At 59.2% G+C, this 104532-nt stretch overlaps 4 protein-coding genes across 6 annotated transcripts; 3 read left to right on the forward strand and 1 right to left on the reverse strand.

Moving 5' to 3' along the window:
• Positions 1-8593: 8593 nt before the first annotated feature.
• LCN2 (lipocalin 2) lies at positions 8594-13245 on the forward strand. Its single transcript, XM_056108821.1, has 6 exons — positions 8594-8802; positions 10504-10640; positions 11757-11836; positions 11971-12093; positions 12447-12548; positions 13048-13245. Exons 1-6 carry the CDS (start codon positions 8662-8664, stop codon positions 13062-13064), a joined length of 600 nt encoding a protein of 199 aa, XP_055964796.1. The 5' UTR covers positions 8594-8661; the 3' UTR covers positions 13065-13245.
• Positions 13246-16122: 2877 nt separating this feature from the next.
• BBLN (bublin coiled coil protein) lies at positions 16123-19486 on the forward strand. Its single transcript, XM_056108828.1, has 2 exons — positions 16123-16335; positions 19198-19486. Exons 1-2 carry the CDS (start codon positions 16257-16259, stop codon positions 19368-19370), a joined length of 252 nt encoding a protein of 83 aa, XP_055964803.1. The 5' UTR covers positions 16123-16256; the 3' UTR covers positions 19371-19486.
• A 1759-nt stretch (positions 19487-21245) lies between these two features.
• Positions 21246-36897, reverse strand: CIZ1 (CDKN1A interacting zinc finger protein 1). Its single transcript, XM_056108833.1, has 16 exons — positions 36755-36897; positions 36525-36634; positions 32717-32788; positions 30775-31007; positions 28492-28570; positions 28283-28397; positions 26874-27349; positions 26632-26732; positions 25315-25512; positions 24738-24862; positions 24572-24659; positions 24132-24245; positions 23767-23919; positions 22184-22253; positions 21891-22012; positions 21246-21479 (listed from the first exon to the last, which is right to left on the reverse strand). The coding sequence occupies exons 1-16, from the start codon at positions 36895-36897 to the stop codon at positions 21261-21263; spliced, it is 2418 nt and encodes an 805-aa protein (XP_055964808.1). The 3' UTR covers positions 21246-21260.
• A 10006-nt stretch (positions 36898-46903) lies between these two features.
• DNM1 (dynamin 1) lies at positions 46904-95155 on the forward strand. Of its 3 annotated transcripts, XM_056108832.1 has the most exons (23): positions 46904-47193; positions 61186-61259; positions 62165-62314; positions 62715-62918; positions 63350-63448; positions 63574-63734; positions 65531-65673; positions 65810-65945; positions 66433-66500; positions 67714-67852; positions 77117-77203; positions 78353-78423; positions 78632-78683; positions 78890-78901; positions 82306-82419; positions 85677-85786; positions 86221-86332; positions 86926-86937; positions 87253-87426; positions 90710-90951; positions 91246-91461; positions 93509-93545; positions 94867-95155. In XM_056108832.1, exons 1-22 carry the CDS (start codon positions 47033-47035, stop codon positions 93528-93530), a joined length of 2559 nt encoding a protein of 852 aa, XP_055964807.1. In that variant the 5' UTR covers positions 46904-47032; the 3' UTR covers positions 93531-93545; positions 94867-95155. The 3 variants fall into 3 exon arrangements, with proteins under 3 accessions (XP_055964807.1, XP_055964805.1, XP_055964806.1); XM_056108830.1 differs by lacking the exon at positions 93509-93545; XM_056108831.1 differs by lacking the exons at positions 67714-67852; positions 93509-93545 and adding an exon at positions 69394-69532.
• The last annotated feature ends 9377 nt before the right edge of the window (positions 95156-104532 follow it).

Consider the following 104532-nt stretch of genomic DNA (forward strand, 5'->3'; position numbering starts at 1 on the left):
CTCGGGCTTTTCCTGCCCTCCCGCACAGCGGCAACGTTTCCCGAAACAGAAAGATTTCTCTCCACTTGGTGGGGGACCTCAGAAACCACGTGTCTCCGAGTCGGACACGCGGAGGCGCGGGCTACAGACCCGGCCGGTCGCCAGAGGCGGGGTAGGGCAGTCGGGGGTCCCGGCCTGCCCCCGCCCCACTGCCGGGCTCCCTCTCCCGGAAAGCGGAACCCGCAGGGCCTTGGCCTTTCCGCTCGCCGCTGTAGGACACATCGCCCCGCGGCGGCGCCACCAGGACGGGGCGGGGCGGGGGCGGAGTCAGGAGGGGCGGGGCCTGTGGGGGCGGAGTCTGGAGGGGCGGGACTATCCCCTTCTGCCCGGCGTGGAAACGCGAGACTTAGGCAGCGGCGAGAGTTGAGCGAGGGCTTGGGGGCGGTCTCAAGGCGGATGGGCGGGGCCAGCCCGCGCGCCTCTGCTACGGGGCGGGGCCTCTGGCGCCCCCTAGCGTTCGGCCGCGTCCTACCGTCCCGAGGCCCCCCCCCAGCCGCCCAGGCTTGAACCCGGACCTGGGCATGCTTGCGGGTGGAGGCGGGCGCGGCAGGCGAGGACGACGGCCTCGGGGAACGACCCGGGCGGGCTGCCGCCGCCGCCGTTGCTCTCCCGGGAAGGGGGCAAGGCCGCGGTGCCGGTGTGGAGGTTCCGCAGAGCCCACCTCGCCCCCGGCCCCCGGCGAGCTGCGAGCTGCAGGCGCCTTCTCGGGGCTCCGGGCGAGCACCGGCCCGTGGGTCCCTGGGATCGGCAGCCTCGCGGGCCGGAGCGAGAGCGCCGCGGCTAGGGGGTTGCCGGCCCAGGTTCGATCCCCGGCATCCCATATGGGCCGCCAGGACCGCCTGGGGTAACTCCTGAGTGCAGAGCCAGAGTCTGAGCATCCCCAAGTCTGGTCCAAAAAGGAGAGTGAGAGAGCTGGAGCAATAGCACAGCGGGTAGGGCGTTTGCCTTGCACGCGGCCAACCCGGGTTCGATTCCCAGTATCCCATATGGTCCCCTGCTTACTGCCAGGAGTAATTCCTGAGTACAGCACCCTGTGCATTGCCAGATATGACTAAAAAATAAATAAAAATAAATAAAAGGAGAGAGAGAAAGCACCGGCCTTAGAGGCGGGCGGGGGGGGGGGGGGGATGGAAGGGACCCTGGGGACAACTGGAAATGTACTCCGGTGGAAGGATGGGTGTTGGAACACTGTATGACCGAAATCCAGTCATGAACAGTTTTGCTTTTTAAGGGTCCAGCTCACAGTGATTCAATTAAAAAAGTTAAAAAAAAGGGGGGGGGCCGGAGCGATAGCACAGCAAGGTGTTTGCCTTGCATGCAGCCGACCTGGGTTCGATCCCCGGCATCCCATACCGGCATCCCATATGGTCCCCTGAGCACTGCTAGGAGTAATTCCTGAGTGCAAAGCCAGGAGTAACCCCTGAGCATTACCGGGTGTGACCCAAAAAGGGAAAAAAAAACCCCACCCCCTTGTGGAACTTTGGGAGAATCAGCCATCAGGCCCCTCCGGAATCTCTGAGATTTTAAAAGGGGGAAACAGCTGCTAAGAGCTGGGAAAACGCTGTACACGTTGCCATTTCTCTGTGAATCTAAAATTAAAAACACATTAAAAAAAAAAACTTGCGTGGTCCCCTGGGAGTGCTGCAGTGGTGATGCTGTCTGCTGTCTTCTGGAAAGATCTGTGGTGCGTGAGTCCATTTCTGTGATGGCTGAAGAGTGATTAGACCCTTTCTCAAACCCATTTGGTCGAGAAAGTCCTCTTAGCCTTTCACTGTAATGTGTGTGTGGTGGGGGGACCATCCCCTAGGGTCCTCTGAGCCCCGCCAGGAGTGATTCCTGAGTGCAGAGCCAGGAGGAACCCCTGAGCATTGCCGGGTGTGGCTGGAGGTGCTCAGAGGAACCCACGGGGCTGAGGGTTGAACCCCGGCCCTTTGCACTGCCCCCCCTCCCCGCATCCCTTATCCTTTTACTGTCTGTATCCTTATTCTTATAGTGTTCAACTACTCTCGTCCATGCCTCCTCTATTGGTTGTCATTGTTGTTTAGGGTGACACCCGGTTGTGCTTAGGGGTGACTCCTGGCAGTGCTGGGGGACCGTAGGGGATGCTGGGGATCGAACCCAAGCTGCAAGGCAAACACCCTATCCCTTCTATCACATGGACCCTGATGTTGTTTTTTGGGGGGGGATTGTTGTTTTGTTTATCACGGGGGTTGGGGGGCAGTTCCAATGATGCTCAGGGCTGACTCCTGGTTCTGTGCTCAGGGAGCGCTCCTGGCAGGGCTTAGGGAATCCTAGACGGTGCTGGGGATTGAGCCCAGCTGGCTGCATGCCAGGCAAGCGCCCTCTCTGCTGTGCTACCGCTCTTGACCCTGGCAGCGTTTTCTAATTGCTTACCCCCAAGGTAGCCTCAGGCCCCCAAGATTCAGCAGGTGCCTGTCCCCACCTGCTCGCAGGGCTCATGGGCCCAGCCTTGGTGTTGCTGGGGAGATGGAACCAGAGATAAGGTGCTTGCCAACACTCGTTCAAATCCTTGGCACCTCCTAAGGGCCCTGCCAGGGACCTCTGCTGAGCACAGAGCCAGGAATAGCCCCTGAGCACCACTGGGTGAGGCCCAAACCCGAATCCTCACCCCCTCAAACAGAAGGGGGGAGACTGGGTCAGTTGCAGGAAGAAGACCGGGTGAGGGCAGGCAGATGGACAGTTGGCTCCTCGCCTGGAGTGTTAAATCAATAACGGGGTGTGATCTCTTGCGGTAACTGACCCACTGGGGAAATTCTCTGGCCTCTGTGGATTGCAGAAGCCGCCGTGCAGAGCGGGAACCTGGGTGTTGGGAAAGCAGGAAGGAGGGACAGGGCGGAGGGGCGATGTGGCAGGCAGGGACCCAGCCAGTGGGGCTGAGTTCCTGAAGGGTTTGAAGACTGCCCTGCCTGCCTGGGGGAGGGGGGAGTAGGCACCACCTAATCGCTGGGGATCAAGTTCACGTGGCGGGAATAAATATATTCCCAGGGCTGGAGTGAAAGTACAGCGGGGAGGGCGTTTGCTTTGCACGCGGCCAACCTGGGTTCAATCCCCGGCATCCCCTATGGTCCCTTGAGCCCCGCCAGGAGTGATTCCTGAGTGCAGAGCCAGGAGGAACCCCTGAACATCACCGGGTGTGGCCCAAAAAGAAAGAAAGAAAAAAAAAAGGTGCAAACCTTTAAAAAAAAAAAAAGCCCCTACAGAGGATTGGGCTGGAGCGATAGCACAGCGGTAGGGCGTTTGCCTTGCACGCAGCCCATATGGCCGACCTGAGTTCGAGTCCTCTGCCCCTCTCGGAGAGCCTGGCAAGCTACCGAGAGTATCTCGCCCGCACGGCAGAGCCTGGCAAGCTCCCCGTGACGTATTCGATATGCCAGACACAGTAACAACAAAGTCTCCAATGGAGACGTTACTGGGCCCGCTCGAGCAAATCGATGAACAACGGGAGGGCCTTTACCTTTACCTTTATAGAGGATTGGGGTGGGGGCTCGCCCTGCAGCCCTGGAGACACAGATCAGGGGATCAGGGGCAATCCCCGGAGCTGTATGGACTTGGGGTGCTGAGGGGCCCGGGGTGGGGTGCAGGTCTGTCCATCAGGCTCTTCTTCAAGATTCCACCTGAGAGCTGATTCCAGTGGTTAACGATAAGGCCCCAAGCACCCACCACTGCCCCCCCTTCTCCTGAGGAAACAGCCACTTTAAAGGAAGCTCAGCTTGTCCCTCTGATGTCAGTGGCCTCCACGGGTGACTTATGTGAAGCGAGGAGGAGAAAGAGGGCCACCTTCTCCCCCCACCACCACCTCTGCCAGCCAGGACCCAGGGTTACTGGGTTCTTGTCTCACCTCGCAGAAGGGAATTTCAGGAGTAGACAAGCAGTGAAGTAAACAGATTTTATTTGGAGGGTTTTTGAAAGTGCGGAGAGGGAAAGAGGGAGAGAGAAAGAGAGTGACGCGCTCAAGAGAGAACCTGGGCTTCTACGAGGGCAGAGAGAACCTCTACACACATCCCAGCATTAGACAAGAAAGCAAGAAAGTCCACATCTCAAGAGGGAAGATGCGGGCGACACATGCGCTCAGGTACCACATGTGGTTGGCCACGTGGGCACAAGCAGCACATGGGCTGGGGCAACATGCACGGGGTTACTCCTGGCTCATGCACTCAGGAATGAATGCATGCACTCATGCACTCATGCACTGGTGGTGCTCGGGGGACCACATGGGATGCTGGGAATGGAACCCAGCTTGGCCGCGTGCAAGGCCCTCCCCGCCGTGCTATCACTCCAGCCCCAAGGTGGCTTTTATAGACTCTTCTTGGGTTGGTTTGTTTCTTTATTGTTGTTGTTGTTGTTTCTTTTTGCTTTTTGGGTCATACCTGGCGGTGCACAGGGGTTACTCCTGGCTCTGCACTCAGGAATTACCCCTGGCGGTGCTCAGGGGACCATATGGGATGCTGGGAATCGAACCCGGGTCGGCCGCGTGCAAGGCAAACGCCCTACCCGATCTGCTATCACTCCAGCTCCATTCTTGGATTGTTTTGATTCGGAACGTTTTGGAGTCTTCTCCAGGCTGAATCACTAAAGTTAATTGGACTAAGGAAGAGGTCCCAGAGTTTTGAAGAACTTCACAGGGAGGGGTCCAATCTCCTCAGGATCCGCTGCTAAAGGTGTTATCAGGTCTCTGTTTTCCGTATCCACAGGGTGGATCAGCCTTAGAATTCTCCTCCCAGAAGTTTTGTTGATCTAAGCTTCATTGCTGCGGGCCTTTCCCTGTCTACCTACCTAGATCACGTCTGGCCCCCACACAGCACTGCCCGTGGCCCCACCATCAAAGACAAACCCAGGACGCGGCGCAGGCAAATGTCAGGGAGCCTCTGGCACCACCCGGTGCCCCAAACACCACCAAGATTGACCCCCACCCCCAAGCACCCAGCTGGGAGTAATCCCTGAGCATTGGCACTGTTGCCCAAAATAACCCCAAAATGAAAAGGTGAGGTTGCAGGGACCAAATGGCAACCAGGACCAAATAGCGACCGGCTGATGAGACAGTAACATTTCGGAATCAGAGATGACCCTGTCCCCAGTGAGGAAGACAGGACGTAGGGCGCCAGGAGGCCACCTGACTGCATTCCATCCATCCCCCTGCAGATAACGGGAGCCAGACCAGGCAACTAGCCAACCAGCTGTGGTTCCCTTTTCCCGCCCAAAACAATTTAAAAACCTCCTTGGTCCCTCCCAGGGTGCGGCTCTACCCCAGCCTCACCCGCGATTCATAGTCTGCCCTGGAGGGCACCCCAATAAACTTCCCCCTATTTCCTTCACTTTATTCGTCTCTGTCCCTCTGTCTGTGCCAGACAGGGTTCCCCAATCTAGCAGAAAATAAGATGATGAAAATGCGTTTCACGCTCCATGTGATGTCCGGGATGGAACCCAGTCCCCCGCGTCACAGCCTGTGTTTCATCCCTTTGCATGCCCCCCACCACACACACACATACATACACTCACACACTCTCACACATATACACACACAGTCTCACACACACATATACACACTCACACACATATGCACACACTCACACATATACACACACTGATACACACACTCAAAGACACACACATACACACACTCATAAACATACACACTCACACTCACACACATACACACATACTCATACACACATATTCTCACACACACTCAAACATATACACACACTGATATACACACACAAACTCACACACATACACACACACTCGCACATATAAACACACACTGATAACACACACACACACACACACACACTGCCAAACAGGGGCTCAGAGTCCTAGTATGCCAGTCAGGTCCTGTCCAGGTGTTCCTGCGGGTGAGACCATTCAAGGTGGGGCTGAACGCTGCACAAGCTTCCAGGACCCAGACCCCGGGGCTAGACAGGATCGTGAGGTGCAGGGCACCCAGGGGCCAGATCAGACGCCATCCCTGGGGGAGTGGTGATGTCCTGCCAGGAGTCTGGGGGTAATGGACCAGCCAGCAGCACCCCTGTTTAGGGGAAGAGACGGTTCTGAGCTCCCGCGTCCAAGTGTGGATAGTTCTGAACCCCAGCGATAGCACAGCAGAGAGGGTGTTTGCCCTGTATGCGGCCAACTCAGGTTCGAGTCTCAGAATCTCATAGGGTCCCCTGAGCACCACCAGAAGTGACCCCTGAGCATTGCCAGGTGTGGATCCTAGAAAAAAGTGGACAGAGAACAGGCTAGCGGTCTGCATGGACAGTCCCAGAACCTGCAGAGTTGGACCCTGCGTGGATTTGGACCCCCCCCAGGGGAGCACTGTGGATTGCCCTCCTGGGTGCTTGGGGGCTGCATGGAGCTGCATCACAGCGCCCCCTACAGGGAGCGACAGGCAGGACTGGGCAAGCCTCGGAGCAGCCAGAAATCCCGGGGTCCCAGCGTCTCCCTTCCTGCCCCCTCAGGATTTTCAGAGTATGGCCCTGCCCCTCCAGATCTCCCCACTTCACATTGTGGGGCAGAGCATGGACCCTCCCTAATTTAAATGGGGGGCTGTCCTGGGCCGGAGAGAGAGGACAGCAGGTAAAGCGCTTGCCTGGCAAACAGCTGACCCGGGTTCAATCCCCAGCAGCACATTGGTCCCTGAGCCCCTCCCCCCCAGGTGTGATCCCCGAGCACAGCCCAGGTGTGAACCAAACCCCAGTCTCCAGAACTGGGGTGCCAGAGAGCTAGCTCGACAGGGACACAGGCTCTGCATGCAGGAGGTGATCTCTGGCTTCTGCCCCCCAAGTACAGAGCCTGAGGGTCACCCCTGAGCACTACTGGTATGGCCCCAAAACAAGCCAAAAAGTTGGGGGGGGCTCCCTCAGCTCAGCCAGTCTTTCCATACCCAACAGTCACTGTTCTCCGGGATACCTTGATATTCATTTTTGGTTTGGGGGTGACACAAGGAAGTGCTCAGGGCAGAGTATGATGGGGGGACATAGGACTCTAGTCCTTTGAGCCCTCTCCCCGATACCTTTTTTTCAGGGGGGGAGCATATTCTGCAATGCTCAAGGGTTACTCCTGGTTCTGCACTCAGAAATTCCCCGTGACTGAGGCTGGAGCAATAGCACAGTGGGTAGGGCATTTGCCTTGCACGCAGTCAACCCAGGTTCGATTCCCAGCATCCCATATGGTCCCCTGAGAACTGCCAGGGGTGATTCCTGAGTGCAGAGCCAGGAGGAACCCCTGTGCGTCACCAGGTGTGATCCAAAAAGCAAAAAAAAAAAAAGAAAGAAATTCCCTGTGACAGTGCTGGGGGACCCTTTGGGATGCCGGGGATTGAACTGGGGTCTGCCACGTACAAGGGAAGCACCTCCCTGCTGTACTATCGTTCCGGCCCTCGCCAACCAATACCTTTTAAGCTCAGAGTGGTGCCCAGTGCAGTCACAGGTGTGGGCACCCCCTGAGATTTTGGGGCCACATAGAGTGCCCAGGCCGTGCCCATCTTCTTCCCCAAGAAAGTGGGCAGACTCTGGGCAGCACCAGCAAACTCCCTCCCTGGCACCATCCTGTAGACCCCAGCCTGCCTGATGAAGTCCCCCTATGGTGTGGTGCTCAGTGCTCAGTGCTCATGGCCGAGCCTGCTGGGAGTCGGCCCAGGAGCCCAAGGCATGGCCAGAGCTTGTCAATGTGGTCCAGGGTTATGCAAAATAAAGGTCAAGGGGGCTGGAGAGATAGCACAGCGGGGAGGGCGTTTGCCTTGCACGCGGCCAACCCGGGTTCGATTCCCAGCATCCCATATGGTCCCCTGAGCACCGCCAGGAGTGATTCCTGAGTGCAGAGCCAGGAGTAACCCCTGAGCATCGCCGGGTGTGACCCAAAAAGCAAAAAAAAAAAAAGTAAATAAAGGTCAAGGCCCTGACCCGAAGCACCCTGTGGGGTTTCTAAAAAATGAAGCTTGTTCCTGTCAGCCCCTCTGGGATGGGTGCCAGCCGCCTCCCCACCCACATCCCAGCAGGAAGCTGGGTCTGGCTTCATCCCAGCCTGTGCTTGCACTGGGTCCAGGCAGCAAAGGGGATGCAGAGGGCCTGGCCTGGGGTGTCCTTCCCTCCTGGGAATGTCCACTGGCTGCCCCACCCTTCTGGCCCCTCCGAGACCCAGGAAGCACCTCTGGCCAGTTGGGCTGCCGCATTCCCAGCGCGAATGGTGTGGGAGGGAAGGGCCTGACCTGGCCCGCGGGGCAGGGAAGAAAAGCCCTGGGCAGCAGGGGACCAGCAGCCCCACGCCCCTGTCACCAGAGCCCCAGAACCCCAAGTCACCCCCACTTCTTTCCTGCCCTCTCGCTCTCTCCTTGCACCATCCCGGTCAGGGTGGGGGGGTGGGGGTGAGGGGGTTGGAAATCTTGCCAAGTGTTTCCGCTCCGCAGGAGTTGCTGGGAGTTGCCTCACCCTTCCTGGATTTGGCAAAGGGTGAATCATCCGCTCTGAGTGGCTGGCTGGTGTCCAGGTGGGGCCCCATAAATAGGGCTCCCAGGCCAGCTCCGCACTGCCCACACCCCACCCCCTCCGGCCCGCAGGACGCAGCAGCTGCTGCCGCAGCAGTGCCCGCCTCTGCCCCGCGCTGACCATGCCCCGGTGTGTGCTGTGGTGGGGCCTCGCCCTGCTGGGGGCCCTGCAGGTCCAGGCCAAGCCCCCCTCCCAGCCGGACCGGGTCCCGGCTCCGTCCCTGCTCAAGATCCCTCTGCAGCCCGACTTCGAGGATGACCAGGTGAGAGGCCAGTGGGCGGTCCAGGAAGGAGGGGGGGGCATGGGGAGACAGTGAAGGGATGGCCAGAGGGGACAGCGCTTGCCTTGCATTGCAGGTGTCCAGGGGTCTGTCCCCTGCAGCCCTCTGAGCCCTGCCAGGAGTGGCCCTGAGCGCAGAATCAGGAGTGACCCCGCCCAAAAAAAATCCACAAAATAGTACAAACAAAATAAAAGGCAAGGGCATAGGGGTGAGTCCTGCCACACAACAGGTCCAGGGCTCTGAGTTTGATCCCCGGCCTTGCATGGCCCCCCAACCCCCAAGCCTCACTAGGTCAGGACCCTTTACAAAACAAAACAAACACTGTCCTCCTGTAGTTCATCGATTTGCTCGAGGGGGCCCAGTAACATCTCCATTTTTTTGAGACTTGCTGTTACTATGTTTGTCATATTGAATATATATTCATATATATTCAATATTGAATATTGGATATGTCATGCCAGGCTTTGCCGTGCAGGCGAGATACTCTTGGTAGCTTGCCGGGCTCTCCGAGAGGGGCGGAGGAATCGAACCCGGCTCGGCCGGACTGGCTGCAACCCTTTACAAAACTTTTTTTTTTTTTCTGTTTGGGTCACACCCGGCTTTGCACAGGGGTTTCTCCTGGCTCACGCACTAAGGAATTACTCCTGGCGGTTCGCAGGGGACCAGATGGGATGCTGGGAATCGAACCCGGGTCGGCAGCATGCAAGGCAAACGCCCTATGCTCTGTGCTATCGCTCCAGCCCCACAAATTTTTTTAACAGTGGGGTGTGTGGGGAGGAGGGAGCAAGGGAACACCAGGGAAGGAAGGGAGGGCAAGATTGGTGTTGGGATATTTTAAGCCCAAGACTCAACTGTCAATAACTTTTTCCATCATGGTTCTTTGTTTTTATTTATTTATTTATTTATTTATTGCTTTTTGGGTCACACCTGGCGATGCACAGGGGTTACTCCTGGCTCTGCACTCAGGAGTTACTCCTGGCGGTGCTCAGGGGACCATATGGGATGCTGGGAATCGAACCCGGGTCGGCCGCGTGCAAGGCAAACGCCCTACCCGCTGTGCTATCTCTCCAGCCCCCCATCATGGTTCTTTGATTAAATAATTTTTTAAAAGTTTAATAGTCTTAGGAGCGATAGCACAGCAGGTAGGGCGTTTGCCTTGCACGCAGCCAACTCAGGTTCGATCCCTAGTATCTCATATGATCCCCCGAGCACCGCCAGGAATAATTCCTGAGCGCAGAGCCAAGAGGAACCCCTGAGCATCGCTGGGTGTGACCCAAAAAGCACAAAAAATAAATAAATAAAAGAAGGGGGAGGAAGAAGGATGGGACTTGGGGAACCCCTGATCCCCAGCTGAGGCTCAGTCTGTCCTTGGGTCCCTGATGGAATCTGCACCTCATGTTCCCCTTTGTCCCCAACCTGAAACTGGTGTCCTCTGTGAGGGCCCCGAGTCCCCACAGCACCCATTTCAGCACCTCCTTCAGGCTCCCTGCTCAGTGGGGCACCCCTTCCTGCCAGAGCCGGGGCCCCTCCCGGGCCCATGGCTCCCAGCCCCATCAGTGCCAGCCCCGATGCCCGGTGAGGCCCTGCTGCCCATTGAGCGGCGCCCACGGGACAGCCGAGCAGGTGCGGGCTGTTGCTTCCTGCGACGCTGGCAGCTGAGAGCCTGCCATCGCTGCCCTGCAGTTCCAGGGGAAGTGGTACGTGGTGGGTCTGGCGGGGAACAACGTCCACAAAGAAACTGAAAACCAGACTAAGATGTACGCCACCGTCTACGAGCTGGAGGACGACGGCAGCTACAACGTCACTTCCATCCTGCAGCGGTGAGCCCCTCTGCGGGACGGGCCCCCGGGACCGCGAAGGAGGGCTGATGTCACAGCCGGGGCCCAAGGGAGGGAGGACGCCGCCTCTGCCCTGCTGGGGTTGCTCACTCACTCACTCATTCACTCACTCACTCATTCACTCACTCATTCATTCACTCGCTCTTTTTTTTTTCTTTTTGGGTCACCCCCGGCGATGCACAGGGGTTACTCCTGGCTCTGCACTCAGGAGTTACTCCTGGCGGTGCTCGGGAGACCAGATGGGATGCTGGGAATCGAACCTGTGTCGGCCACATGCAAGGCAAACACTATCACTCCAACCCCTCATTCACTCACTCACTCACTCATTGTCACTTACTCCTTTACTCATTTATTTCTTCACTCATTCACTTGTTTATTCACTCACTGATTCACTCACTTATATGTTCACTTATTCACTTATTTAGTCAGTGATTTGCTTGTTTTCTTACTAATTCACTCATTTATTTGTTCATTCACTCACTCACTCATTCTCTCACTTGTTCAGTCATTTGTTCCCTCCCTCGGTTCTTCAAGCAGCAGTCCTTAGTCCCTCCAGCACAAAAGCGGAACTGGGGGACAGACTGGCATCAGGAAACAGGCAGAGGGCTCAGGGGGTCAGGCTGGGGCTGGGCCCTGGAGGAGCCCTTGAGCCTCAGAGGAGGTTCTAGCCACAGAACCCAGGGACCACCACGCTGGCCAGCCGCAGGCTCCCAGCTGGGAGGGTCCTGGGAAGGGGGTGCAGAGAAGAGGAAGAGGCAGGGGGAGCCGGGCCACTCATGCTGGGCTCTGGCACCGGGAGTGCGGCTGGAGCAAGGAGCAGGAACAGGTTTGGGGAGAAGGGTTCTGGGGTGCCCAGGTACAGGGCGTGGCGCAGGTGAGCGGTCAGAGTTAGGGGGAGATGAGACTGGAAGGAGGAAATGCCAGGCATGGAGGCATCAGGAGTCAGCAGGCAGCGGTGCCGAGGGCCGAGCAGGCAGGGTGGGCCTCGAGGGGCTCTGACGGGAGACGGAGGGGGTGGGTTGTCTTGGGCCTCAGCCTTCTGCCCCTTCCAGGGCCCCCCTGGCCTGAGTGCCCTCCCTCTCCCTCCCCCATCCTCAGGGAGGAGCACTGTGATATCTGGGTCAGAACCTTCGAGCCCAGCTTCCAGCCTGGCCAGTTCAACCTGGGCAACATCCAAAGTGAGTTCTGGGCGAGGAGGCCTCAGATTGGGGGCAGGGATGCTCTTCCTGGTGGGGGGCTTTGCAGAGATGCTGGTGTGGGGGGCTGCTTCCTCCCGCCCGGCTGAGCCAACTATGCACGTGTCCCCCCCCAGACTACCCCCAGCTGCTGAGCTACACCGTGCGTGTGGTGTCCACGGACTACAACGAGACAGCCATGGTGTTCTTCAAGAAAGTGGGCAGGGACCACAGGGAGCACTTCAAGGTCACCCTCTACGGTGGGTACTCCCCTCACTCTCGGGGCGACCCTCTATGGGTGCCCCCTCATTCTCAGGATGACTCTGGATGGTGGGTGCTTCCCCAAGGGGGCCCTCTCTGGAGCTCCCCCTACTCTTGGGGTGATCCTCTCTGGTAAGTGCTCCCCCCTCTCAGGGTGACCCTTTACAATGGGTGCCCCACCCTCAGGGTGACTCTCAGGCTGGGGAGAAAAGGATCGTCCCCTCCCACACCCCGAGGCCTAGTGTGGCTGCAGCTCTGCTCTGGGGGGGGGGGGGGGCCCAGGTGCAGGGAGAGGGAGACTCTGAGTAAGGACGGTTCTCAGTGCTCACGGGACTTTCTTGGTCACACACAGGGCGGAACAAACTGCTGAAGCCTGAGCTGAAGGACAATTTCATCCTTTTCGCCAAATCCCTTGGCCTCAGAGACAACAACATCGTCTTTCTGGTCCCCAATGGTAATGGAGGGCAGGAGGGGGGTATGGGTGATGCCCACGCCCCTGGTGTAGGTGGGGAGAGACTGCACCCCTGCTCTGGGCTCAGATGCCCCCGGCAGCATCTTGGGTTCAGTAAGATCCTGGGCCCCACTCCCTGGCAGTGAGCCCAGGTGTGTCCAGGTGGGAAAGGGGGTTAGAGGTCGCACTGGCCAGGGCCACTGCCCCTCAGTGCCCAGACCCACGCTGGCCGAGGCCACCTCCTGAATCTTTGCATCACCTCCAGCTTGGTTCTCGGACCACTTTGCTCCCTAGTGCTGAGGGGCTTCGGGGCCCCACGGGTAATGCTGCACGTGTGGCCAGGGTGTCCTGGCCTCACTCGCTCCCTCTGGAGTCGGGGTACCCCCGGCCTATTCATGTCAGGTATTTTTTCCCAGTTCCCTTTAGGGGTTCTCGGGTCTGCTCTCAAGCTGGAGCCTGGTTCTCAGGGGTCACAACTCACCCCACCCACTTTCTCCCCCAGATCAGTGCATCGATTAAGGAGTAAAAGCAGGACCAGGCTGAAGGGAGCCAGGGGGCCCACTTTTGCCCTCCCCCTCCTGTCTGTCCACCCGGTCCTGTCTTCCTCCCGCCAGCCTCAGCCACATGCCACCACCGTGCTCCCAGGCCCGTGCTCCCCTCAGCACTACTGACCGCCCCCCTCGCCTGCTAAATAAACATGTGCCCATGCACCCCGTCTGCTCCTTGACTCCTGGGCCAAGCAGAGAACAGGTCACGGGGTGGGGGGGTGTTGGGCCAAGACCCCAGCCCCGCCCTGACCCATACCCCCAATGTGCAGTAACCTGGCCAGCATGATTGGGGGGATGGGGCCATGCCACACACCCACACCTGACCCCCCGGTGCCTGTTCGTTCTGGTCCTACAGCCCTGGGCCAACCAGAACCCGGGAGCTGGAGGGAACTGGGGGCTGAGGTGCTCCCAGGATCCTTGTGGATATTCGAAATAAACATTCCAGGCCTGGCTGGTGATGGAGGGCTGGGGGCAGGGTTAGGTACAGTCTCCCAGGTTGCAGTTTTCCTGGGCTCTTCCTGCGGGCTCTGATCTGAGAGGAAGGTTCAGGCAAGCTCTAGCCTTTGAGCTAAAGCAAGGGCTCACCTGGAGAGTGATAGTACAGTGTGTAGGGTGTTTGCCTTGCTTGCAGCTGACCTGGGTTCGATCCCCAGCGTCTCCTATGGTCCCCCAAGCACTGCCATGATTGCTTCCCGAGTGAAGAACTAGAAGTGACCCCTGAGCACCACCGAGGGTGACCCCTCCAAAGAAATGAAAGGGCATCCCAGGAAGGGGGCCCCTGCCTGCTCTCCATCCTTAATGGGGTGAGAAATGAGGCTTTGACTGGTTCCAGTTCCTCCTGCTCCCTCCCCCTTCCCCCTCCCCCTCTGCCCAGCGTCAGACTGCACCAGTCAGCTGATTGGGGTTCAGGGTTCAGTCCTTGAAATTTTTTTGGAGATGCTAGCCTTGATGTGGGCCTCGCATGGTGCGGCCAGCCCTGCCCAGTTCTCCATCGGGGTACAGACCAGTTCAAAGCTAAAGAGTCCCTCTGCCTGGTCCCCATGATGGGGACAGACTCTAAATAAGGAGGACTGGGCGGGCTGTCTCCCTGGGCAGGGCTGGTTCTTGGAGAGTCTTACTGGGACCATGGCTTTTCACCAGCCCAGAGAGAGAGGATGACTCCCTGTCCCCAGATGGGCACAGACCTCGTGTCCAGAGGTGGCACAGAGACAGCAGAGCATGGGTCACTGATGTGGACACAAGGCATGGGCGTCTTTCTGAGCTCTGGCTTGTCCCCTGAAGGACAGAGGGCCAAGGAGAAAGGCAGTCACAGATGTGAGACCAGGGGCTGGAGTGATAGTACAAAGCATTTACCTCGCACAAACCGACCTGGGTTCAATCCTCGGCATCCCATAGGGTCCCCCTGAGCGCCACCAGAAGAGATCCCTTAGTACCGGGAGTAAGCCCTTGAGCACTGCTGGGTGTGACCCAAAAAACAAAGTAAAAAACAAAGCAAAACAACAACTACATGTATTTTGTCCCCGCGGAGGAGTCGGCTACAACCTGGAGGTGCCCAGCCACGGAGGGCTAGAATCTCCTTGGACAGCCGGACAGTCTGGAGCCGGGGAGAGACTCTGGGCTAGGGAAGTGGGCGGGACCCTGGAGGAGGAGCCTGGAGGTGGGGCGGGGCCGACCTCTCTCCGCTTGCCTAGTGGAGAAGACGCGAGATTTGGGCGGAGCTCTGTCCTTGGGGGCGGAGCCTAAGCAGAAGAGGGCGGGGCTTCGGGTTGAGGTGGGGCGGGGGCGGGGGCAGAGTAGGGGAGGAAGAGTGAGAATTGGGCGGGGCCGTGGCCAGGACCTGGAGGCGGAATGGGAAGACTAATGGGGGCGTGGCCCAGGTCAGGAGGTGGGATTGGAAGACTGCTGGGGCGTGTCCCTGGTCTGGAGGCGGGGTTGGAAGGCGTCTGGGGCGTGGCCTGGGTCTGGAGGCGGGGTTGAAAGGCGTCTGGGGCGTGGCCTGGGTCTGGAGGCGGGGTTGGAAGGCGTCTGGGGGCGTGGCCCGCGTCCGGAGGCGGGATTGGAAGGCGTCGGGGGCGTGGCCCGCGTCCGGAGGCGGGATTGGAAGGCGTCGGGGGCGTGGCCCGGGTCTGGAGGCGGGATTGGAAAGCTAATGAGGGCGTGGCCCGGGTCAGGAGGTGGGATTGGAAGACTGCTGGGGCGTGTCCCTGGTCTGGAGGCGGAATTGGAAGGCGTCTGGGGCGTGGCCTGGGTCTGGAGGCGGGGTTGAAAGGCGTCTGGGGCGTGGCCCGGGTCAGGAGGTGGGATTGGAAGACTGCTGGGGCGTGTCCCTGGTCTGGAGGCGGAATTGGAAGGCGTCTGGGGCGTGGCCTGGGTCTGGAGGCGGGGTTGAAAGGCGTCTGGGGCGTGGCCCGGGTCTGGAGGCGGGGTTGGAAGGCGTCTGGGGGCGTGGCCCGCGTCCGGAGGCGGGATTGGAAGGCGTCGGGGGCGTGGCCCGCGTCCGGAGGCGGGATTGGAAGGCGTCTGGGGCGTGGCCCGGGTCTGGAGGCGGGGTTGGAAGGCGGATGGGGGCGTGGCCCGCGTCCGGAGGCGGGATTGGAAGGCGTCTGGGGCGTGGCCCGCGTCCGGAGGCGGGATTGGAAGGCGTCGGGGGCGTGGCCTGGGTCTGGAGGCGGGGTTGAAAGGCGTCTGGGGCGTGGCCCGGGTCTGGAGGCGGGGTTGGAAGGCGTCTGGGGGCGTGGCCCGCGTCCGGAGGCGGGATTGGAAGGCGTCGGGGGCGTGGCCCGCGTCCGGAGGCGGGATTGGAAGGCGTCTGGGGCGTGGCCCGGGTCTGGAGGCGGGGTTGGAAGGCGGATGGGGGCGTGGCCCGCGTCCGGAGGCGGGATTGGAAGGCGTCTGGGGCGTGGCCCGCGTCCGGAGGCGGGATTGGAAGGCGTCGGGGGCGTGGCCCGGGTCTGGAGGCGGGGTTGGAAGGCGGATGGGGGCGTGATCCTTGCACCTCCTCTTTGGGGGCGGGACCGCGCGCCAGCTTGAGTCCCGCCGCGGCGTCCCGCCCTTCCGGTCCCGCGGCCGGTCCACCGCATCTGCTTTCCGCCCGGCGCGGGCAGTGGGCGCGACAGTCGCCTCGTTCCGGCGTCGCGAGGCCCTTCCGGCGCACAAGCACGCAATGTCGGGCCCCAACGGGGACCTGGGCATGCCGGTGGAGGCGGACGTGGAAGGCGAGGACGACAGCTTCGGGGAAGCAGGTGACCGGCGGGCTGCCGACGCGACCGTTGCTCTCTCGGGGCGCCCTCCCGGGAAGCGGGACAGGGCCGCGGTGCGGGAGTGGAGGTTCCGCAGAGCCCGCCCCGCCCCCGACCAGCGGCGAGCTGCGAGCTGCAGGCGCCTTCTCGGGGCTCAGGGCGAGCACCGGCCCGTGGGTCCCTGGGAACGGCAGCCTCGGAGGACTGTGGGCTGCAGGGGTGCTCGGCCTTTTGGGGTTTGCTCGCACCGCAGTGCAGAGGGGCCTCCCGGCAGGCTGGCTAGGACGTTTTGACTTGGAGAGGGGAGTGGGCGCTTTCTGGGAGGGCCACGCCCACCCTGCTGAGTCAGCGTCTCCGGCCCACCTTTGCACGACTAGCCGCAGCCTTGAGACCAGCGTGCTCTGCCTGTGAAGCTGCCGTCAGGGGTGGGGGATTGCGGGGAGTGTACCGAGGCAGCCGCTAGCTCCCACCTCCCCGTCTCCAGCCTGGTTCTCTGCAAAATAAGCATCGTGATGCGGTACCTCCTGCGTTTGAGATGTGTCAGGATGAGATGGAAGATGCGTGAAAAATATGTAGTGGGTTCCTACGTGCAGATGTTTAGGAAGTGGTTATTATCCTCCCTCGTATAATAAGGCTAATTCATTTATCGGGAGGTTATTATCCTCCCTAGTATAATAAGGGTAATTCATTTATCGGAAGGCCAGGCCCAGTGGAACGTGGTCTAAAATAGGGAGTCTGTTCTATAGGTTTGGCTGAAATTCACAGCCCTGTAATTGACCTCTTTGACGGGGCTCCTTCTGGGGCTAGCGACATAGGACAGGAGTTCAGGTGCTATAATCTTGCATCCTACTGACTTGTTCAAATCCCAGGCGCCACATAAGATCCCCTAAGCACCCTCAGTAGTAATCTCTGAACTAGGAGTAGCCCCTGAGTACCTCTGAGTACCTGAACAAAACAAGTCCCAGCCAGTGGGGTTCAGTCTAGTCAGAGTTGTATACCCACGACTCATGTCACCGTGGTCTTGGAAGGGTTGAACACTCCACCACCCAGCTTCTACTAAATAAGGGACAGAGACTGGCTAAGAGGGGGTGTTGGTGGGTCTGCCATGGGCACCGCTGGTGGCCAGTGGCCAGAGGTATGTGTGTGGTAGCCGTGAAGGGGCCATCAGGAACAGGCAAGGCTAGGGAAAGCAGATAGGGGAACTGAGAACCGCCCTTAGCACAGATCAAGCCCGCCCCTGGGGTGTATCAGCCGACAGTCTCTGCTTCTGACCCAGCATGTGAAGGTTAGTGAGGCCCTGGCCGGTGACCTGTACGGCCAGGCCAGTCCTTTCAGGCTTCTTCACCGTCGGACTCCTCCTCACCGTGGCCCAGTGACCCCCCGCTTTCCAGACAGGTGGGGTAACTTGCTGTCGGAGGCCGAGCTGGGACCAAGACCCAGTGCCCGGGCTCCCGCTCAGCTGCAGGACTGGCCGCTTTTCCCATTTGTACCCCAGTGCAGGTAGATGCTTAAGATTCATCAAGCTTTTGAGGGGTCTCTGCCCTTCGAGAGATGTGCCAGTTTGGGGCCTGGGTGCTCTCCCCAGACACAGTCACCCCCAAGGCCCAGGCACGCTCCTCCGACCCTGGCCTTGTGCAGATTCAGCCAGCTGGACCCAAGCTTGGTGACTGGCTGAGGGTTTGAGTGAGTCACAGGCTGGCTCGGAGCTGGATCCCGCAGTGGGCACAGGCCCAGACCTTGGGACCTGAGGGACCTTGGGCTGAGGGGTAGGTCAGGAGTGGCTGTGGGGGAGGGAACTAAAGGTTTCTAGTGGAAACCAAGGCAGGCTTCTTGGAAGAGGAGGCATTTCTGAGCTGTTTCTTGAATGACTGTTAGGGTCTGAGGGGACAGGGAGAGGCAAAGGCTTCATTCATTCATTCATTCACTTAACAGATACTGTGAGTGAGGGCACTGGGAATAGAGCAGTGACTGCAGCCATCCCTCTCCCCCATCTCACAGTGCAGGGGGGCTGCAGAGGTGAGGGGCAGGGGACTCAGGAACAGGACATGGCCCGGTCTGGGGCACCAGTGAGGCTCTGTGGGGACATTTGCAGGTGATACATGCAGGCTCAGAGGCCTGGGGGGGTGGAGGGAGGCTGCGGCAGGCGGGGCCCAGGGCGAGAGGCCAGGACACAGCCACAGCTTGGAGGCTTCAGCGTGGGCCGGCAGGGCAGGGCCTGGCTCCGGAAGCTGATCCCAGCAGCAAAGGACAGCAGAGGAGATGTGAGCCTGGGGGGGCGTCCGGAGACCCTTCGTGTGAGCATCCCCAGGAGGGGCTGGAGAGACAGGGCAGTGGGGATGGTGCTTGCCTCGCACATGGCAACCCGGGTTCGATCACCAGCACCCCATAGGGTCTCCCGAGCGCCACCAGGAGTGATCCTGGAGCACAGAGCCAGGAGTAAGTGAGCCCTGAGCACCATCGGGTATCGTCCAAAGACAAAACAAAAGAGGAATAAAGGGTGGACACGCCTTGAACCCTTTCCCCAGCCTCTTTTCCCTGAGCATACACCCACTTCTCGGATGGTGACACTGAGGCCCAGGGAGAGAAAGGGAGAGGCTGGGGGGTGGGGGGTGACAGTATGGAGAGGAGGGTGCTCGCCTTGCATGAGCCTAAGCCCCAGCCTCACATAGGGGTCCCTCTGAGCACCACCAAGAGTGATCCCCGAGCACAGAGCCAGGAGTAAGCGCCGAGCACGACTGGGTGTGGCCCCACCCAGGAAAAATGGGGAAGGGGACTCCAAACCCCCTTGGAGGCAGACTGGGGGTGGCTGGGGGGGCAGCCCGAGCCCCCAGAGACAGGGGACTGTGGGCGCCTCTCTCCTCCCAGAGTACGCGGCCATCAACTCCATGCTGGACCAGATCAACTCGTGCCTGGACCACCTGGAGGAGAAGAACGACCACCTGCACGCGCGCCTGCAGGAGCTGCTGGAGTCCAACCGGCAGGCGCGCCTGGAGTTCCAGCAGCAGCTCAGCGAGAGCCCGGGGGAAGCGCGCTCCTAGGCCCAGCAAGGGCCGCCGCGGCCCACCCACCAGTTAGTTCCCCGCCTGCCTGTCTCTGGGGCGCAGCCCACTCTGCCCGGGCCTGAGTGCCCGCATTAAACAGATCTCTGACATCACCACCCTCTTTCTTGACCCTCTGTACCCCCAGGGGCTGGGGGTGGGGGCAGGAGGGGCCTGGGGGGTGCGGGGCTTCTTGGCCTTCTTGTGCCCTTTCAAACGCAGAATGGGTGGCTGAGGCAGTGTCCTCCTCACAGGTTTTGCTCCCAGCCGAGATGGCACCGTCCGCTGTGTGACCCTCCCTAATGCACTCGGCCTCTCTGGGTGCACCGAACATGGCTGTGAGCCTGGGCCACCACTGCCTTCCCATCTCAGCCTTGCTTTCCCCAACTCATCAACAGGGCTGACCTGTGTACCTCTAAGACAGAGGAAGTGGGAGCTGATATGATAGAAGCACGCTGGCCTTCCACACGGTCAACCCAGATCTGACCCCCCAGTACCACTTCCGGTCCCCCACCAGGAGCAATCCTTGAGCGCAGAACCAGGAATAACACTCTGAGCACAGAACCAGGAGTAAGACTCTGAGCACTGCCAGGTGTGCCTCCCCCCAAAAAAAAATGAAATAGGGAAGTTGGAGGCACTGGAGCAGTGGTGAGGAAAGCAGGCACTGGTGGAGGCTAATGCTGGAGTTAGTTACGCATGAAACTCAGTCACGCAGTGTCAAAAACCGGAAATAAAATTGAACATAAAAAAGAAATGGAGGGGCCGAAGCGATAGTACAGCGGGTAAGGTGTTTGCCTTGCATGCAGTTGTCCTGGGTTGATTCCTGGCACCCCAAGCTTGCCAGGACTAACCCCTAAGTACTGCCAGAAACTTTTTTGGGGCCACAAACCAAAAATAATAAATAAATTGGGGGTCTAGGAGCTGAAGACAACACAGCAGGATAAGACACTTGTCTTGCATGCAGCTGACCCTGGTTTGATCCCTGGCCCTGCGTGAGGTCCCCGAGCACCACCAGGGGCCACTCCTGAGCAGAGCCGGATGCGGCCCAAGCATTTCCCCCTCTGATAAGTAAACAAAATGGGATAGCCAGAGTATGGTCCAGCCAGCAGGGCACTTGCCTTGCATGTGGCATCCCATCCCTGCCACGAGTAATTCCTGAGTATGGAGCCAGGAGTAACCCCTGAGCATTGCCTGGTGTGACCCAAAAATAATAAAAAGAGAAATAACATGGGGAAGCAGCAGAGCTTTGTGAAGGGCAGCCCGGCCTCCCGCAGAGGAGCCGTCTCAGAGCACCCACCAGTGAGTCAGAGCCGCATGCCCGTGAGCAAGTGTAGCCCCTCCCCCTCCCCTCAGAGCTGGTCACTGGCCTCCGGGGTCTCCGGCCTTTGCAGGGCTCCTTCTTCCTGTCACCTGGGGTGATGAGATGCAGCTGCTGGTCTGACGCAGCAGCCTGGGCCAACTGTGTCGGCAGTTCACTGCATCGGCCACCCAGGCAGTCTCAGGGGCCTGCAACGCTGCACGGGAGATACCGGGAGGTGGGGGGGGCCCACACTGGTTTGGACCTGATCTGACCCAGCACAGGCCTTGCCTAGGGCCTTAGCCTCGAGCTATGTCCCTGCAGATCTGTCTTGAAGGCACTTCCCCAGCCTGACTCAACCCGGGGAAACTGCAAGGGGAGGCACCCCCTGTCCTGGGAACTGTGCACCCTGGAGAGTCGGGCTTCGGGGTGCCCCTTTCTTGTCTGCCCCGACAGACGTGTGGCTGGAGCACAGTGCATATACTGCTTTATTGGATTTTTGAGTGAAAACAAGGGTCCAAATGTCTACGCGGCGCGCAGGATGGAGGCGCACAGGGCCAGTCCCAGACTGGCGGACACGACACGGGGCCCGCTCAGGTTTTGAGGCGGTTGGAGCGCCTGGGTACGAGGGGCTGGCATGGTGGCGCTGTCATCTTGCTGTGGGCTTTGGCCTGGTCCTGGCTGCTGGGCTGGGTCGGGGAGCGGCCACCGGCGGTGAAGAGGGCGGTCAGAGCGTTCCGAGCATTGATGGCACAGCGGCGGCTCACAGGCCTGGCAGAGGCCGGCTTGGGCTTCTTGGCCTTCCTGTATTTCTGGACACAGAGTGGGCAGGTCGGACAGCGTGTCCTCCCGCCGTGGTGCTCCAGGGCAGAGCCCAGTACAAGACGTGCCCCCTGGCACTTCCCAGAACCACAGCAGAAAGACCCCAGCCCAACCCCATGCCACCCTGATGATCCCAGCCCTGTTTTCTTTCCATTTTTGGGCCACACCAGGCGATGCTCAGAGGTTACTCCTGGCCCTGTGCTCAGGGCTCGCTCCTGGCCTGAGGGACCCTATGGGGCGGTGGGGAACGAACTCAGGTCCAAGACAAATGCCCCACCCCCATCCCATCGCCCCACTGTCCCTGAGGAGTCCCTTTGTGGGCAGACCTCCCTTCAGGGGTGTTGCCCGGAGGGTGGAGGCCGCCCCAGACCCTCGTCCCCCACCCCCCACCCCCGGCTCACCTGCAGATTCTCAAAGTGGGCCAAGGACTTGCAGTGACTGAGCTGCGCCCCCTCGTTCCCCGGATAGAATTTATGGCAGACGCGACACACGTGGCCCGTGGTGGGCACCAAGAAATTCACCCCTGTGAACACACGGTGTGACCTTGTCCCCCTCGCCAGCCAGAAACCCCAGCCTCCCAAGGGCCCGGGTGACCCCATCGTCCAGGGAGCGGCTGCCCCCGCCAGGAGGACCAGGAAGTGGGTCTTTGGCCCCGCCCCTCCTGCCTGTCAATTATGGGGTTAGGGGCACCTACCATAGGCCTTGTCGGGGCTGTAGGTCTCTGACTCTTTTGGTTCCGGCGTGGGCATGTCGTGGGTCTTCATCTGGAAGATGCAGAAGTGCGGGCCTCAGTCCTGGCCCGCCCCGCCAGCCTCCTTCCGAAGCTGGGGTGTGCGGGACACCTGCTCCCTCCCTTATTTGGTTTCCAGGAGGTGGTGGGTGGCACCCCATAACCCGGTCCCGTCCCTGGGCCATACTTTCTAGGCTCAGCTCACTCAGTTTCATCCTCCAAGAAGCCCTCCTGCTCCCTGGCAGCCTGATCCACACCAGCCATGCCCAATACTCAGATTGTGGCGAATCCTCTTCCGGCCCCTCTGTGGTTTGCCCATCTTAATGATGAGCGGAAACTGAAGCCTGGTCACATGGACTCACTGACTAGCACAACTCGGCTGGGTTATGGGGAGCCAGGCCGGAGCCCAGGGGCTCCAGTCCCTGTTCCCTCCTTAGCCGTGTGACTCTCGCCAGCTCCGAGTTCTTGACAGGACATCATTGCCCTCCGGTCCCCTGCAACAGGAGGGGGTGAGGTCCTGGCGCTGAGCACAGCACAGGGGAGATGTGGGGTGGGCCATCACCTTGGTGGGGGTTTCAGAAGAAGCCCCTTTCCAGACTGCTGAGAAACGGTGCTGTCTCTCCATGGGCTGCGGGGGTCCCCCAACCCTCCACCCTTATTGCTCTGGGCCTCACTGCTCGCAGCTCTGTGGGGTCTGGGGTCAGGCATTGACCCCCAGGTATGCCTTGTGCCCTGCCCCAAAGGGGTGTTCTGGGCTTATTCTCGGCTATACTCAGGGATCACTCCTGGAGGGCTTGGGGGGCCCTATGGGGGTCCTGGTGATCAAACCTGGGTCTACTCTATGTACCCACCCACTGTCCTCTTGATCGGCTCCCCTGAAAATATTCAACAGAGAAGCAGCCACTTGTCCACGGGGCAAAGAGGGGGTACCAGCATGACTGGCACCCAGGTGGTTCTGCCAGGAAAGTGGTGAACATGTGGTGCATACCCAGTGGGGGCATCACCACACCACTCTGGGCCTTTACAAAGACTCTCCCCGCACCCAGCGCAGGGAACGCGATTCCTGGCACATCGCGATTCCTGCCAGCCTGCAGACCCTTATGCATTTCTTTTCCCCTTTCTGGGGGGATTTAGGCCATACCTCGTGTTCACGGGTCACCCCTAGCTGGGTTCAGGGGGACCCTGTGAGGTGTCAGAGGTCAAATCAGAGCTGGTTCTGTGCCGGGTCAGTGACCTACCCGCTGTACTATGGCTACTGCCTCGGCCCCTACACATTTCAACTGTGCCTGCCCCAGGAGGCGGGGCTGCGGGTTCCGTGACCTTAGGCTGATCTATAGACCCACCAATTACAGTGCGTGTGGCCTGAGGAGGTTCGGTGGCCTTAGACTGATCTGTAAACCCACCAATTACAGTGCACGTGGCCGAGGAGGCGGGGCTGCGGGTTCTGTGGCCTTAGACTGATCTTATACCCACCAACTGCAAGGGGGAAACACTGCCTGGAGTCCGGCCTGCCGCCAACTCCTCCCCATCCCAGCTCCCATCAGCACCTGCTTGCAGAGTTCCTCCTCCACCTCTATGTCTTCTTCCTCCTCTTCCTCCTCCTCCTCCTCCTCCTCTTCATCACCCTCAAAGCAGCCCACGGCGTCCACGGTGATGAAGTGCTCCTCGTCCTGGCCAGCTGTCTCCTGGAGCGTATTCAGCTTCCCAAGAGCATGGGCGAGGGCTCAGGTCAGTGCTCACTGGCGGTTGGGGGGGTGGGCGGGGGACACCCTCTGCCCACCCCAACCCAAAGCACCTCCTGATCCGCCATGAGCTCAGCCTGGGGTGAACCTCCACTTTGTGCTGTGTGCCCTTGGCCTTGCAAGGCACTGTACCTCTCTGGGCCCGTGTCCATATGGGAGCTGAGGGTTACCTCCTTGGCCTTGTCCTTGTGTCCCTGGGACTTCACGTGTTCCACAAACTTGCGGGGGGTCTTAAAGTAGCGGTTGCAAGCCGTGCAGAAAGGTCTCAGGGACTGTTTTGCAATCTGGGGGCCGGCGGGGGGAGGGGTAGGCAGAGAGATCTGATGGGCAAGTGTCCTTGCCGCCCACGACACCCCCCCACAAACACACATCTGGGATCAGCCGCCAGGGCCCCCTGTGGGGTGATAGCAACACGGACAACTGCCTGTTCAGGGCAGCCACTGAAGGGACCCCCAGGAGTCCCTCTGCTGGTGAAGGGGTCCCCTGCCCTCGCTGCTCAGACAGGGAACCCAGAACGGGAAGCCACGCTTGGGCATTGGGGCCCGCAGTGCCCACACACACGCCTGCAGACGGCAGGGGCGGGGCGGGACGGGGCAGCGGGCGCCTCTACCTTGTGCTCCGGGGTCCGGCGGTGCTGGATCAGGTCCCCCGTGTAGTACAGCTGGCAGGTGTGGCACCAGCGCTGGGGCAGGGGCCCTCTGAGTGAGGAGGGGTTAGGGTTAGGGCGGGGCATGTCCCAGCTAAGAGTCCCGGCGAGCACGCTGCCCCCAACTCACTCCTGCTCTCTCTCCAAGACGTCCCGGGGCACCGGCAGGAGGGACAGGAGGCAGGCCTGGCTCCTGTGCCGGACCTCCCCGAGCCGCTGCTGGTGCTCGGCCCCCGCCATGTGCTCCTGGAACTCCTGCAGGGGGAGCGAGGGCCAGGCGTGAGGAAGGGCGCCGGCCTCCACCTCACCCTCAGCCCTGCCTCCCTCCGCCCCTCAGTCACGGACAGGCTGGCCAGAACCAGGTGGTAAACTGAGGCAGCGAGTCCACACGCCGCAGCCTTATACTCCTTATACTCAGCTCCAGCTAAGTGCCAGGTCCCCGGGACTCTGCTCAGGCTTCTGGGACGTGGTGACCACGGATGTTACCGTGGCAGCAGAATGCAGCCCGGGCCCCGCTGCCCCGCGGGCTTGGATGTCGGACACGGCAGCTCAGTTCCCGAGCATGCGTTTGCGCACACGCAGCCTGGGCTGGGATTTTTCTCGGTGACCTCCACCACCGGCCACCGCCCAGCCTGCGCTCTCCTGCCTCTCTCCAGACCCCTGCACCTCATCCCTCCCTCGCCTGGCCTGGGGGTCCTTGGCAGTACCTGCTGGCTGCCACAGTTGGCTTTGCAGATGCAGCAGAAGAAGTGCAGGGCCTGTGTCGGGGACTGGCCGGCCGTGGTGGGGCTGGTAGAAGTTGAGTCACCCGGACGCAGCACCGGAGTGACAGGTGTGGTGCTGAAAGCCCGGCTATTGCTGCTCTGCTGGATGGTGACCTTCAGGGAGCCCCCGGCACCCCACATCTGCACCGGGACCAAGAGGAGGGCTAGCACCGGCTGGGCACTGCTAGTGAGTGACCCAGCCATCATGATTCGCCAATGGTCCACTTTACAGATGGGGAAATTGAGGCTTCAGGCTGCTGGGGGTCACTCCACTTCACAAATCCAGCTAGGACATTCTGGAGCCCGCACTCTCTCCCCCCCCCCCCCCGCCCGTGTGACAGACACTCAGATGCCTCGGCTGCCCCATAGACTCCACAGTCAAGCACAGCCCCAGTTTTCTATCAGTCAGGTGCTCTCCCCCCAGAAGTGATGCCCGTGAGTGTAATTTGGGGGCCACTCTCAGCGGTGCTCAGGGATCATTCCAGGAAGAGCTCAGGAGACCCTATGCAATGCCTGGGATCGAACTCAGCTTGGTCACGTGCAGGGCGACTGACTGCCTTGACCCCTCTCCTGTCTCTTTGGCTCGGGGCACTAATTCTGGATACATCCAGTGTGAGGATCGCCTGTCACCGAAAGTCCATCCAGGTCTTCCAAGGGAAGGACATGTAAAAGCAAGTGCGGTCACTCATGTTGGGAGGCTACACCCTATGGTGCTGGGGACCTTTCCGGGCCAGGGATCAAAGCCGGGGCTCCTGACAACAAAACTTCTGATCCATCTCGCTGGCCCAGGAGCGTGAGAGTTTGATGAACCCTAGCAAGCCCTATTGGCTTTGTTCATGGTGCCCGCCGAGGGCTGCAGGCATGGCCTCAGTTGGGGAGCACTGGGGTGGTGGGGAGGACGGGGGTGCTAAGGTGGGCTGGATGCAAAGAGGCTGTCCCTTGGGGCTGGAGCGATAGCACAGTGGGGAGGACACTTGCCTTACATGTGCCTGCCTCGGGTTTGATTCCCTGCACCCGCATATGGTCCCTCAGGCCCTGCCAGGAGATTCCTGAGCACAGAACCAGGAGTAAGTTCTGAGCACCGCTAGGTGTGCCCCCCCCCAACCCAAACCAGAAAACACCCCAAACCACAAAGAGGCCATCCTGCTGCTGGCTCCTGGCCCCTTTGCTGGGCGGGGCTGTGGCTCGGCAGTAGAGCCTGGACCTGGCCCACAGGAGCCCGGGGTTCAGCTGCCGTCTGTGGGCCAAGCTCTCACCCACCCCTAGCATCTCTCTGGATCTCCTCTCGCCTTCTCTCTCTCCGGGCAGCTCCTGCGGGGTCTCCTCTGTGCTGAGCTGGGGACCTGCTGGCTCCTCTGGGCCTGAAATGACAGCCATGCTGCTCACTGGACCCAGATGACCGGGCCGAGGACCACCGCTCTGTCCCCAGCCAAGACCCTGAAGCTCTGGCAGGGACGGTCCTGCAGCCCAGAATGAGGGTGTCCACGTCCCAGCAAACGCACCTTCTGCTGCTCCTTCGGGCCGGGGTGGCCGGTTGGGCACCGCGTAGGGACCCGGCGCTGGAGCGCCCTCTGCTGCTGGCACCTGGGTCTGCTCCCGCGGCTGCTCTGCGGGCGGCGCGCTACTCTGGCCCTGAGGACACGGCTGGGTCTGCGCCAGCGTCGGTGCCAGCGCCTGCATCTGCCCAGGGGGTTGAGGGTGCGCCTCTGGCTCCGCCTCCTCCTGCCGCCGCCGCGCCTGCTGTGGTACCAGGGCGCGCTCTGGAGAGGTCTGCGTGTGCGCCTGCCGGGCCTCTGAGGGCAGCACCTGCGCGTGGATCTGCAGGGCCCGGGGCTGGAAGCGAGGCAGCACTCGGGCTTCCGGCGGCTCGGGGAGCAGCTCGGGCGTCTGTGTTTGCTTCGGCACCGCCATCCGGGCCTGGGGCTGCACCTTTGCCCTCAGCTGCCCTGGGGGCCCCTTCTCCGTGGGCTCCTTGGAGCTAGGAAGGACCAGAAAGATCAAATTGTGGCTGGGGCGGGAGCTTCAGCAGCCGGTGTGCAGGCTTTTCATGCCGGAGACCTGGGTTTGCTGCCCGGGACCGCCTGGCTCCTCCCAGCACTCCCAGGAGTGAGCCCCGAGCGCTGACAGGTGTGACCCAGAACCCAGAAAGAAAGATCAAATCTGCGGCTTCCGGGTGACTCCCCAGAGACCAAATCCAGGCTCCAGGCCTGGCACCTCCATGCTGGGACCTGCTGTGTCTCTCTCTGAGGCCTGGGTTTGCCTGAATAAAGACTACTTGTGGTGAGCGACTTGGCTCTGCTCAGGGCTGACTCCCAGCTCTGTGCTCAGCAATCACTCCTGGCAGGCCTCCGGGAGTGCCTGGGATTGAACTGGGGTCAGCTGCATGCAAGGCCAGTGCCACATACTGTATACTATCTCTCTGGCCCCTGGACAAAATAAATAGGAAAGACACTTGGGCCACTTCCCATAAGTTGCTAATGTGGCTCCCAGGCCCTGCGGACTGCTAGCCTCTGCTCGGGTGCCCCAGTCATCTGCACCCCACGAGCCTGGCCCCCCACAGGGCCCTTGTGATGGCGTAGACCCAGGCTCAGAGTGGAGGGGGGTTGCCTGGGGAAGGTGCATGAGTGAGCTGGCCAGTCCTGGCAGCCTCCAAGACCCTGAGCATGCCACAACGCCCTAGAGGCCCTATCCCTCACCCAGCCTACACACACACACACACACACACACACACACACACACACACGCATGTACACACATGCACAAACGCACACATATGTGCTCACACATATGCAGACATGTGTTCACACACAAGGACACTCTCACGCACACACAATAACACACGTGCACAAACGCACACTGCCTCTGCAGCAATAAGGCCCAGGTCACCAGCCCCGCAGACTGTCTCCGTTACCTCTTGGCCCTCTTGGCTGGGGGCTCGACGGGTTCCCCCTCCAGTGATTCGGGCTCAGCGGCGGGCAGGTCTTTCTCACGGGCGATGGCGTCTGGGCAAGGCGGGGAGTCTTGGTCTGCAGCAGAGGGCAGGCGAGTGGGTGTCAGCGCCCCTCACCGAGATGCCTGCCCCCATCCAGGCCCACCACAGCCCCCCATAAAGGGCCTCACCTGGTGCCTCTGGTGAGGACTCCCCGCCTTCCTCAGACCCGAGGGGTCCTTCCACGGGCATCGTCTGGGAAGAAGAATCCTGCTTCCTTTCAGAAGCTGCACGCATCCCCATCAGAATCCCCAGGGTGGGGGCTGCCTCTGGTCCCAGAGCTGGTGTCGCCTTGGGGCTGCCATGAGCTAACCCTTTGCCTCCTCTGGGGGCCTTGACTAAGGGTTCCATTACTGCTCTATTTTTTTCTTTAGTTGGCGGGGTGGGGGGGGGCAGGGGGAGGGCGCATGCCCAATGTTGCTCACAGGTTACTCCTGGCTCTGCGCTCAGGGATCACTCCTGGTGGGGTTTGGGACCATATGGGGCATCAGGGATCGAACCCTCCCCACTTTACTATCGCTGCCAACTGCCTGACTGTTCGGTTCGCCCAGCTCTGAGAGACACGGGCCCTCTCCTGCCCCCAACTTCTCACTCCTTTCTCCACACAGCAGCATCTCTCTTCATCTTCAGCACAAAATCCTCCTGAGGCTTCTCACATTCCTAGGGCACTTCTTCCTGTGCCCCCAAGTCCCTCCCCACCCTGCCATCCTGCATCTCCGGGTCTCTCGTCCCCATGCCATCCCTCTGGCCTCAGCAATTCCTGCTCACCGACCCTGACCTTCTCTCTGGCCCCACCCTGGAAGATGCCTCCTACAGCAAGCCCTCCTGATTACAGGCCTGGTCTGGACCTCGAGGTCAGAGGCCCAGACCTCTCACCGGCAGAAAGGCCTGACCTCCAGGTGTGGGCTGGCTCTTCTGGTCCATGTCAGGGAGACCCTCCAGTGGGTTTCAAGAACTCACACACAGGGTGATGGTACAGTGGGGAGGGCTTTTTGCCTTGCATACGTCCAACCCATATTCAATCCCCAGCACCACAAATGAGCCCCTCCAGGTGTGATCCCTGAGTGCAGAGTCAGGATAAACCCAAAAATCTAGACGTAGATTTCACTTCTGCAGGTAAGGTTGTTCCTCGATTTGCTCGAGGGGGCCCAGTAACATCTCCATTGGAGACTTTGTTGTTACTGTGTTTGGCATATGAATACTTCACGGGGAGCTTGCCAGGCTCTGCAGTGCTGGCGAGATACTCTCGGTAGCTTGCCGGGCTCTCCGAGAGGGGCAGAGGAATCGAACTCGGGTCGGCCATGTGAACTGCGTGCAAGGCAAACGCCCTACCTCTGAAGCCCAAAAACCAAAACAATAATATAAATAAGGGGTGTGGAGGGGCGGGGCAGGTGCAGATAAGAGGAGGAAGAAGACCTTTCACTTTGTTACTTTTTCTGACTTTTCCTGACAGCTGTGTTTGCAACCAGTGATTTAGCATGTTTCCAAGTATCTGGGTAGATACAATGTTTCCTTTCTAGAGGAAAGGGAAAGGCAGCTCTTCAGATCAGTTACAGTAGCCACTGGAGGGGATGTAGGTGCTAATGGCTCAGGGCTGGGTGTGGAAGGAGCCCCTGATCCATGTTCTATCATGACACACTTGATTTCACTTTAGTTTTGTTTTCTAGGACCACACCTGGCAGTGCTACGGGCTTACTCCTGGCTCTGCACTCAGGGGTCCCTCCTGGGGTGCTCGGCGGACCATATGGGGTATTGCTTCTGGGGTCCCCAAGTGGGCTGCTGCAGATGGGTTGTGTGCAAAGCAGAGCGCTCCCCACCCCCTCTCTCGAACCCTGGCCCCTTGGTTTCAACTACACTGACTAGACATGGAAATGACTGGCTTTTACTGTGTCGGGTCAAATTAAAATACACTTGTGAAATTCCTTTTACCTGTTGCGGTTCACTTGGCGACTGTGGTCACTAGACCGATAGAAATGACAGGCGTGAGGGGCTGGAGTGATAGCACAGCAGGGAGGGCATTTGCCTTGCACACAGCCCACCTGGTTCCATTCCCAGCATCCCATAGGTCCCCCAAGCACCGCCAGGAGTAATACCTGAGTGCATGAACCAGGAGTAACCCCTGTGCATCGCTGGGTGTGACCCAAAATGCAAAATAAATAATTAAAAAATAATAATAAAATAAAATAATAAAAAAGAAATGACAGGCATGACCTGCACGATTGACGTGACAGTAACCACATCAGGGACGCAGGAGTAGCTGGAGTTTGGGGGGGACATGAGACACCACACCCAACCATCCCCCCTCCATGTAAGGAAACTGAGGCACAAAGAGGGGCTGACTTGCCTGTGTCCGGGAAGGAGGTTTGGTGAGCAGGTAAGGCCATCCCTCTCCCTGCCCCCCATCCCCCAATCACCTTCCGAGCGGGGTTTGTGGTGGAATTGGGGGGTCGTGCTTGCTTCTGATGGCTCCTGCTAGGAAGCTGGACCTGTGAAGGGGCGATGGGCACCCCCACAGGAGGGGGCCCCAGCAGGGACTGCCGGGTGGCCTGGGGGAAGAACTGCTGTAGGTTTGGGGTAGCCAGCTGGGGTGGCGTGAGGCTGGGGGGCGGCATGCTCGGGGTTCCCAGGCTGTAGCTGCGGACATTACCTGCAGGCATGGGGAGGGAGAAGATGGAAGGAACGTGAGCGGCAGGAGAGGAGGGGTTGGCTAGGTGCTGCCCCCCACCCCCAGGCATCACAGGACCAACTTCCATCAGCCTTGGAGGGAGAAGGACTCCTCCCAACCCCCATTCCAGGCTGTGGGGGGGAGAGGGGTTAGAACACCCCAGGCATACTTTAGGGGATGTGAAGATCCCAGCTTGGAACCCACCAGAACCAGCAGGACAAACGACTCCCCTACGCTCTGCCCCTCTAGCCAGAATCCAGAAAGTTCTTGGGGCCCCTCTGCTAAGTGAGCCGGGACGGGGTTCGGTCCCAGTGCCAGCATGTGTGTGCAAGTACGTGTGTGTACATGTGGGGGGTGGGGGAATCATCGTTATTGATGACAAAAGAGATGCAATATGACTTTGGGGGGGTCATGCTGACCATGCTCAGGGGCTCTTCCCAGCTCTTTGTTTCAAAGTGACCCTGGGTGGGGCTTGGGGGACCCTAAGTAGTGCCAGGGATTAAACCAGACAGTTGCACGCAAGCCAAGCACCTTAACCCCTATACTATCAGGGTTTTTTGTTGTTGTTGTTGTTTTGTTTCTTTTTGGATGACACCTGGCGATGCTCAGGGCTTACTCCTGGTTCTGCACTCAGGAATTATACCTGGCTCAGGGGAACCATATGGGATGTTGGGATCGAACCCAGGTGGGCCTTTTGCAAGGCAAACGTCCTCCTGTGGGGCTCCAGGCCCCTTGAACCATCTTTCACAAGTGAGATCATGTGGGGATGTAGCTCAAACGTGTTATGTCTGGCGGGGGGGGCTCTTGTCTACCCAGGGGCCTCTTTGTACCCATCTCTTTCCAAGCTTTCACCAAATCCCACCTTTCGTCTTCCCCCGTTTCCCAGCCAGTCTGATTCCTGTCTTTCCCCACTCCCAGCAACCCCTTTCAAAGCCACCTCATTCCAGGCCTGAATTTCAGCCTCAGTCTCCAGGGCCCGAGCAGGCAGGTCCCCGCCTAGGCTGGGAGACAGGCCTGCAGGCTGGGGAAACCTGACTGGCTGGGGGAGTGACATTACATCCAGACACTCCAGGAAGCTCCATGGCCTTGAGCCAATCAGCTCCCCGAGTTTGGCCTCAGTCCCCTCCCCTGTGAAATGGGCACAAGGCTGTTTGCCTCTCAAGGCTTCACGGGAGACATGGAGGTCCATGGTGAGCCTGGTTTATATAAGAGTTCGATGGCCCTGGGGCTGGAGAGATAGCACAGAAGGTAGGGCATTTGCCTTGCACGCGGCCGACCTGGGTTCGATTCCCAGCATCCCATATGGTTCCCTGAGCACTGCCAGGAGTAACTCCTGAGTGCAGAGCCAGGAGTAATCCCTGTGCATCGCCAGGTGTGACCCAAAAAAGCAAAAAAAAAGAGTTTAATGGCCCTTCACTTAAAAGAAATACACATGGTTGCATAGAGCATGCCTCAAGCAGCTCGAAAAAATAGTCAAAAAAAGATAGAACACTCTAGAAGTGAAATGGATCATCCCAGGGGACGGACACACACACACACACACACACACATACACACACACACACAATGTTCACATGCACCAGCATGCCAAGAAACAGAAATGAGGACATGAATAATTAAGCCTGTTTTTGCCAACAAAATTGGTAGCAGACAACATGTACATAGATGGAAATACAAGAAGCAAATACTACCCAATGTTGCCGTGGGCACGGTGAGGCTGGCGCTGTCGTACATGGCTGGCGGCATTGCAAACTGGTCCAGTCCTTTGGGAAAGCAATTTGTGACACTTATTAAGAGCAGCAGACATCCATCCCACAACCCACTTGCTCCCCATGTGGGAATCAGTCCTTGGAAAATCATCTCAAAACAACACAGCGCCAGAGTGATAGTACAGTGGGGAGGGCACTTGCCTTGCACACAGGCTCAAACCCCGACACCTCATATGGTATCCCAGAGCCCTGCTAGGAGTGATCCCTGAGCACAGAGCTAGGAGTAAGTCCTGAGCACTGCTGGTTGTAACTCCAAAACCAAATACCACCTCCCCTCAAAAAAAAAAAAATAATAATGGGGCTGGAGCAATAGCACAGCAGGTAGGGCATTTGCCTTGCACGCAGCCAACGTGGCCGACACAGGTTCGATTCCCAGCATCCCATATGGTCCCCCGAGCACCGCCAGGAGAAATTCCTGAGTGCATGAGCCAGGAGTAACCCCTGAGCATCGCCGGGTGTGACCCAAAAGGCAATAAATAAATAAATAAATAAATAAATAAATAAGGGGCTGCAGTGATAGCATAGCGGGTAGGGCATTTGCCTTGCATGTGGCCGACCCAGGTTCGATTCCCAGCATCCCATATGGTCCCCCAAGCACCGTCAGGGGTAATTCCTGAGTGGAGAGCCAGGAGTAAGCCCTGTGCATCGCTGGGTGTGACCCAAGAAGCAAAAATAAATAAATAAATAAATAAAATAAAAATAAAAAGCAGCATTACAAAACAGCAGGAAGAGAAAGTTGAGGCAAAGACAGGCAAAGACACAGCCCTTCCACAGGATATTAAACCGCTTTTTTCCCTTGACTTTGGGCCAACCCACTGGTGTTGGGTGGGGGGGTAGGGGAACACGACCCTAGCAGTGCTCTGGCTCTGGGGAATGTGCAGTATTAAGGTCAAACGTGGGCCCCTACTCATAAAGCACATGTTCAGCCCTTGGAGCATCTCTCCAGCAGGGTGAGGGGAGGGGGTCGTGGGGGAGAATTAGGCCATGTTTGGTGGTGCTCAGGGGCTACTCCTGGCTCTGTGCTCAGGAGTGAACCCTAACTGTGCTCAGTGTGGTGGGGAGATCAAACCCGGGTGGGGTACCAACCACGCAAGCACTTACCTCCTATTCCATCTCTCCGGCATCAAGAGCTTTTTCTTGGTGGGGGCTACGGGTGTTGGGCCACGGACAACGGTGCTCAGGAGCCTTTCCTGGCTCTGTGCTCAGGGATCACTACTAGCAGTGCTCAGGGGACCATATCTGCCTTGAATGTCTCTGTCTAGAATGTCTCTCCAACCCCAGCAGCTTTTCTTGTTTATTTTTAGGTCACATCCAGTGATGTTCAGAACTTACTCCTGGCTCTACTTGGGAATTGCTTCTGGTGGTACCCAGGGGATCATCTGTGGTGCCAGGGATTGAACCTGGGTCGGTCACGGGCAAGGCAAGTGTCCTGCCCACAATACTAACTCTCTACCCCCTAACTTTTTTTTTTTTTTTTTGCTTTTTGGATCACACTTGGCGATGCACAGGGGTTACTCCTGGATCTGTGCTCAGGAATGACTCCTGGGGTACTCGGGGGACCATATGGGATGCTGGGAATCAAACCCGGGTCGGTTGCATGCAAGGCAAACGCCCTACCCACTGTGCTATCTCTCCAGCCCCCTCCACCCCCTAACTTTTATTTATTTTTATTTATTTATGTGCTCAGGGCTTATCCCTGGTTTTGTGCTCAGGGATCACTCCTGGGGGACTTGGGTGACCATACAGGGTGCAGGAGATTGAACCTGTGTCAGCTCTGTGTAAGGCAAGCACGTTACCTATTATAACTATCTTTCCAATCCCCAATGCTTTAAAAAATAACCTTTCACTGACTATCAAGTCACATGGTGAACTATCAGGCCACTTGATTTACTGAAAAATAAACAAGATACAGACTTTCACGAATGTCGGAAATCACACTCATAAACTAAGCTTCAAGTCTGTGCCAAGAAAAACAGGGGGATGAGCTGGAGGTTTTAGAGGAGGCGCTAAATCTTTGACAGGTGTTTTTTTTTTTTTTTTAATTTCCTGGCTGGAGTGATGGCACAGTGGGTAGGGCGTTTGCCTTGCATGCAGTCGACCCGGCCAACTCGAGTTTGAATCCTCTGTCCCTCTCAAGAGAGGTCGGCAAGCTACCAAGAGTATCTCACCCGCACCTCAAAACCTGGCAAGCTACCCATGATGTATTCGATATGCCAAACACAGTAACAACAAGTCTCACAATGGAGACATTACTGGTGCCCGCTCCAGCAAATTGATGAACTAAGGGAGGACAGTGCTACAGTGTTGACAATGCTTGGTTTTTGAACTACATCTGGCAGTGCTCAGGGCTTCCTCCTAGCTCTGTGCTTTGAAACCACTCCTGGCAGGGCTCAGGGTACCCTATGGGGTGCCGGGGATGGAACCCGGGTACCGTGCAAGTGAGGCAAGCGCCCTGCCCATGGTACCATCTCTCCAGCCGGGTGGGTTTTCCTTCAGGAGGAAGGGACACAGTGATCTGGACTGACTATCCTCTCTGATATTTTTTTTTTTGGAAGTGTGACTTGGGTGAATGAAGACAGGAGAAACCACAAGGGATGCATTGTGGCACCCCTGTAAGGCTGTTTCTCTGTCCCCAGCTCCCTGCGACTTGTGTGTCCACTCCAGGACCAGCCATGCCCGCATAGCAACAATGCTTGGTAGAGCAGACTGTCCACCTTGGGCCATGCGCTGGCTTTGAGTCTGAGGAACAGCTGCGGGGAGTCCCAGATTCTGAACCTCCTTGTAATCACCACCAGCTCACTATGATTCTGGACACAGGGTCTATCTCTATCTCTGGGTCTCAGTTTCTCCATCTGTTTATGGGGACTATGAAAACATCACCCCTTTGGTTTGTCAGCAGAGTCAAGAAATTACTAGTTCAAGGCCCCAGATTGGTTCCCAGCCTAGAGGGAGCTTCCAGAAAGTTATAGCTATCTCGAGGGATCTGCAGAGGTGCTGCCCTCCCACCCTCATCTTTGAACCCCTATATTATGCTTCAGGGGGAAACTGAGTCCAGGAAGGCCTCAAGCACCAGGCCAGCAATACCAAGAGAGCCTGGAGAGCCAGAGCTCCTGGACTGGGTCTCACTCACGTGGCTGGTGCTGTGTGATCCAAGGCTAATAATTTCCCCTCTGATTCTTTCCCACACCCAGCGGAGCTCAGGGCTTATTCCTGGCTCTGTGCTCAGGGATCACTCCTGGAGGGCTTGGAAGAACATACAGGGTGCAGGGATGGAACCCAGGTCAGCAGTGTGCAAGGCAAGTACCCTCCCTGCTGTACCGAAGCTCTGGCCCCACCTTTCTGATTCTTCCCCTGACTGTAAACAAAGGGATGCAGAAGAGGGTGGTGTAAATGCCTCTAGCCCTGTGCCAAGCCACCTCATCTGAGGGCCAGGGAAGGGCACTCAGGGTCAGCGCCATGGCCAAGGGCAAGAAGCCCAAAGCTGTGCTTCCTGGGGCAGGAACCGGAAGCCTGGAGTCTGGCTCTCCTTGTCCATCCCTTAGTTGCTAGGGGCTTCCTCCTGGCTCTGTGCTCAGGAATCACTCCTGACACGCTCAGGGGGCTCTTCTATGGGATGCCGGGGAAATGCACTGGCTCAGACACGTGTGCAAGGCAAACGCCCTTCCTGCTGTACCATGACTGCTGGGGGTTTGGAGAAATCGGTGTCCCCTGGGCACACTGGGCACCGTACCTTGTAACTGTTGCAGAAACAAAGCTCTCTGCATCACAGAGCTGTTGAGGAGGGAGGCTGAGGTCGGGAGAGTCAGGAGCTGCTGCTGAGACACTTGCTGGGGGAGCCCTCTGCGGATTGGATTGCGGGAGGGGGTAAGTCAGAGGGGAGGGGGGCACTCAGACCCTCCCGGCCCCGCCCCTTCCCCAGAAGTAAGCTCAGCCGGCCGGGGTGGGCGTGACCGTACTCACCGACTGAGGGTCACAGGGAGCGGGGCCTGCGGTGGGGGCTGCTGGAACAGCTGCTGGAGCTGCAACAGCTGCTGCTGCTGCTGCAACTGCTGCTGCTGCAACTGCTGCAGCTGCTGCTGCTGCAACTGCTGCTGGCTGAACATAGCTGCTGGGGGGCGGGGAGGCGGGCATCAGAGGTCAGTACTACACTCCCCTTAAGTTCCCTGGCCACCACCCCGCCCGGAAGCCTCAGTCCCTGCCTCTGAGGGGGACACAGCACCCTGTCGTTCCAGGGCCGGTTCCACCACCCGGACCCCCACTTGGTCGTCCGTCTGCCCCGCCCCCAAGCCCCCATCCCGCCAACAGGCCCTCTTCCAGCCTCGCTCTCCTCCGCCGTGGTCAGTGTCCCCCCAAAACCCGGGTCGGCCTGGGCCCACCCCCCACCCCCACCCCGGGTCCGCCTGCCCGCCTGGCCCGGCGTCGACCCCTCCCCTCCATTAACTCCCTACAGCATCAGCAACCCGCGGGTCCCCCTTTCCTCTTGGCCCCCCGGGAACCGACTTCCCGCCCCCCCCGAACCGCACCCCGCGCTCCGCCACCCCCTCGCGCAGACACAACAACGTGACGCCTCCAGCCCGGTCCCCCCCAACCGCCGCACCTGCCGGCGCAGCCCGCAGCCTCCATGCACGTGGGCCCTAAGGTCGGGAGGCGCGTTCCCCGCAGCCCGCAGGCAGCCGCGTCACCCCGCGGGTGGGTCGGGCGGGCGGGCGGGCGCGCGCGCAAGCCGGGAATGCGGGAACCGCGGCTCGGGGGCTGCCGCGCTCGGGCCGGGCCTGCCGGGAGCCGAGGCCCCGCGCGCGCGCGCACACGCGCCGGCCGGGGCAGCGCCCTCTAGAGGCGCGGAGGTCCGGGCGCCGCTCTCCCGCCCCGCCGCCCGCTCACCCGGCGCCCGGGGATCCCGCAGCGCCGAGCCTGGGTCCCGAGGCCTCCGCGTGGGCTCGTGGCGGCTCCGGGCCCCAGACTCGTCGGTCGCCCCGCGGGATCTGTCGTCTGGCGGCGGCATCGCGGGCGACAGGGGCCCCGCGCGGGGGGCCGGGGTGGGAGGGGGCGGGCCGCCGGCTGCTGGACGTCCGGGGGCCGGGAAGCGGCGGGAGGGCGAGCGCCCACGGTGGTCCAGGTGGGCCGGGGGCCGGGCCCGGGGAGCGGGCTGCAGGACTCTCGGCTGCTAGACATGTGGCCCGGGTTCGGCTACGGAGCGGCGGGAAAGGCCGGGTTCGGGATCAAACCGACAGGGATCAAGGGCCTCCGGGGGGGGGGGGGGGGGAAGCACCTGCCTGGCATGGGCAAGGCCCAGAGCTCGAACCCGGGCACGACTCATGCCCCCCATCGTCGCGGCCGGCGGTCCCTAGAGCCGCGGCGGTGGTCTTGATGTGACGGACCCCTAAACCACCCGCCGGCCGGAGCATCCCACCTTCAGGCCCGCACCGGAGTGGCCCCTCTTAAAACAAGCAGAATAAACCCCCGCGCTCCTATCCTGCCCCGGGGGCCCCGTGTCCTTCCGACGACTCCGCCAGCCCACGCAGCGCCCCTCTCCTGGGTCCGCACAGCGGCCCGACTGCGAGCGGCAGCGCACGTTACAGAGGAGCCACCCCGGCGCGGGGCCGGTTTCGGGGCGCAGGGCTGGGCGCAACCGGGACGCTCGGGACGCGCGGAGCCGCGGCCCGGCGCCGCAGTCACGTGACGGCCGCCCGCAGTGGCCGCTGCACCGCCCGCCCCCGCACCGCCCGCGACCCGCACGTCCGCGCCCCCGCGCCGGGTCGGGCACTGCGGGGCCGCGGCCCGGCCCACGTGGCCGCCCCCCGGGCTCCGAGACGCTTTGAGAAAGCTCCGGGGAGGAGACGGATCCCCCGCCCCCCATCCCGTCCCCTCCAGAGCAGGCAGAAGCGGGTTAAAGGCTGCGGATTAGGGTGAGAAGCAATTGCGGGGCAGGACGGGCGGGCTCGAGGCTTCCGATCAGGTCCGAGCACCCCGACCCCGCACCCGACTCTGAGATCTAGTGCTAGGGAACAACCCCGGGTTTGCTGCAGAATCACGATTCATGGGAGAGTCTGTTTTCTTTTCTTTCCATTTTTTTTTTTTGCGTCACACCCAGCAATGCACAGGGGTTACTCCTGGTTTTGCACTCTGGAATTAGTCCTGGCGGTGCTCGGGGGACCCTACGCGATGCTGGGAATCGAACCCTGGTCGGCTGCGTGCAAGGCAAACGCCCTACCCGCTGTACTATCACCCCAGCCCCGGGAGTCTGTTTTCTTGTCCGTCAAATGGGTGCCCCCCTCCTAACGGGCTGTTAACCGTATTACGTAATGCTGAGCATTGGCGCCTGGCATAGAGCCTGCTCAGCATATTGCCAAAGGAAGAAAACTAAAAATAATGCTCGGGTTGGTGAAGGTAAGGGAGCCAAGTGCCGCTGGCGTCCTGCGCCTGCTTCATCTTTCTAGAAAGCAAACTGCACGTTCTCTACTGAGATTCTTGAAGGGTTCAGCCCTTTCTTGAGGCTGTGGGGTAGGAAGCTAGCCTGGAAATATAATCAGAAACGAGACTTAAAAGCCAGCAGGTTGTTCCCAGAGACGTAACCACCATATGGGAAATGATCGACTTTAGGGGAACAGACAGACGGATCATGGACTCGGCTTGTGGAGGACTAGCAGGAAGGGACATTGGTGCTATTGCCATATGACAGCATGGAACTCTGCACACTAGAAACCTGAGTGCATAGTATGTTTTTGCTTGAATGATGTCTGTGTGTATTTCTGCATATATATAGGATGAATCTAGAGACACAGTGGTTCTTAGGAACTTTTCCTTCTTTATCTGTTGATTTGCATAACTTTAAGAGGAGAATGTGAGATTACTTGGGTTATGTCCGGTGACCACATTTGTCAGTATTCTATTCAGGGTTTACTCCTGGTTTGGCTCTCAGGGATCAGTCCTGGTGGGGCTGCAGGGCGTGGGGAGACCATATGGGGTAATGGCCCTCAAACCCAGGTCAGTCACATGTAAAAGGCAAGAAGTGGGGTCTGGAACGATAGTACAGTGGGTAGGGTCTTGCCGAGAACATGGCCAATCTGAGTTCGATCCACAGCATCCGACATGGTCTCCCTCGAGTATCACTAGGCGTGGTTCCTGAATTTGGGGTCACTAGGCATAATTCCTGAATTCAGAGTCAGAAATGACCCCTGGGCATTGCTAAAAGAATGAAAACATAAGGCAAGAAAAGAGCTGGAGTGATGGTCCAGCAGGAAGGGCATTTGCCTTGCACGCTGCTGACCCAGGTTCGATTCCCAGCATCCATATGGTCCCTCAAGCACTGCCAGGAGTGATTCCTGAGTGCCGAGCCAGGAGTGTAGCCCAAAAAGAAAAGAAAGAAGGCAAGAAGAGTCTTTCCAATGTACTATCTCCCCAGCCCCAAGAGATTCTTTTTAATATGTTTGACCTGTCTGGCCTCTTGACCAAACAGGACAGTGGATGAAAGTGCTTCAGGACTGTTTGGGGCTGGCTCTGTAGGGTTGCTTTTCATCAACCCTTTGCAGACAAAATCCCTCAGTAGAGAAGTTTTCAGGATGCAGATACATACTGAGTGAAGTCCGAGGCTCTTGCATGGCCTCGCGTCTCTCTAGTCGATGAGCTGTGCCTTTAGCACCTAATAGATCCTTCCACTCTGTGGTTCTACATCCAGATCATCCCTGCGGCAGGGGCCGCACCTTGTTCTCCAATATTAGTCTGATCAATCTGGTCTGGAATATGACTTAATGTTTGATCGCACAAATCTTGCTGATTCTCCAATCATGGACATTGATTTTTCAGACAAATTGAGGATAACTTTGTCAAACCTTTCTCACAAAATCCCATCATATTTTTCACTAGGGGACTGAAGGGAATATATATGGTAAGAGTGGATGCTTTGGGTGCAGGAGGCCTGAGTTTGATGCCCATCCTCACCCACAGCCCCGCATGGTCCCCGAGCATCACTGGAAGTGACCTCTGTGCACTGGGCCCAGAGGAGCCCCTGTGTACCTCGGGATCTGGTCCCAAAGCGCAACATAACAAATATTTGGGAAAGAACGTGACTTTGAGATGAAGTTATGAAATTTACATACAAGTGGTACTACATGGAAAGTATCATGTTAAGCGAAATGAGTCAGAAAGAGCAGGATAGACACAGAAAGATTGCATTCATCTGGGGAACATAAAGCAACAAAACGGGAGGCTAACACCCAGGAATGGCTGAGATTAGTACCAGGAATTTTGCTCCATGACTTGAAGGCCAGCCACATGTGCTAGGTGAAAAGGAAGATCAGATAGAGAAGAGAGCACCAAATAAAGGGTGTTGTGAGGACCCTCCCAGGGTGGGAGAGACATGCTAAAAGTAGTCTATAGACCAAACATGATTGCCACTCAATGCCTCTCTTGCAAAACACAGTACCCAAAAGAAGAGAGAGAGAACAAAGGGGAATGCCCTGCCACAGAGGCAGGGTGGGCGGGGGGGGGGGGGGGGGGCTGGGGGGTGGGAGGGATGCTGGGACCCGTGGTGGGGGAGGATGGGCACTGGTGGAGGGATGGGTACTTGATCATTGTATAACTGAAACCCAAGCACAAAAATTTATAAGTCTATAACTGTACCTTATGGTGTTTCACTAATAAAAAAAAGATTATAAAAAAATAAAAAATAAATTACAAGGAAAAAAGAACGTGACTTTGAGGTAGATACACACTTTAGTTTTATTTTATTTTATTTTTTTTGCTTTTTGGGTCACATCCAGCAATTGCACAGGGGTTACTCCTGGCTCATGCACTCAGGAATTACTCCTGGAGGTGCTCGGGAAACCATATGGGAAGCTGGGAATTGAACCCGGGTCAGCCGCGTGCAAGGCAAACGCCCTACCTGCTGTGCTATTGCTCCAGCCCCCACACTTCAGTTTTATATCTGGGTGTTAAGCCTGGTGATCAAGTGATCAAGTGACTCTTGGCTCTGTGCTCAGGGATCACTCTTGATGGAGCTTGGGGAAACATATGGGATGCCAGGGATCGAACCCAGGTTGGCTGTGTGCAGGGCATGTGCCTTACCTGCTGTACTATCTCTCTGGCCTCTAGAAAGCATACTTAGTTTGTATGAGAACTGACTTTCTGGGTCTGGAGCAATAGTACAGTGGGTAGGGCATTTGCCGTGCATGCGGCCAACCCAGGTTTGATCACCAATATCCCATATGGTCCCCCTAGCAGCACCAGGAGTAATTCCTGAGTGCAGGGCCAGGAGTAACCCCTGAGCACCACTGGGTGTGACCCAAAAAGCCAGAAAAAAAAGAGAGCTGACTTTCTATTTTTTTTTTTTGTTAATTTTTTTTGGGTCACACCCGGATATGCACAGGGGTTACTCCTGGCTCATGCACTCAGGAATTACTCCTAGCGGTGCTCGGGAACCATATGAGATGCTGGGAATCGAACCTGGGTCGGCCGCATGCAAGGCAAACTCCCGACCCGTTGTGCTATCGCTCCAGCACTCTGTTAGTATTTTTAAAAATGGATGAGGAGGGCTGGAGAGATGGCCAAAACTATTTTTTGTTCATTCGGTTTTTATGTTGGAGCCACACATAGCTGTGCTCTGGGCTGACTCCTGGCTCTGTGCTTAGAGCACTGCTGGGAGAGTCCTCAAACAAAACTAAACAAACCAGCCCTCTGGGTCCAGAAAGATAGGAAAGCAGGCAGGATATTTGCCTTGTATGCTGCCGACCCAGGTTCCGTCCCCAGCAACCCATATGGTCCCCTGAACACTGCTAGAAGTAGTCCCTGAGTAGAGTCAGAAGCCAGCCCTGAGTGCAGTGGGGTGTGACCCAAAAATAAAAACAAAAAAGGAAAGAAAAAATAGGGGGAAAAAGAAATACAGGGGCCAGAGTGATAGCATAGCAGGTAGGGTTTTGGCCTTGCACGCGACTGGCCCAAGTTCAATCCCTGGCATTCCATATGGTCCCCCAAGCACCGCCAGGAGTGATTCCTGAGCACAGAGCCAGGAGTAACCCCGAGCATCACTGGGTATGACCCAAAAAGAAAATAAAAATGAATGGAGTAGTGCTCTTATTCTACAGTTCCACTTAGTCACTACATTTTTGGGGGATCTGGTCCTCCGGGACTTGGGCCCCCCACGAGCGGCGTCGGAGGGACCCGGCGCACCAGGGGCCACAACAGGCCTCACACCGTCCATGGGCTGGGCCTCGATCAGAAGGACTTGGGGCTGGAGTGATAGCACAGCAGGTAGGGTGTTTGCCAGTTCCCAGCATCCCATATGATCCCCCCCAGTACTGCCAGGAGTAATTCCTGAGTGCATGAGCCAAGAGGAACCCCTGTGCATCGCCCCGTGTGACCCAAAAAAACAAGTGACCAAATCCTTTCCTGCTGAACTCTCAACAAACACATTTTTTTTTGGGGGGGGGGGGGGCTGGAGCAATAGCACAGCCATAGGATGTTTGTCTTGCACGTGGCTGAGCCAGGTTCAATTCCTCCGCCCCTCTCAGAGAGCCCAGCAAGCTACCGAGAGTATTTCGCCCGCACGGCAAAGCCTGGCAAGCAACCCATGACATATTCTATCTGCCAAACACAGTAACAACAAGTCTCACAATGGAGACGTTACTGGGCCCGCTCGAGCAAATGGATGAGCAACTGGAGGACAGTGCTACAGTGGACAGTGCTGGTCCTCCGGGATTCATCTATTTAATCATTCACTCACCAGAAAGCATTAGTCTATGGCTACTTATTTCCAGACCTCCAAAGAGACAGGGAGATGAAGGGTTTCCTGTGTTCTTAGGCCTGGCCTATAAGAGTAGGGCTTCACAAGAGAGAGAAAAATAAGCCAAGGGCACAAAGCAACAGCACCTGGATTTATCTAGGTCGAGTAGGTACTGAACCCAAGCTTGAGTGCTTACCACTCCAACGCTAATTGCTTAAGAGATAGGACTGACATGAGATAACATTCATTTGGGGGGTAGAGAGATAGTACAGTGGTTAGGATACTTGCCTTGCACACGGCCAACTCAGGCTCAATCTCCAGAATCCCATATGATCCCCTGGGCACTGCTATGAGTAATTCCTGAGTACAGAGCCTTGTGTACCCCCTGAGTACCACCAGGAGAGAGAGAGAGACAGACAGACAGAGACAGACAGAGACGGAGAGGGAGAGAGAGTTTATTCAGGGGCTAGCACCCCAAGATAATGGAATGTATTCTGCATTCACCACCAAAGCAAGTGGCAGTCTAGAGAGATTAGTGCAGAGTTGAAAGACGTGTCTTGCATGTGGCTGACCCCGGTTCCATTCCCAGCACCTCATAGGACCCCTGGACCACTTCCTGGGATCATCCCTGAGCAGAGGCAGGAATACACCTTGAGTGGCACCAAGTCTCCCACACACACAAGGAAAGAGCAATTTGTGAAAAATGATATCAAACTGAGTTTCTTCAACTTTATTTTGTTTTGGGGCCCCACCCATCAGTGCTCTGGGTTACTCCTGGCATTGTGCTCAGGGATCACTCTCGGTGGGGTTCAGGGGACCAGATAAGGGTGCCGGGAATTGAACCCAGGTTGGCCGCATCCTGCCTGCCATGCTATGCTCCAGCCCCAAGGAAACATTGTTACCCAATAGGACTTTTTTTCTTTTTTTTGCTTTTTGTGTCTACCTGGCAATGCACAGGGGTTACTTCTGGCTCTGCACTCAGGAATTACCCCAGCGGTGCTCAGGGGAACATACGGGATGCTGGAAATCGAACGCCTGTCGGCCATGTGCAAGGCAAACGCCCTACCCACTGTGCTATTGCCCCAGCCCCCCAACAGGCCTTAACGCCTGAGATTCTGCATTTCTGGCAAACTCCAAGTCCTGCCCAGGGGGGCTGGGCTGACATTGGGGATCCAGAAGTCAGGATCAACCACAAGAGCCCAATCCTGTGGGAGTAAAACGAAACCAAGCAGCATAAATGGAGGAAATGTTAAGGCAAATGTCCCAAAGGGATGGGAGCTCTGGGTGGGAGGATGGACAGAGCTTTCAGGGCCTGCTGCCCAGTCTGGGGCTGTGTCCTGCTTTACTGTTGTCTTGAGGAGAGGCCAGAGTAGGCCCCGGGGGGCTGGAGCGATAACACAGCAGGTAGGGTGTTTGCCTTGCATGCAGCAGCTGATCCGGGTTCAATTCCCAGCATCCCATATGGTCCCCTGAACACCGCCAGGAGTAATTCCTGAGTGCATGAGCCAGGAGTGACCCGTGTGCAACGCTGGGTGTGACCCAAAGAGAAAAAAAAAAGAGTGGGTCCCACTCCCGCCATGCAAGCAGGACCTCGGGTCTCGTGCCAGAATGACATGGTTCTCTGTGCATTGCCGGGAGTGACCCCCAAATCCCCCAAAAGGAGAACTATGCATCTGACAGGCTCCAGTCTGCAGACTACTGCTCACAGCCACCCCCTGGGACCCCAGCACCGTGACCCATGCTGCACGGATACACGGATTAACATCACAGCTCCCCAGCAACCCCCTTTCCCAAGCCCCGTGGTGAGTGAGGAGGTTTCTTCAATGCAGAGGTGGATGACGAGTGCGAGGACCCTGGTCTCTCTCTCTGTGTGACGGCGGTAACAGTGTTGACAGAGGACTCTGGATCCCAAGCTAGAAGTTGTTCCACAACCAGGATGCCTTGGCGCAAAGCCTGACCAGCTCCCCCAGGAGGCTTTAGTGTTTGCTGTTCGTGTGGCCTGAGTGTGTGTGGGGGGGTCACTCCCCTGCCACCCCGGGGCTTTGCAGCTGTGCTCTCCTCCTCCCATTCAGGTTTCATCCCCAAATCATCTCTTTCCAGACTCTCTGTCCTCCTCCTAGGCTTCAGGGCACTTTGAATTTTATTCATTTATTTGGTTTTTGGGCCATGCCTGATGATGCCCATGCCTGATGATGCCCATTCCTGGCTCTGCACTCAGGAATTACTCCTGGCAGTGCTCAGGGAACCAGATGGGATGCCGGAGACCATATTGACCCCTTGTGTGCAACATGCAAGGCCAGCACCCTCCTTGCTGTTCAGTCTCTCCAGCGGCTTCAGGGTACTTTTTAGCCCCTCAGAGCTTTCCCTCTTCAGTTCCTGTTTATTTTTTTACTTCCTGTTGAGAATAAATCACTTTGCTTTCACCGTCTCATCAATTTGGTTTTATTTCGTTATTACATATATTTTTGGGGGGCAGTTTGGGCCACACCAGGCAATGGTCAGGAATTCCTCTTGGCTCTGCACTCAGGAATCACTCTTGGCAGTGCTTAGGGGACCAGATGGGATGCTGGGGATTTAATCTAGGTCGGCTGCGTGCAAGGCAAGCGCCTTAGTCACTGTACTAACTCCCCAGCTCCTGTGTTCTGTTTCTTGGGCTACACCAGATGGGGTGCTCAGGACTTACTCCTGGTAGAGCTTGGGGGGGCCACATAGGGTGCCAGGGATGGGACTCTGGTCAGCTGCCCCCTCCCTCCCCGCGGTGTCCATCTACCACCTGAGTGTTAAGATGCAAGGGAGTGAGGCCTGCCTGTGGCTGGCTCACTGCGAGTGGGATGGGCAGTGAGTCTTGCTCCTGGTAGCTGTGCGATGCACCTTTCTCCTCCTGGAAGCGGGGAAACTGAGGCCCAGCCACAGGAAGGGCCCATTTGGAAAAGACAGTGTGTGTGAATCTAGAGTAGAAGGCCTGAGGCCCGGGGGAGGCTCCAGGTCGGGAGACTGTGACCTTGACCGAGCGCGTGTGCGTGTCGTCGTCGCTGTAGTGTCCCCCTTCCCCGCTCCTGCCCCGCCTTTCCCAGCCTCAGTTTCCCCAATCCGTAAGACGGAGCGATTGCAGCCCCGGCCGCGATCCTAAAGGGGGCCTGGAAGCAGGCTGAGATTGGTCCGTTTCCAGGAACGGATTCTTTTTTTTTTTTTTTCGGCGCACCATCCCTGCGCCCCCGCCCCCCCTCCAGCGCGCCCCCGAAAGCCGCAGCAGGAGAAAACTACCAGGCCCAGGGTGCCCGGGGGCGCGCGTGCGCAGGCGGCGGCGGCGGCAGCGGCGGCGGCGGCGGCTCCGCGGCGCGGTGCGGTGCGGCGCAGCGGGCGCCCTCTGGCGGCGGCGCGGCGCAGCGCGGCGCGCGCGGGGCTCCGAGGGGCGGGAGGCGCCGGCAGTCGGAGCGCGCGGCTGCAGCGGCGGCGGAGCCCGAGCCCGAGCCCGAGCCCGAGCGGCGGCCGCATCGCAGCCCGCGGGGCCCGCCGCAGCCATGGGCAACCGCGGCATGGAGGACCTCATCCCGCTGGTCAACCGGCTGCAGGACGCCTTCTCGGCCATCGGGCAGAACGCCGACCTCGACCTGCCGCAGATCGCCGTGGTGGGCGGCCAGAGCGCCGGCAAGAGCTCGGTGCTGGAGAATTTCGTGGGCAGGTAGGAGCGGCGCGCCCGGGGGTGGGGGAGGGGCGCGGGACCCCCCACCCCCACCCGGACCCCCGCCCCCGGCCCCGACGGCGCCGCGACCCACCCCGCAGCTCCCCGCGCGGCGCCCGCCGACGGCGCGCCCCCCGCCCCCTCCCCGGGCGCCCCCGCGGGGGCCGCAGTGCCCGCGCCCCCGCGCGCGTCCCGCCGCCGGCCGCTGCATCACGCCCCCTCCTCCTCCGCCCCAGCCTTTGGGGGCGGGGGGGACGGCGCCTCGCCCTGGCCGGGGGCTGCGCCCTCCCCCGACGCACCCGGGCAGCACCCGGGGTGCTAGGTCGCAGGGGGTCCCGGGGAGGGGGCGGCGGGCCCCCCACGGCGTGCGCGCGGACCTGGGCGCACCCCGTCTTGCACACCTCTGCAGCGCGGCGCGGGGGGGGGGCGAGGCGCTGCGGGCTGCCGGCGGGGGAGGGCCCCGAGCCCTCGCCGGGGGACTGTCAATGTCGCGCTCCCCTTGGCCCGCGAGGGCCCGCGGGAAGGTGCCGCGACCCCCGGGCAGAGCCCAGAAGCCGGTTCGGGCGCGGGGAGCCATTTGCAGGACCTAATAATCCCCTTCCCGGCTGATCCCCGAGGCTCCGGGGAGGTGGGGGGCAGGGCGGGGCGGGTGGGGGGCGCACCCGCCAAGGACCAGGGCCTAGGGGTGCTGCCCTGAGGATCTGCGCCCCCCAGGGCTTCCCAGCAGAGGCGGGCAGGGAGATGGCTTTGCGGGTGCCCGGGGAGAGAGGCTGGCTCTCCCGGGCTGGGGGCGGGCGGGAGGGGGCTGGGCAGGCCGAGGGAGGAGGCTGAGAATTGACACTGCCCCCCCCCCCAGGCTTCCTCCTCCCCCCTCCCCCCCTTCCTCAGGAACCCGAGTTTTCCTTCAGTGACCTTCAAGGTTCAGGGAACTGCAGTTCCTGGCACCTCCACCCCCCTACCCTAGGGACATGGTTCTGGGGGAGACACTCCGGACCTGGTGGTCAGCCCTCTCTGAGCCTCCTGTCCCCCCATCCTCGTCTCTCCTGGGGACAGCTGACCTCGGTGCTGGTGGTCCCTGCCTCTGGGTTGACCTCTGGGGGCCCAGTGCCAGCCCCGGAGGGAGGAGTCCCCCCCCCCCCCCCCGTCATGTTTCTGTGGGGGCGGCTCATCAGCCCATCTGGTCAGCAGAGGGGAAGGCGGTCTGTCTTTTGGGGACCGGCTCCCACAGACCACCCCCCCTCCTGCTCACGTGACCCCCGTGGCTCCCGGAGACACCCAGCAAAGGGCAAGCAGATGGGCCTTTCTGCTGGTCCCTTCGTTCATGCAAGGGCCTGGGGGCCGGGGTCCTGCAGTGCTAAGACAGGCAGATGGGGGGGGCATTTCCTGGGGTGCCAAGCAGAGGGAACCAGGCTGTGCGCGCTGGCGGGGAGCAGAGGAGCCCCCAATTCTTCCACCTTGCTCCCAGCTGCCTCCCCACGCTAGCCGGGCCCTGGGGCCCATCCCGTGGCCGAGGACACCGAGTCGAGTCCCGGGTCAGATGCTCCGTCCAAGGTCATGGCACCCGGGCGAGGTGTCTGTGCCCTCCTGAGCACCTGCCCCCCTCCACCCCACCCCCTGTCCTCACCCTGCGCCACCTCCAAGAGTCTGAGTACGGCGGCCAACCAGCAATGGGGGGGGCTGTGTGGGGAGGGGGCTCTGTTCCCCCATCTATGGCCTGGGAATGGGGACAGCTGCCACCTGCCTTCTCAGGAGCAGGCGGGGCTGGAGAAGTCCCTTTGTAAACACGAGAACGGGAAGTGCCGCCACCATCAGGCTGGCTGTGGGGGCTGAGTGCGGGCAGGCCTGCCATCCCACCTCCTTGGAGATCACTGTCCCGGCTCTTGGGGACCCGCCCAGCCGCCCCCAGCTTCTGCTTCTGCCTGTGGAACCGTGCCGTGCCCTGCGGACTTTGACCGGTGGCCTCAGTACCCCGCTGTCCTTCAACTGGGCCCTGAGCAAGGGAGCACGGGCCCCCCTGGCCGCGCCTGGGAGAAGGGGAGGATGAAGCTAAGAAGTCAGGAGGCTGGAGGCCCGGGCACAGGTGGGAAACTGAGTCCCGGCCCCCCTCCTCCCCAGCCAGCCCTGCCTGCCGCCTCCTGGGCCCCACCTCTCTGCCTGGGGCTGGGTCCCCAGGCCCGTGGGCATAGTAACAGCCTCTGCCCCTCGGGGCCTCCCTGGAGGCAGCCCCTGGGGAGAGGAAGCGGAAAATGCATCCACACCCTGGCCGGCCTCCCGGGGGCCCTGGGGAACCCCAATATCAGCTCCACAACGGAGGCGGCCCAGGAGGACCCCGTGAGACGGTCCTGGGTGTCCGTTCATTCTTCATCCTTCTTTCACCCACCCCAGACTCCGCCCTCAGGAGTCTCCAGGTAGGCAGGACCAAGGCTCGGCACCCTGACTGGGATGTCGGGGAACCAAGCATGCTTCCTCCTACCCAAAGACAGGGTACGGGGAGGGAAGGGCATCTTTCCACGCACCCAGAGCTCAGAGGGTGGTGCTGAGATGGCATGAGAGAAGGGAGGATTGAGAAACCACGTGACTGGCGGGCAAAGGCCTTCAAGGTTCAGAAAGCACGTGCCAAGGTCCTGGGGCAGTAAAGACTCCATGTTTGGAGACCAGAAAGGAAGGAGTTGCCATCGTCAGAGAGGTTGGGGGGCTGTCTGTGAGCCTCCAGCAGGGGGAGGGGGTGCGGCACATTTTCAATATCATCAGAAGGTGTTTTGTAGGTTGGGCGCCACACCTGGCAGTAGCCAGGCACTGCTTCCAGAGGTAGGGCAGGTGGTCAGCCACTGACCAGGAGTGATCCCTGGGCACAGAGCCGGGAATACACCCTGAGCAGTCAGGTGAGGTACAAAACACCAAACAAACAGGGGTTACTTCCGGCACAGGGCTCCGGACCTGCGCCTCCGGCGGGCAGCCCACATGTCCGGCTGTGTCCCCAGCCTTGTCTGGAGCTATGCAGGGTAGCTGGGTGCTGAGCTGATTCCAGCACGCGTGGTACTTAGGGAGGGGAGACGGGGTGCGGCCCAACCAGGTAGACAGGAAGTGGGGAGGGGGCTGCAGCGTTAGCCACAGAGAGGAGGAACGAGTGAGGTTTGGGCATATTTTATTTATATATTGTTTGCTCAAGCGGGCCCAGTAACGTCTCCATTGGAGACTTTGTTGTTACTGTGTCTGGCATATCGAATACTCTCGGTAGCTTGCCGGGCTCTCCGAGAGGGGCGGAGGAATCGAACTTGGGTCGGCCATGTTGGCCGCTTGTAAGGCGAACGCCCTACCGCTGTGCTTGGTTTGGGGCAGCGCTCAGGGCTGACTCCTGGCTCTGTGCTCAGGGATCATTCCTGGCGGGGCTCGGGGGTACCCAAGGGGATGCTGAGGATTGAACCCAGGTTGGCCGCGTATAAGGCAAATGCCAGTGGACAGGGCGGGGCTGTGAGGAAGAAGGTCAGGGGAGGAGAAACGGGGAAGTGGCCCAGGTAGGGACCGGATGGAAGCCCAGGAGAGCAGTTTGGACCATCGGGCCGGAAGTGCAGGGGGAAGGGCTGGCCTGAGCGCCCTGGGTTCTGACGCAGATTCTTGGGGCCCCGGGCTATGTGCCACCCTGCCCCCATGCCCCTTGTTGACCACCCCAGGAAGGTGTCAGGTTCTCAGCTGCTCCCTGCTGGCCCTCCCCTGATGTCCAGGCCCTCTGACAAGATGGGCAGGACCCCACCTGCGCGCATTCTAGTTCCCGGGGAGCCAATGGGGAAGGAGGCCGAGGGACCCGAAAATGGGCTCTAGAACCTGTCCCGGCTTGGCGCACCCTTGGGTGTGTGGAGACGCTTCCCTGTACCCCTGCATCCTCGGAACTTCCTGTTTTGCTCCGTAAAATCAGCGGGATTTAAAAACAGAAACCCCGGGGGCCGGAAAGCTAGCCCAGTGGGCGCAGCCCTCGCTGACCCGGGTTCGATTCCCAGCAACGTATACAGGCCCAGAAACCCCACCAGGAGTGACCCCCCACCCCTCGAGTGCAGGGCCAGGAGTCAGCCGTGAGCACGGCAGGGTGTGACCCCAAAACTAAATAAATAAATTATAAGTGGAGCGATAGCACAGCGGGTAGGGCGTTCGCCTTACAAGCGGCCAACATGGCCGACCCGAGTTCGATTCCTCCGCCCCTCTCGGAGAGCCCGGCAAGCTACCGAGAGTATTCGATATGCCAGACACAGTAACAACCAAGTCTCCAATGGAGACGTTACTGGGCCCGCTCGAGCAAATCGACGATCAACGGGAGGGCCTTTATGTTGGTTTGGTTTTGATGCGAAACCCAATCCTGGCGGTGCTCAGGGCTGACTCCTGGCTCTGTGCTCGGGGATCACTCCGGGTGGGTTCTGATCACCGGAGGGGTCCCAGGATCAAACCCGGGTCAGCCGTGTGCAAGGCAAGTGCCCTCCCCTCGGACCATCTCTCTGGTCCCTAAATAAGTACATTTTTAAAGCTTCGTATCATGACCGCACTGCACTTTTTTTTTTTTTAAGGGCATAACATGAGCACCCATGCACGGTAGAGTGTTTCCATCTGGGAAATGGGACTAAGTATATCCCGTTTCTCAGGGGTGCTGGTGACCCTACTTGCGGGCAGGGGACAAGCCCGTGCAGTGCTGGCTGGGACGGGGGGGTCCTGAAAACAGGGGGCTTCTCCATGCCAGGTGTTGGGAGATTCCTGCCTCCCCCAGGGTCTCCACCCACTGCCAGCCCCAGGCTTCGGGAGTCTCGCTCTGGGGCAGCCCCCCAGGCTGACAGCCCCTCGCCACAGCTCAGCTCCGTGTCCCCTCTGCATCCGTTGGGGCCCAGCTCCCAGGTCTGGAGGGGTCCGGGAGTCCTGAAGAAGCCCCGTACTGGCCCGGTACAGGGACAGCCGAGGGAGCCCACAGCCATGGGCACACGCCGCGGGTGCTGGTCCCAGCCCTGCTTTGGGGGCTCCCCCCTGCCAGGACGAACAGAAGTCACCCCAGAAAGGTCTTTTGTCGTGTGTTTGGAGAAGGCGACCGGAAGGGCAGAGATGTCCCCCAGCACCGGGGAGGCTTGAGCAACAGGAGGCAAGGCCAGGGACCCCGTCTGGAGCAGAGTGGGAGGGGGGGTCCCAGTGGCCCCGTGGCACCCACCCATTCGCCCCCAGCACACAGCACCCGCCCCTCCTGCCTCGTGCCCGGTGTCTGTTCCGGCCGAGACATCGCCCCACCTGGAGCCCCACAGGGCTGGAAATGAAAGGTGACCCCGGTGGATTTCATCCGATCCCGGCTCTGGCGCCAGCCAGGGCTGGGGTCAGAGGGTCAGAGTCTAGGGATGGGGACGCCCCCCCCCCCCCCCGCCATCTGCAAATGCAGAAAGGACCCCCCTCACCCCCACCCTCCCGGTGGCAAGGGAGCAGGTTGGAGAGGGGCTTCCACATGCCCCTTTCCCCCAAGTCCTGTCCATCCTGTCCAGGATAGCCCCGACCACTGTCTTCCCGGAACCAGTCGGAGCAAGCAGCTTCTTTCCTCCCAGGATTCTGGGTCCTGACGCGGCTCAGAGAGGGCAGGGAGCCTGCCTGGAGCCGCACAGCATGGCTCAGCTGGGGGACGAAGGCAGCGGTGCTCTCTGCGGTCTCCCACGGTGCCACCCAGCCCCTTCATCCCACACGAGTGTCCGAGCTCCACCCCTTTCCTCCCCTCGCCGCCCTGCTCCTGGGACTGAAGTCTGGCTGGGAACCGGAAATACTCCAGGAAAGAAAAGGGCGCTTGGGCTGGAGCGATCGCACAGCGGGGAGGGCGTTTGCCTTGCATGCGGCCGACCCAGGTTCGATTCCCAGCATCCCATATGGTCCCCCGAGCACCGCCAGGAGTAATTCCTGAGTGCATGAGCCAGGAATAATCCCTGTGCATCGCCAGGTGTGACCCCAAAAAAAGCAAAAAAGAAAAGGGCTCTTGGCCCTTGGCAGGTGCTGAGATGGACCCAGTCCTGCGTGTGTTTGGGGGTCGGGGTGCTATGCACGGGCTGCTGCTGCCTCTGCTTGGGAACCCCTCCTGGCGGTGCTGGGGGTCCCTGTGTGGCGTGGGGGTGAGGAGCGTGGCTACGCACCCTGCCTGTGGGGTCTACACCCCGCCCTGCTGCAGCCCCCCCATGCCCCAGAACTCGGGCCCCAGCCTGAGCCCGTTCTCCTTCCTTCTTGTTTGTTTGCTTTGGGGGGGTCTCACCTGGCCAAGCTCAGGGGTCCCTCCTGGGACCCACCCCGGGTGGCTGTGTGCAAGGCAGCTCCCTGCCTGCAGCCCTGTTGCGGTGCCCCCCACCCCGAGAACCACCTTACCCGGCCTGCTTCCCAGGGGGCCTCAGTGCCCCCAAAACTGGGCCGTGCGCACGTCCTGCTCCCTGGGGGGCCCTCCAGGCACTGTCGTTCCCCCCTCACTGCACGTCCTCCAACTTCTCCAAGTCTCCCTCAGCCTACACCTCCTCCAGGAGGCCCTCTCTGACCACCCTGCCCACCCGCTTGAGCTGACCCAGCACAGGTGGGGAGGGACCGAGCGTCCGGCTACAGAGGCGGCCAGACCAGGCTTATTCCTGAGCCAGTGGTGGCAGCTGACCTTGGCACAGCACAGGAGGCCTCAGCCGGGACAGGGAGGTCACCGTAGGTGCAACACTTGCCCCTCGGACCGTCCTGACCGGACTCTTGGCACACACAGGGCACCTGGCACCCAGCGAGCACATGGGCCCCCCGGCTGCCACCCGGGAGCCAGCAGACCTCCAGGGAACTTGCTGACCTGAGCCCCCTTTACAGATGGGGAAACTGAGGTTGGGGGCTGGGGAATAATTTAGGGGTGGGGATGAGATTCCCCTCAAGCTGCTGGAGCTCAGGAGTAAGGAGCCGGGAGCTGGAGAGGTGGCACTAGGGCGAAGGCGCTGCCTGGCACGCGGCCCACCTGGCTTTGACCCCTGGCACCACACAGGGGCCCGAGTGCCACCAGGAGTGATCCCTGAGCACCAAGGCAGGAGGAAGAAGCCCTGAGCACTGCCAAGTGTGACCCGGAGATGGGGAAGGAAAGGGAGGGAGGAAGGAAGGAAGGAAGGAAGGAAGGAAGGAAGGAAGGAAGGAGGGAGGGAAGGTGGGAAGGGGGAGGGAGGGCGCAGGCCTTGCGTGTGGGAGCTCCTGCTCCATCCCCGCCCCCTCCGGGCCCCCCAGCACCTCCCACAGTGGCTCCGACAATAGGTTTTTTTAAGACAGGAAAGGAGTCAGAATCCATATGTTCCGTTTTGAGCGATTTCGGGGTGGCCCCGTGTGCTGAGACCAGGAGCACCAGGCGGGAGTCCACGTGGTGGGTCTCTGAGCTCATCAGCCTCCTCTGACCCCCTCCTCCCTCTGTCCTCCCTCTCATCCTCCGTCCTCCCTCCCATCCTCCCTCCTCCTCCCCCTCCCTCCTCCTACCTCCGTCCTCCCTCCTTTCTTTTCTCCTCCCTCCCCCTTCCTCCCCTCCCGCCTTCTTCCTCTCCTTCCTCCTCCCTCCCTTCCTCCCTTCTCCCTCCCTCCCTTCTTCCTCCCCTTCCCTCCTTCTTCATCCCCTCCTCCCTCTCCCCTTCCCCTCCTTCCCTCCTCCTTCCTCTCCATTCCTCCTCCTTCCTCCCCTCCCACCTCCCTCCCTTCCTGCTTTCTCCCCGACCTCCTCCTCCTTCCCTTCCTTCTTGCCCTCCTTTTCTTCGTTTCTGCCTGCCTGCCTGCCTTCCTTCCTTCCTTCCTTCCTTCCTCCTCTCTTCCTTCCCCTTCCTTCCTCAAGCCTCTCTCTCGTTTCCTTCCTCTCCCTTCCTTCCTCCCCCCTTCCCTCCTCTTCCTTCATCCTGGCCCCCTTCCTCCGCCTCCCTCCTTCCACCCCTCTCCTGTCCTCCCCCTTCACCCCCCCATTTCCTCCCTCCTCCGACTTCCTTCCTCCTCCCTCCCTCTGCTGTGATGATTGGGATGCCGACTTGGGGGCGGGGGTTGAGAAGGGACTTCACCGGGCAGTGCTCAGGGCGTACTGTTCAGGGATCACTCCTGGCAGGGGCCCAAACCCAGTGGGTGGCATGCGTCCCACCCCTCCCACCCCCGTACTGTCGCTGACCCCAGATGCAGGTTTCTTAACCAGCTTCATTGAGGTCTAATTTACATGCTGAAAATTTACCCATTTTTAGTGCCTGATTCAAGGATTTTTAGTGTATTTACAGAATTGTGCAACCACCATCACATCTAATTTTAGAGTTCTTCGTCACAACCCCCCTGCCAGACCTCGTGATCATGCAGATTTTAAAGCCCCCGGCACAGGCCCTGGCCATGCCGGTCAGCCAAGATGGTGACCACAATGAAATGTTGACAGTGCTGGCCTCCCACTTTGGGAGCACAGTTGTTTTTATTATTTTAATATTTTGTGCTTTTGTGTGTGTGTGTGTGTGTGTGTGTGTGTGTGTGTGTGATGTTGGGCCCACCCAGCAGTGCTCAGGGATTACTCCTGGTTTTGCACTCAGAATCTCTCCTGGTGGGGCTCGGGGGACCCTATGGGATGCCGGGGAATCAAATCTGGGTTGGCTGCATGGCCAGGCAAGCACCCTAACCACTGTACTATCTTTCCGGCCCCTCGTGCATTTTCTGATTCCCCCCTCCCCCCCAGGAAAAAAAAAAGGGAGATTATGTGATTCATTTGTTGTCTGTTTGGTTTGGGAGTCATGCCCAGCGTTGCTCAGGGGTTACTCCTGGCTCTGTGCTCAGGCCAGGTCAGCCGTCCAGCCACAAGGGCCTCAATCCCTACACTGTCTCTCCAGCCCGAAAATCTGATTATTTTCTTTTTAATTTTTGTTTACTTATTTTGGGGCCACCTCTGGCTTTGTGCTCAAGGATCACGCCTTGCGATGCTCAGGAGACCATAATCCGTCCTGGGACTCGATCCGGGGTATATCACCCGTAGCCTGCCGCCTGCCAGGCAAGCGCTTAATCTCTGCACTTCTCCGCCCTAAATCCGCGATTTTCCGAAGAAGGAGCGCCCTGGAGAGGAAGGGGAGGAGGAGTGGGCTGGGTGTCTGCAGGGGGAGACGGGTTGGAGTTGGGGGCATGGGTGGCAGGCTGCAGGCCCTGCCCAGAGCTGCCGGACACCAGCCTGCACTACGCCTTGCCCACTTGGTGTGCCTCAGTTTCCCCGTGTGCACAGTGAAGTGGGAGAGGACGTTGGGAAGTGAGTCCTGGTTTACGTGGGGCGCGTCCTGAGACGGAAGCTCTGCCGGTTCCCAGAAACACCAGGGCTGGGCACAGCCAGCATGGCCCCAGCCTCAACTGGACATTCTCGGGCGGGGTGCCGGGCCGCGCCCCGTCCTCCCGGGCAGCGGGAACAGAGGGGGTCTTGTTGCTGGCAGGATCCTCACCTCCTCCCGCTGTATTTCTTGGCCTGCGCCCTCTCTCGCCACACCCCTGCTCCTGGCTCAGAGGCCCTCTGCCCACAGACCCTGGCGTCCCCGCCCCCGCGTCCGGCCAGCCCCCAGGAGACGGGCCTTGCCGGGCCCTCCCACTGCATCATTTGATGACCACGTTCCCAGAGTCCAGCCCGTGTCCTGAGCTTGCTCACCAAGTCCCTGGGTTCAGCCACAGAGCTGCCTTTCGCCCGTGCAGGCCGCCCCTAACCCATTTTCCTGATGTGAAAACTGAGCTCCAGCAAGGTGTGGTCCTTTGTCCACTGTCCCTCACACCGAGAGGGACACCCTTTGGTGTGTCCCTCACACACCGTCGCTGCTGGTCCTGCCTCTCTGACCTCACTGCGAGGTGCAGTGAACTTTAGGTTTTGTGGGGTTTTTTTTGGGGGGGGGTGGGAGGCAGGTCATATCCAGCGATGCTCAGGGGATACCACTCCTGGTTCTGTGCGCAGGAATTCCTCTGGGCAGTGTTTGGGGGACCCTGTGGGATGCTGGGGATGGAATCTGGGTTGGGCGCATGGCCAGGCCAAGGCCCACCTCACTGCATCACTGCAGGCTTTATAAGGATGATGGTCACTGGGCACCCGCACCCAACGTGTCGCTTCCAGGCCTCGTGTCCCCCTGAGAACTCATCCCTGACCTCAGCTACTCTTTTTCTTTCTTTTTTTTTTTTCTTTTTTGGGCCACACCCAGCAATGCTCGGGGGTTACTCCTGTTTCTGCGCTCAGGAATTACTCCTGGCGGTGCTTGGGGATCATATGGGATGCCGGGGATTGAACCCAGGTGGGCTACGTACAAGGCAAACGCCCTACCCACTGTACTATCGCTCTGGCCCATGACCTCAGCTCCTGTTTCTCCGAGGGGTGGCCATGCCAAGTGGGGACTCATGCGGGGCTTGGGGGGCTCCTGAGAGTTTTTTTCCCCTGTGCTCAGATTTGAAGCTGCTTCTGCAGCTGTGAAGTGAGGCCTGCCCGAGAACAACCATCTGCCCTGAATGAGGGGAGCCCCTGGTGGTCTCCCCAGCCATGGTGGGCCCGGCTAGTCTTCGCGGACCCCTGTTCTGTCATCTCTCAGCTCACACGGGGCCGGATGCAGGGTAGGGGGGCAGAACATTCCCCAGTAGGGAGAGTCCGGGGCACCGGGACAGGCTGTGGACACAGGGCAGGGAAGTGCTGTGACCCACTTGGAGGCTTGCTGTGTGCCGACCCCGGTGGGCACCAGGAGCCCAGACCTGCGATGTAGGACCCCCAGGTACCCCACCACCTATGCCAACGGGAGGTGGGGACACAGCCTGGGGTGCTGCCTCTCCCCCGCCCACTGCTGTGGCCACCTCCCCTGGTCACTGCCCTGCTCTCCTGTCCCCGTTCCCGGCAGGCACCGTGCAACCACGGGGTCACTGCTTTGGTTCTGGTCACTTTGTCCCTGTTGGGGTCCATAATCCCAAGAGCTGAGCGGGCCTGGCTGGGATGTAGGCGTCCAGGAGGGGCTTCTTGGTGGCTACTGTGTGCCTGGCAGGGCCGAGTTCCTCCTGGCTAAGGTTGCAGAGACCCCACCACCACCACCACACACCACACACACATACACACACAGCTCCGTGTCCCCCTACACGTGGTATGTGTCCCATGTAGAGCCGCACATTTCCAGCTGAGCCGGAGGCCCAAGGACCCCAGAGTGGGCTACTGTGGTGGGATTTGAACCAGGGCCGTTGGGGAGCACTGGCGGGGGAGCACCACTGGCACCTAACTGCTAAGCCAGGGATCCTGAGATTTGAGGGGGAGCCTGTGAAATGCAGATGTACCCGCCAAGGTTCTGTCTAGCCCAGCACCATCACGATGCCCTGCCCGGGAATGCCCACCCAGCCTGTGTCCTGGAGCCCTGGCCATGGCAGACACAGGGCCTCCCCACCGGACACTGCCCCCAAATGCACACAGACCCCGGGGAGGGTGGCCTGGCATGGCATCCTGTCCTCTGAGCCCCGCTCCCAGGGCTGCTGGGTTTTGGAATGGCAGGAGTGACAGGGGCCGATGACTCAGGGCCCAGTCGGCTGAGCCCCTGCCCCCTTGAGCGCCCCCTCCAGCCCGGGTGCAAGGAAGAGGTCTTAGGGAAGTGCTCAGGGAAGGTCCCTGCCTCTGCGTGGGGGGGCTCTCTGCGGGGAGCCCCAGTCCCTCCTGCTGTTTCCACGGCAACGTGCAGTTGCCATGGCGTTGCCGGGTGAGGAGCTGGTGGGGAAGCAGGTGGACCCCAGGTGCCCACGCCCACCCCTGTTTCTGGGAGAACAGATGGCCCCATCTCCCCAGCCTTGGGGGATCCCCACAATGGGGAGGTCACCCCCGAAGGAGCCGGTGAGCCAAGGATGGGAGAGAGAGAGGCGCCCCCCCCGGCCCCCCCCCCCCCCCCCCCCCCCCCCGTGAGCTCCTCCCGCGCAAGCTGCCTCTCACTCACGCTGCATTGCATTATCTGTTTACTCGCAGGCTCCCCCGCCGGCTCCGAGGGGTGGGGGCCCCGCTGAGTCATCACCTCCATCCCCAGGGCCCGGCTCTGGGCCTGGCACAGAGCAGCTGCTCCCCAATGTGTTCCAGACTCCGCCGTGTTGCATAAAACGCTGCGTCTGGGGGCCGGAGTGTTAGGACAGCGGGGAGGGCGCTTTTCTTGCCTGCGACCATCCCGGGTTCAAATCCCAGCAGCCCATAGGGTCTCCCGGAGCCTCTCCAGGAGTAATTTCTGAGTGCAGAGCCAGGAGAAAGACCTGAGCACTCTCGGGTGTGGCCCCAAAACAAAAAACAAAAAGGAATTAAAAAAAAAAAAAAGCTCGTGTAGCCCCATGGGTCCCAGTTGGGCCTGGCGCCAGAGCCCAGCAGACAACGCGGCATGGAAGTGGGGCTCTGGGATCCCTCGCGGGGTGACCTCAGGCAAGGCCACTGGCCCTTGAGTCCCTGTGGCTGCGAGCACTGTTTTGAGGATTTGAGCACTCAGGCACCGTGTCTGAAGGACCCAGCTTGTGCTGAACCTGCTGCTGGCTCATGGGCAGAGATACCAGGCTGCCGTACAGACACACAGTCTTGCAAAAATGAAAAGTGCTGGCCTGGCACCCAGGAGTGAAGAAAACGTGTCACCCTCTTCCTTCCCCAGGATAGTGATTGGTCCGTTCACCGCTGCGCCCCCTAGAGGCGGGGTTGGGTGAGGACAGCCGACGGGTGGGGCTTCCCCAAGACTGCAGGAACCACTAGAACTGGGTCAGGCTGTGGTGCCGGAGGCCCTCCAGCCTGCAGTGCAGGAGATTCTGTGAGCGAGTCCGGCTCTGGCCAGGGGCAGCAGAACCACTATCTGGCCGTGCGGCAGCCTGAAGGCATCTGAAATATCCTTCTCTGTGCTTCTCCATGGTGGAGGGATCTGTGTGGGTCTCCAGGCCGCCCTCTCACGTCTCATGCCCGCCTCTCCCGACAGCCTGGGCGCTCAACAACCTTCCCCTTATTTTCCGCTGGCCTGGGTGGGGCGCAGGGTGTAGAGATGAGTAGAGCTGACGGGGCAGAGAGAATTGGCACCCACAAGTTAGCCAGAGGGCGGGAGGCAGCACGTGCTAAGCATGCAAGAGGCCCGGGTTTGATCCTGCGCACCACTGGGAGAGACCCCTGAGCACTGAGCCAGGAGTAGCCCCTGAGCATCACCAGGGTGGCCCCAAAACAAAGCAAAACACATACACACAGAGAGTCAGAGGTCCACCGAGATGACGTTGGCGTGAGCTGACATCTACATTATAAGCATCTGATTTGGGAGACAGGAGTGACTTTGGGACCCCCTCAGTGAGGTGCTTCAAAGATGGGGTCTGCAGGGTGCCGAAGAGCAGAATTAAGCAGCCCTGAACCCAGGCTAGAAGCTGACTGGGTACCCAGTGCCTCAGTCTTGCCGTCCATCAAATGGGAAGAACCTAGCCCCCACTTCCTAGGGCTCTTGCGTGGGGTTCCTAGGACGTGCCCAGGAGGAGCCTGGAATGCTGGGACACTTGGGAAGCCTGCATTCCTTTCCTTGCCCTTCTGTCACTGCCACTCACCCCAGCTCCCGCATCTGCAAACTCAGCCTAATGTGGTCCCAGGAAGGGGAAGTGAAACCTGTCTTTCCCCACAGCAGAAGGGAAGGATGTGCAGCTTGCTGGTTCTCGGCTCTGCTCTGTGGACACTGGACCTTGGGCTTCAGTGTCTCCAGGCTTGAATGGCAGTGGTGGGATGGGGCAGGGCCTTCCTGTTGGCTCAGAACCAACCCAGGTGTCATGGCACAGAGGTCTGGGCACTGCGGGCTGTCTCCTGGCAGCTCCACTCTACCCGCCTCAGAGACCCAGGGGACATGGGGTCCCCCCACCATGTTAGGCTGCCATCTGCCAGAGGGGTCCGAAGCCCTTGAACTAAGATGTGTTGGAATGTTGGGGGGAGCTTTGCAGCTCCCCGGAGCAGGGCAGGGTTCTGGGACAGGAACAGAGAGAGCGTCTTCAGACCTTGAACTTCTTGTCCCCTGCATCTCTCTGCAGGGACTTCCTGCCCCGTGGATCTGGCATTGTCACCCGACGGCCCCTGGTCTTGCAGCTGGTTAATTCTACTACAGGTACGTGCTGTCCCCCAGCAGCCCGGCCTGGCTATTCAACCCTATCCCGAGGAAAGGGCCAGCCTTGTCCCTACAACTGGCTTGCTCTAACACCTTGGCTCTCAATTTCCCGTCTGGAGAGTAGGGATTAAACTGCATCCGGGTTGAGTCAAAGAGATAGGGCAGGGGTTAAGGTGTTTGCCTTGCACATGGCCAACCAGGGTTCGATTCCCAGCATATGGCCCTCTGAGTACTCCCAGAAGTAGTCACTGAGTGCAGAATGAGGAATAACCCCTGAGTAATACTGGGTGTGGACCAAAACCATATATATATATATTTAATAAATGCATCATGGAAAAGCCAGAGTGATGACTCAGTGGGCTAGAGCACATGTATCACACTTGATCCCCAGCACTACATGGTCTCCCACTAGAAGCAACCCCGAAGCACTGAGCTACCAGCAGCTCCTAAGCACTACTGAGTGTAGAGCTCACTGCCCAAGCCCCCCCAAAAGCAAATAAATAAGAAGAAATTGTGGGTGGGAGAGAACTCAACAGGCTAGTTACAGGCTTTGCATTCAGGCAGCACATGGTCCCCTGAGCAGGCTGGGGTGCATCCCCCTGAAAATTGTAAATTGTAAATTGGAGGAGCTGGAAGGATGGTTCTGATGGCAAGAGCCCCAGGTCCCCAGCATGCATGGTCTCAGACAGCGTGGAATTGGTCGTATCCCCCACCAAAACAGAAGTGAACCAAGAAAGCTTAACAGAAAACTTGAAGCCTTGTTCTGGGGAGGGCTCATCGTGTGTGTATGTGTGTGTGGGGGGGGGGGCGGGCGGGCGGCTTCCTAGTGAAAAAGGGGACCCAGTGCTCCTGGACTATGATGTCTATACTTTTAACTCTCCACTTTCCCGCATTTGGGGGAGCAGAATATGCCGAATTCCTGCACTGCAAGGGGAAGAAATTTACAGACTTTGAGGAGGTGCGCCTGGAAATCGAGGCTGAAACTGACCGGGTCACCGGCACCAACAAGGGCATCTCTCCGGTACCCATCAACCTCCGCGTCTACTCGCCCCACGGTAAGGCCCGGCCAGCCCCGCCCGCCTCATGAGGGGTCCACTACCTTGGCCCCACCCCATTCTGGTACCTCCCCCTGGGCTCCGCCCTCACAGCCTGGCCGCATCCAATCCTGAGCCTCACCGGTGCAACTCCGCCCACCTCCGGCCACGCCCCTAACCCCGCCTCCTTCAGACTCCGCCCCCGCCACCTACCTGCCTCTGCGCATCCAACCACAAGCCCCACTCTGCGATCCCGCTCGCCTCTGGCCACTCCTCTGATGGGCCACCAGAGCCCTGCGGCTCACCCTGTGCCCTCCTGCTTCAGCCCACAACCTCCTGCAGGCCCTGTCTAGGCATCCCCCAACCTTAAAACGCTCCCATTCTCCTCGCCTTGAGTCTACCTTCTCTTCGTCTTACCCAGTGCTGAACCTGACCTTGGTGGACCTGCCTGGAATGACCAAGGTCCCAGTTGGAGACCAACCTCCGGACATCGAGTTTCAGATCCGGGACATGCTGATGCAGTTCGTCACCAAGGAGAACTGCCTCATCCTGGCCGTGTCCCCGGCCAACTCCGACCTGGCCAACTCTGATGCCCTCAAGATCGCCAAAGAGGTGGACCCCCAGGGTGGGTATCCAGGGGACCAACACACAAGGCTCTGGAGGTATATTCTCAGCATAGGGGATCCTCCCTAGGGTCTAAGCGAATATTGGGGGATCCGATTTACGCCTTAATTATTATTTTACTTAAGTCTTTAAAGGTCGTTTTGCATGACCTCTAAGGGGAATAGGGGCTGGAGAGAAAGTACAGTGGGTAGGGCTCCTGCCTTGCATGCAGGCGACCCGGGTTCAATCCCCGGCATCCCATGGTCTCCTGAGCACTGCCAGGAGTGATCCCTGGGCAGAACCAAAGAAACCCTGAGCACAGCTGGTTGTGGCCCCAAAATTAAAAAACAAAAACAAAAACGGGAGGGGGGACAGCAAGGGTAGGTGGGAGTGCATGGGGTCTCCTGTGAGGGCTGATGCAATGGTAAATAGCTCTGTCCTGCTGCCCGCCAGGTCAGCGCACCATTGGGGTCATCACCAAGCTGGACCTGATGGACGAAGGCACCGACGCCCGTGATGTGCTGGAGAACAAGCTGCTGCCTCTGCGCAGAGGTACATAGACCCTGCCCCGGCCCTGGCCCGCCCCTTCCGGCTGGCGGTAGACCCCGGCTCTGCTGCGCCCCGCCCCTTCGGGCTAGTGGTCCTGACCCTGACCCTGACTCCGACCCCTTCGGCAGGCTACATCGGGGTGGTGAACCGGAGTCAGAAGGACATTGATGGCAAGAAGGACATCACGGCTGCCTTGGCGGCTGAGCGCAAGTTCTTCCTCTCACACCCGTCCTACCGCCACCTGGCGGACCGCATGGGCACCCCCTACCTGCAGAAGGTGCTCAATCAGGTAGGAGCTCCCAGGAGCAGGAGGCCTGGGCAAGGCAGCAGGACAGAATCGTTGACGGGCATTTGTTGCGGGTGACCAGCAAGGTTAGCGTCCCCCTGGTGCCACCTCTGCCCAAGCCCAGAGCTTTGCTCACCCGCTGTCTGGGTCCTGAAGGGGGTGGGGTGGGGGATGGAGGACGGAGGATGGTTCTGACACGGGCTTGGGCAGGATTGGGGAGGCCTGAGCTGAAAACCTTATTTCCTTGCAAACCAGGCAAAAGTGATTGGAGGTAGGGGATTACAGGGACTTCCCCAAACATTCTTTAATTAAAATTGACAGGGCTTCCAGAACTGAGGTGCACCCATGTATGTGTGTGTGCATGCATGTGTGTGAAGTTGGACAGAGCCGGTGAGGAGAGCAGTGTGGGGCAAGGGTAGGCCTGGGGCCCTTGTGTCCAACCTTTTGTCATTCACCTGAGACTCCCTCCAGCTCAGAGTCCCAGTTTCTGCACTAATGACAGTGGTGACAAGATGGTCTTTTGGGGCCAGAGCAGTAGTACAGCGGGGAGGGCATTTGTCTTGCAAGCGCTGGACCCAGTTTAATCTCTGGCATTCCATATGGTCTCTCGAGCACTGCCAGGAGTAATTCCTGAGTGCAAAGCCAGGAATAAGTAACCCTTGAACATCCCTGAGAGTGACTCAAAAATTAGGAACTGAAGAAAAAAATGCTTTCATGGGATCATAGTGCAGATTCAGGGAGATACTCAAGTGAGGAGGACCCTGCCTCCTTTAAGTGAGCCTCTTAATTAAGGGGATTTCATTTTGGACTGGGGGGAGGGAATCAAACCTGGTGGTGCTTAGGAGACCTAGTAGTGCCAGGGATCAAACTTGGGACACCTGCATGCAGAGTGCCAGCCTTTGAACATCTCCCCAGCCCAGTCTGAGGATTTCATAAGGGAGATCTTCCACCGGATTTAAGGGGCTGAGCCTCTAGCCAGCCCTGCCCCCCATTCCCTTAGCTTGACCTTCATAGTATTGAAAACGGAAGCCAAATGTCATGTAATCTCAAAATAGAAATCTTGATTTCTGGGGCTCGTTTGATGGCTCCAAAGGGGCACGCAGGTCCCAGACCTGGCACCGCATGGTCCCTGAGCACTCCCAGGAGTGAGCCCCAGGCACTGATCCTGATAGAGCCCCTGGATAGTAGCAGGTGTGGCCTAAACATTCCCAGCCCCCAAAAAAGAAATAAGGAAAAAAAAATCTCGGATTTCTTGCTTCCAGGAAAAATTAGTTTTTTTACTCATTCATTTGCTCAGTAACCTCAAGCCTCTCTTGTCTCAGCCCACTTTTATCCTGGTGGGCAGGGCCGAAGTGGGCGTCCTGAGCCCTGCCTGGGCCTGTGGGCCTGGACATTTTTGGGGGGGGGGCCCACCCAGTGATGCTCAGGCATTCCTCCTGGCTCTGCACTCAGGAATTACTTCTGGTGGTGCTCAGGAGACCATATGGGATGCCGGGATCGAACCTGGGTTGACTGAGTGCAAGGGAAGTGCCCTCTTTCCTGTGTCCTATGGCCCTGGCCCTGCCTGTGGCCTGATTTTTTTTTGCATTTTTGGCCTTTTTGGTGGCCTCGTGATGTTCAGGGGTTACCCCTGGCTCTGCACTCAGGAATTACTTCAGGTAGTGCTCTGGGGCCCATATGGGATGCCGGGGATCGAACCCGGGATCAGCCGGCCTTGAGCAAGACAAACGCCCTCCCCACTGTACTGTCGCTTCAGCTTCTCCTGTGGCTTTTTAACCCTTTGTCTCACCTACTCCCAGCAACTGACCAATCACATCCGGGACACCCTGCCGGGCCTGCGCAACAAGCTACAGAGCCAGCTGCTGTCCATTGAGAAGGAGGTGGACGAGTACAAGAACTTCCGCCCCGACGACCCGAGCCGCAAGACCAAGGCCCTGCTGCAGTGAGGCCCTCCGCCCGCCCCCACCTCCAAGGCGCTATCCCTGTCCCCTGCCTCCCCCCGCCCTGCACCCCTCACCCAGGGCTGCTGCTTAGCTCAGTCTATCACACGCATCCCCCACCCCGCGCTCTCCATGCAGGATGGTCCAGCAGTTCGCAGTGGACTTTGAGAAGCGCATCGAGGGCTCCGGGGACCAGATCGACACCTATGAGCTGTCGGGGGGAGCCCGCATCAACCGGATCTTTCACGAACGTTTCCCCTTTGAGCTGGTCAAGGTATGCGGGGTCCATGGGGGCAGAGGGAGTGGGCAGAGTGCCCCCACTGGCTAGTATCCACGGCCTCTTCCCAGCTTAGTGCCCGGGGGTCACTTCTGGAAGTGTTCAGGACACCATAAGGAACCTGGGTGCCTTTTTTTTTTTCCTTTTTTGGGTCACACTCAGCAATGCTCAGGGGTTACTCGTGGCTTTGCACTCAGAAATGACTCCTGGTGGTGCTCGGGGAAACCACATGGGATGCTGGGAATCGAACCCAGGTTGGCACATGCAAGGCAAAGGCCCTGCCTGCTGTGCTATCGCTCCAGCCCCTGGGTGCCCCTTTTGAGCCATCTAACCAGCTGCAGAGATGAAGATTTCTAGTTTGAGATTCCATGGGAAAATCACAGAAGCTGACCTCCTGGTGCTTCACATCCCTGGTTTCTTGGCCTCCTGGGGGGGGGTCCCCCTTCACCCCCAGCCCACCCCCTTCTCTTGCTCTCCCCCACAGATGGAGTTTGACGAGAAGGAGCTCCGGAGAGAAATCAGCTATGCCATCAAGAACATCCATGGCATTAGGCATGTATTGGGGCCAGGGAGGGGGATCTGCACTCCAGAAGGTGGGGGCAGGGGGCCCTAGCGCAGGGGCTCAGGGAGGAAAGGGACTCCCCTCTGGCAGGACCCCAAGCCCTAGTTCCCCAGTCCTCACCATCCCTCTCTGCCTCTCTGGATTGGCTGGGAGGCAGCGTGGAGGGCCCTGAGCCAGACGGGTACCTGGCACCTGCTGCCCTCCAGCAAGACCAGCTGGGCAGAACCCAGGACACAGGTGGGCAGGGACATACCCTCTGGACTTGGCCCTCCTGCCCTTCCCCAGGTGAGCAGGATCCCCGCTCCTAGCCCAGGGAGGCCCGGGGACCTGGGGATGGGTTCGTGCTGGGATGAGGGGCCTGGCACTCACCCCTCCAGACGCCCCCAGAGCCCCGTTCTCCCGCCTCCCGCCAGTCAAGCAAGCCTGGGTGCAGGAGATAGGTGGTTCTGAGGCGCTCACCCCTCAAATTTGGATAGCCACAGCGCGCTTCTCAGCCAAAGTTGCACCACCAGGGTGGCCAGGGGCCCTTCAGTGCTGGGCACTAGTGTGTCCAAAGTGCTTTCCCAGGGGTTCAGTCACAAGGCACAGCGGGGTTACAGACAGTCGCTGCATTGACCGAAACACGGGGAGCTAAGTCTCTCGTGGTCTTAAAAAACAAATGCTGGAGTCCCAGGAAGCTTAGCAAGAACCAGGGTGAGGAACGCAGCTGCCAGGGTGGGGTTGGCTCCCAGGGTTGGCCTCACGTGTGTGACAGCCGGGGTTTGAACCAGCTCTGCATCACCCCAAGACTGCTTGGTGGGGGCCCATGGGGCCTCTGCCACCCCCGGTGCTGACAGTTGAAACTCCCCACAGCTAGCTAGAGAGAGACATGCAGAGAGAAAGACAGAGAGAGAACAAATCAGCTTGGCGGCTTTCAAACCATCCCCAGTCACAGATGCTCAGCCTGACAGAACCCCCAGAGAAAGCAGAGTGTGTCCAGGCCCGCCTGATCCCACCCTCCCCACCCCCCACCCCCCCAGCACCCCACCCCCCCATGGCAAGCAGAAGTGCCATGTCCCCGCCCATTTCACAGACTGGGACACGCGAGGCCAGAGTCGGGCAGTGGGAGGCCGTGGGCAGAGCGGGAGCGGCAGGGGCCCTGGCCTGGCTGTCGTGCCCAGCCGGCCGCTAACGCTGCGCCCTTCTCCCGCTCGGGGCATTCAGAACCGGGCTCTTCACCCCAGACATGGCCTTTGAGACCATTGTGAAAAAGCAGGTGAAGAAGATCCGAGAACCGTGTCTCAAGTGTGTGGACATGGTTATCTCGGAGCTAATCAGCACCGTTAGACAGTGCACCAAGAAGGTAACCCGCCGCTGCCCGCCCTGCACTGCTGCCAGCGCCCTCCCCATGCCTCCCCGGTAGCATGTCCAGGCCGCAGCAGGGTGGCGGGGCTTGCCCCTTTGCCCCCAGGCCCAGGCGGACCCAGGGATTAGCGGCAGGAGGACAGCTCAGGGACGAGCGGCCTCGAGGGGACCTGGGGGGTTTGTTCTTGGGGGTCCCAGGCAGGCGGGGGCGGGGCCTTCTCCGGGGCCGCTCTGGGGGCTGGGGAGCACAGGACGCACATCCACAGGCCTCCCCGCCTCCCCGCTGCCCTCCATCCTCCCAGCCTCACCCCACCCTCACTCAGGACCCTCCACCGCGCTCCCACCCACATCTGGCCTTCCAGGGCTGCACCCGGGCCTGCCACCCTGGGGCGAGGGGCGGGTGGGGGGGGGCTCCCATTCCACAGCAGCTGCTGAAGCGATGGGCCCACGGTGGGTACAGCTGGCTGTCAGACGGCAGAGCTGTGCCTTGAAACCAAGGCTTCGGACTCCCAAGTCCAGTGCTCGTTTGAGTCCCCAGCCTCTTCCCTCCCTCCCCTCACTGCTGCCTTGGCTCCGTCCGTCTATCACCACCTCCACTCTTCCTGTCTTTCCTCTTCTCTCTCTCTGTCTTTCCCAGCCTAGCCCCTCCAGACCCCTCTGGGAGAGAGGCATAGGACACCCCCCCACCCCGAGGAGGACGAGGAGGGCAGGGGGAGGGCAGGGAGCTGGAGTGCGGAGGGCAGGCCAAGGCACTGTGACTCCAGGAGGCAGCATCTGCTTCCGTCTCGCAAATGAGGCCCCCTGGAGTTGTGCAGTGCACAGGTTAGGTCTCCTGGAGTTGTGCAGTGCACAGGCTGGGTCTCCTGGAGTTGGGCAGTGCACAGGCTAGGTCTCCTGGAGTTGTGCAGTGCACAGGCTGGGTCTCCTGGAGTTGGGCAGTGCACAGCCTGGGTCTCTTGGAGTTGGGCAGTGCACAGCCTGGGTCTCCTGGTTGTGCAGTGCAAGCCTGGGACCCCTGGAGTTGTGCAGTGCACAGCCTGGGCCCCTGGAGTTGTGCAGTTCACAACTGGGTGGCTGGAGGGCGTGAGAGGTAGGGAGTCAGTTTAAAGCAAGTGCAGGAGGCCCCCGGGGAACCTAGATTTGAACACCTGGTGGGGGGAGGGGTTGGGGGACCCGGCTGGGTCAGAGATGGCATCTGGAGAGAGGGGAGCGCAGGCTCAGGGCTCAGGGCAGTTGAGTGGGGAGAGGGTCTGAACGCAGGGAGGGGGCTGGTGTGGCGGGCCAGAGGCTTGTTCCCTGGCAGCTGCCCCCCGCCCCCCACCCAGCAGCCCCGGGAGGCGGCGTCGGAGGGAGGGCCTGGCCCATGCTCACCGTGTCTTCTGTTCTCTTTCTCTGTGTCGGTGTCTCTCTCTCTCTCTTCCCCCATGCCCGTGCCATCCTCTGCCCCACCCCTGCCCCTGCTTGGCTCCTCCCCCCGGCCCCGCCCGCCCCGCGGCTGCTCCTCACCCCCCACCCCTCCCCACCACTCCCCGGGTGCAGGACGGGCCTCTTCACACCTGACCTCGCTTTTGAAGCCACAGTGAAAAAGCAGGTGCAGAAGCTCAGAGAGCCCAGTATCAAGTGTGTGGATATGGTGGTCAGTGAGCTCACAACCACCGTCAGAAAGTGTAGCGGAAAGGTACGCGGGGGGGCGCTGGGCCGGCCCTTCCCCACGGCCTCCTGCCGGCACCACGGGCACCGGCTCGCGGGACGTCCCACGCCTGACCTCCCGCCGAAGCCTCGGCCCCACCCGGGCGTCTTGGGCTGCCCCCTTTGCCCCGTCAGAATGACCGCGGGCTGTGAGGAGGACAGCCCCATGTCCCGGGCTCCAACTCCAGCCGGGCCCTGGCCTCGCCCGTGTGGCCCTAAGACGGGGTATCAGCCGCGTTTTACCGAGGAGAAAACGGAGACTGGGGGGCCCAAGTAGTCATAGGACAGTGGGTCAAGCGCTGGTTGCGCCCGCAGTCAAGTCCGGGTCAATCTCTGGTCCCGCTCGGGCCCCTGAGCACCTCCAGGTGTGATCCCTGAGCACGGGGCCAAGCGTGAGCCCTGGTATCACTGGGTATTGTGTCTTCTCCCCACCCCTCCACCCAAAAAAATCCAGCAACAACAACGACACAAGACGGAGTGTGAGACCAAGGAGTGGGGGTCTCCAGAGGGGGAGCTATCTCAGCTTCTCAAAAAACAGTTTGCCTAAAAGCATCCTGAGATAACTCACCTTTCAGTGCTCCCTGTGAGTCAGCAACCACCTCTGAGTCATCTGTGAGCTTTTATTTTTATTTATTTGTTTTTGGCTTTTGGGGGTCACACCCGGCGATGCTCAGGGGTTACTCCTGGCTCTGTATTCAGGAATCACTCCTGGAGGTGCTCAGGGGATCCTATGGAATGCTGGGGTTTGAACCCGGGTAGGCTGCACGCAAGGCAAATGCCCTCCCTGCTCTATCCCTATCTGTGAGATTTCATATGTCTTTCCTATTTGCCTACTTTGGGGCATTTTGAGGACTTTTAGCCAGATTGGGAAGGCAGCTTTTGCCTAGGGAAGAATCTGAGAATTTTTTATTGGGCTGGAGGAATATTTCTAGAATGTAGAACAACTGGAATCTAGGGGGAAGGGCAGGAGCCCGGCCCCACTGTAGTCTCAGAAACCTCTTTTTTTTTTGCTTTTTGGGTCACACCCAGTGATGCTCAGTTACTGCTGGCTCTGCACTCAGGAGTTACGCCTGGCAGTGTTCAGGGGACCATATGGGATGCTGGGAATCGAACCCGGGTCGGGCGCGTGCAAGGCAAACTCCCTACCCGCTGTGCTATTGCTCCAGCTCCTAGGAGGGGTATTGTTTGGAGTCGACACCCAGCCGTGCTCAGGGCCTGCTCCTGGCTCTGCACTCATGTATCACTCCTGGCTGTGCTCAGAGGACCATATGGGATGCCGGGAATTGAACCTGGGTCGGCGTGTGTGAGGCAAACACCCTCCCCGCTGCACTCTCACTCTAGCCTCGAGGAGTTTGTTTTTAAGCTACCTTAAATCCATTTACAAAAAAGACCAGCTTTTTAGAGCTTCTTTTTTTTTCCCCCCATGAGAAAGATCACACAGTTGCAGTTTGAAATTGGGAAGTGCCGGTACCAGGTTGAAAAGAAGCAGCCGCCCTGTCTGCAGAGGTCCACAACCTAGCAAGATTTCTGCGCGTTTCCTGCAAAACGCTTCCTTATAATGATGTGAAAGATTGATGTGGGTTTTCTTCTGACCATCCAGAATTAGTATAAAAACCGTCAAACAGCAAGACCAGGGGGGAGAGAGAGAGAGAGAGAGAGAGAGAGAGAGAGAGAGAGAGAGAGAGAGAGAGAGAGAGAGAGAGCAGAAGCTAAGGGACTTGCAGAGGCCGAGCCCGATTCGTCCCTGACACTGTGTATGGTCACGCAGCGCCAAGGGCAACCTTAGTGCCAACGGTTCTGAGACCCCCCCACCCCCATAAAACAAAATACCAAGTATCAGGGCCAAGGGAGATAGGTGGGGGACATTTGTAACATATGAGAGGCTGAGTTTGATCCCCCATCACCACATACTCCCACCTGGCACTGCCCAAAGAGGCTGTCGCCCCACCCCCCACCCCCAGCCCACACTGCTGCTGGGTCTGACCGCTAAACAGATACCCAGAGGAAATGCACAGAGAGGGGCCAGAGCGATAGTACAGCAGGGAGGGCACTTGCCTTGCATGAGGCCGACCCAGGTTCCATCCCCAGCACCCCATATGGCCCCCCTGAGCACCACCAGGAGTGGTCCCTGAGCTCGGAGCCAGGAATAACCTTAACGTGGCCCGGTGTGGCCCCCAAACAAAATCTGCACAGAGAAAGCAAAGCTGCTACCACTCCACATCCCAGAGAGGCAGGCACGCATCTGCCACTTTAAATGCACGGAGTCAAGACTTCTTTTTTTTGTTTTTTTTTTATCTAGGAGTACTGCTATTTATTCAGCCACTGATTAGCTGATTGAATTGGGCATGAACTTCACCTTACCTTTTTTTTTTCATTTTTTATAATTTTTTTATTTTATAATTTTTTTTATAATTTTTATAATAATATCGCTGGAGCGATAGCACAGCGGGTAGGGCATTTGCCTTGCACGCAGCCAACATGGCCGACCCGAGTTCGATTCCTCCGCCCCTCTCGGAGAGCCCGGCAAGCTACCGAGAGTATTCGATATGCCAGACACAGTAACAACAAAGTCTCCAATGGAGACGTTACTGGGCCCGCTCGAGCAAATCGATGATCAACGGGAGGGCCTTTACTTTTACTTTACTTTATAATTTTATTTATTGAGTCACCTTGAGAGCAGTTACAAAACTTTCGGGTCTAAGTCTCGGTCATACGATGAAACACCCGTCCCTTCACCAGTGCCCGTTCTCCACCCCCAACAACCCCAGTATACCCCCATCCCACACCCTCCCCCTACCTGTGGGGCAGATGATTTCCACATGAATCTCTCTCTACTTTGATCACATTCAATATTTCGACACCAGACCCACCATTATTATTTGGAATTTTACCCCAACACCCAGATCTGCTGAAAAGCTAACCAGACAGTTGTGTTCTATTGCTGGTTATGAATAACATAATGATGTCACGTGGCTGCAGTAGTGGCCGCACGATTTTGAAACTCTGAAATTTTAACATCGGAGTTAAGACTTCTTACTGAGCAGGTCAGAGGAATTTGTATGTGGCCACACAGAGAAACATGCCCTCATGGGGCAGGGGAGATTCCACTGGGTTAGGGTCCATGCCTGCATGCTTCATGCCCTGGCCCCTTCTGGCCTCCTGATGAGCACTGTGGGCTCCGCAGTTTGAACACCATAGCACAAGACCGATGGACACATTGGCGGCTTTTTAACTGAACCACTGTCAGGTTGACTGACTACTGTGGGGAGAGGCCTGTGGGCACTGCCCGGGAGCCCAAATCATGTCCTTGAACTGGTACATTCTACTTCCTGTAGGGATGTGCAGTATTCAAACTTTTTCTTTTGGGAGTGTGTTGCAAGGTCTGGGTGCAGATGCTGCGCTTACCTCTTTGTTCCTTGTGGCAGGGAGCACTCCCACTGGTGCTTGGGGGATCCATGCAGTGCCAGGGATTAATCCAGGGCTCCCACATGCAGAGCCTGCCCTGGGCTCCTCCTATTTTCACTCAAGGGAAAAATTTCTAGGGCTGCCTAACCCGTGGATGTCAGCATTCACTATTTTTTTTCTTAATTTAAAGGAAAGTGTATTTTATTTTATTTGGGGGGCCATAGCCAGCATTGCTTAGGGGCATTTCCTGATTCTGCCCTAGGGAGTGGCCCCTGGCAGTTCTTGCCCGGGGCACCGTATGTGACGCCAAGGATTGGTGTAATGCAAGGCAAGCACTTGAACCCCTGTACAACCTCTCCAACACGGCAGCCACAATTAAGATCACTTCTCAACTTTGCTCTTAAAGAGGTTTTTACCAGGGCCAGAGAGAGAGTCAATGCTGAGGGCGTTTGCCTTGCACACAGCTGACCTGGATTCCATCTCCGGCATCCCATATGGTTCCCTGAACACCACCAGGAGTAACCCCTGAGCATCGCCGGGTGTGGCCTCAAAACCAAACAAGACCCCCCAGAAAAGGAGTTTTTTGCTAATTCCCCCAGTCTTTCTCTCCCCTCCACACACACACTGTTAATATAGTAACGCCAGCTTCTTTCTCTTAAAACATAGTTTTGGAGGTACAGCGGGTAGGGAACTTATTTGCCTTGCATGTGACTGACCTGTTTGATCCCTGACATTCCATATGGTTCCCAAGCCCCACCAGGAGTGATCCTTGAACACAGAGCCAGGAGTAAGCCCTGAGTGCTGTCTGGTGCTGCTAATCCCCCCCCCAAAAAAAAAGCATTTTGAGGTAGCATTATGCAGTGGTCTATAGAAACATTTAACGATCGCATCCTAGTCTGGGGAATAGACCTATTAGGACTGACCTCACCATTTTCCAACTGGTAAACATTCCAGCTGTCTCCAGTTTTTTTCAGGATGACAAATCACCTATGGTAAATCACTGGTCCACCTAAACGTATCGGTGAACTTCTATAATTTTGTGTTTTCTTTGGGATTGTTTCCGCAGGATAGTTCCTGGGGACTGATTCCTGGAGACAGGCGTTTACCCACCGTGGAGCACTTTGCTGGGCCGGAGAGGGGGCTCAGGGGGCCGGGGCACAGCTTTTAGGTGGGGAGACCCAAGTTCAACTCTAGGCACTGCATAGTCCGCTAAGCGCCTGTAGGAGAGAGGGCCGAGCAAAGTTGCAGGGAATGGCCCCCGAGTGCCCCCAACTGTGTCCCTAAAGCCAGGGCAAGCACACACGTTTTCATTCGCATGGCCCAACACGGTGTTTTGTGCGGAAAAGGCGGGTTTCAGACACGAATATATAGTAGTGCTTGAGATGTAGAGGGAATGTGAGTTTCCACAGGCAGCCCCCAAATTGCTGATCAGGGCCAGAGCGATAGGACAGGGGGGAGGGTGCTGGCCTTGTGTACGGCCAACCTAAGTTCAATTCCTGGCACCCTGTGTGGCTCCCTGAACCTCACCATGAGTGATCCCTGAGCTTAGAGCCCAGAGTAAGCCCTGAGCACCGCTGACGTGACCCAGAAAACAATTAAAAATGAAATTGCCGATCACTGTTTTACGAGAGGACAAGGAACATAGGAGCTTTTTCATTTTTACCAACTGCAGTCGTGCTCACGGTGTTTTGTTTTTTCGGGTTTGGGGGCCACATCCAGCTGTGCTCATGATCTCTTCCTGGTTCTGTGTTCAAGGGCGACTCCTGGTGGTTCTCAGGGTACTGCGTGTGGGACCGGGGATCGAACTCAGGCAGCTGCTGTCCTAGTCCTGTGCTAAAGTGCCTTTCCCCACCCTGCGCTATCTCTCTGGCCTCCCTGTTCAGATTTCCTATGTGAGCAGGGATGTTTCTAGGAGCAGAAAAACTATCAACAAAAACTTAAACAAGAAGCTTTACAATTACTTGGAAAAGGAAGAGGAGTCAGAGCAACTGTACAGTGGGCAGGGCATTTGCTTGCACGTGGCCAACCCAGATTTGATCCTCAGTATCCCACATGCGCCCCAGCCCACCAAGAAGTAATTCCTGAAAATTCTGGGTGTGCTCCCCCACTGCAATTATTTGTACAAAGAATCTTGATTTCGTTAAAGAAGGGTATTTTTTTTTCTTCACATAGCCAAGTGCACCCACCTTTATTTCTTCTTCTTCTCAAATGTTCTAAGCTCAACAAGTCCGGGGTCACTGCAGGGCTGGGTGGGCAGGGTGCGAGGCCAGGGCCCTCCCCCAGTACTGTCTCTCTCTGCCCCCAGCTGGACCCATTTCCCCTCCGAATGAAATCCGGAGCTCAGACTTGAGCGTGGACATCCCCAGGGTGGGGGGGAGGGGAAGGCTCTGCTCAGACCCCATTTTACCCAGGGAGAAACTGAGGCACAGAGAAGGTGCTGAGAGGTGCAAGGGCTGCCTTTGAACCCTGAGTCACATGGCTCCCGGGGCCCCTGTCCCTGGCCACCAGCGGAGGTGCTGCGCGCCCTGCCAAAGTCTGGGAGAGAAAAGTTCCATTTGGAAAACTGGCTCGAAGTCTGGGACGTGTTCTGAGGCCGCCGGAATGGAAAAAGATGCTCCAAGGAATGGAGCGACTCGGAGAGGGCCCGAGGCCGCCCTGTGGGCGGGACACGTGTCTGCCTGGCTGTGGTCAGCGCCAGGCGCTAGGCCCTGGAGGCACTGGTCATGCTCTTCCGCAGACCCCTCCCCTCCCTCCCTGCGCCTCCCCGCCCCTCCCTCTGGGAGGGAGCACTTGGGACCCCTCAGGGGAGGCCTGTGGCGTGACTCAGCTCCCCATCTCTGCCAGGATTCAGAGATGGTGTGTGTCCCCCCCGCCCCCCCGCCAGCTTACAGGGGCCACTGCCTGCCCCGCCCCGCGCACCCCCACCCACGCTGCGACTGCCCCTTCCCCAGTGCCCCCTCTCCCCGCTTGGCCCCATCAGCCACACCCCCGGTGGAGCCAGGGTCTGGAATGTGGCATCTTCCACAGCCTCCTCCCCCGGGCTGGCTTCCAGGCCTCCTCTTCCTTCCGCCTCTTCCTGCTCTGTCTCCTGGGCCTCCCTTGCCCCTTCATCCCCCTTGCCTGGGAGCCAGGAAGCTCTCCTCCCACAGAGGGGTGCCCGCCCCGCCCTCGCATTACCTGCCTGGGCCCCACGTGGCCATCGAGTGGGGAACTTGGGCCAGCAGGACAGAGGGGTGAGGTCCCCGTCCTGGGGGGGGCAAAGGGGGCGGCCAACACATCCATCCTTCATTCTCTCCCTCCCTCTGCATCTGCCCTCAGGCCAGTGATCACCTAGCTGGACAGCAGAGGGCCCGGGTGGGTGCAGAGAGAGCCCCAAACCACTCTGGGGGTGGCAGGGCAGGTTTCCCGGAGGAGGTGGCCATCCCATGGAGTCTGGGAGCACTTGGGCCTTGAGGGCGGGGCTGAGAGCAGGGTGCAGGTCTGGCGTGGTCTCCGCTCTGACAGCGGGTATAAGCCGGGCGCCCTGCAGGGTGCTTTCCCGAGAGGTGGGCCGCCTGCTGGAAGCCAGGCAGACACGCCCAGAGTGGACCCAAAGGGGAGCAGCCCTGGGTGGGGTCTCCCGAGTGGGCTCTCCCCAGGCCCCGTGGGCACTGCTCATGCTGCTGGCGCCCCCACTCCGCATGTCCCCCACCTTGCATGCTCCTGCGTGACTCCCGCACGCCCCCCCCCCCCCCGCCCCCCGTGTGATGCTGGTCAGCTCAGACTAGGAGCATTGCCTGTGTCAGGCCAACTCGGGGCAACTGTCTCCCCAAGCCTTGAGAAGGTGGCGGGAGTCCGGGGGAGGGTGGCGGGGGGCCTCCGGGGGGATCTGTTTCCAAGACGGCGGCCGGGAGCCCAGGGGGTGCCCAGGCCCATCCGCCCAGGTGCCCAGGGAGGCCAGCGACGAGGCCCTGGCACCAGCGAGACCCTGAGTTGCTGTCGGGAACCCGCATGGGGGCAGGGGGGGTCTCCATTGGCATGGTGCCCGCAGCCTCTGGGGCGCGTGGATTCCCCCCTCTCTCGGGCGTTCCGTGTGCTCCCCACTCCGTGCCTGGACCCTGGTGGGGTGCGGGTGCTCCCTGCCCACGGCCCCCCCGTGTACCTGGCTCTCTCGCCTCCACCTTCCCAGCTCCAGCAGTACCCCCGGCTGCGGGAGGAGATGGAGCGCATCGTGACCACCCACATTCGGGAACGCGAGGGACGCACCAAGGAGCAGGTGAGCCCGGAGCCCGGCCTCTGCCCACCCTGTGCCCGTCCCGGCCTGCCCTGCCTGCTAGCTGTGCCTCAGTCTCTCTTTCTCTCTCTCTCTCTCTCTCTCTCTCTCTCCCCCTCTCTCCCTCTTTCCCTCGCCCTCCCTCTCTCTCTGTCTCCTCTCTTTGTCTCTCTCTCCCTCTCTCTCTTTGTCTCTCTCCCTCTCTCTCTTCCTCTCTCTCTCTTCTCTCTCCCTTACACACTCCCTCTCTCTCTCTCTATGTCTCTCTCTAAGGGTCCCACCTCTCCCCTCCTCGTAGATCCTGAGGCTCCCAGCAAGAGCTGAGCCCATGTCATAGCCCTGCATGCCCCTCAGAAGCACAGAGTCCCTCTCACCATTACCAAGAAATTGTCCTCATACTTCTTTAATTTTTTTCCTCTTTGCTCTGCTGCCAGGGTTGACAACCCCAGGGTTTCAGCCAGGCCAGGTGTATGGGCCTCCACCACACCACACCCCCATCCTTTTGGGATGGAATGGCAGCCCAAGAACCATCAGTTTTTGCTCTTGACATTTTCTTTTGCTCAGAGATTGCCCTTGTCTGTTTCACTTCCTCCCGGCCATTGACTTTTCCACTGGTTTCTCATTTTACAAGCCATCCGGTATCCATGTGTGTCCTCTGTGTGTGTGTGTGTGTGTGTGTGTGTGTGTGTGTGTGTGTGTGTGCTCTCTTGAAGAGAGAATTAGCACAGTCAAGCTAATTCTCAGAGCGTGTTGCCTGACAAGAAAGGGATACTGGTTCACGTGTCCACCCAGAGTATAGGACTAAGTCCACCTTCCTGCACATGAGACTGTAGCAATGTTTACTAATGATCCGATGTGTTCGGAAGGGGTCTCATCCCCTGAGGTTGTCAACCCTGGCAGAGCCCTTCTCTACTCAGGAGGGTGTGTCCGGGGATGCTGTGAACAGTCCCCGTCTCTTCTCCGACCACATGACTCACATTTCTCACCCATTCCTGAGCCCTTTGGTCCAGACTCTCTGTTTGGGGGCTTCAGGGTCCTGGGTTTGCTGCTTGCGAATTTGGATCTGGGTTGCAAGCTTGTTCCTCCCAGCACTTCCTGGGTTTGAAACCCGTGTGATGTTTCTCCCCTGCCCGCTGCCCCGTGTCCTGGAAGGTCATGCTGCTCATCGACATTGAACTGGCCTACATGAACACCAACCATGAGGATTTCATCGGCTTTGCCAAGTGAGTGTTCCCAGGCCGGAAGCGCGAGGCTTCCTGTGGACGTGCCCATGTGTGTGTGCGTGCTGTGTGTCGGTGCCTGCGTGAGTGTGGGTGCGTGCCTGCAATGGTGCGTGTGTCTAGGCGGGAACATGTGTGCTTGGCGGTGTGTGTCCGTGTGCAGTGAGGTGGAGCAGAGGGGTTCTGAGACGCTCCCGTCTCTCCCTGTCAGTGCTCAGCAGAGAAGCAGCCAGATGAGCAAGAAGAAGGCTTCAGGGAACCAGGTGAGTGAGTCCCCCATGACCAGGCCGGGATGGAGGGTGCCGGATGGACCCCGGGCTCTGAGAGCCCCTTCTTCAAGGCCAGGCACCCACGGCCATGGGGGCCAGGGAGCCACCAGCCGCTGGCCACCAGCCTCCCACTCTGCCTCAGTAACCCTCTCTCCTCTCTCCCGATGCTTCTCGTGGTTGCTATGGTTACCTCTTTGCAGGATGAGATTCTGGTGAGTACCAGGACTGGGGCTCTTGGCTTGTGTCGTGGGAGGGGCGGAGGGCCTTGTTTATCCCGGGGCTGTGCAGGGGCAGGAGGGCACCCTTGAGCTGAGCCGCTTGCACACGCCAGCTTATGGGTATCCACACGTGCTCTGAGGCGAGAGGCAAGGCCACGCTGCCCAATCCTGCCGTTCATGCGCATGAGCTGAGCATTTACTTCCAGCAAAAATGGACTGTGTGGATGGGGGCCGGGGTGTGTAGAAAATGCCTGGCGTGGGCCTGGCACTGAGTAGGTGCTTCTTAAATATCTGTGGGTGGGTGGACAGATGATGGGGGCAGTTGAATGGATGGATGGGTGGGTGGGTGGTTGGGTGGGTGGATGAAAGGGTGGATGGATGGATGGATGGATGGATGGATGGATGGATGGATGGATGGGTACATGGGTGGGTGGGTAGATGGATGGATGGATGGATGGATGGATGGATGGATGGATGGATGGATGGATGTGTACATGGATGGATGGATGGATGGATGGGTACATGGATGGATGGATGAATGGATGGATGGATGGATGGATGGGTACATGGATGGATGGATAGGTACATGGGTAGATGGATGGGTGGATGGATGGGTGAGTGGATGGATGGATAGATGGATGGATGGATGGATGTGTACATGGATGGAGGGATGGATGGATGGGTACATGGATGGATGGATAGGTACATGGGTGGATGGATGGGTGGGTGGATGGATGGATGGATACATGGATGGATGGATGGATGGATGGATGGATGGATAGATGGATAGGTACATGGGTAGATGGATGGGTGGATGGATGGGTGGGTGGATGGATGGATGGATGGATGGATGGATAGGTACATGGGTGGATGGATGGGTGGGTGGGTAAGTGGGTGGATGGGTAGGTAAGTGGGTGGGCGGGTACTTGGATGGATGAGTGGATTAATTGGTGGAGGAGAGGGTAGATGCATAATGGTAGGTGGATGGATGGTGAGTGGGTGGAGGGATAGATGGGTGGGTGGGTGGGCACTTGGATGAATGGGTGTATGGATGAAGCTGACTGGTTGGTGAATAGATGGATGTTTGGGTAGATAAATTGGTGAATGTATCGACGAATTAGTAGATGGACAGTTGGATTGGTGGATGTTGGATGGATGAGTTTATGGGTGGATGGCAAAGACAACGTTTCTGAGCCACCACCAACTGCTGCCGAGTCGAGGAGAGGGCAACATGTTGGGAGCTCTGCCTCCCCCTTCCTGCCGAGCGGCTCATCGGGAACATTTTGCATCCCTGTTTCACACATGAGCTCTCCAAGGGCCGTGGTTTCTTTGAGATAATCTGGTAATCTGGATATTTGTGTGATTTGGGGCTTTGTATCTAGTTCCTTCCTGCCCCCCACATGGGAAAGGTCTGGGCCTGTCTTGTTCATCGGTAAATCTTCAGCCCCAGCCTCATGCCTGGTGCTCAGAAAGTGTTTGATCGAAGGAGTTAATGAGTGTCATACACCCAGGCCACATGCCCCTACAGGCGGGTCTTAGAGCGAGTGGAAGAGGAGGTGGGAGGAGGCAGGTGGGAGTGAGGGGAACCCCTGGGTGTAGGGACTCTGGAGCAAGGAGGAGGGTGGAACTAGGGGTGCAGGACCACAGGGTGGTGAGGTTGACTGGTGCCACCCTGGGACGCAGAGTACCAGAGGATGAGCCTGGACTTCAAAGACAGAGCTGTCAGTCTGGGTAGCCCAGAGTCCATCCCCGGGGTCCCCCAGCATCATCTGGAATGACCCCAAGGGAAGAGTCAGGCCTGAGCACCATCAGGTGTGCCCCCTGCTCTCAAAACAAAACAAAGGAGCTGGAGAAATAATATAGCTGTAGAGCACTTGCCTTGCATGTAGTTGACCCGGGTTTGATCCCTGACACCCCATAGGGTCCCCTGAGCACCACTGACTAAACCCTGAGTGCAGGGCCAGGACTAACCCCTGAGCATCGCCAGGTGTGACCCTTCCGGAAAAAAAAAAAAAACAAGGAAGCAACAAGACTCAGAGAAGTTCTCACGGAACCAGGAAGAGCAGGAAGAACCCCCGGGCGCTGACTCTCAGGGCTGGGGTTGGGTCTGGGGCAGCCAGACAAGTAAGGAGGTACCAGGATCCAAGAGGGGACTCCGAAGGAAGCTGGTCCCGGGTGTTCTTTTTTTTGCTTTTTGGGTGCTCAGAGGACCATATGGGATGCTGGGAATCGAACCCGGGTCGGCTGTGTGCAAGGCAAACGCCCTACCCGCAGTACTATCGCTCCAGCCTCTAGAGGCTCTTCAGTCACCCTAGTCTGGGGGTTTCTCCAGGGATCTGCTTGGGGGGAGATCTGTTCTGCATGCTCAGAGAAGCAGGAGAGGAGGTCCAGGCCAGGGAGGGAGCAGAAGCACTCCCCCTTATCCTCTGCCAGGGTCTGGGCACCAGCTCTGCCAGGGAGTGCTAGCTACACACCCGTCCTGCCAGAGCCTAAGGCTTGGGGTGGAGCCTATGCTCAGGCCCACCTGCTGTGGGTGGAGCCTATATGGCAGGATGCCCTTCCTGGGTGGAGCCTATGTCAGGACTGCCCTCCATGGGCGGAGCCTGTGGGCCTGCCGTTGCTCTCAGCTGGGAAGAGATCTCTGATACCCCTTGGAGTGGGAGGTGGGGGGGTGTTGGGGAGACCGGGGCAAGCATTTCCTGGGAATACAAGCCCGCGCTCCCATTCGCCCCAGACCTGTCGGGACTAGGGCGTAAAGACTGAGCCCACTCTTAGTCTCCTGTCCTGCCACAAGGGCTTACTCATCACTTAAGGTCGCCAAGGCCTGCAGGGTGTTGGCCTTTGCATGTTGCAAGAAAGCTCACCAGTAACAGGCGCCAGAGATAAGCACGAGCACACGCTCCCAGACACACATTCACACACACGCGTGTGCACACACTGGGGTTCATTTGAAACCACATTCACTGTCAGAAAGAAGTGTGGGGAAATAAAAGGTTAGAGTGGGGACGGGGGTCCTGACTTTTGTTGGGGGTCAGGGAGGGTCTGGGATTATAGCTTCTGGGCTGGCCCCTGAGGTGGGGAGTGGGTCATCAGGCAGAAGCCACCGCAGCCCAGGACAGTCCCTGAGGTCAGAAAGAACTGACCCCAGTGTGCCCCAAAGGCCCCCTCAGCTCAGTGTGGACCTTTCCAGGGATGGGGGGGGGGTCTCTTCCCCTAATCAGACCACAAGCATCACTAGTTTTAGTGACAGCCCCAGAGTGCCTCCCTCTGTCTGCCCTGGGCACCGTGCCTGAGACTTTATTGGAGAACCGCCCGGAGAGCTAGGTTGCGGGGTGCCACACCCCTCCCCCGCAGCTGTGCCTGCGGCCTGCACACTGACCCCCGCCGTCCCCCTGCAGGTCATCCGAAAGGGCTGGCTGACCATCAACAACATTGGCATCATGAAGGGTGGGTCCAAAGAGTACTGGTTCGTGCTGACAGCCGAGAATCTGTCCTGGTACAAAGACGACGAGGTGAGTCAGCGCCTGGGCTCTGAGGGCAGTGGCCAGAGCAGGTGTGGTCCTTCCGTGGCCTTAGAGTGGACCGGACCATCCCGCCGGGCCCTGGGATGCTGGATGTCAGTTGGGTGCCAGCATACGGGGCCTCATCCAGGCCGGAAGGAGACGCTGGCTGTGGGGGGAAGAGGATCGGGCAGGGGGCTTGGAGAGGGTGGGTAGGGGTGCGGGCCCCTTCCCTGACCCCGCCAGCCAAGCAGTGTTTCACTCTCCCCCTTGGGGTGCACCGCCTCCCCCCTCCCCCCAGCCATGACACACAGGAGTCCCAGTGCCAGACACCCCGTTAACCCCTGCACCCCAGCTCCCCAGAGCCCAGCCGGCCAAGGAAATCACTGGAGGTGCCCCCAGCCTTCGGGCCAGGAGTGATGGGGCTCAGAGGCCCCACCCAAAGACCTCCCCCCACCCCACCGCCCCCGAGGTTCCTGCCTCCACTGCCGCCTGGTCCTCCCTGTTGCGGGTCCCTTTAAGAACACGTCTGTGGCTTGCACATCTGGATTCCAGAGGTGACCAGAGAACAGGGAGGGCTGGGGGCTGGGGGCTCATGGTAATGAACTCCAGCTGGCCCAGGACTGCGGGAGGGACCCACCTCATGCCCCAGGGGCCTTGTGGGGGCATCTGGCAGGGGGACCAGGCTGGGGGGCTTTGCTCTGGGGCTTCAAGCCCCTCCCTTGATCCCTGCCCCCTCCTAGTCGCCCTGGACAGGGCCCCCCCACCTTGGGCGGGGACCTCTGTCGTCACTGGCGGGGGCGCCAAACCATCTGGACCTCATTACCCCAACCCCGGCCTCTCCCGAGCTGGGGCCCCTCGGCAGGGCGGGGGAGTGTGAGGTGGTGAGGGCGCACACGCCGCCGGGTGGGGGTGTCGCTTCCTGCTGCCCAGACAGCCCCCTGGGCACGGGGCACCGCCCTCCTTCTGGGGCTCCTGGGTTGTGGGGGCCCCCTGCACAAGGGCTGGACAGGGGGCTGAGGGCCTGGTATGGGGACCCGCGGGGCTGAGAGGGTTCCCATGCTGTCAGACGAAGGAGGCTCTTCGGAGCTTTGTGGAGTGTCTGAGTTTAGGGGCGTAGGGGAGAGGGGGGATGTGGAGGGGCGGTTTACGTGCCGGCCCTAGGTGTGTTTGGAGTCACCGGGCCTGGGGGTGTCAGGGGCTGTGGTGGGGGGGGCCTGAGGGAAGATGCGTGATTTGGGGTGGGGGGGTGGGGGAGGGTTGGTGCCCTGGAGTGGGGGACACACACACTCGTGTGCTGAACTCCGGGCGTGGAGGTGGGGGCTGTCATTGTTGGGGTGAGTGAATTCTCACGTGGTACAGCTAGGGACCGCAGGCGATCGGTCCCCCTCTCCCCCACCCCCACCCGCTGCCCCCTACCTCCAGCCCTCTGCGCTTTGGGGAAGGGGCCCAGGCAGACAGCCGCCCTCAGGGACCCTCCCCCATCCTCCCCGTCCTCCTCAGCCCCCATCAGCCACCCCACCCCGCCGGGGGTGAGGCACCTCCGTCCCCCCACGTGCCCCCCACCAGACCCCCACCCCCCTCCCACCCCTGCCCCAGCTCCAGGTTCCGAAGGGGCCGGCGCCGGCGGGTCGGTGGTTCTGCGGCGCTGGCGAGGGTCTCACCCAGCCCAGCCTAACCAATGTGCAGACTACTGTACAATTCGGGATCCTGAACAGATAGTCTAAACACTGGGCAGGCGGAGTGGAGGTGTCCTTGGCGATCCGGGCGGCGTTGCTGCGGGCGCCCCTCCCCCGCTGCTGGAGATCCGAGCCCCCCAGCCCCAGCCCCGGCCCCGCCGGCCCCAGGGTCCCCGGCGCCCCAGCCCCGACGGCGACGGCCCGTGCGTGGTCCCCTCTCTGCTCCCGGCTCCAATTCTGTCTCTTGACGTGGCAGGGGTGAGCGGGCTCCGCGGCCGGGAGGGAGGGGCCTGGGGAGGGGGCCGGCCGCGGAGGCCGCCCCTGCCCGGTCCAGCCCCCGCGCAGCCGCTCCAACGCTTCCAGATGTTCTCCGCGGCCCGTCCAACTTCCTCCCTCCTCCCCCCCACCCCTCCCCGCGCTCCCAGGGGATCCCCCGCCACCCTCCACCATAAAGAGGGCTTTATGTGACTGGCCCAGCCGGAGGTGGGGCTGGGGGTGGGGTGGGGGGTACAAAGGGAGGTGAGCAGGGTGAGAAACGGGGTCCATCTCTTCGACCAACTTCCCAACCTGAGGTCCCCTGGGTCAGCCTTGTCCCGGCTCTGAATGCCTGAGATCCAGTCGGTCACCAGCCCCCACCCCCGCAGACCTGTGACTCTGGGTGGACCCTCCCCACCTCCACCGACTTCCCCTCGGCACTCGAGCCCATCACAGACACGCAGCCCTCGTCCAGGACCAGCACCTACGCCCCAGCTCAGTCAAACCCACACAGACGGTCACAGCTGCCACACACATCGACAAAAGCCACACGTCCACACTGACGTGCTCAGACACACCCAGACACCACAGAGACGCTTCAACACACACACACACACACACACACACACACACACAGAGAGATACATGCACACAGACACACACAGAGACACACAGACATTTACATGTATACACAAACACACAGAAACACACAATCACGCACACAGGCAGACACAGAAACACAGACACACAGACATGCACACAGACACAGCTATGTCACACCTCACCCCCCCCTCCCCGCCCCCGCCCCCGGCAGTCCGGACTGGAGGAGCACACACAGTGGCATTGGACCAGCCTGTGTCCACAGGCACGCACACATGTACCCGGACTCACCGTCTCCAGGCCTGTGCTGTGCGCCTGATTGCTAACACATGGGTGGCTTGCCTGGGGGCGCGCGGGGTGGGGGTGGGGGGTGCAGTGGGCTGAACCAGCCCTTTGAAGCTGCTGGGGCCCGTCCCCCCCCTTCCCCTTCTCTGCCTTCAGGAAATGAAGTCAGAGGCTTATCCAGAGCAGCCAAGCTGGGGGGCGAGAGTGGCTGGGAGCGCGGGGTCCCCGGTGGGGGTTGGCCTGGCTCCCGGGCTGGCGTGGGTGGGACGGACGGAGGGGCTGCTCTCAGCCTTTCCACTCGGGGCGCCCGGGCGTGTCTGCAGAGGTGGAGGTTGACGGTTGGATGGCCGTGGGCAGCTGGGGGGGGCCTCCCCCCAGGCAGGTCCGGGGTGCTGACGGTGCGCAGTGGTGGGACATCCCCTCTCACCGTGCTCCTGTCTCGACCCCCAGGAGAAGGAGAAGAAGTACATGCTGTCTGTGGACAACCTGAAACTGCGGGACGTGGAGAAGGGCTTCATGTCCAGCAAACACATCTTTGCCCTCTTCAACACAGAGCAGAGGTGCCTGCCCGGCCCACCAGCCCCACTGGGTGGAAACGGGCAGGGGGCACAGAGACGCGGAAAGGGGGAACCTGACCGCACCCCACCGGCACTTCCAAATCCACTTCCTGGCCCCTTTCTCCTGCCCCCTCTCCCGTCCTGTCCCCCCACGGTGGGTGGGGTCGTCCGTGGTGAGACTTGAGCCCCTTCCCAGGTTGCCTCGCGCTGAGAGCGCCTGGAATGTTCCACCCACACATTTCACTGCTGGACTCACATGGGACCCTCCCAGTGACCCAGGCAGGCAGCAATGGTGGCTGACGAAGCTTCCAGATTGGGAAACTGAAACTAGGGTCAGAGAGGCCTAGAGCTGCGCCCCGGTGCCAGGAGCCCGGCCGGGTCGGCCCTGAGCCCCCCCCCAAAAAAAGGACTGGGCTTCACCCCTCTCCCGTTTGCAGGAATGTCTATAAGGATTACCGACAGCTGGAGCTGGCCTGTGAGACCCAGGAGGAGGTGGATAGCTGGAAGGCCTCCTTCCTGAGGGCTGGCGTGTACCCCGAGCGTGTTGGGGTGAGTTGAGGCGCTCGGGGTAGTAGGGCACCTTCCTCAGGGTCTCAGGCCCTTCCTCAGGCTGCTTCCTCCATGGCTTCCCACCCTTAGTGGGCTCAGGACTGGAGGAAGCACCCAGGGAGCACCTCTGCCTGCCCCAGGACCAAACCTGCCCCCTGTTCTTCTCAGGGGCAGGTGACTCTATCACCTGGAGTGCCCAGATGGGGTTTCTCGCATGCATGGTGTCACCGGGCATTCTCTCTCTCTCTTTTTTTTCTTTTTGGGTCACACCCAGCAATGCGCAGGGGTTACTCCTGGCTCTGTACTCAGGAATTACTGCTGGCAGTGCTGGGGGGGGGGGGGGGGGATGCCGGGGATTGAACCTGGGTCGGCAAGGCAGACACCCCCCCTGCTGTGCTATCACTCCGGCAGGCCGTGCATTCTTGTGCTATCTCCTTGCTCTGAGACAGTGTCTGGGGTCGGGGCTCTGTGCCCTGGGTTCACTCAATCCCTTTCTCTCTCTCTCTCTCTCTTGTGTTTCTGCTTCGGCCGTGCTCGCCGGCGGTGGTGATGTTGCTGTGGCGACCCCGCTGGCTTGGGTACGGGCCCTCCAGGACAAGGAGAAAGTAAGTCCCCCCTCCCCTGCCAGCCAGCTCCTGACTGGCACCAGCTCTGTCCCTTGAGCATGCAGGATGGGATCTAGAGGTGCCGTCCCTCATGGAGGGACTCCCAGGAGCCAAGTCAGGCTTAAAGAGGGGGACTCTGCTATCCTGAGAGGCACAGAAGGGGGACAGAGTCTGGGGGCATGTGCGGAAGTGGGGGGTCCTAGCTGGGGCCCGGCGGGGTGTCCCTGCCAGTGGTGACAGCCTCTCTGCGTCTCCGTGCTCCAGGCCCCTGGGGAGGGGCTAGCTCTGATGTCTTTCCTGTCCTGTCGACACCAGGCGAGTGGCGAGACGGAGGAGAATGGCTCCGACAGCTTCATGCACTCCATGGACCCGCAGTTGGAGCGGCAGGTGGAGACCATCCGCAACCTGGTGGACTCCTACATGGCCATCGTCAACAAGACCGTGCGGGACCTCATGCCCAAGACCATCATGCACCTCATGATCAACAACGTGCGTGTCCACCACCGGGCCTGGGCCGGGCAGCTGTCTGGGGTCACTGGGGCATTGCAGAGTCAGAGACAATGCAGGGAGGCCCCGCCGCCTTGCGGCCACAGGACTCCAGTTTCCACAGATGGTTCCCCCATGCACCACCAGGGGTCACTCCTGAGCACAGAACCAGAAATAGCTTCTCCCCGCCCCCCCTCCACCCCCATCCCAACTCAGCTCTGTACCACCCAGTTGGGGGCTCCCACCTCCCCCTCCAAAGAAAGAAATGTGACAAGAGCTTCATATATTCTTTGACAGTTTTACTAGCCAAGAGTTTATTTGTTTTATTTATGTATTTAACTGAATCACAGTGAGATACACAGTTACAAAGTTGCTCTGATTGGGTTTTTCAGTCATACAGTGTCCCAACACCTGTTCCTTCACCAGTGTACATTTCCCACTACCAATGTCCCCAGTTTCCCTCCCACCCTCCAGCCCTCCCACCCCCTCCTGCCTGCCTCGATGGCAGGCGCTCTCTCTCTCTCTGTCTCTGTCTCCCCCCCCCCCCAGCCAAGAGGTTTGAAAAAAAGCAAGATTACTTTTGGTCCCTTTTGAAACTCAGTTTGTTCAAAATACTCTCTTTTTCACATGTAATTTATCCTAAAAATAATTAAGCAGGAGAGATAGTATAGGGGATACGGCACATGCCTTTCACACTTCCTACCCGAATTCCTACCTGATCACTGGATACCTCATATGGTCCTCTGAGCCCACCAAGAGTGAACCCTGAGGGGGCTGGAGCGATAGCACAGCGGGTAGGGCGTTTGCCTTGCACGCTGCCAACACAGCCAACCCGAGTTCGATTCTTCCACCCCTCTTGGAGAGTTCAGCAAGCTACTGAGAGTATCTCGCCTGCACGGCAAAGCCTGGCAAGCTACCCGTGACATATTCGACATACCAAACACAGTAACAAGTCTCACAATGTTACTGGGCTCGCTCGAGCAAATTGATGAACAACGGGAGGACAGTGATAGTGACAGTGACAGATCCCTGAGCACAGAGACAGGAATAAGGTCTGAGCACAACACCAAAATAATAATGATAATAATAATAGCTAAGGAGATTATTTTATTTTACATAGTTTTTTATTATGCTGGTTTATAATTCAGATCATTTTTACAGAAAATACTCTACCTGTATTTAGATTTCAGGATGTTTTACAATTGAAAAGGGATACTCATTGTGCCTGAGTTGTTCCAAACATGTTTAAGTGGGTTTTTATTTTGTTTTGTTTTGTTTTGTTTGCTTTTTGGGTCACACCCAGTGATGCTCAGGGGTTACTCCTGGCTCTGCACTCAGGAATTCTTCCTGGCAGTGCTCAGGGGACCAAATGGGATGCTGGGACCAAAACCCGGGTCAGCTGCGTTCAAGGCAAATGTCCTACCCACTATGCTATCGCTCCAGTTCCTAAGTGTTTTCCAAAAGGGACCAGGAATCTGCACCTTTGAGAATTCCTGGGCATGTTTTGAAAGACCCCTTCCCAGAGAACCACTAATCCAGAATTTAGTGAAAAGCTACCCTCTTTGGGGAGTTAGAACTGGATTTGCAACCAGGTTTGGCACAATTTTTTTTTTGCTTTTTGGGTTACACCTGGCAATGCCCAGGGGTTACTACTGGCTCTGCACTCAGGAGTTACTCCTGGCAGTGCTCAGGGGACCATATGGGATGTGGGAATCGAACCCGGGTCAGCCGCGTGCAAGGCAAACGCCCTACCCGCTGTGCTATCTCTCCAGCCCCAGGCACAAATTTCTTGCATGACTTTTCCCCTTTTAGTGAGGGATCACACCAGTAGTTCTTGGGGCTACTCCTGGCATAGTGCTTGGTGAATCACATGATGCCACAGAGATGGAACCCAGGGCTTCCACGTGTAAAACATGAGCTCTGAGCTCCTGCGCCCTCACCTGTAAGATACCGATCACAATGGAATTGAGGAACAAATCAACATGAAGTGTGTCTGGCCCTTAATAGCTGCCAAACTATATTTGTCAATTGGATAGAGGAGAACCAGACTTCCAGTATAAAATCCTCAACATTTCTATCCATGAATAGCTCAGAGACGGGCTAAGTCATACCTGGAACTTTTCTTTGTTAGGTTTGGGGGTCCACACCCAGGGGTTTGAAGGGGCTACTCTTGACTCTGTTAAGGAGTGACCCTGGTGGTACTCAGGGGAGTATTTACTACCAAAGATCAAACCTGGGCCTCTGGCCTGCAGTGACAGCTTACTAACCCTTTGAACTGCCTGCCTCATTCAACACCTGGGTTTTTTTTTTTTTTTTTTTTTTTGCTTTTTGGGTCATACCTGGTGATGCTCAGGGTTTACTCCTGGCTTTGCACTCAGGAATTGCTCCTGGCAGTGCTCGGGGGACCATATGGGATGCCGGGAATCGAACCCGGGTCGGCCGCGTGCAAGGCAAACGCCCTACCCGCTGTGCTATTGCGCCAGCCCCAACACCTGGGATTTTAAGGAGTTTCTGTTTGTCTGTTTTGTTTTTGGTGCCAGTGGTGAGCAGGACTTATTCCTAGCTCTGTGCTCAGGGATCGTGCCTGGCAATGCTTAGGTGACCCTAAGTGGTGCCGGAGATCAACCCCAGGTTGGCTGCATGCAAGGCTAGTACCTACCCACTGTGACATCTCTCTGCCCTCTTTAAAGGAAAATATTAACCCACCCGTGAGGCCGGAAAGATAGTACAGGGGCTAAGGTGCAACCTGGTTTGATCCACGGCACTGCATGCAATCCCCTGAGTATCACCAGGGGTCACTCTTGAGCACAGAGCCAGGAAAAGCCCCTGAACACGGCTGGCCCCAAAACCAAGCAAAGAAAAAAGAATATTAACTCAGCCCTTATACACACAGACCCACCGGCCACCTTGCTCTCACTTCTAGGGCATCCAGAAAATGTGTAACTCTCACCTTGCTTGTTTGGGTCCAGTGATGCATGCAAACCCTTGAAAAAAGAGTGAAACAAACTTTTTACATGTAAGAAATTTAAAAACAGGGGAAGCAAGTATCCTGGTTGCATGAAAGGCCCCGAGTGTCCTCCCAGCCTGTGTATGGCCTTGCCACGGGTCACTTTTTCTCTCTGGCCCTCTGTGTTCCCAGCTGAGTAAAGGGTAAGGGGGGAAGCCTGAGGATCTCCCAGCCCCGCGGCCAGCGCAGAGCGCAGCGAGGACCCTGCAGGGCGCAGGTCCCAGCCCCAACACCTGGGATTTTAAGGCGTTTAAAACGCCCTCCCGTTCTCGCCCGCAGACCAAGGAGTTCATCTTCTCGGAGCTGCTGGCCAACCTGTACTCGTGCGGGGACCAGAACACCCTGATGGAGGAGTCGGCGGAGCAGGCGCAGCGGCGCGACGAGATGCTGCGCATGTACCACGCCCTGAAGGAGGCGCTCAGCATCATCGGGGACATCAACACGACCACCGTCAGCACGCCCATGCCCCCGCCCGTGGACGACTCCTGGCTGCAGGTGCAGAGCGTACCGGCCGGACGCAGGTACCAGGGCCGGCCCCCACGGCCCCTTTCAAAGCCCCCCAACCCGGGGCCCGCGGGAGGAGGAGGACCGGGACCGGGCAGTGGCGCGCCCGCGTCGCCGGGGCGGCTCCCACCTGGAGCGCGGGGCGGGGCTTAGAGCGGGGCGGGGCTTCGCGGGGCGGGGCTTGCCGTGGAGCGCCGGGGGCGGGGCTTGCGCGCAGGGACGCGGCGGCGCCTGCTGGGGGCGGGGCCTCCGGCGGGGGCGGAGCCGCTCATCCCTGTCCCCGCCCCTCTGCTTCTCCGTCCCTGCAGCAGGTCGCCCACGTCCAGCCCCACGCCGCAGCGCAGAGCCCCCGCCGTGCCCCCAGCCCGGCCCGGATCCCGGGGCCCTGCTCCTGGGCCTCCGCCTGCTGGGTCCGCCCTGGGGGGGGCGCCCCCCGTGCCCTCCAGGCCGGGGGCTTCCCCTGACCCCTTCGGCCCTCCCCCCCAGGTGCCCTCGCGCCCCAACCGCGCCCCGCCCGGGGTCCCCAGGTGAGTAGGGGCTGAGTGCGGCGGGAAAGCCCCGGAGGGAGGTGGGGCCGGATCCTGGAGCCGCAGTCCCGGTCCTCTCCATCCCAGGGGCCTCCCAGTGGGAGCTGGAGCCAAGCGAGGTGTGAGCACGGGGCTGGCGGAGCCTGCCCCCAGGGAGCGCTGAGTCCCTGGTCGTTCCTGGGGAGGGGCCCGTGGGGCCCAGCCCCCCTTCTTCCCAGCCTGTTGCATGGCTCTCTCCTCTCTCACTCTCCGCTCTGTCTTTGCACTCGTCTTCCTCCTGCCCTGTCCCTCCTCGACTTCTCTCTCCCAGCCTCTGAGGCCTTCCCAGAGCTGAGGACCTAAGCCCGGAGCCCCTCCGCAGGTGGAGAGCGATTGCACCCGCGGACGTCCGTGGCTCCCCAGGAGGGGGCTGGCCTCCGGCCCCCAGGAGCACGTGTGTGAAGAGATGTGCGTGGAACCGCGTGGGGTGTGTGAGTGGCGTTTGTGGGGTGTGCTCAGGTGTGTCAGTGCACGGGCGGCCCCCAGGCCCAGGGAGAAGGCAGAGATGCTGGGAGCTGTGGGTACGCTGAGGACTGTTGCGTGCCCTGCTCTGGTCAGGACCCACCTGGTAGGTGTGAGCAAAAGGAACCGGCACAACCCACCCCTATTTCCCAAAGTTTCTAGCAAAAAAATAAAGAGGATTGGGCCAGAGTGATAGTTCAGCTGGCAGGGCACTTGCCTTGCATGTGGCCCACCCGGCTTCAAGCCCCAGCCCGAGCTCCGCCAGGAGTAATTCCTGAGTGCAGAATCAGGAGTAAGCCCTGAGCACCACTAGGTGTGGGCCCTCCGAGGTTTTGCCCATGACCCTCTGACCCGGACGCACTTTAAAGCACCACGTCACTGAAGTGTCTTCAGCCTGCTCTGTCTCCTCCTGGTGGAGTTTTTGTGGAATAATAGTGAGCCCACAGCCTGGATTTTGCTTTCCAGGTGGCTGGAGGGTGGGGCCCAGGGGTCTTGCCTCAAGGCGGGGCTAGGCGGGGATCTGATGGCCCTTGCAGAAGAGGGTGCCTGGTGGCAAGGTCCTGAGCTCCTGTCTGGTTCTGGACCACCCCGGATCATGTTCCTTCCAAGGCTGAAACTCGAAGATCACACACACGTGTCCTTCTCTTAGGGTGGGTGGGATGGGGGGGGAGGGTCCCTGGCTATATGTGGCTGCAGGTGCACATGGCTGACAGGCAGCCAGAATTTGGGTCCCTCGCTGTCCCTCACATGTACCGCGCCGATGCTGAGGTGGGACACATGGGAACTGTGACCCCCGTCTCTGACTCTCACACTCAGGATGTGGGACTCGTCGTGGAGGGCATTTCCGGGAACTGGGGGTCAGCCTGGAGGCCATTGCAGGGAGGAGTGAGAGGGTCCTGGGTGGGGCGGGGCCACCGAGGCCCACGAGTGGCGTGGGGGCAGCTTGAGGGAGCCGCTGGCCAGAGCCAGGGAGCCACAAGAATGAGGAGGAATAAGGAAAGGCTGCCCAGGGCAGGGCCGGGGCCAGCTGGGGAACCTTCCAGCCTGCAGGTGGGCAGGTGGGACTTCGGGACATCCCAGGCCCAGGGGCTACTAGGGGCACCACGGGAGGCCCGCGGGACCCTCCGCAGGCACAGCCCGCCCCTTCGGAGCCAGCACACGTGGCCCTCGGCCCCTCCCACCCCGGCACACACATGCAGGGAGCTGGTGCAGATCCCCGCGTGCGGGTGAGCTTCTGTGTCGTGACTCGGCTTCCGTCCCGTTGGCTGCATGGCCCAGGCCCTGCTGCATGGCCCAGGCCCTGTGCCGTGGCCCGTGAGGGTGCCGGGGAGGCAGCTGCGTGTCGTCCGTGGGCCTGTGTGTCAGCGTGTGCATGCGGGGCCCCCAGGGGGGAGCCCTCTGCATGTGTGTGTGTGTGCACATGCCCAGGCGCGCGCACGTGTGTGTGTGTGTGTGTGTGTGTGTGCGCGCGCGTGGCGTCCCCTGCAGGCCTGGCCCGTGCGTGCGTGCGTGTGAACTGCCATGTTGATTTCGTGCTGTCTTTCAGAATCACTGTCAGTGACCCTTGAGGAGCAGCCGCCACGGTAGGTCCCCCCCCACCTGCTGCATGAGCGGTGTTGTCTTGCCCCCAGCTGCACCAGCTCCTCACGGCGGGGGGGATGCCCCTCCTGCAGCTCCACTTATTCTGTCCTCTCTCTGTCCTCGCTGCCAGCTGGCTCTTCCAACCTCCCTCTCGGCGCCTCGGGACTCAGTGCCACCGCCCGACACCTTCCAGGGCTGGGCACAGGCTCCGCACCCGGGCTGGCAGGCACCGGAGCCCCTCCAGGAGGGCTCTCGGTTCGGGTGTAGGGGCGAGAACTCGGAGTGGGGGGGTGTTGTGTGGGGGCCTGAGGACAGGGCTGGACTCCAGCAGCCAGAAATTTGGGGACTTCCTCCTGGGCAGTATGTACACTCACTCTCCGGTCTGAGTGGGCTCCCCATCTGGGGGCTCCCGGAACTGGCACTGCCGGAGGGCGGAGGGCAGTGCCCACCTCTCTCGTGGGGCGAACACTGGAGGAGACCCTGGCTGGGCAGCCCAGAGGGGCTTGCTCCCCCCATGCAGGGCCGCTCCTCGGGATGCCAGGGTGATGGCATCTTTCAGCCCAGCAGACATGTGTCTGACCCACGGGGCAGCCAGCGTCTCTGTGCTGCCCCCTGCTGGCCAGACCTGCGACCAGCAAGCCGCCTGCCACTCGCCCGCACTGATTCGCCCCTTCTGCTTCCCCCAGCAGGAAGGGCCCAGCCTCACCTACGCGACCAGCGGTCCCCCGACCTGCCGAGGCTCCCCTCTTAGACTTATAAGCCTGGGGCCCCTTGGTGTCCTGCTGCTGGCCCTCCGGCCTGCCCCACCTCCTCAGGGTGCCTTCCGAGGACGCCCGGGCTTCCTGCCCAGTCTGAGGGGTCTCCAGTGCCCCCCACCCCCCGTCTCTCCAGCCCTCTCTCTTAGACGTGCCCCCTCATGGTTCAGACAGTATTTTCTCTCTCTCTCCCCCGACTCGATCCAGCAGGCGTGGGGCTCACTGCGCCTTCCTCTCCGAAGCTTGAGGGGTTGAAAGTCGGGAGGCGGGGGTGGGGGGTGGAGGGCAGGAAAGGGGGTACAGTGAAAGCAGAGCGTGTCTGAGGCCGGGGTGCCCTGCCTGGCGGTGTGAGAGGCCAGTGTGCGTGGCAGAGGGAGGGTGCCCCAGCCCCTTACCCTCCCCCACTGTGGCCCCCCCGCCAATCCCCTCCCAGAGCCCCTTAACCCCCCCCCTTCCCGCCTCCTCTCTCCTCCTCTCCTCCTCCTCCTCCTGCGTTCCCGCCGGGCCTTACCAGCTCTCCCTTGTCCTCTCTCTCCCCTTTTCTCTCTGCTTTCTCTCCAACTGCCAGCCGATCGGGGCAGGCAAGTCCATCCCGTCCTGAGAGCCCCCGGGCCCCCTTCGACCTCTAACCAGACCCTCCTGTTCCTCGGAGACTTCCCTTTCCAAGCCTGCCTGGACCGCTGTTCCCTGACTCCGCAGCGACAGCCCAGCCCCGAGGCCCCGCCCCCCTCCTCTGTGACGTAGTCCATCGTAGTGGTGAGCTGGCACACCCAGGCGTGACGTTGGTGAAGCTCGTGCCCCCTCTGTGGTTTTGCTCCCGGCCTGTTCTAGAAACCCCTCCAATACGCGCACACACACGTATCTACGGCCGCTCAGCCTCGCCACGCTGCCCGACCACAAGGGACCCTACAACCCCGACATCGCCCACCCCAAAGTGTGCCACCCTGATGAGCCCCCCACACACTCCCGGCCCTGGGGACGGCAGCTCCCCTCTGCTGTGCGGGCAGCTGTCCAGGTCTCTGACCTCGCTCCGTCTTGCTATCTCGTGGCTGAGAATAAAACCCATTTCTGAGCGATGGGAAACCAAATGTGTCTGTGGGTTCGTGTTGTCTGGGGCGCCCAGGGGGCAACATTGGGGCTCAGGGGAGTTTGGGGGTTTTTTGGTTATTCTTTGGCTTATTTAGGTCACACCCAGCAAATCTCAGGGGTTACTCCTGGCAGTGTTCGGGGAACCCTATGGGATGCCAAAATCGAACCCAGGTTATCTGCGTGCAGGCAAATGTCCTCCTGTCACTCTGGCTCAGGGCTCAGGTCTGGGGACAGCCCTGCCCAGGCTTGGAAAATCCTGCAGCTTCCCTGGTCTCACCCTGCGGATCCTGACCTGGCCACTAGGGGGCAGAACAAGCTGGGGACTGGTGGGCACAGCAGAGGGGCCAGGGGACGCCCTGACAGTGCCTGGCCTGGAAGGCTGCCCACCTGCTCCCCCTCCCTCCTGAGGGCTTCTCCCGTTTCCGAGACTGACCGGCCAGCCCTGCCCTGCCCAGTAACACACACAGGCCGGGGATGGACCCACATCCATTTACTCCAATCCCAGCGCAGACAGGACAGCGAATCTCGGGGACAGCAGACCCCTCCCCTCCTCCTTCCTCTGTCCCCTGCCACCAATAAATTAGTCCCCACCCCTATCGGGGCCTAGAACCCGGCACTCTGCCAGTTCCAGCCCAGATCTGGGGTACCTTCCTGGCCCGAGTGTGCGCCCCTTCCTTGGCCCGGGGACCCCAGACCCTTATGTCTGAGTGTGGCCCAATCTTGATCTGGCCTTGGGGGGGGCATGTTTGCTCCCAAAATGTCTTTTTTGGGGCTGACACCCCCGAAGGAGGGTGTCTAAGGCAGTGACCCCCTCCACACCCTCCTCTGAGCAACTCACTGAGTTGACCTCTGCCTGGTCAGATAGTTGCTTATTTGGTTTGGGGGTCTTGGGGCTCCTCCCAGCTTTATGCTCAGGAGCCCATGCGGTCTAGAGAAGGACTCGGACCCGTGCCAGCAGCACACAGTGTCACCAAGCTGCTTCTCAGGCCTCCGGGACATCTTAAGTCAACACTGGGGGAGTCGTCTTAAGCCCCAGAGCTGATACGTCGGATACTGGCTGGTTTTGCGATGCGTTTTAAATCCTTTTAGTATCTGTAATCCGAAGCAGTGAAAAGTCCTTAGTGCTTTGATAAGGAAGCAGAGACTCAGCCTCCAGGCAGAGAGGCCGTTTCCTCTCTGGAAGAGCAAGACTTTCCCCCCAAGACTCTCTTGGTTATTGCATCTGACTCATATGGATCCCCCTTCAAAAAATAATTATTGTCAAGTGGTGCCTTTCATTCTGGAATTGTCGGTGGACACAGCGCTAGCACCTGTTTAAACCGAGTGGCGTTTTTTCCAGACACCAGGGCTGCCTTGTGCCCTGGTAAACTTGGGACGCTCTGAGTGTCTGATCAACAGAGAAACTCTGCATTTTTATCTGATGATGCTGTGTGTCTGTTGGAAAATAAATTGTGGATTTTTTTTTCTTGTTGGGTCATACCCGGCTTTGCTCAGGGATTACTCTTGGCTTTGCACTCAGGAATCACTCCTGGCGGTGCTCAGGGGACCATATGGGATGCTGGGAATCGAACCCGGGCTGGCCGCATGCAAGGCAAACACCCTACCCGCTGTGCTCTCTCTCCAGTCCCAAATTGTGGATGTTTTCTTTCTCTTCCCCAAAAAAAGAAAAAGTGGGGGAGAAGTTTCCTGACCCACCAAAGGCTGCCCACTGCTGGTGTGTACCCCTGCTTTCCCAAGGCCTAATATTTAAGTGGGGAAATGGAGCATTTCCCGCCCTGGTCTTTGCCTCAAACCTCATTCTGGGTGATCTTTTTTTTTTTTTTTTTTTTGCTTTTTGGGTCACACCCAGCGATGCACAGAGGTTACTCCTGGCTCTGCACTCAGGAATCACCCCTGGCAGTGCTCAGGGGACCATATGGGATGCTGGGAATCGAACCCGGGTTGGCCACATGCAAGGCAAACACCCTCCCCGCTGTGCTATTGCTCCAGTCCCCTGGGGGATCATTTCCATCCCCATCTCTTATGACCTGGTGTAATGGGTGGGCATTTCTGCCTGTGGGAAAACCCAGGCTTGGCAAGGCGCTTTCCCCTCGGCCTCAAGACCCCCTCTGCAAACAGGATGGAGTCTGTGTAGAGGCAGAGATTGGGAACCCAGGGATGGCGGTCCCCTCATTCCCGCACAGCCTCCCGTCCCTCGGCCAGTCTGAGAGGCCGCTGACACTCCCCGAGTCCCCTGCTGGGCTTTCACACGGGCTCCGGGCGCTCCTACCAAGTCACCTTCGACCGGGCCCAGGATTTACTCAGACAGGTGCTGGGCGATCTCCCGCTCCAGCGAGTCTCTCTCCTCCCTCAGTCCTCCACGTCAAGGTGCAGGGAGCCCCGGCTGGCGCCATCCGCCTGGGCCGCCTTGGGAGAGAGCCGCTAAGAGCCCGGAAGACAGGGGGGTGCCCCCGCGTTAGCCACAATTCAGAACCTTCCAGATGTCCCCTAAGAACCACTCCCTACCCTCCCCGCCCCTGAGAATGACATTTCCCAGCCTCCCCAGGAAGCCACTGTGCTAATGACATCCTGGCAGGCGGGGTGGGCAGTCCTGGGTGGGCCCTGGCCGGGTCTGGCCCCCTGAGGCCCCACCTGTCCTCATCTTCCCCCTGACCTGGGCTTTGGGGCCTGACAGCATACCCAGAGCTTCCTCCCGGCCCCACTCGGGAGCCCGTCCGAGTGCACTTGGGGACCTCATAGGTGACACCCTACCCGCCATGCTCTCTCCCCAGCCGCCCAGAGCCCCTTTGAAGGGCCCCGCCAGGCTCTGAACCCCGAGAGGGGCCAGATTGGTGGGTTGAAGCTGTGGAGCCTGAATTGGACCCGGACGCAGGTCTCATCCCCGCTTCCCCTCAGAGCCGCCCCCGAGAAAGCCCAGGCTGATGCCGAAACCCCCTCATGGCCGCCCCCTCCTGTGGCTGAGCCCCATGCCCCTTCTGCAGTAAATAGGTCAGAGCAGCCACCCACATGCTGAGGAGACACCCAGGAAAAAGCAGGGCCCTGTGGGTCAGCGCCCAGCCTGCCCCTCGGGCCCTCAGGAAACACAGTGCCCACACACCAGTCCAGACCCCCAGTAACTCTGTCTCCACGGAAGGCGTCATCAGGTCATTCGTTATCAGGCCTCGGGCAGGGGACGAGCTCCCAGGTTGAGTGCAGCCTCGCATGCTGGACGCCAGGACCCACCCACCCCCGGCACCCGTGGGAACCACCAGCCCCTGAGCCCAAAACAGGAGTAGCCCCTGAGTACTTCTGGGTGTGGCCCCTGAACCAAAATAAAATGAAGATAAATAACAAAAATAAAGACCAAGGGAAGGCCTCCCTGATGAAGCCATCTACAGTGGTCACTCACGAAACACTCTCTGTCCAGGTGTTCTGGGTGATACCACCATGAGCATAGACACAGTTCACTGTTCTTACTGTTTTTATTCTTTCCTTTCTCGTTATTTTGGGTCACTCCTGGCAATGCTCAGGGATCCTCATGGGACTAGGAGGAAGGACCCTAGGGGTCAGCCGCATGTGAGGCAACTATCTTTTTTTTTTTTTTTTGGCCACCGCTCTGGGTGGTGCTCAGGGCTTACTTTTGGCTTTGCACTCCAGGGTCCCTCCTGGCAGGGCTCAGGGAACCCTCCGTGGTATCAGGAACTGAAGGGGCGGGGGTCAGCACCTTCACCCCTGCACTCTCTCTCCAGTCCCCATTCATGACAAGTCTGAAAGTGTCTGGAAGTAGAAGCTCAGGCAGCATGAGGTGTCTTAAAGGGTAATTGGACTGTGCAGGGGTAGGGGGGAGCGAGGTTTCTTTAAAGAAGTTCAGCTCTAGAGAAAGAAGAGGTAGCGGCTTGGCAGGGGCTGGAGGGAAAATTCTGCTTGGGCCAGAACGACAGCAGAGCGGGTCAAGCGCTTGTCTTTCTGTTCGAATCCTGGCACCCCAAGAATTCTCCTGAGCCTCAGCAGGAGTGATTCCCTGACCACAGAGCCAGGAATAATTTTTTTTAAAAAAAAGAAAAAAGACTGGAGTGATAGCACAGCGGGTAAGGCGTTTGCCTTGCACGTGGCCAACCTGGGTTCGAATCCCAGCATCCCATATGCTGGGCACCGCCAGGAGTAATTCCTGAGTGCAGAGCCAGGAGTAAACCCCTTTGCATCGCTGGGTGTGACCCAAAAAGCAAAAAAAAAAAAAAAAAAGGTACCGCAAACAAGGGTCAGCTTTTCCCAAAGTATCGTAAGGCAGGAGAAATCCTGGTCTTGGAGCCATGAGGCAGATTTCCCGGTTACCTGAAGGGCTGAGGAAAGGGGCCTGGGGGAGGGGGAGAGCACAGACCCTCCCTTGTGACTCTGAGTGAGCAGAGACCATCCACTTGGAGAGCCTGGAGTGGCCGGATCTGGTCCTGGACCTAGCTGTTATTTTGAAGTTCGGTGAGCATGAGTGAGAGAAGGAACAATGGACAGGTGGCTTCCCTGCAGAAAGTGGCCTGGTGGCCTGGAAGGACCTTCTGGGGTTCGAAGGGGCAGGTGTCAACTGTGGAGGATGAACCTGAGGGTCTGGGTCCAGTTGCCACTACAAGGGAGCAGAGGGCAGAGGGCAGAGTGGGTGGAAACAAGTATACTTACTGGGGATGATCAGACCATGTGGCCACTTCCAGGAAGGCCTGGGTAAGTCCTGGAGAAGAAAGAGGAAAAGCAGAGGGGAGGGGCTGGAGCGATAGCACAGTGGGTAGGGTGTTTGCCTTGCACACGGCAGACCCGGGTTCGATTCCCAGCATCCCATATGATCCCCTGAGCACTGCCAGGGTTAATTCCTGAGTGCAAAGCCAGGAGTAACCCCTGTGCATCACTGGGTGTGACCCCCCCAAAAAAAAAAGCGGAGAGGAGCACATGCGAAGACAGCTGCAGTTCATTGGCCACAGGACTGGGAAATCTTTTTTTTTTTTTAAGTGAAGTGGGATGGGGGTGGCCACACCCTGAGATACTCAACGGTTATTCCTACTTCTGCACTCCTGGCGGTGCTCACGTGACCATTCGGGATGCTGGGGATCAAACCCGAGTTGGCGGCCTGCAAAGCAAGTCCTCCCGGCTGTACTATCGCTCCGGCCCCAGGCAGTCTGCTCTTGATGCAGGTTTGGGGGACATGCCTGGTGGTGCCCAAGGAGCTACCCCCGGCCTGTGCTCTGAAGAGCAGATGGTTCCGGGGATCGAACCGGCTTCACATGCACCGAGGAAGGAGCCCCCTGGATCTGATCTCTGGGTATAAGAAAGTCATAGGGCAAGCTATGGAGAGTCTGGAAAGGGTCCGTGCGTGGAAGAATTGCTTTCCCACTCACCCCTGGGGCCTTGGCCTTGGTGTTCGGAGCCCCCAACTTGGGGGACTCTGCAGTGCCAGAGAGTCCAGGGTGGGAATGGGGAGGGTCCCTCCTCAGGTCAACCAGGAAATTGTCATTAAAGCCAGCAGAGGGGAGGGCCTCTGCCTCTCACGCGGCTGACCTGGGTTCGCTCCCCAGCACCCCAGAGGGTCCCCCCAGCACCTCCAGGAGTGATTCCGGAGAGCAGAGCCAGGAGGATCCCCTGAGCATCGCCGGTGCGGCCCCAAAACAGTGACAAAAAGCCTGAAGCGGAAGCGGAGTGCCCTGGGCACCAGCTAGGCCCCGCCCACCAGCCAATGGGCCTTTTGGCGCCCAGATCCTAATTTCTCACTGACCAATGGGGTTGGAGGCCGAGGGCCACGCCCACGAGTCAGCCTACATACACGTGGTGTCAGGCCCCGCCCACCACCAACGATTCTCTTGGCGCCTATAAAGGGCGCGGGGACCCCCTCCTTCTTCTGGTACCTTCTAGAGGGAACTTATTTGTGATGGAGCAGACCTCTCCGACACTCCAAACGCCTGAGCTGTCCCCTCAGGCCTCCTCCCAGGACGTGAGCTTGGAAGAACGGAGGCAAACGCAGCTTGAGTCCGCCCGGAAGATGGTAAGGGACAGGGGTATGGGGGCCCCCCGGGCCAGCGCGTGGTCCCTCGGCCCCTTCCAGCCTGTCCCGCCCCCCGGCCTGACGCCGGCGCTCCCGCCTGCGCCTGGACCCTTCATCTGCCTGGGCTGCCCGGCTCCAGGTCGCCCAGACCTCGGGGGCAGCAAGTGCTGGGAGGGGGAGGAGTCAGGGTCCCCCTCGGACCTGCCCTCCCCTCGCATCCCCGAGCCCGTCCGAGACCCCAGGGACCAAGGCGGCAAGCCCCGAGCGTGTCGCCCCGCTTCCAGCCTCTGGGTTCCCCGACTTCCAGTTCGGAAGGGACGAGGGACCGTGGACTCAGGTGGAGGCCGTGGCCTTTCCTTGGACTTGAGAGTGCCCGCAGCCTTGGCCACGACTCCAAGTGACTTTTGTTTTGGGGCCCCACCCAGCAGTGCTCAGGGATCACTGGTGGGGGGGCTCCTGAGATCCTTTGGGTCGGTGCCCCAAATCTAGTAGGGGTCAGCTAGACCTCCTTTGTGTGTGTGGTTTTTAGATCACCCGAGTCGGTGCTCAGGGCTTACTCCTGAGTGCTCAGGGATGACTCCTAGTGGGGCTAGATGGGAGGACCATTTGGGGTGCCCAGGATCAAACCTGGGTGAGCTGCATGCAAGGCCTTACCTGCTATACTATCTAGCACCCCCGCCCCATCTGCCCAACCTCCATGACCCCCATAACACTGTCTCCAGCCCTGGGTGACAGTTTGTTTTTCTCCCAGGTTTCATGGTCTCCAGGCACTTTTCCACGTCCACCTAAGTTTTCTCCCTCTAATTCATATCCTGTGGGCCCAGTGTGGGCTCTCTGGAGTGAGTGTGTGAGACAGGACCCCAGAGAGTGAGCTTCAGAGGAGGCTCTGTCCCCAAAGTAACACCCCCCCAACCCTCCCGTCCCCAACACATGAACTGCTGGAACGGAGTAAAGTGGGGTCTTAATGATGTTGGTGGGCACCACTGGTGTCTTACGTGAAGCAGGGAGGAGAAAGACAGTCGCTTTCTCACCATCTGCCTCTGCCACCCGGGACCCAGGGTTACTGGGTCCTCGGCTCACCTCGCAGAAAAGAATTTCAGGAGTAGACAAGCACTAAAGTAAAATAGATTTTATTTGGAGGTTTTGAAGGAAAGGAGGAAGAGAAAATGGAGAGGGTGGGGAGTAACATGCTCAAGAGAGAACCTGGGCTTCTCCAAGGGCGGAGAGACCCCTACACACATCCCAGCATAAGACACGAAAGCATGAAAGTCCACATCTCAAGAGGGGAGATGCGGGCAACACATGTGCTCAGGCATCACACATGCTTGGCCACGTGGGCGCAAGCAGCACATGGGCTCGGGCAGCATATCTCACCCTTCCTTTGTTCATGTGGCCTTTATAGGGGTTCTCCAACCTGCCCCAGGTGGGGCTTCTACCTAGGTAAAAGTTCGTTGCTAAGGAGGTTACCTAGGGAAGTTGGGAGTGGTGATGGTTTTCTATGAAACTCCTTTCCTGGGGGCTGGAGTGATAGCACAGTGGGTAGGGTGTTTACCTTGCACGCGGCCACCCAGGTTTGATTCCCAGCATCCCATATGGTCCCCCGAGCACTGCCAGGAATGATTCCTGAGTGCAGAGCCGCCAGTAGTAACCCCTGAGCATCACCAGATGTGATCCAAAAAAGCACTGCACTGTCCTCCGGTTGTTCATTGATTTGCTCGAGCAGGCCCAGTAACGTCTCCATTGTGAGACTCGTTGTTACTGTGTTTGGCAGATAGAATATGTCATGGGTAGCTTGCCAGGCTTTTGCTGTGCGGGCACGATACTCTCGGTAGCTTGCCAGGCTCTCTGAGAGGGGTGAGAAATCGCGGAGGAATCGAACCTGGCTCGGCCGACCGGCTGCATGCAAGGCAAACGCCCTACCGCTGTACTATCACTCCATCCAAAAAGAAAAAAAAATTCCTTTCCTGGCCTTTTGTGTCTGCAGAAGCTTCTCTGAATAAGTTTCTGTAGATAAGTGAGGGTCTTATCAGGCCTTAGTTTCTACTTTTTCATGTTTTCTGCAGGTTGGCTTTTGCCATTGCCTTGGAGGGGGCCTTCCCTATCCTGCCTACATCACTAAGACCTCCTTTTGCAGGCTTGCCCTGTGAGAAAGCTTTTTTTTTTTTTTTGGGTCACACCCAGCGATGCACAGGGGTTACTCCTGGCTCTGCACTCAGGAATTACTCCCGGCGGTGCTCAGGGGACCATATGGGATGCTGGGAATCGAACCCGGGTCGGCCACGTGCAAGGCAAATGCTCTACCCGCTGTGCTATCTCTCCAGCCCCCTGTGAGAAAGCTTTAGAGTGTAACAAAGCTTGGCGGGGTGAGGGTTGATGTCCTGGGCTGTCCTCTGCTGTGTTCAGGTTCCTGAGGGCATCTGGACACAGCTGTGTCCCACCAAGGTGGGACCCCCGCCCCATCTTCAGGACTTACAAGCTGTCTTCTCGGCTTTGACCACCTCTGGTGTGACCCCTGGTTTGAGGAAAACGCCCTTAATTTGGAGTTAGAAATGGAGTTAAGGTTAATAGTACAGTGGGTAGAGCTTTTGCCTTGCACACAGCCGACCCAGGTTCAATCTCCAGCATCCAGTAGGAGTAATTTCTGAGTACAGGCTCAGGAGTCACCTCTCAGCATCAATGGGTGTGACACAAAATACAAAAGAAACACAAAAAAGAGTTAAACTTCATCTCTGGGGCCTCCGCCTGCTGTTTTCAGCCCTTTCAACCCCTTGTAGAGTTGCGCCTCCCCTGGGGGCCAGTCAAGCCAAGTCTGCAATGACTTTGTCAGGCAGGTTGTGAAAGCAGAGGGAGAAAAACAAGTCGCTGTGCTTTTCTACAGCTCCTCGAATATGAGATCAAACATGACAGAGTTCCGGGGAAGAGAAGCAAGAAGAAGAAGTGCAGAGACGGCGACCAGGACGGCACAGCTGGCGAGGGCCACCAGTTGCCCAAGGGAGTGAGTCCTGCCCTGGGCGGCTGCCCAGGCCCTGGAGGAATGGGGTGCTGCAGGGGCGTGGCAGAGTGGTCAGGGTGGCGGGGGAGGGGTACACGGGCGGGAACCCCAGGTTCTGCTCAGGCCTTGGTGGGCGCACTGCCTCAGCGGGGGAT

Source organism: Sorex fumeus, unplaced genomic scaffold, assembly GCF_029834395.1.
Source record: "Sorex fumeus unplaced genomic scaffold, SorFum_2.1 ptg000233l, whole genome shotgun sequence".
Lineage (NCBI taxonomy): Eukaryota > Metazoa > Chordata > Mammalia > Eulipotyphla > Soricidae > Sorex > Sorex fumeus.

Bases quoted from the DNA above. Each gene is read 5' to 3' on its own strand.
- BBLN (XM_056108828.1), top strand. From the start codon at position 16,257: ATGTCGGGCCCCAACGGGGACCTGGGCATGCCGGTGGAGGCGGACGTG. The intron at 16,336-19,197 runs GTGACCGGCGGG...CTCTCCTCCCAG, and splicing joins CGACAGCTTCGGGGAAGCAG to AGTACGCGGCCATCAACTCC.
- DNM1 (XM_056108830.1), top strand. From the start codon at position 47,033: ATGGGCAACCGCGGCATGGAGGACCTCATCCCGCTGGTCAACCGGCTG. The intron at 63,449-63,573 runs GTACATAGACCC...CCCCTTCGGCAG, and splicing joins GCTGCTGCCTCTGCGCAGAG to GCTACATCGGGGTGGTGAAC. The intron at 66,501-67,713 runs GCATGTATTGGG...CGGGGCATTCAG, and splicing joins AAGAACATCCATGGCATTAG to AACCGGGCTCTTCACCCCAG.
- CIZ1 (XM_056108833.1), bottom strand. From the start codon at position 36,897: ATGTTCAGCCAGCAGCAGTTGCAGCAGCAGCAGCTGCAGCAGTTGCAG. The intron at 27,350-28,282 runs GTAACGGAGACA...GGTCCTTCCTAG, and splicing joins CCAGCCAAGAGGGCCAAGAG to CTCCAAGGAGCCCACGGAGA. The intron at 24,660-24,737 runs GTGAGTTGGGGG...CTCCTCACTCAG, and splicing joins GTCTTGGAGAGAGAGCAGGA to AGGGCCCCTGCCCCAGCGCT.
- LCN2 (XM_056108821.1), top strand. From the start codon at position 8,662: ATGCCCCGGTGTGTGCTGTGGTGGGGCCTCGCCCTGCTGGGGGCCCTG. The intron at 8,803-10,503 runs GTGAGAGGCCAG...GCTGCCCTGCAG, and splicing joins CCGACTTCGAGGATGACCAG to TTCCAGGGGAAGTGGTACGT. The intron at 10,641-11,756 runs GTGAGCCCCTCT...CCCCATCCTCAG, and splicing joins GTCACTTCCATCCTGCAGCG to GGAGGAGCACTGTGATATCT.